Raw genomic sequence first — 144,179 nt, 5'->3', positions numbered from 1 at the left:
ACAGATGGCCCTTCTTTTCACAACATCTGTATCTTTGGGGCAAATACCCAGGAGTGCAATTGCAGGGTCATAGGGAGGTCCTATTTTTAATTTCTTTTTTTTCTTTTTTCAAAGATTTTATTTGTTTATTTGACAGAGAGAGAGCACAAGTAGGCAAAGAGGCAGGCAGAGAAAGAGAGAGGAGGAAGCCAAGCAGAGAGCCCGATGTGGGACTCGATCCCAGGACCCTGAGATCATGACCTGAGCTGAAGGCAGCGGTTCAACCCGCTGAGCCACCCAGGCACCCTATTTTTAATTTCTTGAGGAATCTCCACACTGTTCTCCAAAGAGGCTGCACCAACTTGCATTCCCACCAACAGTGGAAGAGGGTTCCCCTTTCTCCACATCCTCTCCAACACATGTTGTTTCCTGTCTTGCTTATTTTGGCCATTCTAACTGGTGTAAGGTGATATCTCAATGTGGTTTTAATTAGAATCTCCGTGAGGGCTAGTGATGTTGAACATTTTTTCATGTGTCTGATAGCCACTTGTATGTCTTCATTGGAGAAGTCTCTGTTCATATCTTCTGCCCATTTTTTGATATGATTGCCTGTTTTGTTTCTGTTGAGTTTGAGGAGTTCTTTATAGATCCTGGATATCAACCTTTTGTCTGTACTGACATTTTCAAATATCTTCTCCCATTCCGTAGGTTGCCTCTTTGTTTTTTTGACTGTTTCCTTTGCGTGCAGAAGCTTTTGATCTTGATGAAGTCCCAAAAGTTCCTCTTTGCTTTTGTTTCCTTTGCCTTTGGAGACATATCTTGAAAGAAGTTGCTGTGGCTGATATCGAAGAGATTACTGCCTATGTTCTCCTCTAGGATTCTGATGGATTCCTGTCTCACGTTAAGGTCTTTTATCCATTTTGAGTTTATCTTTGTGTACGGTGTAAGAGAAAGGTCGAGTTTCATTTTTCTACATATAGCTGTCCAGTTTTCCCAGCACCATTTATTGAAGAGACTGTCTTTTTTCCACTGTATATTTTTTCCTGTTTTGTCGAAGATTATTTGCCCATAGAATTGAGGGTCCATATCTGGACTCTCTACTCTACTCCACTGGTCTATGGGTCTGTTTTTATGCCAGTCCCATGCTGTCTTGGTGATCACAGCTTTGTAGTAAAGCTTGAAATCAGGTAGCATGATGCCCCATGTTTTATTTTTGTTTTTCAACATTTCCTTAGCAATCCGGGGTCTCTTCTGATTCCATAAAAATATTTGGATTATTTCCCCCAGCTCTTTGAAGAATACCGGTGGAATTTTGATCATAATGGCATTAAAAGTATAGATTGCTCTAGGCAGTATAGACATTTTAACAATGTTTATTCTTCCGATTCAAGAGCATGGAATGGCCTTCCATCTATTTGTGTCTTCTTCAATTTCTTTCATGAGTGTTCTGTAGTTCCTCGAGTAGAGATCCTTTACCTCTTTGGTTAGGTTTATTCCCAGGTATCTTATGGTTTTTGGTGCTATGGTAGATGGATCGATTCTCTAATTTCCCTTTCTGTATTTTCATTGTTAGTGTATAAGAAAGCCACTGATTTCTGCACATTGACTTTGTATCCTGCCACGTTGCTGATTTGCTGTATGAGTATTGTAGTTTGGGGGTGGAGTCTTTTGGATTTTCCACATAAAGAATCATGTCATCTGTGAATAGAGTTTGACTTCTTCGTTGCCAATTTGGATACCTTTTATTTCCCTTTGTTGTCTGATTGCTGTTGCTAGGACTTCTAATACTGTGTTGAACAAGAGTGGTGAGAGTGGGCATCCTTGTTGTGATCCTGATCTCAACGGGAAGGCTGCAAGCTTTTTCCCATTGAGGATGATATTTGCTGTGGTTCTTTCATAGATAGATTTGATGAGGTTCAGGAATGTTCCCTCTATCCCTATACTTTGCAGCATTTTAATCAGGAACGGATGCTGGATTTTGACTAATGCTTTTTCTGCATCAATTGAGAGGACCATGTGGTTCTTCTCTCTTCTCTTATTAATTTGTTCAATCACATTGATTGATTTGAGAATGTTGAACCATCCCTATAGCTCAGGGATGAATCCCACCTGGTCATGGTGGATAATCTTTTTAATGTGCTGTTGGATCCTGTTGGCTAGGATCTTGTTGAGAATCTTAGCATCCATATTCATCAGTGATATTGGTCTGAAATTCTCCTTTTTGGTAGGGTCTTTGCCTGGTTTGGGCATCAGGGTAATGCTGGCTTCATAGAAAGAGTCTGGAAGTTTTCCTTCTGCTTCAATTTTTTGAAACAGCTTCAGGAGAATAGGTGTTATTTCTTCTTGGAAGGTTTGGTAGAATTCCCCAGGGAATCCATCAGGTCCTGGGCTCTTGTTTTTTGGGAGGTTTTTGATCACTGATTCAATCTCGTTACTAGATATCAGTCTATTCAGGTGGTCAATTTCTTCCTGGTTCAGTTTTGGGAGTTTATAGTTTTCTAGGAATGCATCCATTTCATCAAGGTTGCTAAGCTTATTGTCATATAACTGTTGATAATAACTTCTGATTATTGTTTCTACTTCCTTGGTGTTCGTTGTGCTATCTCCCTTTTCATTCATAATTTTATGAATTTGGGATTTCTCTCTTTTCTTTTGGATTAGTGGGGCCAATGGTGATTGATCTTATTGATTCTTTCAAAAAACCAGCTTCTAGTTTCATTGATACGTTCTACTGTATCTCTGGTTTCTACCTCCTCAATCTCAGCTCTAATCTTGATTATTCCCATTCTTATGTGTGGAGTTGGCTTCATTTGTTGTTGATTCTCCAGTTCTTTACAGTGTAGAGACAGCTGGTGTGTTCTGGATTTTTCGATTTTTTTGAGGGAGGCTTGGATGGCTATGTATTTCCCCCTTAGGACCGCCTTTGCTGTATCCCATAGGTTTTGGACCGAAGTGTCTTCATTCTCATTGGTTTCCATGAATTGTTTCAGTTCTTCTTTGATCTCCTGGTTGATCCAAGCATTCTTAAGCAAGGTGGTCTTTAGATTCCAGGTGTTTGAGTTCCTTCTGAACTTTTCCTAGTGATTCAGCTCGAGTTTCAAGGCATTGTGATCTGAGAATATGCAGGGAATCATCTCAGTCTTTTGGTATCAGTTGAGTCCTGATTTGTGACCCAGTATGTGGTCTATTCTGGAGAAGGTTCCATGTGCACTTGAGAAGAATGAGTATTCTTTTGGTTTAGGGTGGAATGTTCTGTATATACCTATGAGGTCCATCTGCTCCAATGTGTCATTCAATGCTCTTGTTTCTTTATTGATTTTCTGCTTTGATGGTCTATTTCTGAGAGAGGTTGTTAAGGTCTCCTACTATTAATGTATTCATATCAATATGATTCTTTATCTTGATTAACAATTTTCTTAAGTAATTGTCTGCTCCCATATTGGGAGCATAGATATTTACAATTGTTAGATCATCTTGGTGGATAGTCCCTTTAAGGATTATGTAGTGTCCTTCTGTATCTCTGACTACAGTCTTTAGTTTAAAATCTAATTTATCTGATATGAGAATCACTACCCCGGCCTTCTTTTGAGGCCCATTGGCATGAAAAATGCTTCTCCATCCCTTCATTTTCAGTCTGGGAGTATCTTTAGGTTCAAAATGGGTCTCTTGTAGACAACCTATGGATGGGTCCTGTAGTTTTATCCAATCTGCAACCCTGTGCCATTTTATGGGTGCATTTAGGCCATTCACATTGAGAGTGATTATTGATAGATACGTTTTAATTGACATCGTGTTACCTTTTAAGTCTTTCTTTCTGTAGATTGTCTCTATATTTCTGTTCAATGCTATTCTTGGGATTTTTCCTCTTTTATAGAACCCCCCTTAATATTTCCTGCAGTATCGGCTTGGTGGTTGCATAGTCTTTTAAGCCTTGCCGGTCTTGGAAACTCTTTATCTCTCCATCCATTTTGAATGTCAGTCTTGCTGGATAAAGTATTGTTGGCTGCATGTTCTTCTCGTTTAGTGCCCTGAATATATCTTGCCAGCCCTTTCTGGCTTGCCATGTCTCTGTGGACAGGTCTGACGTTATTCTGATGGGCTTTCCTCTGTAAGTAAGGAGTCTCTTTGTCCTAGTGGCTTCCAAGAGATTATACCTACAATTATGATTCCTCAATTTGACGATCAGGTGTCGTGATGTTTTTTTGGAATGTATAATCTTGGGTGGAGATCATTTTACCTCTAGTACATGAACGCTGGCTCCATTCACGAGATTGGGAAAATTTTCATGAAGAACTTGTTCTACTATATCTTCTAGACTTCTTTCCTTCTCCTCCCCTTCAGGGATTCCAATAATTCTGATGTTGGAACGTTTCGTGGCATCCTTTATTTCCCTGATTCTGTTTTCGTGGTTTCTAAGCTGTTTGTTCCAGGCTTCCTCCTGATCCTTTCTCTCTATCTGTCCTCCAGATCACTAGTTCTATCTTCTGTATCAGTTACCCTAGCTTTGAGAGAATTTAGATTAGATTGGAACTCATTGAGAGCATTGTGAAGCTCATCCCTCATAGCTTTCAGCTCTTCCCTAACATTGTAAACATGATCTCTGGTCATTTTCAGCTTGGCCCGAATCAATTCCGTTTGGTCATCCATGGCTTTCTCCAACCTAGCTATTGCCTGGATAATTGTTAGCCTGAATTTTCTTTCCGACATATTGTCTATGTTGATAGCCATTAGCTCTGTTGCAGAAGGTCCATCCTCTGTATTTTTCTTCTGTTGGGCATTCCTCCTCCTAGTCATTTTGGTGAGAGATGACTGAACAGATGTAGCTGTCAAGGTGCACCCTGGAACACTTCTGAGCAATCAGGATTCCCCACCCATAGGAGAGACAAAAGAAAAGAAAAAGAAAAAGAGAGAGAGAGAGAGACAGGAAAGAAAGGTAAGATGAAAGAGTAGGTTCAGCCCAAATGGGCCCCAAGGTAAGATTTATGAAGTAGACAAACAAAAACAGACAAAGAAAAAGACTGATAAAAGTATATGACAAGAGAATATATATATATATATATATATATATATATATATATATATATGCACATAAAGGAAGAACCTTGTCAAAAAGAACCCCAAGTGTAAGATTTATATACTATCAGGACAAACACAAAAACACAGAAACAGTGGTGGAAGAAAAAGATGGGAAAGTGGTTATAAATTCTCAGTGTGGTCTAGGAAGGTTGTTTTGATTCTTCCTGGATGTATCTTGATATCTTTGTTAAAGGACTCAACTTTCCTAAGATGAAGGGGAATTAAAAATTGGTTTACCTATAGGGGTAGTATTGATTGGGGAAAGCGTAATACTGAAGTTAAACTCTATATGAATATTAGAAACTAAAAAAGGAATAAACTAGACTAAACTAAAATTTAAAAAAAGAAATTCAAAAAATAGAAATGCAAAAGAAAAACATAGGTGTATGTATCAGAAAGTTCAGGTTAGGTTATTATGGAATTTGATGTACTAGAAAGCTCACTGTAATGGTAAATAGGTTAAAAAAATTATCTATATAAAAAAAATGAACCAGAATAGTGGGAACGAGTAAAAAAGTTTTCCTATGAAGTAGTGGTGGTTGTTCTCTTGTCATCCTTTTTTTTCCCCTTTCTTGGTTTGCTTTCTGGGGGAGGGACCTGCCACGTGGGTTTTCAGTCAATGATGTTCCCTGAGTTAAGTCCTCCCACCCCCCTCAAGGGGATGGGCTCTGAGGAAACTGGTTTTTTTCATGCTTTTGCTCTCTGGCGGTTTTTATGTTTGTTCACTTTTTGTTTCTCTCACCTTGACCCCTTTTGATGGTTTTTGTAGTTTTAGAGGAAAACAAACTGCACCCGGACCTCCCTCTCAGAGAAAAGCCTCAGTCTGGCTGCAGAGCCCAAAAAAGTTCCCCCTTGGCCGCTGGCAGAGGTTCCGAGTCGCAGTCCCTGGGGAGGCAGGATCTTTTGCTTGTACCCAAAGCCAGGGTAGTGGCAGCTGTCTGGGCAGCTCCAGACCGCCAGAGAGGTTCCAAGCAGTGATCACACACTGGGAATTTCCTGCTGGCCCGGGCAGGGAGTGCCTGGTCTTTCTGGGTCTAAGAGCACCCGGCTTGCGCACACCTCTTTCAGGCAAGGCTGTGGGTCGCGCGCGGGTCTCAGGCTCTGAGAAGGGGCGCAGGTCCGAAAGCACCAGGCTGGGCCTTCGCGGACCCCTCTGGGGGGAGAGTTTGGTGCACGCATCTTAGGCTCTGAAACAATGGCACGTATCAAAGGGCACCGGCTGGGCCTTTGTACCTCTCTCAGGGGAGGATGTGGGGTGCGTGCATCTCAGGCTCTGTAGCAGGGCTCACGCATTCTGCCATCCCCCGTGGTTTCCAGCCCCTCACAGGAGCTGGACCCCACGCATTCTCGGGCGCGCTGGTGGCTTAGGGACCAAGACCTGGTTTCTCCGACGCACTCTCTCTGGCTCAGCACCAGGGGAGGCTGTCCTGGGACCAGGGACTTAAGCCCCTCTCCCTAGCTGCCCCAGTTCCCACAATCACCCCCACCGCGATCCTTTGATCTTTTAGAGTGCTTTCAAGCAGTCTCCAAGTTAATGCTGGTCCCCAGATGCAGGGCACTCTCGCTCATATTGGGGTATTACTTTCCAACTGGTCGCCTCTGGTGGCTCCTTCCCCCTTTTGTTTATCTTCCAATATCAGTCCACCGTTCCCATTCCGCTTTACCTGCCCACTGGCGTCTTCTACCCCTGTAGAGATCCAGACGTGTATAATTCTGATCTCAGGCTGATTTCATGGGTGATCGGAGTTCTTTGGTAGGTAATCAGCTCACTTTAGGGTACAGGTTGAAAAGGCGCCTTCTCCTACTTCCCCGCCATCTTGTCCCCCTCTCCAGAATCCACACTTTTAAGAAAATTAAATCCACTATAATAAACCTACCAAGGAATAGGAAACATAGATATCCATCATGACAATTGAGAACACCACAAAAGAAGACAATCAGACACAATCTGGTGTCCGAAGGAAGAACCAAACACTACTCTAGTACTCTGCCCAAATGTTCAACCTGTTGAAAGCTACACGATGTTGAAAGCTACAAAAACACAGGTGTCAGAGAGAAGTCCTACCAAAGAGTATGAAGACATCGTCAATGAAACCCACAACGCATATATTCCTACAGGAAAAATATCTTCCCAACAAATAAAGACAGAAACAAACAAACAAACTTCAGAAACTAACCTACACATGTATGGTATTACTTTATGACACAGCAGAAAACACACAGTGGGGAAAGGGCTGTCTCTTCAGTGAATGGTATCAGGAAATCTGGACACTAAATATAGAAGAATGTGATGAGATCACTTTCTTACACCACACATACAAATCATGAATGGATGGTTGACTTGAACATAAGAACTGAATCCGTAAACCTCCAAAAAGAAAACACAGGTAGTATGTTTCAAGGTACTGGTTTTGGGGAAGAGACTTTTACATCAGACACCAAAAGCAAAAATAAACAAGTGGAAGGACATCAAACTGAAATCTCTGCATGGCAAAAGAAACCATTAAACCCTTAAAGGAAACCTCCCCAATGAGAAAGAAAACATCTGCACATCCTACGTGTGAGACGACGCTAACATCCAAAATACACAAAACGGTCCTTCAAATCCAAATAAAAATCGGGGAGAATATGTGAATAGATATTTTCCAAAGATGGCATCCAGGTGGCCAACAGACACAGAGAAAGTTGTTCAACATCACTAAATGTCGTCAGGGAAACAGAAGTCAAAACCACAATCAGCTATCACCTCATAGGTGTGGGAATGGCAATGGTCCCAGAGAGAAACCAGGTGTGGTCAAGGGTGTTTACACCCGGGGACTCTGTGCACTGCTGGTGGGAATGGAAATTGGTGCAGCCACCATGACAAACAATTTTTCTGGGAAAAATTAATACAACTACCACATGACCTGGAAATTGCTCTACTGAATATTTCTCTGGCAAACACAAAAACACCCCCTCCAAAAAAGAGATGCACTACCATATGCATGGAAGCATTATTCACAACAACCAGACATGGAAACATCGACCTTGGGAGCATTATGCTAAGTAACTCAGACACAGAAAGACACACACCAGAGGCTCTCATGAACAGTCCACATGGAAAAAAAAATACTGAATGCATAGATAATGAGAATAGATGGGTAGATCTAAATTCAGGGATGGTGGGGGGACACGGGTAAAGATAGTCAAAGATGCCATGTTTAAGTGATAAAATCCGCAAGTCATGGAATGTTCTGTAGCATGGAGATGAAAGCTAACTCTGCAGGATGGGGTACAGGCTCCCCTGCTCCTTGAAAGTAGAGTGTTCCTAGGAAACCTCTCACAGCAGAAGTGGTGTAAATAGAAAAAGGAACTACCATTCATTTCTATAGTGAGTATGCTCAGACACAAAAAGTTCCTTCTCTTTGGCTCTTCTTGGGCCTCAGGACACAACATCCTAATGGATGCCCAAAATAAATGGAGATAAAGCACAGCAGATGCTCACAGACACTATTCAAAGCACTGGTCGCATTGGTGGTATAGTGGTGAGCATAGCTGCCTTCCAAAGCACTGGTGGCTGGACGCAGCGAGCAGTGCCCAGGAAGGAGCTGGTTGGGGTGCACACTACCTCTGTAGTGGCTCTCCACAAAACAGATGCTGAACACGATGCCCACTTTTTTACTTTTTTCGTAAGAGAGAAATCCTCTTTGGGTTTCTTCCTGCTTACTGGAGCTCAGTAATAACATAGATCTTTCAAAAAAGCCAAGTGCCTTACCATGAACTTTGAGAAAAGTGGGGAAGAGTTGTAATTGAAAGTTGCTGAGAGGGTAGAAGTTCAGAGTTCTCCTGGACACAAACATCAGCAGGTCCATTGCGAAAGGCACCTTCCTCAGCAGGTGGAACACGGACTACCTCCTACCCCACAGAAACCACCTCCTTCACCTCGCTTGGGACAGCCCACAAGAGTTCAGACTTACCTCAATTCCTCTTCTCTCCCATTCCCAATATCAAACTCATCAGCAAATCCTGTGAGCTCCATCTTCAACAGGTACCCAGAATAGCACTAACCCCTCCTTCCAAGGCCACCTGTCTGGTCCACACTGGAGCCCATCGCTTGCCTGGGTTCCTGGAAAAGCTTCATCATTGACCTCCCTTGCCCATCCTCAACCCTGTGTCATCTGTTCTCAAGACTGTAGCCAGGATGGGCCAGTGAAACAGGGTCCCATGGTGTCACGGCCCTGCAATGGCTTTCTGTCATCCTGCTGTCATCTCCCTGAGGTCATGTCCTAAGTGGTCTCCCGTGGCCACAGGGACTTCCAGCTGCTCCTGGACATACCTGGTATGTGCCTGCCACAGGGCCTTTGCATATGCTTTCCCTACCATTTAGAAGGCTCTTGGTGTGATATTACTCACCTTCTTTCAAACTTGACTCAAGAATCACCTTCCTAGAGAAGACCCACCTGACCCCCATGTGACTATCAAGCACCACTGCCACCCCCCCTTCAGTACCCCAGCACTGTCTCCTGCTTTCTATTTCCAGAGCAGTTATCACAGTCACCAGGCCATCTCGGCAAGGGAGAAATGGAGCCCTTGGTGGTTTCACCACGGACTCCCTCCAATTTCCTAGTCCAGAGCCCTGGGGGAAAAGATGACCAGAGCTCCTGCACAGCCACGATGCCTGTAACAATGGGTTCCCCTATGGCACCCTGAAGACCATCAGGAAAATGAGCCATAAGAGGAATCCACTTGCACATGAAACCTGAAACCAGACACGTTCCTTGACTCCAGGGGAGCACACACACTTCCTCCTCTTGCCTAATGTGCTCATCTGAGAAAGATGAGCAGAGAAGCATCCCAGGGTCCACACTTCCCTCTGGCCAAGGTCCTGGGAAACAGACAGCCCTCCTCCCTGCACCAGCCGCCTGTGACAGACGTCCGGCGTCCCCCTGTGCTGGGGCAGAATGGTGCACCTGTCCTATTTCCTGGGACGTCATCACAAACCAACTTTGCTGCACAGTTTTCAGGAAGGAACCTGCAGCAGCGGCCGCCACCCACATTCGGTCTCAGTCTCACACGTGAGGCCCCATGTGGACCAAGAGCTCCAAGGAGACTGGTGTGCCATGTGGCCTTGGAACCTAATGGCAGGAGCTGAGATGTCAGTTTCCAAATGAACACTGGCCTCTTCCAGACAGCACAGGAAAGGGGAGGATTTCTCAGGGGTATGGCTCTGGAAGAAGAGCTTCTGCCAGCGGAATTCACAGATGCCAGAGAGGACACCTGCGGTGCCTCATGGGAGGAAGCAAGGGGCACCCTGGGCAAGAATCCAGAATGCAGCCTGTGGGCTGCTTCCCACAAAGCCCCTGCTGAGATGAGCGCCTGAGAACCCGACAGGAAGCAAGTTTCCTATCACATCTGCCGCAGGAGGGTTGGCAGAGCCCTGTCCCTGGAGCAAGCTGGACTGTGCGTCCAGAGTGAAGGCCACCGCCACGGCTCACAGCCTCCCAGCTCTTATCTGACCCCCTGCCAGGCCCACACCTCCCGACACGGTGACTCCTGACACCCGGAGACGGCTCTCCTCCCCGGCGCAGTGCTGCTCGCAGAGAAGCCGTCTCCAGTCTCAGAAACGTGCTCAGCGTTAGCTCTGGAATTCCCTGGGTTTGTCTACACTGGCCCACCAGGTGTCCCTTCCAGACCATTCCTCCAGTGCCCTACGGTTTCGAGCCACCTTCAAGCTGCCCTTCAAAAGGCAGGAATGGGTCCATTTAGGCAAACCAGCTGAGCGACTCTGTGTGCAGGAAATTCGGACCACATCCTCCCTGAACACCAATGCTTCCAAGTTCAAGCTTCAAACCCTCACTCACTGGGCACAGAGCACCACGGCAGCATGAACATGGCTCTTTCAAATCTCTAGTCTCCCATTCCTTCAAATCAGAAACCAAGCTCCAGGCACCACTCCATTTTCCCTTCAGAGAGATAAGGGAAAGGAGACAATGAAGCACTCCGCGTGCACAGCTCACTTCTATCCAAATAGAACCCCGTGTTCTTTCTCATCCAGGCCTCCCTGTGCTGCCCATACTAATGAGAGGTGCCACAAGTTCAGTCTTCATACATCTATCTGACCTTGTGTTTTTCTTCTTGGTATTTGGATCTCGAAGTCAATGTCTATATTGTTTAAAATAACAAGAATCATGATGATGTGGTCACGTAAAGGTCAGGGTCTCCATAACCAGACAACATGGCTGTGGTTCAGATAAGGATGAAGACACAACCTCTTCACAGGAAGCAAAGCTCAGACCCTCAGGGATCCTGACATGCCTCACAGACGATGGGTTCCTTTGTTCCGTGGAGTTGTCCTAGTGCAAAGGATGCAGGCGCCCTCCAGGGTTCATTCTGTTTTCTTCATCATTTCCCCAGGTCAAGTCACAAGGGACTCACTGGGTCAGGTTTCAGAGCCCAGGATGGGCCACCGGGTGAGCAGCCACATGCCACCCCCCAGGAGAGGAGATTTTCTCTGGGAGCACAACGAGCCACTCCTCGAACTACTCAACAACCTACACTCCATCTCCATTTGCCCTCCTCACCCTGTTAGAGCCCCAGGCCTGTGCTTTACTTTAAGAAAGATTTTCTAATATTGGAATGTGGTTCATGGAAGAGAAAAACATGAACACCCACAAAGAATTCTTTTAATATTTCAGAAGATTTGTTTCCCATTGTTTAATTAAAATAGGAAATAAAAATGCACAGTTTGCCCCTTCCACTGCCCCATACAATTCACAGCAGTGACTTAGAGGAGAGCGGGAAACACAAGAGGAACAGACCCTCTGATGACCCGTCATTTCCATCACCAAGGTTGTGAAACTCCACACACACTCAAAGAAAGAAGCCCGAACCAACATCTTCGCCTGGCAATGTGGAGCAGTCTGAACTGGAGGGCCAGGGACAGAAACAGCAGATGTGTGTTGCTGAGGCCACTGGCACAGAACGAGCCTGCCAGCTCTCCACCTGGGCCTCCCCTGTCCTCAGCCAGGACCTGCTCACAGCCCTTACCTGTCAAAAATGTCACACGGGGACACGTAGCCACCCCTGGAGCCAGCCCTGCTCACACCCTCCTGCAGAATGCATTCCACTCTCCTCTGGGACCCCCGGCAGCTCTAGGCAGACCTGGAACTGCCCTGTCTGCAGCAAAGCTCCAGGAATCCCTCCCCTTTTCAAAATTACACGGGCCCAAGGGTTTCACGAGAAAGGGGGAAGGCTACCTCCTGAATGTTTAACACCTCCTTTCCTCTTCTGCCCTACTTCTCTCCACTTACCTTTGTACCTGGGAAGACTGGAAGGAACATATCAGTGGATTATGGACATGCTCTGACATCTGAATCTTCCTGGCAGCTTTTGGGGGCTCCTTATGCAAACAGAAACTAGTGTATCCCTCCACAGTGTGTTTGAAAATGATCATCGACAGAACAAGAGAGCAAAAATCCTTCCATTTTGACCTCACTCTTCATGAAGTAGAACGTGGTCTTCTTCTTTCCTTCCTTCACTTCAATTCCTATTCATTTCCAGGCAGTGTTCATTCCTTTGCTTCAGGGGTAGGAGTTCATGATTCCTCGCCTGCACAGAACACCCAGAGCTCATCACAACAAGGGCCCTCCCTAACAGCCGTCACCCACTGAACCCTTCCCCTCCACACCCCGGCTCTCTAGCCACCCGCAGTTGGTGCCCTAACTTTGACTCTCTTTCCTCATTGACCTCTCTTTCTCCCCTCACTATGTTCATGTTTTCTTTCTGAAATTGCATAGAAGTCAAGTTCTAGGCTATTGGTCTTTTCTTACTGATTTTGCTTAGCTAAATCCATTCTAGATCCATCACATCCTTGCAAAGGGTAGAATTCATTCTTTGTGAAGCTGGGCCCTATTCCATTGTTTATCTGTCTCCCACATCTTCTCTCCCCACTCATCAGCGAATGGACACTGAAACCCCCTCCATCGTTTCGCTATGGTTGATAATGCTGGTGTCCATATCACCTTGTGTGTACCCCATTGAATGTGCATTTTTGTGCCCTTTAGGGAAATACTAGGAGGGAAACTGCTGGATTCTAGGGTTGTTCAGTTCTTCACTTTTGGAGGAACCACCAAGCTCTTTTCCAGTGTGGCTGCAACAACCCGCATGCCCACTGACAGTACAGGAGGGTTCCGCTGGAAGCAGAGAACTCCACACCTTGAGGAACAGCAATTTCCTAAGGAGGAAACAGAAAACCTGGGTGATAACATGACTCAGCTAGCATCCAGCAAGCAGTCCAAGAAATTCACCCCAGGGTTCCTGACGCCATGCCCTGGGAAGCCATCAAAATGCCTCTATCCAGTGGAATTCCCAAAGACTCTCCTTCTGACTTCACCACCCATGAAACTGCAGAGAAAGGATGCCATGGCCAACTCTCTAGATGGTCCACTGAGTGAAACTAGAAAGTCAAGCTTCCCTTTTCAATCGTCCAAGGCTCCTTGGAATCCTTTGGAATGTTCCCTCTGCCCTCATCGGAACTCATTGGATAAAAAAAGACAAATCCATTGGGATCCATCCCCTTGGACAAAGGAGAAGCCATCCTCCAAGCCTCTATCTGACCACAAACAGCCACCTCCCTCTAGATGCCGGCCATTTCACCACAGCCTAGGACCCATGGAATCAACAGTCTTCGAGAAAGGAACGCTTTCTAGGTCCCAAACACACACCGAGTCCATCTCATCTTCTCTTTCAAATCCAAGGGATTGCCTAGGAAAGAGATGTTCCAAACACCTCTGTGAGCCAGAAATAGACAGAGAAAAGGAGATCCCTGCCAAGTGCTCCCTGCAAGGAAACTCAGGAACCCTAGCACCCATGCTCCATGGTGGCTGACAGCTGTGTTCGTGCGACTTTTTGGCTCACTGGAGATGAGAGAAAACCCAGGATGTCTGGGGTGAAAGAGAAGTTTTACCTCCCATGCCAGCGTGGATGGGCCACTGTGCCCCAAGGGCCTGCTGTTTTCTCTGAACACTGACGTCCTGGGACAAGCTGCATGACGGACTCAGACGCTGATTTCCAAACTTCAGGTCTCCTGGAGCCAGAGCAAAGAAGGTGGGCATAAGCAGGCGCCTCCCACCTGAAGACTCCACACCTGCTCCAATTCCTGGGAGAAGGAGACACATGCTTGTCTCTTAAGTCGTAATTATCTTCATAATTACTAATATTTAATAATTACATAGACCATGAATAATTACATAGACCAATGCCATTATCCTTTTAAGAAAAGTGAAATTACTCTCCCAAAAAATGCTCAATTCTTTGGTTACAAATGCAACATGAGTGGCGTCTGGTTTACTCCACCCTCCAGGCACCCACCTGTAGGACCCTCCTGCACAATCTTGAGAGCCCATTACCACCATCCCCTGGAGACATGGGGCACAATGCTGAAGCTGGGGAACTACTCTGTGGCTTATTAGCGCCACACCTGGGGGAACAGGGACACCCTGCTAAACTCAGGGTACTGCTCAAGGTCCATTACCTGCATTGTCTGTGCTGGGGGACAAGAGGACAGACCACTGAAGTTTGGGGAATGTGTGCGGATGTTAGGTGCGCTCTTCCCAGGGAACACCGGAAACCCTGAACCATCCTCAACCCATCCCACAAAACCTCATGTGAGTGGGTGCCCTGGAGTTCAGGAGTCGGGGAGAGGGCCAGTTGATGGACATTGGGCAGAAGAGACTTTCAAGGGAAAAAGAAAACTCATCTGAGTTCCCGGGATTAGATCGTTCCATGAGCCCTTCCAGGACCCCACATCCCAACCTGGCCGGCACCCTATCTCCATGGGACCCCCACCCTGGCCCACAGCGTGTACTAACTGACCAGGGAACTCCACCTGTCAAGATCACCTTCGCCTGCCCCACCTCGGCATCCCGGGCAGCTCCGGGTCTGCCCACAGAGAGGTAGCTCCACACCTACATGGTGATTGGTTGGGGAGGGTGGTGCCCTGGCCCACTGGATACTGTGCCTGAACCAGGCAACCCTCCCTCACACCCTCCCCTCCCCATGAATGCAGGTGGTCCCGGAGCCTCCGCACCCCAATGCCTGGCTCAGCTGGGCAGGCATGGGCGGTGGTGGGCAGGGCCCCCCCCAGACATCCGGCCCCTTCTGCAGACCCATGTAGCTGCAGACCACCCTCAGAGCCCTGCCCCTTCCCTTCCTGCACCAGCCCCGCCTGCCGAGCTCTTCCTGACTCCTGGCAAGGTCAGCTGCTCTCAGACCTTCCCAGGCTTGGGCTTTAGGAAATGCAGTGGTTTCCCACATTTCCAAGGCAATTTTAAGACCCCACAAATAATGCTCTAAGTGGGAGAAGCTTCACCTTCTGGTCTCACTTGTGGAGTGGACAGTGCTTCTCCGACCTTCCGAGCATCCTTCTAGGATGAGCCCATTTATGCTGGAAAATATACATATATGCTTAGTTCTGCAGGGAAGCTCCAGGATAAACAAGAACAACCCCCCTTCTGTGCTGTTGGGGGTGTGAACCAGGAACATTGGTTTTCCACTTAAAATGAAAACATACTATTATTGTCGACATTAAAGGAGCAACCCCTTTTAAACACTTGAGAGAGAAAGGAAGAGAGTTTATTCAGACCCAAGTCACGCCAGCTGCCTGGGAGAGACGATCTTCACAAGAAAGGGAGTGCTCTGGGGGAGGAACATCTGGGGCAGGTTTCTATATTCACTCTGTTTCATTTTACATACAGAGTTACACATCATCATGAGGAAGAACATTCCAGAAAGTTACAGACTTTTTCTTATGTGTTCAGTATGTGCAAGTCAGTGTGATTTTAATCTTACTGGAGCAGAAAATGTTCATTTGTTTTTCTTATCTTCATGTCTGCAATGGAATTTTTTTGTTATCTTTTTCTTCTCCAAGCAGAGGTATAACATGTACTTGGGGATGAAATAGGGCCCACACTCTGAGGTTTTGCCTAGTCATTTTGAGCTTGGTAAAATGTTAAAGGATGGCTTCCCTGGGAACCCAGGATCCAGGCCCATGGATGGTAAATGACAAAAATTTCCATTACCATTCTAATTACCACTAAAGAGAGGAACTTGAAACAAAAGCACCTTTAGCAATCCTATCAAGAAATCAAAATGATGCCTAGAGAAGGTTACCTGTTCCATGGTCAACACAGGTAACAGAAGTGTTCACAGAAGCTGGGATCCTCCCTTTCTTCTGCCCAAATCTCTTAAGCACACAAATAATTTAAAGTCAGAATTTTAAAACCGCCCAACATCTTAGTGATGTCTGGCACCATTCCCTTAGACTACAGAATAAAACAGAGTATCTCATTGTCACAACACTAATTTAAACATGAAGTGCCCCCTTGGACTCACTGTATAAATTCCCTGGAGATTCTGACTAATGTAAGTCATAGTCCTGCCACATTAAACATTACGAACATTACGATGCTTGAAAAGTAAGTAGTCGTGGATAAGGGAATAGTTTAGCAGTGTTTATGAGCATTGTCTCATTTTGTAGAAGATGCTGAGTTGAGGGCTTTTAAATACTATTTCAGGGTGCCTGGGTGGCTCAGTGGGTTAAAGCCTCTGCCTTCGGCTCAGGTCATGATCCCAGGGTCCTGGGATCGAGCCCCACATCAGGCTCTCTGCTCAGCAGGGAGCCTGCTTCCTCCTCTCTCTCTCTGCCTGCCTCTCTGCCTACTTGTGATCTCTGTCTGCCAAATAAATAAATAAAATCTTTTATAAATAAATAAATACTATTTCAGATCTGTCTTACAGCACACTCTGAAAATACCAGAGCCTGAATCAATTTTTAAAAGATAGAGTGAAATAAGTCAAGCAGAGAGAATCAATTATCATATGGTTTCACTCATTTGTGGAGCATAACAAATAGCATGGAGGACATGGGGAGTTAGAGAAGAGAAGGGAGTTGGGGGAAATTGGAAGGGGAGGTGAATCATGAGAGACTATGGACTCTGAAAAACAATCTGAGGGGTTTGAAGTGGCGGGGGGGGTGGGAGGTTGGGGTACCAGGTGGTGGGTATTATAGAGGGCACGGCTTGCATGGAGCACTGGGTGTGGTGAAAAAAATAATGAATAATGTTTTTTGAAAATAAATAAATTTAAAAAAAATAATGAATACTGTTATGCCAAAAATAAATAAAAAATAAATTTTAAAAAAAGATAGTACTTTCAGTAACTTTAATATCAGAAAAATACAATAGTGTCTCTATTCTTAGGGATTTTTGAGTATCTTACTCAGAGGTAAGGTCTTCCACCGACCATGATGGGCAGAGGTAAACAGGCCGGCTGAATTCATTTCAGTTGACCACACAAGAAAATCCTGAGACTTGATATGTTTCCAGATCGAGAAGACCAGAGATAAGAGAGAAATAGCACCATGTAAGAGATACCAAGGGACTTGGAGTCAGTTGGGGATCCCACTTATGTTTCTGACATTAAAATCTTCTCTGACTCGAATCATCTCTGATCCCCTGTCTAACCATCTAGAAAATGTGACTGATAATATCTACATCACAGTGTAGACATTTAAGAGGGAGAATACCACAAAGAGCCAGTGTGATGACTCTCCAGACAGGTGCTCAGGAATCCATGATTACTATGTGGGTCTACTTTTTTTCCAGAAGAAAGAACACATACTGAATCTATATTTCTTTTTTTTTTAAGATTTTATCATATGATTTCAATTACTTGTGGAGCATAAGGAATAACATGGGAGGACATTAGGAGAAGGAAAGGAAAAGTGAAATGGGGGAAATCGGAGGGGGAGACGAACCATGGGAGACTGTGGACTCTGAGCAATAAACTGAGCATTTTGGAAGGGAGGGGGTGAGGGATGGGTGGGCCTGGTGGCGAATATTAAGGAGGCCACGTATTTCATGAAGAACTGGCTGTTATACATAAACAGTGGAACCTGACATGGGGCCTATCCCAAGATGCTTAACCAACTGAGCCACCCAGGCTCCCCACCCATAGATTTTCCTTAAGCGAGAGGATACATTTTCATGATGACTTCACATGATACCAGAGATCCCCACTTTGCCTCTAGGAGTTGGGAGATGAAGGCAACTGCAAACTCTCATGGTGCTTTCCCCAAATACATTGACCTGCCTGGCGACTGTGAGACCCTTACGAGCCCACGAGAGGGTGCTGTGACAGTCAGCTGTGGCTGAGTGGCAAGAGAACCAAACCCATTTCCCTGGACGATGTCTCTGGGGAACAGAAACCCTACACTGTTAATAAGCCCCTGTCACTAAGCTGTCCAGAGATGGCCATCCTCAGGGAGAATGACAATCAAGGACAATGCCAAAGGAGACCTCATATGTCTCTTGTCACTTCATATTTTTGATAGAAGACAAGTAATTGCCTAGGACTCCCCAGGTACCTTAGTCTCATCTGTGAATGACCTGAAGGTTTTACAGAACACTTAGGATTTTGTACTCACAATTGCCCAAATATTCACATATAAAGAGATAAGTAAGAGTACAATCAGTTCCTTAATGTAAAAATAAATATGTGAATAAATTCTTATTTTTAAAAAATATTTATTTCTTTATTTTAGAGAGGAGAGAGAGAGCACAAGTGGGAAGGGCAGGAAGAGGGAAAGCGAATCTCAAGCCAACTGCACTGGGCTTGATCTCCTGACCCTGAGATCATAACCTCAGGTGAAAACAGGAGTGGGATGCTTAACTGACTACACCACCCAGTCAACCCAATAAATTCTTAATTTAATTTCATTCAAAACCAACTTCTATGGGATCACAGAGCTATAAATTAGGCACATTCTAATCTTCAGCGTGAATACAAAGGAAGGCAACCAAATTCTACTGAACTTCTAAAGTGGTGAAGGGTTAAAAAAAAAAAATTAAAAAAATAAAAAAAATAAAAAATAAATAAAAATAATAAAGTGGTGAAGGGTAACAAAAATCTCAAATTCTCTAAAAACACTCTTCTGGTTATATCCATAGGTTTTAATGATATACTCAAACAAGTTTAAGAAGTTATCTCTTTTTAGTAAAACAAAGATGGCTTACTTAAAGTCAACTAGTTCCAAATGGTTTAAATCTGAAAGGCCTGGACAAACTTTACTCCACCCGAAAGTTGTTTGCGCCGGAAAGTGTTATCAACCGGCTACTTCTGCTTCTGTAAAAGTGCTTGCTCACTGCCCGGGCTAACTGGCTACTTTAGCTTCTGTTTGAATGCTTGCTTGATGGCGCACGAGGGCTCCCAACACCAATCAACAAACTCCAGGTATGATTTTTTAAATTTTGTTTGTACCCCACCCAAAACTTGTTTGTACCTGCTTATAAAAACCCTGCACTTACTCTGCCTGGCACCTTGGCGTCACCGGCAACGAGTGCGCTGAGGTCCGGGTTCGAACTCGCAATAAACGACCCTTGCTGTTTGGCTTTGACTCGTGTCTCTGGTGGTCTACAGAGGAGGGCATACAACGCGATTGGCATTACAAAATCATCACTACAGAAAAACCGAAAGAAGCCTTTTCTCACAGACCAGTGTGGCACTACCTAGTGACGCTGACCCATGCTCACATTCCTAGAAGCGATGTTACCTAGGGTAACCCTCGGTCACCCAGCAAGACACGCACATACCAGCGCTCCACAGCAGTGTTGTTGGTATTAGCCAAAACCTAGAAAAATCCAAATGCCCATCAACAGTAAAATGAGTAAAGCGTGGCCTCCTCTAGAAAAGAGCACTCTACAACAATATGAATAAAACTACAGCTAAACAAATTGAAACAATGTTTCTTACAGAAAAGGACTGAGGACATGACACAAGTTACAAAGGACCAGATCCTTCTACAGGAGTTCAAATGCAGGTCAAACAAATGGCTATTTAGGAACTCACATATGGGTGGTGAGGGTAGAGTTACAGTCACAAATTACAGTCACAGCTAAAAAGGATATCAAAATGCTGATTTTAACAAAGCCATCATCAAAGGGAAGAGAAATATATGGATCTGGATAGAGGCCATCTGAGGTTCTTTCTGTTGGGCTGGCAGAAAGGGCTACTTAAGATGGCGAAAGTTCCTGCCACAAAACCTGAACTTGGACAGGAGAACAAAGGCCCAAGCAGGAATCTGAGACCCTCCCGTCCTGGGCTCCCATGGACCAATGGGACCCCTATGAGCAGGCAAAATATCCAAATGAGGGAAACTTGCCAAAAGACCCCTGAGCTCCCCTCGAGACCCCATAAAAGTCCCCCTCCTCCCTGCCTTGGGTGCGACTTCCGCCACTCTGCTTTCCAGAGTCGCGGAACCTTGACCGAGGGTGCCCACCTCCTCCCAGTGCAACTTTCCTGGATCCCCTTCTCCTGAGCCCTGAAACTTCACCGGAGAGTGTTTTTAATAAATCTTGCCTTGCACCCACTTTGCCTGGTGTTGTGTTTATCTCGCTGGAAAAACTTTACACTTTCCACGTTCCCTAACAAAAGTTTCAATATATTGACCCTTCACTTTTTCATTATTTTTTTCAAGGAAATATATTTATTTAGATTTTCTAATATGAATATTTCTAGATATGAATATATCTAATGAACATTGTATTACACATTATACCACTATCATTTGTGTGTCTATGGCTGGGAAAAAATCCAGTACATTGGTTTTACACAGTCTTAGAAGCTAGTCCAGGGACGCCTGGATGGCTCAGCTGGTTGGGCGGCTGCCTTCAGCTCAGGTCGTGATGCCGGAGTCCTGGGATCGAGTCCCACATTGGGCTCCTTGCTTGGCAGGGAGCCTGCTTCTCCCTCTGCCTCAGCCCGCCACTCTGTCTGCCTGTGCTAGCTCTTGCTCTCTCTCTCTCTCTCTCTCTCTCTCTCTGACAAATAAATAAATAACATCTTTTAAAAAAAAGAAGAAGCTAGTCCAGCTTCAGTCCTCAGTGAACGCTTGTTGAGTGAAGTAACAGCACTGCTAAATGACTGTCTAGTCCATGTTGAAGCCTACAACCTCCAATAGATCTACAGATTCCTTCATGGTCTTGAATGTTTACTATCACGGTGTTACAGGACTTGTGTCCCCTCAGTGCCCGGGTTCTGGGTCATGCTGCTTCAAAGAATGAAGAGGTAGACCAATGGAGAGCGGTAGGTGGCAAAGCACAGTTGACGAAGAGTCAGGAGTACAAAGAAAGCCCAAGAGTACAAAGCTCCAGGGGCGGGAGGGGGACCTGAGCGGGTTGCTCCCTGAGTTTCTCAGTTTAGGGGTTTTTATGAGCTATTTTAAAGAACTTTCTTAAGCAAGCACGGTGTGCTGAGTCGTGCCTGTCAGGGGTGTGGTCACGTGTCTGTCTACCTATTAGGTTCATGTCCACAAACTAATGGTCTTTTTTTTTTTTTTTACATCTGGGGGCTTAGGTCTTAACTGCCCCCTTCCCATGACATTGACAAATGTTTTTGTGGTTAATTGTCTTCTTTTAGGAGAATTTACAGAAGTCAGATCTCCAAAGGCTGCAAAGCAGAATGCAGAATATCAGTGTGGTCCTGCTTAAGCTGAGAAACAGGACGTCGGTGCTACTTTATGTTAGCTGTCCTGACTCTGCATCTTCTTGCTGGAGACTCTGGCCCTGAGTACCTAATTGTCCAACTAACTCCTACTGATGAGGGAGCAGGAGGCTGGCTGAAGACAAAGCAAAAGCTGGCACCTTGTACCCCCTCTCCACCCGCTCCCCTCAGTAATGTGTGTGACATTCCTCAGGCACCCCTGACAGCCATAAGCAAGAAACAAATAGTTAACTTGCAGAGCTCACAATCCTACAAGACAGGAGTCTCCCTCGGTTTAGAGATTACAAATAAAGAAGTTACCTTATCAATAGCACAACTTCCAGAGGCAAATAACTCAGTTCCTCAAGCCCTAATGTCTCCCTCCCCACAATAAGCAAAACTGAAGGAGGCTGAGGTAGAAGGGAATGTAAATAGTTAAATCTCTTCTAAACCTAAATCTCACTAACAAAGACAATTGATTATGACATCCCACCAAGAATCTCCCAACTATCTTGACGTTAATGGCTTGCCAAAAGACAACATTGATCAAGCCGCAAGGCCTCCAGTATCCCGGCACCTTGTAGGCCCTCTTTAGCATATGAAAGTTCCCTTGAAACCTTCCTTCCCCTCACCTTCCCCCAACCGCAAGGTACGTAACCTTCCATCTCTCTCAACCCGCGGCAGCAGCTCTTCCTGCCCATGGGTCCTGTCCTCGTGCTTTAATAAACCACCATTTTGCACCAAATATGTCTCAAGAATTCTTTCTTGGTCATCGGCTCCGGACCTCACCCCACCTAGGTTCTAGAACTTCATCACTACCAGTGGTTACTGTAAAGTTTTTTTCCGGCGAGATAAACACAACACCAGGCAAAGTGGGTGCAAGGCAAGATTTATTAAAAACGCTCTCCGGCGAAGTTTCAGGGCTCAGGAGAAGGGGAGGCAGGAAAGTTGCGCCGGGAGGAGGTGGGCACCCTCGGGCAAGGTTCCTCGACTCTGGAAAGTGAAGTCGCGCCCAAGGCAGGGAGGAGGGGGCTTTTAAGGGGTCTTGGAGGAAGCTCAGGGGTCTTTTGGAAGTTTCCCTTATTCGGATATCTCGCCTGCTCTTCGGGATCCCATTGGTCCACAGGAGCCCGGGGCAGGGGTCTCAGATTCCTGCTTGGGCCTTTGTTCTCCTGTCCGAGCTCAGGTCCTGTGGTGGGAACTTTTTGCCATCTTTAGTAGCCCTTCCTGCCAGCCCAACAGTTACATTTTTGTTTGTTAAGGGCCCTCTTGAAATGGACTGAATACTGAACTGAATACAGAAGTCCCACCATAGTCTACCCAAAAGTAAAAGGAGATTAAATCCTTCGTATTTTCAACTTTCCATTTTGACAGCACCCTAAGGAGCCTTTGGATATATTAGCTCTGATATTCACTGCTAATCCAATTCAGCTTAATCTCAACAATAACTATTTACTATACAATTTATTACACAAATTTGGCTTCCAGAGAAACACTCATAATTGCAAATTTTGTTTCTTTAATTTTTTCCTGGACTTTATTTAAATTCAATTAGTATATTGTGCATTAGTAGTTTCAGAGGTAGAGATCAGTGACTTGTCAGCTGTGCACAACACCAAGTGCTCACTGCATCACATGCCTGTCTTAATGTCCCACACCCGGTTACTCCAGCCCCCACCTTCCCCTCCAGCAACACTCAGATTGTCTCCTATGATTAAGGCTCTGTTGTGGTTTGTCTCTCTCTAATTTCATCTTGATTTATTTTTCCCTCCCTTCCTCTATGCTCCTCTGTTTTGTTTCTTAAATTATTTTGCTTAGCACAATCCCTTCCAGGAAATCTTTCAAGAGATGAATCCATGGGCAAATGGGGACGCCTCCACATGAAGAAAGCCCACACATCTCTCCGGCCCATGAACGGACTTAGGCTGATTAAGTTTTGGAACTAGCAGGGGCGCCTGGGGGTGGGGGTGGTGGGCACAGCTGGTTAAGCCTCTGACTCTTGGTTTCAGCTCAGGTCATGATCTCAGCTCACCATCTCAGGTCACGGTATCAGGTTGTGGGATCAAGCCCCGCACCAGGCTCTGCACTTAGTGCAGGCTGTTTGAGATTCTCTCTCCCTCTGCTCCTGCCCCCCACCTCTACAATAAATAAATAAATCTTTCTTAAAAATTTTAAGAGGGGCGCCTGGGTGGCTCAGTGGATTAAGCCTCTGCCTTTGGCTCAGGTCATGATCTGTGTCCTGGAATCGAGCCCCGCATCAGGCTCTCTGCTCAGTGGGGGACCTGCTTCCCCCTCTCTCTGCCTGCCTACATGTGATCTATCTCTCTATCTCTCTCTCTCTCTCAAATAAATTTTTTAAATCTAAAAAAAAATTTTAAGATTTATTTATTTATTTATTTGACAGACAGAGATCACAAGTAGGCAGAGAGGCAGACAGAGAGAGAGAGGAAGGGAAGCAGGCTCCCTGCTGAGCAGAGAGCCTGACGTGGGGCTCAATCCCAGGACACCGAGATCATGACCTGAGCCAAAGGCAGAGGCTTAACCCACCCACTGAGCCAACCAGGTGCTCCTAAAAAAAAGTTGTTTTTTTTTTAAAGACACTTAAGAGATTTATTGGAACTCTATATTTATAACTGGTTTATTGTAGTATCTAAAACCTGGAATATATATATATATATATATATATATATATATATATATATATATTTTTTAAAGAAAGAGCAGACACGTGAAAATCTCCAAAAACCTAGAAGTTGCTGTTTGGTGAGCAAAGTTTACATTTATAAAGAAAAGCTCCATTTATAATGACACCCTCTGTGTACTTGGAACAGAGCAGGACTAAAGAGCTCAAGACACTTCAATGGAAGAAGGAGCAGACGAATCTGCATTACAACTACACCCGCATACCCTGTGCCTGGCCTGATAACCCCTATACCTGGCCTCCCCGCCACCCAAAATCTTTCTTTTGCCTTTAGCTGAAGATGGCATTTAGAGGGATGGCTTCGGCCATTTAGGGGAGTTATTTCATTTTTCTGAGCATCTCCCATGTATGTAAGATGTGTTGGGCTGGCAGGAAGGGCTACTAAAGATGGCGAAAAGTTCCCGCCACAAGACCTGAACTCGGACTGAAGAACAAAGGTCCAAGATGGCGAAAGTTCCTGCCACAGGACCTGAGCTTGGACAGGAGAACAAAGGCCCAAGCAGGAATCTGAGACCCCCACCCCGGGCTCCTGTGGACCAATGGGATCCCGACGAGCAGGCGAGATATCCAAATAAGGGAAACTTCCAAAAGACCCCTGAGCTTCCTCCAAGACCCCTTAAAAGCCCCCTCCTCCCTGCCTTGGGCGCGACTTCCGCCACTCTGCTTTCCAGAGTTGCGGAACCTCGCCCGAGGGTGCCCACCTCCTCCCGGTGCAACTTTCTCGGCTCCCCTTCTCCTGAGCCCTGAAATTTTGCCAGAGAGTGTTTTTAATAAATCTTGCCTTGCACCCACTTTGCCTGGTGTTGTGTTTATCTCGCTGGAAAAAACTTTACATTTGGTGCCGAAACCCGGGAAGGAGATTGAGCCCCCACACAGTGGGGAGGCTCTCTCCTTTCCCTGGCTGAACCGGACCTGCCTTTCTGAACGCCACTTCTGAAGCTGTGGTGAGTTTCCCCCGATTCCGCGCCTCCTTCCGGAAAGCCCTACCCTAATCGCGGACGCGTCAGGGCGGACCCCGCCGGTCACCAGGTGACCTCCGTGACTCTGAGAGGCTGGGAGACGTCCTAACCTCTACGGCAGTCGACACAGTTTTTCCGCAACCCAGTGGTGGACGAGGGGACGCCTTCCTCCAGCCCTCGGGTTGCCCAGCAACGAATTGTGGGGACCTCCCAATCCAAATTCGACCCTAAAACATCCTGAGGGTGTTTTAGGCCTGATATCCAATCTTAAAACCCTAGAACTGGACCAGGACCTGTGAAAACGACATTACTGTATTGTCGCTTGGCCATGAAAGATCCTGGAGCTGCACCCAAGAATCAGACAGCACGCCTCCACTGGATGCAAATTGCAAGAGGTTTATTGATTACACAGGCGCCTGCGGACGCATCAGCCTTTGTGGGCTGAGCGTGCCGGGCTAAGTTGGGGAGCAGATTATATAGGGCAAGGTTGGGGTGGTGGGAAGCGAGTTTACAGAAGCAGAGGCTTGGTTACAGGGATCTGATTGGTTAACCTAAATCAAGCATTGTTAGGCACTGTAACGGTTTGTTCTGGCGGGAAGCGGTGGTGGGAAGCGATCCTACAGAAGCAGATATGCATGGTTACAGGAGTCTAATTGATTAATTTGATTCGGGCATGATTGGGCGTTGGGGTCAGGGCGTTCTGGTGGTTCCTTGGGACAGCACTCTGGAAAGTCCCGGTACATTTCGTTTCTCATTTGTCTCTCCTTTTGACAGACCGGGTGACCACAGACAATGTGTTGCCTTCAGGCTATGGGGACAATAGGTTGCTAAAACAAACCTTACCAAGGAGGAAGGGGGTCTTTCATTCCCCCCTTTTTCTTTATCATGGATAGAATCCTATATCCATTCGCTTTGTTCATGAAGTAAGTCAGCTTGAGAGCCGGTCTGTTTAATTAGTTGATATTGCTGTGTCAGCACCATTGTCTGGATTACTGACAAGCGATTTTTCATGAACTGTACGAGTTTATTTAAGATACAAGGGCCGATTGAGAGAATTAGTAAAAGTATAATAAGGGGCCCTAAAATGGTGGACAGTAATGTGGCGAACCAAGGAGATCGATTAAACCAACCTTCAAACCAGCCCTGGTGGGATTCAAAATCCTTTTTTCTTTGGGCTAGTCTCTCTCTGAGTTTATCCATGGTTTCTCTAACAATCCCAGTATGATCAGCATAAAAACAGCATTCTTCCTTGAAGGCTGCGCATAATCCTCCTTCTCTTAAGAACAATAAGTCTAGTCCCCTCCTATTTTGCAGAACCACCTCAGAGAGGGAGGTTATGGATTTTTCTAAGGCAGTGATTGATTTTTTCTATAGCTTCTAAATCAGCAGTCATGGCGGCCTGCAAATGCATAAGCTGGTTGCTTTGGAGTAGGGCAGAAGTTCCCGTTCCGATACCTGCCGCTATTCCCCCAACTCCTAGTAATATAGCTAATGTTAAGGTAAGGGGCTCTCTTCGATATCTATTTTGCTTCTCATAGTAGTTGAGGATAGTCTCCGAACTGTGGTAGGTGATTCTAGGCCATAGTTGGACTAATACACAGTAATCTGCGGTGGCATTTAGGAGTTGGGCGGAGATACAGGGAGTCAGGCCGGTATTACATGCCCAGTGGGTTCCGTTGGGGGCTTCTAAGTAGTAGTTACCAGGAGTGATGGTGGTTGTCATGTTGCATAGTGTCTGATGGGAGGTTGGTATTTTGCCTAAACATAGTCCTTGACCTGTTACTTCAGGGAGAGTTAACTTGTGGCCAGGAGAAGAGGAACAGGAGGTGGGGGGGAAGTATGATTAATGAAGTTAGCGGTTGTAGCTATACCCTCATAATAAGGGGGGCTCGAAACTAGGCAGAGCCAACAATCCTTAGCAAGAAGGGGATTAGAATAATTGAGATCTTGATACGCCCCTATTACCAGGTTAAGGAGTCAATCTCCGGTACCAGGAGATGGTCTGTTTGAAACCGGTGATATCAAGGAGAAAGCATTGCCGGGGGCAGCGTTAGGTGGAATGATGGTGACGGCGGGTGTTATTCGAGGGCCTTTGGGATGAGGGTTAGGGGCTCTCTGATCTGGCAGGACCAGATTAGGCCCTATGGTGGCAGAGGGAGATTCTATTGAGAGTTTTATAGTAAATATGAGTCCCTCATCATAATCTTCCTTATAGGGACGCCTGGGTGGCTCAGTTGGTTGGACGACTGCCTTCGGCTCAGGGCGTGATCCTGGAGTCCCGGGATCGAGTCCCGCATCGGGCTCCCAGTCCATGGGGAGTCTGCTTCGCTCTCTGATCTTCTCCTCGCTCGTGCTCTCTCTCACTGTCTCTCTCTCTCAAATAAATAAATAAAATCTTTAAAAAAAAAAATCTTCCTTATAGAGTCTAAGGCCCCAGCTATACCCTTTTGTCCAGTGAACTGCTTTTTTTCCAGACTCTGTGAAGGTAATCTTAAGGGGGTGACACCATGCATTTTTACAGTGTTTTCCGTCGTTTGCTTGTTCCCAGTACCCAAGACGAGCCCCCGGGGACTTTTTTATCTCATGGGAGTAATTGTCTGTAACAGTGATAAAATCCCAATGCGAGGTGGGTTTCCAATAGACATCACCCATAGTTTCACATCCCCAGGCCGCGCAGTAGAAGTCTTCAGGGCCTCCACATTTATAGGCCCGTCCGCTAGAAATACCATTTCTTGGCGCGGGGCAGACATAAAAGGGGAGTGTACTAAGTTTGTAGCGTTCTGGTCCATTTCCACATCCCTTGTTAGGGGGCGACATTCCTTTACTCGTAGGGGATGCTGGTGGCTTATGGGGATTATCGTGTTGGCCTATGTCCCAAAACCCCATAGCCAATTTACAGAGATCCGGATACAGGGCAGGCCCCCATGTGCTAGGGTTATGTTGGGCCGTACTGGACCAGATAACTTTCCCTGTTTGAGAGAGAACCTGCCAGGTTAATTGCTTGGGGAGATGTGGGCTGGTGCCGTCTACAGGGCAAAGGAGAGAGAATAAGCAAAAGAGTAAGATTAATGGCGAATAAGTCTTATCTTTAGTGGGTTTGGGGAGCGTTGGACGGTCCATTTCGAGTTCTGATGACATTCAGCCTGTCCGTCCGGGTGTGCTGCCTTTACATGGGAGGCGTGGATCCAGGCTGCAATCCCGTCAACTTTTAGCGCCATGGGCGTTGTTAGGAGCACCGTGTGAGGTCCTTTCCAGCGGGGTTCAAGGTTTGTGGCTCGATGCCTGCGGACCCAGACAGTATCCCCGATTTTGTAGGGATGGGGTCACGACGGGATATTAAGTTCTTCCTGGTAGGCGGCTGCCAGGGGTTTCCAGACTTCTTGTTGCACCAGCTGCAAAGCTTGCAGATGGGCCTGTATGGAGGGGGAAGGGGGGTGAGTGGAGATATCTGCCTCAAAGAACGTGACAGCCGGAGGGGGAGCACCATAGAGGATTAGACCGTGAGGGCCAGGAGTGTTTCTGGCCCTATAGAGTGCTAAAGGTAGGAGCTGGACCCAATCTTTGAGCCAGTTTCAAGCAGTAATTTAGATAGAGCCTCCTTGATGGTTCTATTCATTCTTTCTACCTGTCCTGAACTTTGGGGTCTGTAAGCACATGTAATTTCCAATCGATCCCCAAAAGCTTGGCCACCAACTGACTTACCTGGGAGACAAAGGCAGGTCCATTGTCTGACCCCAGTACCTCAGGCATTCCATACCTTGGGAAAATTTCCTCCAGTAACTTTTTAGCAACTATGTTGGCAGTCTCCTTCTTGGTGGGGAAGGCCTCTGCCCAACCTGAAAAATTGTCTAGAAAAACTAAGAGATATTTATATCCATACATGCCAGGCTTAATATCAGTAAAGTCAATTTCCCAATGTGTGCCAGGGTGGTGACCGCGTACTCGGACTCCTGGTCCGATATTAGTTTTTCCAGGATTGACTTGGGCACACACTCTGCAATTTGCGGCCGCTTGTCGAAGAAGGAAGTTTCGTTTGGGGAAATAGTTTTCTAAATTGGCTCTATTCATTAAGGATTTCATTTTGTTTGCACTTAAATGAGTCATCCGATGGAGGTGATTTATTAGTTCCTTTGCCATTTTAATGGGCATTATGGCTTGTCCTTGATATTCCCATTGGTTCAGGGTCGGGTTGTAATTGGCCCCCAACCTCTGCATGAGGTCTAAATCGGTTTCTTCATAATTCCAAACTGGGGCTTCATTGGTTCCCTCTGTTCCAGTGAGGATGGTGACAGTCAAAAGTTGAGGCCCTAAAGCTGCCCGCCGGGCTGTTTCATTGGCTAAGCGATTTCCTTTGGCCTCTGGGCTACTTCCTTTTTGATGGCCTGGGCAATGCATTATGCTCAACTTCTTGGGGAGAAATAAGGCCTTTAGTAGGGCCAATATTTCAGTCTTATTTTTAACTTCTTTCCCATCAGAGGTTAGTAGCCCCCTTTTCCGATAAATTTCCCCATGAATATGGGCGGTGGCAAAGGCGTATCTGCTATCTGTGTAAACATTGAGTTTCTTACCTTCTGCCAGCTGGAGGGCCTGGGTTAAGGCGATTAGCTCGGCCCGTTGGGCTGAAGTGCCTCCTGGTAACGCACTTGCCCACACAATTTGGGAGTCGGTTGTGATGGCAGCTCCTGCCCGTCGTTCTCCATCCTGCAGGTAGCTACTGCCATCTGTGTACCAGGTTAGGTCCGCATCCTTCATGGGTTGGTCGGTTAGGTCAGGTTGTGTTCCATGCGTTTCTGCAAGGATCTGGTGACAATCATGCAAGGGGGCCTCTCCAGGGATGGGTAAGAGAGTTGCGGGGTTGAGAGTCACCACAGGTCCGAACTGGATCCTGTCTGTGTCCAGGAGGAGGGACTGATAGTGAGTAAGGTGAGCATTAGACAGCCAGCGGTCTGGTGGTTGGCGAATTAAAGATTCCACTGTGTGTGGAGCCAGGATTGTTACAGGCTGTCCCAAAGTTAGTTTGGTTGCATCCTTGACTAGGACCGCTATGGCTGCTATCATTTTTAGGCAGGGTGGCCATCCTGCTGCTACGGGGTCTAACTTCTTAGAGAGGTAGGCGATAGGGCGTCTCGAAGGCCCTAGTCTTTGAGTTAGAACCCCCTTAGCAAACCCTTGTTTTTCATCAACAAACAAGTCAAAGGGTTTAGTTATGTCCGGCAGGCCTAACGCTGGGGACTTGAGGATAGCTTGTTTAATATGATCGAATGCCTGCTGTTGTTGTTCAGTCCAGACGAAAGGGGTATCCTGTTTGGTCAAGGGGTATAGGGGGGCCGCTATTTCCGCAAACCCAGGGATCCATAGCCTACAAAAGCCCGCTGTCCCTAGGAATTCCCGCAATTGCGGGTTTGGGGCGTTGGAATGCTGGATATAGTCTCTTTCCTTGCGGCCGTTAGCCATCGCTGGCCGTTATGCAATTCATAGCCCAGGTAGGTGACCTTAGTCTGACAAATATGAGCCTTCTTTGCAGATGCCCTATATCCCAACTGGCCAAGGGTTCGTAGGAGGTCCCCAGTACCTGTTTGACAGTCCTCCTCATTTGTTGCTGCCAGCAAGATGTCATCGACATATTGGAGTAAGATCAGGGAGGGGTGACTTACCCGGAAATAGGCTAGGTCCTGGTGGAGGGCCTCATCGAATAACATGGGGCTGTTCTTAAATCCTTGTGGTAGCCTTGTCCAGGTTAGCTGACCTGAAATTCCCAATTCTGGGTCCTTCCACTCGAATGCAAAAATGGGTTGACTCTGGGGACTTAGTCTTAAACAGAAGAAAGCGTCCTTTAGATCTAGGACAGTATACCAGGAGTGGGTTGGAGGCAAGGTACTAAGTAGGTTGTAAGGGTTAGGCACGGTAGGGTGAATGTCTTCTACTCATTTATTGACCTCTCTTAGGTCTTGGACCGGCCGGTAGTCATCTGTACCAGGTTTCTTGACAGATAGTAGAGGAGTATTCCAGGGAGACCGACATGGGGCTAAAATGCCTTGGTCTAGTAGCCGCCGTATGTGTGGTCTGATGCCTTGGTGGGCCTCGTTAGACATAGGATATTGTCTAACACTGACAGGGATGGCTGTTGCCTTCAACTGTATGTGAATGGGGGGCTGCTGGGCAGCTAGTCCTATTCCTCCCGTTTCTGCCCAGGCATTTGGATAAGATGTGAGCCAGGGTTTTACGTCCCTCTGAGGTTGGGGGGGGGGTCTTTTCGTGCAGTCTATATTCCTCTTCTAACTGTAGAGTGAGTATGTGCAATGGAGTTCCGTTGGGGCCAGTCACTGTGGATCCATCTGATTCGAAATGAATCTGGGCCTTTAGCTTAGTCAATAGATCTCTCCCCAGGAGTGGATAGGGACAGTCAGGTACGTGAAGGAACGAATGAGAAACTTGACCTGAAGCCAAATGGACTTTTCTTTCCGTGGTCCAACGGTATTGTTTTCCTCCGGTGGCCCCTTGAACCCATGCCATCCGGTTACTTAATGGTCCTGGGGTTTTGGTTAAGACAGAATGTTGTGCCCCTGTATCTACCAAAAAGGTGATTGGTGCCCCCCGACTGTTAGGGTTATCCTGGGCTCAGGGGGGGAATCCTGGCCCTGACATCCCTAGTCGTCATCTAGGGCCATTAATCTTGTTTTCTGCCTGATATTTTCCTTGGGGTTATGGGGTCTTTTTGGGCAGTTTTTGGCCCAATGTCCTCTCTCTTTGCAATAGGCACATTGGTCCCGAGCTACCTGAGGCTTTCTTCTGTCTCCTTCCTTGCCTAGCTCTCCTGTTTCTGATCCTTGATTGCTTTGCACTACTGCGGCCAAGATTTTGCTAAGCTCCTTATTTCGCTTACGCTCTCGCTTATCTTCCTTTTCTTCAGCCTCTTTCCTTAACCTCTCTTCCTTTTCTTCCTGAGTTTCTCTTTTATTATAAATTTTTTCTGCCTCCTTTAACAAATCTTGTAATGAGAAATCTTGTAAATTCTCCAGTTGCTGTAACTTATGTCTAATGTCTGGCGCTGACTGCCAAATGAATGCCATGGACACATTTCCTCTTTGTTCATGGCTATCAGGATCGAAGGGAGTATATCTACGATAAGCCTCTTTAAGTCTCTCTAAGAAAGCGTTGGAGATTCTCCGGAGCCCTGAGTAACCTGTCTTACCTGAGCCAAATTGGTAGGGCGGCGCCCTGCATTATGGAGGCCTGCTATGAGTAACTGGCGATAAAGATTTAGGTGGGTCCTACCTTCAGCCGTATTGAAATCCCAGTCAGGACTTCAGTCAGGACGGGTCAAGGGAAAGGCGGCATCAATCACATTCGGGAGCTGGGTAGGTCTTCCATTGTCTCCCGGAACATTTTTTCTGGCTTCCAGATAAACTTTTTGTCTCTCCTCTGTAGTGAGAAGAGTCTGCAAGAGCTGCTGGCAATCATCCCAAGTGGGTTGATGCGTGATTAGAATAGATTCGATCAGAGTGGTCAAAGCTATAGGGTCCTGTGAGAAGGAAGGGTTATGGGACTTCCAGTTATATAAGTCTGAGGCCGAGAAGGGCCAGTATTGGAATTGGTTGCCTGGGCCCCCTCCTTGGCGTAGGGGAAGGAGCTTGGAAGACCCCTCCTTTGCAGGTTCCTTGCGACCCCTAAGTCTTCCCGCCATTGGGGATGGTAAGGGGTGGCGTTCCCCCGGCAGGTTATTCGATTCTTCCTCAGATTCTGAGGAATTTGATGCTTGCGCCGGTGGAGGGGGAAGCTGGTAGGGAGGTGGGTTCTCGGTTAAGAGGTCTATTAAGGGGGAGTCATCAGGAGGAAGGACTTTCTTTGGCTTAAGACGCTGGGAAGAGGTGGAATCATCTATTACAGGGTATAAGTTGGAAGAAATAGGAGGCTTGGGAGGGTCGGCAGGGCAAAGGGGAACAGGGGGAGTGGAAGGTGTTGGGGAAGGGATAGAATCCGGAAGGGGTTTGGGCTTTGGATGAGTGAAAGGAGAAACCCAGGGAGGGGGGTCCTCGACGAGATTTTCCCAGACTACTATGTAAGGGACTTGGTCCGGATGGCCTTGAGGTCCCCGACTGAAGATTTTCTCCTTGACCTGTAGGAGAATAGTGATGTTAAAGGTCCCCTCTTTAGGCCATCCTACATTAAAGGAGGGCCATTCAGAGGTGCAGAGTGTTTGCCATTTTCTTCTTTTGATCTCCATGGACAGATTATTAGCTCGGATTTGCATGTCTCTCCAGTGATCTAATGTGAGACTCAAGGGGGTGGCGATGGTTTGCCCCATTTTTATGGACGATGTAGCAGACAAGGGAAAGGGGGACCTTTCAGGTGCTGTCCTGCTCGCGTCCCTCGCGGGAACTTAGGAGCGTCTTAGCTAAGGTCTATCCGTATAAACCCCGGACCAGGCTACTCCATGGAGTAGATGACCATTATGCCATATGACGCTCCATGAGACTCAGGGTGCAGCCCACTCAGACTCCATAGCCAAAGGCGGTGGAGCCACATAAACATTCATACAGTCATGCATTCCTCAGATTCAAACGGATCAGACATTTTTCCCTAAATAGAATGTTACCTTCATAACTGATGCAAAGAACATATAGACACTTAGGACGTCGACAGGACAGTCTGGACACAAGAGATGGTCAGGAGGAACGCGAGATCCTCCCTGACCGACAGGTGGCCCAAGATAATGGACCTCTTCAGACACCCCGAGGCATCCCCCGGGGTGTTACAGAGCCCCGAGGCGTCCCTCGGGGTGGCATGGGAGAAGTCCGAGTTCGTCAACTCCTTCTCAATCCTGCCCCTACTACAGAGCAACAACGTTGTTGTACAGAACACAAAGACAAGAACATAACATACAATCAGAGAGACAGAGACACAGATGACAGAGACACAGATACTGGCCAGCTTACCTCCCGGTGGGGACCGGCTAGAGTCTTGGGTGGGACTTCATGAGATCTTGGTGGGACCTCCAAATGAAAGATCCTGGAGCCGCACCCAAGAATCAGACAGCACGCCTCCACTGGATGCAAATTGCAAGAGGTTTATTGATTACACAGGTGCCTGCGGACGCATCAGCCTTTGTGGGCTGAGCGTGCCGGGCTAAGTTGGGGAGCAGATTATGTAGGGCAAGGTTGGGGTGGTGGGAAGTGAGTTTACAGAAGCAGAGGCTTAGTTACAGGGATCTGATTGGGTTAACCTAAATCAAGCATTGTTAGGCACTGTAACGGTTTGTTCTGGCGGGAAGCGATCCTACAGAAGCAGATATGCATGGTTACAGGAGTCTAATTGATTAATTTGATTCGGGCATGATTGGGCGTTGGGGTCAGGGCGTCTGGCAGTTCCTTGGGACAGCACTCTGGAAAGTCCCGGTACATTTCGTTTCTCATTTGTCTCTCCTTTTGACAGACCGGGTGACCACAGACAATGTGTTGCCTTCAGGCTATGGGGACAATAGGTTGCTAAAACAAACCTTACCAAGGAGGAAGGGGGTCTTTCAGCCACAATACCAATTAGACAATCAGTCCCAATGGCCTCCGGAAGGCACGTTTAACTATCAGATTTTCATGGACCTAAATAACCTCGTCAGACACCAAGGCAGATGGGCCAAGGTCCCTTATGTCCAGGCTTTCTGGACTCTGCGCTCTCGCCCCTTCCTCTGCTCTCACTGCTCCACCTCACAGGTCCTCTTGGCCCTCTCCCCTCCCCCTACCCTGCCACCCACTGCTCCCAAAGACCCGGACCTCTCCTCCCTGTCTCCTCTCTCTGAACCCCCGGAGAGCTTCACCCACCACTGACAAGAGGGCCCCTGGTTCCTCCTCCTCCTCCTCCTTACCATGATCCTTTACCCCAAGGTCCCTTAAGTTCAGGATTTCTGAACCGGCGCCCTCGTCTACCCCTCCCCCTTTCCTTCCCCACTCCTTTCGGAACTCCTGACAAATTTATCTGCAGTAAACGGGAAATTCCAATCAAAGTTTACTGAAGGTCAAATAGGCTCTTGTTATTTGTTAAAATCTGCTAGCAAAGAGATGACTAGAACTGACGGTTAATTGTGTGTCTTGGAGTTTCAATGGGTAATTCTTAAGGTAGCTTTCAAAGTCTTTGGTAACCTTTAACAGAATGGGATAAAATACCAGAGCGCTGGTCGCCAGAACTAGGTTTACACTTCTGAAATCTGTTGGTAAACATCCTTTGTGCTTAATTGAATTCTGTTATAACAGCCACAGGGCTACTGTTTGAGCTAGATCCTTTCGTAAAGAATGGAAGGGGAGACTGATCACTTCCCATTAGTCAGGGATACCCAAAGGGGAGGGTGTCCAATCTGCTTGAATCTGAAGAGTGCCTGACTGTGTGAATGTGTCTGTATGGCTCCACCCGCACTAGGGCTCAAAAGCCACACACCCCCCCCCCCCCGAGTTAGTCTGCCCCCTAAGGGAGTTGCTGGAGTTGAGGAAGTTGTTTGAGTTCATGCGCCCTTCTCTCTACAAGACCTTTCCCAAATTGAGAAACGTTTGGGCTCCTTTTCGGCCAATCCTGATAACTATATCAAAGAATTCCAATATCTGGCCCAAGCCTATGACCTCACCTGGCATGATTTACATGTGGTCCAGACCACCACCCTCACCACAGAGGAGAGGGAATGCATCCAGGCTGCTGCCCGGCAGCACGAAGATCAGGTCCAGCTCACTGATGCTGCCATGCCAGTTGGAGCCCAGGCGGTCCCAGCTGTAGAACCAGGTTGGGATTATCAGGATGGCCAAGATGGCCACTGGCGCCGCAACCGCATGGTCCAATGTCTCACAGTCGGCATGCGAGCAGCCTCTAATAAGGCCGTTAATTACAAGACTAGGGAGATTGTCCAGGCCCCTACGAAAACCCCACCATTTTTCTTAACCAATTGACTGAGGCTTTAACCCAGGACACTCACTTGGACCCCACCTCTCCTGCAGGGCCACGGTACTGGCTACTCATTTTATCTCTCAATCGGCACCGGATGTACAGAGAAAGTTCAAGAAAGCTGAGGAGGGCCCTCAGACCCCCATTTCTGACTTGGTGAAAATGGCATTTAAGGTTTTTAATTCCCATGAGGAAGCGGTTGAGCTTAAACGACAAGCCAGATTCCAGCAAAAGGTTCAGTTGCAGACCCAAGCCTTGGTAGCAGCCCTGCAGCCGGCTGGCTCTGGGAGCCAGGAGAGAGGGGCAACCAATCGCACCCCCTGGGGGCCTGTTTCGAATGCGGGGCCTAGGGACATTGGGCTCGCCCGTGCCCCAATCCAAAGCCGCCAACTCGGCCTTGCCCTCCACGCCATTTGATGGGCCACTGGAAATCCGACTGCCCTAACCTCAGGGTATCTTCGGCGCCTCAACATAGGGGACCCCCCGAGACAGTAAGTCCGGCCTTTCAACTGCTTGGATTGGAGGATGACTGACAAAGCCCAGACTCGGCCACCCCTCTCACCCAGGCCGAGCCCAGGGTTATGCTCCAGGTAGTGGGTAAGACCATTTCCTTTCTGCTGGACACGGGGGCTACCTACTCTGTTCTGCCTTCCTACTCGGGACTTCCTCGAACCTCACCAATTACTGTTATGGGGATTGATGGAACCTCCTCCAATCCTAGGGTGACCCTTCCTCTTACCTGTAGCCTGGATGGGTTCCCCTTCCCCCACTCGTTCCTATGATTCCTTCCTGCCTGGTCCCTCTACTGGGTAGGGACAATTCTCCAGAAACTAAGGGCAACTATCTGCTTCTCCCCTTCCTCCCCTCTATCCACCTCAACCTGTCTCATCCTACACCTCTCCACTCCCTCGACCCCTGCTCCAGATGACCTACCTACTGTAGATCCTCAGGTGTGGGACATCTCAGAGCCCATCATTGCTTCCCACCTTACCCCGGTTAAAGTACAGCTTAAGGATAACTCTAAGTTTCCCTCTTGAGCTCAGTTTCCTTTTCCTTAGCCCACCGCCGGGGCCTGAAACCTATCATAGAACAGCTTTAACATCAGGGACTCCTGATCCCCATCATTTCCCCCTGTAACACCCCATCCTCCCAGTACGCAAGCCCTCAGGGGCTTATCGACTGGTACAAGACATTAGGCTTATCAACGAGGCCGTGGTCCCCCTCCACCCAGTCGTTCCTAACCCTACTGTCTCGCGTTTCCCCAAACACCTCTCACTTGACTGTACTGGACCTAAAGGACGCCTTTTTCACCGTCCCCTTGCACCCTGATTCCTATTTTCTTTTTGCCTTCACCTGGGAGGATCCTGACAGGCGCGCTTCTGGACAACTAACTTGGACTGTTCTACCCCAGGGTTTCAGGGACAGCCCTCACATTTTCGGCCAGGCTTTGACTACAGACTTAGAGCAGTGCATCCTTAAGGCCAGTACTCTACTACAATATGTGGATGACCTCCTCCTCTGTAGCCCCTCCCTCTCGGTCTCCCAAGACGACACCTCCACCCTACTTAACTTTCTGGGGGGCCAAGGGATATCAAGTCACCCCTCTAAGGCCCTCAACATGACCTTAGGGCAGCCCATCACGGTCTACTCTCCCGCCGACTCACAGACCTTAGTCACCGATCCCTGGCCCATCTGACTCCTCCTCGTCTCCAGCTATTCCATCTACTATTCCTAGAAAACCCGCATCTCTCTCTCTCTACCTCCCACCCTGCAACTTTACTGCCTACACCCTTGCCAGATAAGGGGTGGATCTACATTCAGGACAGGATTGCCCTGCCAGGCAATCTGGCGCACACCTTAATTACTGACATCCACCGATCCCTCCATAGTGGCCCATAGGCTCTCCACTAATTTCTTCAGCCATTGTTCTATCATCCTTCCTTATCTAAGGTAATTAAAGTTGTCCACAAGGCTTGCAAAACCTGTTCCTCCGTGAATTCACAAGGAGGAATCCACAGACCAGGGCCTAAACATCAGCTCCGAGGTCATCAGCTGGGGGAAGACTGGAAACTGGACTTCACTCAGATGCCTCGCCATAAAACCTTTCACCACCTATTCACCTTGGTTGGTACATTCACAGGCTGGATCGAGGCATACCCCATGGCTCGGGAAACAGCGTACCTGGTGGCTACAATACTCATTGAGCACATCATCCCGAGGTTCGGATTGCCCCGGACCCTCCAGTCAACGGAACTGCCTTCATCTCCAGTGTAACCCAATAGGTAGCTGAGAGCCTCAGCATAACCTGAAAACTTCACATCCCATACCACCCACAGTCATCGGTAAGGTAGAAAAGGCCAACAGGCTGCTCAAAGCCCAACTCACCAAACGTACCCTAGAAACCCATCTTTCCTGGCCCACACTCTGCCTATGGCTCTCACCAGACTCCTGGCTACGCCCTGCGGGCCTTCGGGCTTAAGCCCATTTGAATTACTATTCAGCCGGCCCTTTCTTATAAATCATAGCCTTCCAGCCATTTCCCCGCCTCTTTTATCCTATCTACCTTACCTCATTCTACGTCATAGGGATACCCCTCCCTATTGACTGGCTACTCCCCAACTTCAGGGCCACAAATAATACGGTCCATATTGGCCCCATCGGGGGAAACATACCTATTATTAATGTGTCCTCCCCCCTTACCACCGCAGCTGCCATATCAATAACTCCTCCCTCCTGTACTGTACTCCCTCGGGAATATTTCTCTCATGCCCTCAGGGAACCTATCGCTGCCTGACCACTAATGACTCCCTGGGCTGTATATTCATTCTACTATCTCCTTCTACCACCATCTACTCTGAATCCCAGCTGCTATCCATCCTATTCCCCCAACACCGTGCAGGAAGGGCTGCCTTCCTCCCATTCATAATGGCAGGAATAGCCACAGGGGTGTGGCAACTGGAACAGCGGGTATAGGAACTTCCATAGACTTTCTTGACGAACTCTCCCAAGCCCTGAGTGATGACACGGAACGGGTTGCTGACTCCCTCACAGTCCTACAGATGCAAATCACCAGCCTGGCAGCCTTAGCTCTACAGAACCGACGGGCCTTAGACCTTCTGACCGCCGAAAAAGGGGGGACCTGCCTATTCTTAAATGAAGAATGCTGTTACTTTGTTAACCAATCAGGTATAGTTACCTCCAGGATCAAAGAACTCAGGGATCGGATCCAAGCACGGCAGCGAGACACGTCCTCCTGGGGCCTGGACCCCTACACCTGGGTAACCTGGCTGCTCCCTCTGGCGGGACCTGTATGCATAACCCTCCTCCTAATCTCAGTTGCTCCCTGTCTTTTCTGATACTTGCAGGGTCGCTTACAAGAACTTGCCTGAGTGTCTGTCAATCAACTCCTCCTCCAGCCCTACTCTCACCTGCCCACTTCCGACTACCCCTATGACGTCGCCCCCTGTCAGCAGGAAGTAGCCAGAACCCAGTCGACAGCCCTGACACCATTATATTAAGCAAAAGGTCGGAATGTTGGGCTGGCAGGAAGGGCTACTAAAGATGGTGAAAAGTTCCCGCCACAAGACCTGAACTCGGACTGAAAAACAAAGGTCCAAGATGGCGAAAGTTCCCGCCACAGGACCTGAGCTCAGACAAGAGAACAAAGGCCCAAGCAGGAATCTGAGACCCCTGCCCCGGGCTCCTGTGGACCAATGGGATCCCGACGAGCAGGCGAGATATCCAAATAAGGGAAACTTCCAAAAGACCCCTGGGCTTCCTCCAAGACCCCTTAAAAGCCCCCTCTTCCATGCCTTGGGCGCGACTTCCGCCACTCTGCTTTCCAGAGTCGCAGAACCTCGCCCGAGGGTGCCCACCTCCTCCTGGTGCAACTTTCTCGGCTCCCCTTCTGAGCCCTGAAATTTCGCCAGAGAGTGTTTTTTTTTTTTTTTTTTTTTTTTTTTTTTTTTTTTTTTTTTTTTTCCCAATTTATTTATTTTCAGAAAAACAGTATTCATTATTTTTTCACCACACCCAGTGCTCCATGCAAGCTGTGCCCTCTATAATACCCACCACCTGGTACCCCAACCTCCCACCCCCCCGCCACTTCAAACCCCTCAGACTGTTTTTCAGAGTCCATAGTCTCTCATGGTTCACCTCCCCTTCCAATTTACCCAAATTCCCTACTACTCTCTAACGCCCCTTGTCTTCCATGCTATTGGTTATGCTCCACAAATGAGTGAAACCATATGATAATTGACTCTCTCTGCTTGACTGATTTCACTCAGCATAATCTCTTCCAGTCCCGTCCATGTTGCTACAAAAGTTGGATATTCGTCCTTTCTGATGGAGGCATAATACTCCATAGTGTATATGGACCACATCTTCCTTATCCATTCATCCGTTGAAGGGCATCTTGGTTCTTTCCATAGTTTGGCGACTGTGGCCATTGCTGCTATAAACATTGGGGTACAGATGGCCCTTCTTTCCACGACATCTGTATCTTTGGGGTAAATACCCAGGAGTGCAATTGCAGGGTCGTAGGGAACCTCTATTTTTAATTTCTTGAGGAATCTCCACACTGTTCTCCAAAGAGGCTGCACCAACTTGCATTCCCACCAACAGTGGAAGAGGGTTCCCCTTTCTCCACATCCTCTCCAACACATGTTGTTTCCTGTTTTGTTAATTTTGGCCATTCTAACTGGTGTAAGGTGATATCTCAATGTGGTTTTAATTTGAATCTCCCTGAGGGCTAATGATGATGAGCATTTTTTCATGTGTCTGATAGCCATTTGTATGTCTTGATTGGAGAAGTGTCTGTTCATATCTTCTGACATTTTTTGATGTGTTTGTCTGTTTCGTGTGGGTTGAGTTTGAGGAGTTCATTATAGATCCTGGATATCAACCTTTTGTCTGTACTGTCATTTGCAAATATCTTCTCCCATTCCGTGGGTTGCCTCTTTGTTTTTTTGACTGTTTCCTTTGCTGTGCAGAAGCTTTTGATTTTGATGAAGTCCCAGAAGTTTATTTTCGCTTTTGTTTCCTTTGCCTTTGGAGACGTATCTTGAAAGAAGTTGCTGTGGCTGATATCAAAGAGATTACTGCCTATGTTCTCCTCTAAGATTCTGATAGATTCCTGTCTCACGTTGAGGTCTTTTATCCATTTTGAGTTGATCTTTGTGTACGGTGTAAGAGAATGGTCGAGTTTCATTCTTCTACACATAGCTGTCCAGTTTTCCCAGCACCATTTATTGAAGAGACTGTCTTTTTTCCACTGTATATGTTTTCCTGTTTTGTCGAAGATTAATTGACCATAGAGTTGAGGGTCCATATCAGGGCTCTCTACTCTGTTCCACTGGTCTATGTGTCTGTTTTTATGCCAGTACCATGCTGTCTTGGTGATCACAGCTTTGTAATAAAGCTTGAAATCAGGTAAGGTGATGCCGCCAGCTTTATTTTTGTTTTTCAACATTTCCTTAGCGATTCGGGGTCTCTTCTGATTCCATACAAATTTTAGGATTATTTGCTCCAGCTCTTTGAAGAATGCCGTTGGAATTTTGATCGGAATGGCATTAAAAGTATAGATTGCTCTAGGCAGTATAGACATTTTAACGATGTTTATGCTTCCGATCCAAGAGCATGGAATGGTCTTCCATCTTTTTGTGTCTTCTTCAATTTCTTTCATGAGTGTTCTATAGTTCCTCAAGTATAGATCCTTTACCTCTTTAGTTAGGTTTATTCCCAGGTATCTTATGGTTCTTGGTGCTATAGTAAATGGAATCGATTCTCTAATTTCCCTTTCTGTATTTTCATTGTTAGTGTATAAGAAAGCCACTGATTTCTGCACATTGACTTTGTATCCTGCCACGCTGCTGAATTGCTGTATGAATTCTAGTAGTTTGGGGGTGGAGTCTTTTGGGTTTTCCATATAAAGAATCATGTCATCTGCGAAGAGAGAGAGTTTGACTTCTTCATTACCAATTTGGATACCTTTTATTTCTCTCTGTTGTCTGATTGCTGTTGCTAGGACTTCTAATACTATGTTGAACAAGAGTGGTGAAAGTGGGCATCCTTGTCTTGTTCCTGATCTCAACGGGAAGGCTGCAAGCTTTTTCCCATTGAGGATGATATTTGCTGTGGGTCTTTCATAGATAGATTTGATGAGGTTCAGGAATGTTCCCTCTATCCCTATACTTTGAAGCGTTTTAATCAGGAACGGATGTTGGATTTTGTCAAATGCTTTTTCTGCATCAATTGAGAGGACCATGTGGTTCTTCTCTCTTCTCATATTAATTTGTTGTATCACATTGATTGATTTGCGAATGTTGAACCATCCTTGTAGCCCAGGGATGAATCCCACCTGATCATGGTGGATAATCTTTTTAATGTGTTGTTGGATCCTGTTGGCTAGGATCTTGTTGAGAATCATAGCATCCATATTCATCAGTGATATTGGTCTGAAATTCTCTTTTTTAGTATGGTCCTTGCCTGGTTTGGGGATCAGGGTAATGCTTGCTTCATAGAAAGAGTCTGGAAGTTTTCCTTCTGCTTCAATTTTTTGAAACAGCTTCAGGAGAATAGGTGTTATTTCTTCTTGGAAGGTTTGGTAGAATTCCCCAGGGAATCCGTCAGGTCCTGGGCTCTTGTTTTTTGGGAGATTTTTGATCACTGATTCAATCTCGTTATTAGATATCGGTCTATTCAGGTTGTCGATTTCTTCCTGGTTCAATTTTGGTAGTTTATATTTTTCCAGGAATGCATCCATTTCATCTAGGTTGCTAAGCTTATTGGCATATAACTGTTCGTAATAACTTCTGATGATTGTTTCTACTTCCTTGGTGTTAGTTGTGATCTCTCCCTTTTCATTCATAATTTTATGAATTTGGGCTTTCTCTCTTTTCTTTCGGATTAGTGTAGCCAGTGGCTTATCTATCTTATTGATTCTTTCAAAAAACCAGCTTCTAGTTTCATTGATACTTTCTACTGTATCTCTGGTTTCTCCCTCATTGATCTCAGCTCTAATCTTGATGATTTCCCTTCTTATGTGTGGAGTTGGTTTGATTTGTTGTTGATCCTCCAGTTCTTTAAGGTGTAGAGACAGCTGGTGTGTTCTGGAGTTTTCAATTTTTTTGAGCAAGGCTTGGATGGCTATATATTTTCCCCTTAGAACCGCCTTTGCTGTATCCCATAGGTTTTGGACCGAAGTGTCTTCATTGTCATTGGTTTCCATGAATTGTTTCAGTTCTTCTTTGATCTCCTGGTTGATCCAAGCATTCTTAAGCAAGGTGGTCTTTAGCTTCCAGGTGTTTGAGTTCCTTCGGAACTTTTCCTTGTGATTGAGTTCCAGTTTCAAAGCATTGTGATCTGAGAATATGCAAGGAATAATCTCAGTCTTTTGGTATCGGCTGAGTCCTGATTTGTGACCCAGTATGTGGTCTATTCTGGAGAAGGTTCCGTGTACACTTGAGAAGAATGAGTATTCTGCTGTTTTAGGGTGGAGTGTTCTGTATATATCTATGAGGTCCATCTGGTCCAATGTGTCATTCAATGCTCTTGTTTCTTTGTTGATTTTCTGCTTCGATGATCTGTCTAATTCTGAAAGAGGCGTGTTAAGATCACCTACGATTAGTGTATTCATATCAATATGACTCTTTATCTTGATTAACAGTTTTCTTAAGTAATTGGCTGCTCCCATATTGGGAGCATAGATATTTACAATTGTTAGATCATCTTGGTGGATAGTCCCTTTAAGGATTATGTAGTGTCCTTCTGTATCTCTGACTACAGTCTTTAGTTTGAAGTCTGATTTATCTATGAGAATCGCTACCCCAGCCTTCTTTTGAGTCCCATTGGCATGAAAGATGCTTCTCCACCCCTTCACTTTCAGTCTGCGTGTATCTTTAGGTTCAAAATGGGTCTCTTGTAGACAGCATATGGATGGGTCCTGTCGTTTTATCCAATCTGCAACCCTGTGCCGTTTTATGGGTGCATTTAGGCCATTCACATTGAGAGTGATTATTGATAGATACGTTTTTATTGACATCGAGTTACCTTTGAAGTCTTTCTTTCTGTAGACTGTCTCTATATTTCTGTTCAATGCTATTCTTGGGATTTTTCCTCTTTTATAGAACCCCCCTTAATATTTCCTGCAGTATCGGCTTGGTGGTTGCATAGTCTTTTAAGCCTTGCCGGTCTTGGAAACTCTTTATCTCTCCATCTATTTTGAATGTCAGTCTTGCTGGATAAAGTATTCTTGGCTGCATGTTCTTCTCATTTAGTGCCCTGAATATATCTTGCCAGCCTCTTCTGGCTTGCCAGGTCTCTGTGGACAGGTCTGACGTTATTCTGATGGGCTTCCCTCTGTAAGTAAGGAGCCTCTTTGCCCTGGCAGCTTTCAAGAGATTATACCTACAATTATAATTTCTCAATTTGACTATCAGGTGTCGTAATGGTTTTTTGGAGTGTATAATCTTGGGTGGAGACCGTTCAGCCTCTAGTACATGAACGCTGGTTTCATTCGCGAGATTCGGAAAGTTTTCATGAAGGACTTGTTCCACAACATCTTCTAGACTTCTTTCTTTCTCCTCCCCTTCAGGGATTCCAATAATTCTGACATTGGAACGCTTCATGGCATCATTTATTTCCCTAATTCTGCTTTCGTGGGATCTAAGCTGTTTGTTCCAGGCTTCCTCCTGATCCTTTCTCTCTATCTGTTTGTCTTCCAGATCACTAATTCTATCTTCTGTCTCAGTTACCCTAGCTTTGAGAGAGTTTAGATTGGATTGGAACTCATTGAGAGCATTGTGGACCTCCTCCCTGGTAGCTTTAAGCTCTGCCCTAACATTGGGAACATCCTGTCTGGTCGCTTTCAGTTCGGCCCTAATCAATTCTGTTTGGTCATCCATGGCTTTCTCCAACCTAGCTATTGCCTGGATAATTGTTAGCCTGAATTCTCTTTCCGACATATTGTCTATGTTGATAGCCGTTAGCTCTATTGCAGAAGGTCCATCCTCTGTATTTTTCTTCTGTTGGGCATTCCTCCTCCTAGTCATTTTGGTGGGAGAAGACTGAACAGATGTAGCTGGATGTATCAACTCTGGTGCAGTCAAGGTGCACCCTGGAACACTTCCTGATCTCCGTCTCAGAGAGAAGCCTCAGTCTGGGTGCAGAAGCTGAATAAATTCCCCCTTGGCCGCTGGCAGTGCAGGTTCCAAGTTGCAGACCCTGGGGGCGCAGGATCTTTTGCTCGTCCCCAAAGCCAAGGCAGTGGCGGCTGTCTGGGAGCTCCTGACCACCAGAGAGGTTCCAAGCAGCAATCGCACACTGAGATTTTGCCGCCGGCCCGGGCTGGGAGTGCCCGGCTTGCGCGCACCTCTTTTCAGAGGCGGCTGTGGGTCGGGCGCGCGTCTGGGGCACTGAGAACGGGGCGCTGGTCCGTAAGCCGCAGGCTGGGCTTTTGCGCGCCTCTGTCCAGGGAAGAGTTTCGTGCGCACTCGGCTTAGACTTTGAAAACAATGGTGCGGGTCAAGAAGCGCCCCCGGGCCTTAGAAACCCAGGAGAGCTGGAACGACGTGCGCGCGCATCTCAAGCTTTGTGGTAGGGCTAGTGCGCGTTCTGCAGACCAGCGCAGCTCCCATCCCCTCACAGGAGCCGGAACCCCCGCGCTCTGGGGCGCGCTGGCGGCTTAGGGACCAGGAGCCGGTTTCTCCGCCGCACTCTCTCTGCCTCCGCGCCGGGGAGGCCGTCTGGGACCGGGGACTTAAGCCCCTGTCCCTAACCGCCCCGATTCCCACAATTTCCCCCCGAGATCCTTTGCTCTTTTGGAGTGCTTTCAACCAGTCTCCAAGTTAATGCTGGTCCCCAGACGCAGGGCACTCTCGCTCGTATCGGGGTATTACTTTTGTACCGGTCGCCTCTGGTGGCTCCCTCCCCCTTTTTTTTCTCTTCCGATATCAGTCCGCTGTTCCCATTCCGCTTTACCTGCTCACTGGCGTCTTCTGCCCCTGTAGAGATCCAGACGTGTATAATTCTGATCTCAGGCTGATTTCATGGGTGACCGGAGTTCTTTGGTAGGTAATCAGCTCACTTTGGGGTACCAGCTGAAAAGATGCCTCTTCCTAGTACCCCGCCATCTTGTCCCCCCCTTCTCTGTTAATTTTTTATTACAAGAAGGGATCTCAGCAAGGAACCTAGGAGGGTTGAAAAATCACTGTTTTTCCTCCCTTATATATTCTGTATGATACCATTCAGCAGTAAAAGGAATGAACCATCACCCTATACAAACATGGATGAATCTTTCATGTATTTTACTAAGTGAAAAAAATCCAGTCTGAACAGGCTATACACTGTATGCCCCATTTATAAGACATTGTTGAAAAGGCAAAAACTAGAAAGATTGTTAACAGGTCACAGAGTGATGGGTTGGAAATGTTTCATAGGATATTTAATGATGAATATCTGTCATTATGCATTTTTCCAAACCCATGGATTTTTACAACACATGAGTAAGTCATAATCTATTCAAATTCAATTATTTATTGTGTGGGAGTGTCACGGGATAGAATACAGAAGAGAGAAAACAATCCTTCCACTGGTTATTCAGGCTGCAATGAGTGCCACGTGCATGTCAACTCTCCCCTTCAGGGCAACCCAACTACCTGTCAGTGGAGATCAATGGAGCAGAACCAAAAACCACAAATGGACCCACAACGATATCATCAACTAATCTTCCACAAAGGAGGAAAGAATATCCAATGGAAAAATGTCTCTTCAACAAACGGTGCTGGGAAAATTTGGACAGCAACATGCAGAAGAATGAGACTTGACCACTTTCTTACACAACATGCAAAAATAAATTCAAAAGGCATGAAAAACCTAAATGTGAGACAGGAAACCATCAAAATCCTAGAGAACACAGGCAGTGACCTCTTTGACATTGGCTATAGCAACTTCCTTCTAGACACTTCCCTTCCCTCTGAGGCAAGGGAAACAAAAGCAAAAATAAGCTATTGGGACTTTATCAGAACAAAAAGCTTCTGCACAGCAAAGTGAACAATCATCAAAACTAAAAGGCAACTTAGAGAATGGGAGAAGATATTTGCAAATGACCTATTTGGTAAAGGCTTAGTATCCAAAATATATAAAGAATTTATAAAACTCAACACCCAAAAAACAAATAATCCAATTTAAAAATGGGCAGAAGGTATGCCTGGGTGGCTCAGCTGGTTAAGTATCTGATTCTTTTTTATTTATTTATTTATTTATTTGACAGAGAAAGATAGAGAGCATAAGTAGGCAGAGTGGCAGCCACCCAGGCGCCCCAAGCATCTGATTCTTGATCGCAGCTCAGGTCTTGATCTCGGGTCATGAGTTCAAGCCTGGCATGGATCCTACTTTAAAAAAGTGTCGGGGGAGGGGAGAGAAGACATGAACAGACATTTCTCCAAAGGAGACATGTGGATGGCCAATGGACACATGAAAAGGTGATCAACATTTCTCATCATCAGCAAAATGCAAATCAAAGCTACAATAAGATTATCACCTCAAACTTGTCAGAATGGCTAAAATCAACAAGAAAAGAAACAGGTGTTGGCAAGGATGTGGAGAAAGGGGAATCCTCTTGCACTGTTGGGGGGAAGGCAAACGAATGCAGTCACTGTGGAGAACAGTATGGACATTCCCCAAAAAGTATACATACAACTACCTCATGTTGGGTCCATGGTCAAAGGAGCGAAACTGATACAAAGCGAAGGTCAAGCAAAGCTTTATTTCATGCCAAGCTTCGAGAATCAAACTGACCGGCCAGGGCTATCTCTTGCAAAGAGTCGACCCCTCCCAGCCTCACAGACTAACTTTTATAGAGTAAAGGCCAAGTGGTTGAGCCTGGCCACACACAGGTGGCCAATTGAATTACAATTCACCCTATAGTCATTATTTGAACTAGCCCATCACTCTGGTCAGAATTGGCGCCCAAAAGGCAGGGCCCACATTCTTGGGTGGTCAGGGAGGTACTTTCCTGATTGGATGTCTCCACCTGGCTTGGCTCAGCCTTGTATTCTGGGCTCTGTTACCTCCCCCTGACCTGACACGTCCTGGTATATGGGCTCTGTTATCAGGGGCTGGTCAGTCATATTTTTCTGGTTTCCCAGACTTGTTTCTAAGTGAGTTCCTCTGGGCAGGCAGGGTCAGTCTAAGTTTACTGCATAAACAACAAAATGGCTCACTCTGGCTAAGTAGGCCCTTACACCTCACAATCCAGCAATTGCACTACTAGGTATATACCAAAGAATACAAAAATACTAATGCAAAGGATACATACACCCCAACGTTTATAGCAGCAGAATCTACAACAGCCAAAGTATGGAAACAGCCCATGTCCATCGACTGACCAAGGATAAAGATGATGTGATTATATATGTATGTATGTATGTATGTATATATATATATATATATATTTCTCAGCCACAAAAAAGAATGAAATCTTGCCATTTGCAATGACATGGATGGAGCTAGAGAGTATTATGCTAAGTGAAATAAGGCAGAGAAAGACAAATACCATATGATTTCACTTCTACGTGGAATTTAAGAAACAAAACAGGGTGCCTGGGTGGCTCAGTGGGTTAAGCGGCTGCCTTCGGCTCAGGTCATGATCCCAGGGTCCTGGGATCGAGTCCCACATCGGGCTCTCTGCTCAGCAGGGAGCCTGCTTCCCTCTCTCTCTCTGCCTGCCTCTCTGTCTACTTGTGATCTCTCCCTGTCAAATAAAATCTTTTTAAAAAAAAGAAACAAAACAAATAAGCAAAGGGAAAAAATAGAGGCAAACCAGGAAACAGACTCAACTGTAAAGAACTGATGGTTGCTGGAGGGGAAGTTGGGAGGGGTTGATTGGATGGGAGATAGGGATTGGGAAGTACAAGTGAGATGGTCACTGGGTATTGTAGGCAAGTGCTGAACCACGGGGTTGTACACCTGAAACTAATATTACACTGTACGTTGAGTAGCCAGAATTTAAATAAAAACTTTTAAAAAAACAAATGAGGCTTATTTTCATAAATCTTTATAGTTTTGTATATGCTGGAACACATGCGTGTATTTCCTTGCATTGTGAGCTGAGCACTTTTAGCTCCCACACTGAAGTTTTGAATACCATTCCCTAATAAAGGGGCCAGAGCTCTCTAAAGAAATAGTTATTACTACTGGTGAAAATTTGAAGTTTGGGGTTCATGAGTAAACTGCTAAGAAAGAATTCTTGAGATTTTTTTGTGAGAAAAGGTGTTTTTTACTACAGCACAGGAACAGGGCCTGTGGACAGAGAAAGACCTGTGCCTGCAAGACTGAGGGATGACTGATTACATATTTTAAGTTTTGTGGAGGGAGGAGAGGTGGAGATAACATAGATTTCTAAGGAATTTTTGCATTCTGAAAGGAGGATTTTACAGGGCCTTGAAGATTTAGCTATTGTCAAGATAAACTTCCTTTTAGTCTTTAATGAAATATAAACATGAAGGCATTAAGGCAGCCCTGAACTCCTTGAGGAATGTCACCCTCTGCACATCTCAGGCATGTCAGTGGGTTGCAAACTCTAAGGAGATTTAATTCAAACTACATTTTTTCTTGCCTGTGCTTGCATCACTATGACTGTAACAGTAAATACAGCAGCCAGGATAATCCTGAAGTATCAGAAGGTAACAAAGTACCAATAAGAAAAAATCTACAAAAATGGAATTATGTCTCAGGCAAACAGGCCAATGGAAACAAATCTCAATAATCACAACAGAAATCAGCTGACCAACCAGAAATTGTAATTCTGAAGTATAGCCAAGAGCCTAAGATAACCAGCCACTTGTCCCTACTGGTAAAAATAAATGATTACATAGAATTTTTTTAATTTTTTTTAATATTTTATTTATTTATTTGACAGAGAGATCACAAGCAAGCAGAGAGGCAGGTGGGGTGGGGGGAAGCAGGCTCCCTGCTGAGCAGAGAGCCCAACTCGTGGCTCAATCCCAGGACCCTGGGATCATGACCTGAGCCAAAGGCAGAGGCTTTAACCCACAGAGCCACCCAGGTGTCCCTACAAAGAATTTTTTTTAATGACTACAAATCTCTTCTGAAGATTTCCAAATAATTCAGGTAAACTACTCAGTCATCTAGAACAGAGGTGAAACTAGCTCCCCTCTCCTCAACTGCGGGCTCTACAGAGTGACTTCCTCCTGCGTTGGACACACAGCAAGGATGTGGGACAAGAGGAACTTTAGGGAAAACCTAACCAGCCCTTCCTCAGCCAGTGACTGGAGTTAACATTAACTGAGTAAGCTGCCTTGAGAGCATGCTCCACCAAACTGGTAACCCAGAGGAAATGCGTGATTTCCTAGTAAAAGTACTCATTTAAAAAATAGACCTGAGGGGCGCCTGGGTGGCTCAGTGGGTTAAGCCGCTGCCTTTGGCTCAGGTCATGATCTCAGGGTCCTGGGATCGAGTCCCGCATCGGGCTCTCTGCTCAGCGGGGAGCCTGCTTCCCTCTCTCTCTGCCTGCCTCTCCATCTACTTGTGATTTCTCTCTGTCAAATAAATAAATAAAATCTTTTTTAAAAAATAGACCTGAAAATAAAGAAAATGGAAACTGAACAATTATCATAGAAAAACTTGCAGTGCTGCTTAAATTCCCTTTGGAAAATACCCCAGGGCCATATGGGCATACAGTTCACAGTGGACAGCTAGTTACCTGAGCTTTAACAAATTTTGATTTTAATATCAAAGTTTGGTATATGTCTACGTATCTCATCTAATGCAGAATGTCAATATTTACAAAACAAACACTTTATGTACCACTATAAATATACTGCCACATAAACTGAATTTCTCAATGGGAGAAAACCATGACAGATTAGCTTAGTTCCCTTAAAGCCAGAAAACTAAATTTTTAATAAATTTGGGTTTATAAATTTAAACTTATTTAAACTTTGATGTTTTCATACATGCTTTCCAGTTGTCAATATATTTTTTCAACTGAAAAAAACACTGAAACAACAAAAGGACATGCACAATTCTCATGAGGGCAAGAACATATGGACAACTGGCCTTGGGGTGCCCAAGGAACTGGCCCATTCCTCCAAGCACTGGCAGCCAAGATGGTCTTGGTGTTTCTCCTTTCTCTGCTGGAGCCTTTTCCCAGAAACAATGCTAATCTGTGAGAAGTACTATGGTGTGCCATGACAGTGAGCTGCCAAAGCTCTGATGAAAAGAACTAGTTTGTATGATACATTGTGTTGAACTACTACATGACAAAATACAGATAAACCACTGAGAAAGTCAGAATCAGATTATGTTCACTATGGAAGACAAAATGCCTCAGGGAAGGCATAGAAAATCTCCCTCCTGTGCACTGTTGTTGATGAGTTTTAAGAGTTCCTTAAATATTCTGCATACTGAACCCATATCACGTGTATGATTTGTGAATATTTTCTCCCATTCTGTATGTCATCTTTTTAGTTTCTTGATAGTGTCCTTTGATACCCATAAGTTTATAATTTTGATCAAGTCCATTTATTTTTTTCTGTTATTACCTGTGCTTTTGATAATCATATCCAAGAAATGATTGCCAAATCAATGCTAATAGACATATGGAAATTTGTTTAAAAAAAAAGACATTGACAGGAGTTGATGAAGATATGGAGAAATTAGAACTCTAGTACCTGTGGGTGGGGTAGAGAGAGGTTTCCTTCTTGTTCTTTGAGTTTTTATTTAATAAAATCCAATCCCGGGGCGCCTGGGTGGCTCAGTGGGTTAAAACCTCTGCCTTCAGCTCAGGTCATGATCCCAGGGTCCTGGGATCCAGCCCCGCATGGGGCTCTCTGCTTAGTGGGGAGCCTGCTTCCTCCTCTCTCTCTGCCTGCCTCTCTGCCTCCTTGTGATCTCTGTCTGTCAAATAAATAAATGAATAAAATCCTTAAAAAATATATAAAAAATAAAATAAAATCCAATCCCAAACCAGAAAACAAAGAACCCTGGTACACTAATGATGATAACATAAAACATTGCAGTCAATGTGGAAAACAGTTTAGCAACATCTCAAAAAGCTAAACACAGAATTAGCATATGATTTAGCAATACCACTCATAGGAATATACACACACACAAACGAACACAGGTATTCAAACCAAAACTTGCACATGGATGTTCATAAAAGCAGTATTCTCAATGGTGAAAAGGTAAAAACAAAACAAATGTCCAACAGCTAATGGAAAAATCCACATAGTAGAATAAGAGTCAGCCATAGGAATGAGTGAGGTACAATGTGCATGAATCCTAAACATATTTCACTAAAAGAAAAAAGTTGAACAAAAAAGTCATAGATTATGTGATATCATTTATATAAAATATCCAGAATAGGTAAAGGCACAGACACAGAAACTACTGGCTGCCAGAGGTCAAAGGGAAGAGGGAAGCCAGTGATTTGTGGATCATGGGATTTCCTTTTGGAGTGAACAGGCTTTGGAAAAAAAAAGATGATGGTTGCACCGTATTATGCCCATGCTAAATGTCAAGGAACTGTATGCTTTTAAAAGGCTCAGTTTACGTGAATTTCACCTCATTGAAAAACAAAGAAGCATGTGCTGTTACACACAGAGGCTGCTCCACACCACGTGGGGCTCCCCGTGGTGGGACACTCACATGGGGTACTGATACTTCTCTTTTTTCAGACTTGGTGGCAGCAGGGTGCGCCTCCATCTCACTTCTGTCCACATTGCTCCTGCTCTCGATTCTAAAGATAGCTTCTGGGTTCTGCCTCATCTTGCTGACCAGCATCTGGCTCCCCACAAAACCTTGAGGCTCCACAAGCATGTGGAAGGGAGGAGGATGTCTGAGCCAAAGAGGCTTTTGTATCTGGAAACTTGAAGCTATGAGTGTTTTTGTCTGCCCAGGTCAGAGTGGGCACTATAACCACCCCCCAAGAGGTGTCCCCTCTGGTTTAGCACCCAGAGAGAGGCCTCCATTTAATCCTACCTTCAAAACTTCAGCACCTCCAAGTCAGAACAATTTCATCCCAGCCCTCACTGGGTGGGCGATCCCAGTACCACCCCAGCCCCAGCAGCCAGCAGCTAGGCAGGACATAGTCTTCTGCCCAAGGCATGCACTGGGGGGTACACTGGGGACACCACAGTGCCTTGGGCTCCTTGGGAGGTGATCACTGGCACGAGGCATGGAAACCGTTACAGGCTGAACTATGTTCTACAAAATTTTGTATGTCGAAGTCCTTTTTTTTTTTTAAAGACAAGTTGTTGTTTTTTTTTTAAAGATTTTATTTATTTGTTAGAGAGAGAGAGAGAGAGAGAGACAGAGCACAAGCACAGGCAGACAGAGTGGCAGGCTAGAGGCAGAGGGAGAAGCCGGCTCCCTACCAAGCAAGGAGCCTGATGTGGGACTCGATCCCAGGACGCTGGGATCATGACCTGAGCCGAAGGCAGCCGCTTAACCAACTGAGCCACCCAGGCGTCCCTCTTTTTTTTTTTTTTTAACAGTTGTATGTTAGGTGTTTTTGTTTTTGTTTTATGTTATGTTGATCGCCATAGAGTACATCTCTAGTTTTTGATGTAGTGTTCCATGATTCACTGTTTGTGTGTAACACCCAGTGCTCCATGCAATACATGCCTTCCTTAATACCCATCACCCAGCTACCCCATCCCCCCAACCCTCTCCCCTCTGAAAACCTCAGATGATTTCCCGTAGTCCATAGTCTCCCATGGTTTGTCTCCCCCTCTGGTTTCCCCCTTTCATCTTCCCATTCCTTCTCCTAATGTCCTCCATGCTATTCCTTATGTTCCATATATAAGTGAAACCATATGGTAACTGTCTTTCTCTGACTTCCTTCACTCAGCATTCACTCATCCCCTCCAGTTCCATCCGTGTCGATGCAAATGGAGGGTATTCACCCCTTATGATGGCTGAGTAATATTCCACTGCATATATGGACATCCTTTTTATCCATTCATCTGTTGAAGGTCATCTCAGGTCTTTCCACAGTTTGGCTATTGTGTACATTGCAATATTGGAGTGCATGTACCCCTTCTTTTCACTACATCTGTATCTTTGGAGTAAGTTTCGAGTAGTGCAATTGCTGGGTCATAGGGTAGCTCTATTTTTAACTCTTTGAGGAACTTCCATGCTGTTTTCCAAAGTGGTAGTACAAAGTTGCATTCCTGCCAACAGTATAAGAGGGTTCCCCTTTCTCCACATCTCAGTAACACTTGTTGTTTCCTGCCTTGTCAATTTTTGCCATTCTAACTGGTGTAAGGTGGTATCTTAATATGGTTTTGATTTTCATTTCCCTTATGGCTAATGATGTTGAACATTTTTTCATGTGTCTGTTAGCCATTCATATGTCTTCTCTGGAGAAGTGTCTGTTCATGTCTTCTGCCCATTTTTTGACTTACTAGGTTTTTTGGGGGGGGAGGGTGTTGAGTTTGAGAAGTTCTTTAGATCTTGGATACCAGCCCTCTATCTTTAACATCATTTGCAAGTATCTTCTTCTCCCATTCTGTGGGTTGCCTCTGTTTTGTTGACTGTTTCCTTTGCTGTCCAGAAGCTTTTTATCCTGATGGAGTCCCAAAAGTTCATTTCCACTTTTGTTACCCTTGCCTTTGAAGACAAGTCTTGAAAGAATTGCTGTAGCCGATGTTGAAGAGGTTACTGCCTATGTTCTCCTCTCCTCTAGGATTTTGATAGACTCCTGTCTCACATGGAGGTCTTTCATCCATTTAGAGTTTATCTTTGTGTGTGGTGTAAGAGAATGGTCGAGTTTCATTCTTTTGTGTGTAGCTGCCCAATTTTCCTAGCAACACTTCTTGAAGAGACTGTCTTTTTTCCATTGGGCATTCTTTCCTGCTTTGTCAAAGATTAGTTGACCACAGAGTTGAGGGTCCATATCTGAGCTCTCTATTCTGATCCATTGATCTACTTGTCTGCTTTTGTGCCAGTACCATGCTGTCTTGGTGATCACAGCTTTATACTACAACTTGAAATCAGGCAATGTGATGCCCCTAGTTTTTCATCAATTCCCTGATGATCTGGGGTCTTTTTTGGTTCCATACAAATTTTAGGATTGTTTTGTTCCAGTGCTTTGAAAAATGCCATTGGTACTTTGATCAAGATGGCGTTGACAATATAGATTAATCTGAACAGCACAGACATTTTAAACAATGTTTACGTTTCCAATCCATGAGCATGGAATTGTTTTCCATCTTTTTGTGTCTTCTTCAATTTCTTTCATAAGTGTTCTGCAGTATCTATAGTATAGATTCTTTACCTCTTTGGTTAGATTTATTCCAAGGTAGCTTATGGTTTTTGGTGCTATTGTAAATGGAATCAATTCCTTAATATCTCTTTCTACAGTTACATTGTTAGTGTATAAGAAAGCAAATGATTTCTGTACATTGATTTTTTTATCCTGCCACATTACTGAATTGCTGTATGAGTTCTAGTAATTTGTGGGTGGAGTCTTTTAGGTTTTCCACATAAAGTATGTCATCTGTGAAGAGTGTTTGACTTTTTGCCAATTTGAATCTTTTTTTGTCTGATTGCTGATGCTAGGACTTCTAGTATTATGTTGAACAACAGTGGTGAGAGTAGATATCCTTGTCTTACTCCTGATAAGGAAAAAGCTCTCAGCTTTTTCCCATTGAGAATGATTCACTGTGGGTTTTTCATAGATGGTTTTTATGAAATTGAGGAATGTTCCCTCTATCCCTACACTCTGAGGAGTTTTAATCCAGAAAGGCTGTATTTTGTCAAATGCTTTTTCTGCATTGAGAGGATCATGTGGTTCTTGTCTCTTCTCTTATTAATGTGTTCTATCACATTGATTTATGAATGTTGAACCACCTTGTATCCCAGGAATAAATTCCACCTGGTTGTGATGGGTAATCTTTTTTTTTTTTTGTAAAAAAAAAAAAAAAAGATTTATTTTATTTGGGAGAGAGAGAGAGAACACAAGCAGCAGGAGAGACAGAAGGAGAAGCAGACTCCCCACGGAGAAGGGAGCCTGTTATGGTGCTCAATCCCAGGACTCTGAGATCACAACCTGAGCCAAAGGCAGACCCTTAATTACTGAGCCACCCAGGTGCTCAGATAATCCTTATAATGTACCGTTGGATCCTATTAGCTAGGATCTTGTTGAGAATTTTGGCAACCATATTCATTCATCAGGGGTATTGTACTTCTCCTTTTTGATGGGGTCTTTACCTGGTTTTGAGATCAAGGTAATGCTGGCCTCATAGAATGAGTTTAGAAGTTTTCTTCTATCTTTTTCTTCAAACAGCTTCAGGAGAATTGGTGCTATTTTTTAAATGTTTGGCAGAATTCCTCTGGGAATCCATTAGGCTCTAGACTCTTGTTTTCTGGGAGATTGTTTTTTTTTAATTTTTATTTATTTATTCGAGGCAAAGAGAGCATGAGAGGAGAGAGGTCAGTGGGAGAAGCAGACTCCCTGCCGGGAAGGGAGCCCAATGTGGGATTTAATCTAGGGACTTCAGGACTATGACCTAAGCTGAAGGCAGTCGCCTAACCAACTGAGCCACCCAAGTGCCCTTCTGGGAGGTTTTTGATCACTGCTTCAATTTCATAACTGATTATTGGTCTCTTAAGATTGCCTCTTTCTTCCTGTTTCAGTCTTAGTAGTTTATAGGTTTCCAGAAAGGCATCAAATTCTTCCAGGTTGCTTAATTTATTGGCATATATTTGTTGATAGTAATTTCTATTCTCTTGGTGTTAGTTGTGATCTTTCCCCTTCCATTTATAATTTTATTAATTTGGGTCCTTGCTTTTTTTCTTTTGGATAAGTCTGGCTAATGGCTTATCTATCTTATTAATTCTTTCAAAGAACCAGCTTCTAGTTTCCTTGAGCTGCTCTACCATATTTTTAAAGATTTTATTATTTGACACAGAGAGAGATCACAAGTACACAGACAGGCAGGCAGAGAGACAGGAGGAAGTAGGCTCCCTGCTCAGCAGGGAGCCTAATGCAGGGTTCGATCCCAGCACCCTGGGATCATGACCCAAGCCGAAGGCAGAGGCTCAACCCACTGAGCCACCCAGGTGCCCCATATTTCTAGTTTCTAACTCATTGATCTCTGCTCTAATTATTTCTCTTCCCCTGGTTGCATTAGGCTTTATTTGTTGTTCTTTCTCCAGTTCTTTAAGATGTAAAGTTAGTTTATGTATTTGGGATTTTTCTATTGAGGGGGATAAATTTTGGATGGCTGTATGCCTCCCCCCTTAAACCCACCTTTGCAGTATCTCAGGATTTTTTTTTAATTTTACTTATTTGACATACAGAAATTACAAGTAGGCAGAGAAGCAGGCAGAGAGAGGGGAGGAAGCAGGCTCCCCACTGAGGAGAGAGCCCAATGCAGGGCTCCATCCCAGGCCCTGGAATCACGACCCGAGCCGAAGGCAGAGGTTTTAACCCACTGAGCCACCCAGGCGCGCCTGACCCAAACATTCTTAAGCAGGATGGTCTTTAGCTTCCAAGTGTTTGAATGTCTTCCAAAATTTTTCTTGGGATTGACTTCATTTCACAGCATTGTGGTCTGAGAATATGCAGGTAATAATCTCAGTCTTTTGGTATCAATTAAGACCTGATTTGTGATCCAGTGTAGTCTATTCTGGAGGAAGCTCAATGTGAGTTTGAGAAGAATGAGTAGTCTGCTGTTTTAGGGTGCAATGTTCTGTATATATGAAGTCCATCTGGTCCAGCGTGTCAAAGCTCTTGTTTCTTTGTTGACTTTCTGCTTAGATGATCTACCTATGGCAGAGAGGAGTTTGGGGGTCCCCTGCTATTAACATATTATTAGCAATGTTTATTTTGGTTAACTGTTGGCTTATGTAGTTGGCTGCTCCCACTTGGGGGGGCATAAATATATACAACTGTTAGATGCTTTTGTTGGAAAGGCCTTTTAAGAATGATATAGTGTCCTTCTGTATCTCTTACTACAGTCTTTAGCTTAAAATCTAATTTGTCTGATATGAGAATTGCTACCTCAGCTTTCTTATAAGGGTCACTGACATTAAAAATTGTTTTCTATCCCCTCACTTTCAGTCTGGATGTATCTTTGGTTCAAAATGAGTCTCTTGTAGACAGCATAGGGAAGGGTCATGTCTTTTTAACCAATCTGCAACTCTGTGCCATTTCATGGGAGCATTTAGGCCATTCACATTAAGAGTAACTATTGGGGGCGCCTGGGTGGCTCAGTGGGTTAAGCCGCTGCCTTCGGCTCAGGTCATGATCTCAGGGTCCTGGGATCGAGTCCCGCATCGGGCTCTCTGTTCAGCAGGGAGCCTGCTTCCATCTCTCTCTCTCTGCCTGCCTCTCCATCTACTTGTGATTTCTGTCAAATAAATAAAATCTTTTAAAAAAAAAAGAGTAACTATTGAAAGATACAATTTTGTCATGTTGCCTGTGAAGTCCTTATTTCTATAGAATGTCTCTGTAAATTTCTCTTCTATATCATACTGGGGTCTTTTTCCCTTTATATAACCCCCCCTTAATATTTCTTGCAGGGTTGGCTTGGTGGTCACATATCGTTTCCCCCATGTTGTAAGAGCCTTGTCTCTCCATCCATTCTGAATGACAACCTTGCTGGATAAAGTATCCTTGGTTGCACGTTCTTCATCCTGCATATGTCTCACCAGCCCTTTCTGGCCTGCCAGGTCTCTGTAGACAGGTCTGACCTTAATCTGATGTTCCTCCCTCTTAACATAAGAAATCTCTTCCCCCTCACCACTTTCAAGATCATTTCCTTGGATCTAAGATTTGCCAATTGTCCTATTATATGTCATGGCATCAGTCTGTTCTCATTGATCTTGGGAAGGGTCGTCTTTACCTCTTGGACATGAATACTTGTTTCCTTCCCCAAATTAGGGAAGTCCTCAGATATGATTTGCTCAAATATATATATATATATATATATATATATATAATCTCCATCCCAAAGATCCCAATAATTCTGATATTGGAATGTTTCATTGAGTCATTAATCTATTTGATCCATTGGGCTTTAATCTTTTTCCCATGTCACCTCAGTTTCATTCTTTTCTATCATCTTATCTTCTAGCTCACCAATTCATCTTCTGCCTCATTTTCCCCGGCAGTCAGAGTATCCAGTTTAGACTGCATTTCATTCATACCATTTTTAAGTTTGGCCCGATTACACCTTATTTCTGTCCTTAGAGATTCTATACTGTCAATATTTTTCTCAAGCCTAGATATCACCTTCATAATTGTTACTCTGAAGTAAATTTCTGACATCCTGGTTATATCCATATGCATTAGTTCTGTGACAGAGGCCCCAGTCTCTGATTCTTTTCTTTGCTGGGGGCTCCTCCTTTTAGTCATTCTGTTGAGGGTTGGCTGAGGGAATGTACAGAGTCCTAAGTATTGACCACAACCCAAGGAAGATGCACCTGTTTTCTAGGCACCTTGGGATTGTCAACCTCTTGTTCTTCCAGCCTGTCTTCTGGGGGAGGGGCCTGTCATGCTGTTAGTCCACCGTTAACTCCAGTTTAGGCAGAGTTGCCTTACACTCGGGGGGGGGGGGTGCTCAGTGAACATCGGTTTTCTGGGGCTTTTGCTCTCTGGCGGCTTTCCCTAGAAGCTTTCCACATCTCCTCTGAGAGTCAGACAAGTGACCACATACAAACTCTGTCCCAAAGCAGAGAGATGGCAGTCTGCTCTTCACTGAGCTCTCCAGGCCACACGGTCTTCGCTTCCGTGCTGCTAAAAACCGCAGCATTCTGGGTTGTGCACCCCACAGCACCTCCCCCAGCCATCACTCCCAGGGCTGGGCATGTCTCTGTCCTTTGTGCTTCGAAAGCTGCAAACCGCCCCCAGTTCGTAAGTGCGCACCCATAGCTCCTGGTTTCTGTTTGGGGGCTGCCCTAAAGTTTTTTCCCTGCCGCTACTGGTCTGCAAGTCTGTGCCCAGTTCCCAGGCAGGAGGCTTTTGTTACCTCAGCTTCCTGGCACAAGTTCACGGAGGATCCCTTCCCCTTCTGTTTATCTTCCATTATTTGCCTGCAGAATCACAGCTCCCCACTTCATACCTCAGGACCAACTGCCAGAGATATTCTGTTTGTAGAGCTCCAGACATATTTTCTTACATCTCAGGTTGATTTCGTGGGTTCAGAATGGTCTGGCAGATATCCAGCTCAATTCAGGGGACCAGTTGAAACAGGGTCCCCTACTCCTCTACCATCTTTTTTCCCCTCCCATATGTAGAAATCCTAATCCCCAACATCCCTGAATGAAACCTGATATGAAAATACAGTCTTCAGAGATGATCAAGTCAAGATGTGGCTCAGTTGATTAGCAACTGCCTTGGACTTGGGTCATAATCCTGGAGTCCTGGTATTAAGTCCCACATTGGGCTCCGCGCTCAGCAGGGAATCTGCTTCTCCCTCTTACTTCTCTCTCTCTCTCTCTTTCTCTCTCTCTCTCTTTCAAATGAACACATAAAATCTTTTTTTAATAAAATCTTTCAAAAAAAGAAAAAAGATGACGACGGGTGCTCTGCAGTCCCAAATCAAGGAAGTCCTGGAACCTGGAGAAAGCTCCCCTTGAGCCTTCACGACAATGACATCACCCACATCGCACCTCCAAATCTGTTATTCTGAGCCACATAGCTTGGCCTAAGAGATCAATACAGGCACCCTCTGCCCTCTCCATCAGTCTCTACACCATGGACCGTGGAGGTGAAGGCAGGACCCTTCATACACTGGGGCCATTGCTGGGTGATCATTTCTGGGCCTGACTGTGCAGGAGATGTGGCCACAGCTCTCAACCTCCTGGGACCCACACAACTATGTAGACAAGGAGAGGCGGAAAAGTTAGTCTCCCTGGAGCTGGTCACTGGACATCCCCCCTGCTATAACTGGAGCCTGGAAAGCCTCTCTGACATCTCCTTTGGGCCCCTCTGAGAACTATCAGCCATTTGAAATGGCCACCATACCCTTTTTCATCTCAGGAGGGCAAGTGCCTCAGCAAGACACAAAAGGAGGACCCTCGACCTGGTCACAGCACCTCACCTATATCCACTGGACCCAGGCTGGCCCCTTAAGGGGGTGAGGGCAGAATAGTCTGTAGGGCCAACATTCCTCTTCTCAAAGGAGTCTGGGATCAAGACAGCAGAAAGGGAAGTGGTGGACCTCAGAGTGGCAGCTGGGTGGCAGGACACTGAGAGGAGTGGCCACTCCCACAGGGGCTGGGCATACGGGAGGGGGCGAGGCCTCCAGCCTCACAGGACATCTGACCTCTGCATAGGAGGCCCTCCAAAGGCGCTCGGGTCTCAGTTAACAGTCAGCTCCAGAGACTTCAGTCCATTTGCCACAAAATGGAGACAATCCAGGTGGCTGAGTCTGTGCTCTGGAACTTTCAGGATCAAGTCAGGTGTCTGTAAAAGGTAGGTGGAGGAAGCTACCCAGGAGGTGCTCGCACAGCCTGTTCAGGAGGCTCTTGCCTCACACATAGGTACCTCCCTGTGGCTCCGGAAAGGCTGACAGGTAACATACGATGAGTTAAATACCCCAATGATTAAAACAAATCACTACTTGGCTGACGGGCCCATAAGGCTGAAGAGTGAATCTTCACAGGCATAGACTTTGTGGCAGTACATGAGGGAAGCTGGTGCCATTCTGATGCCAGGACTAGGTTAGTAATGTGCTCATGGATTATGAAAACGGAAGCACACCAGAGAAATCCATGAGTCAATGGAAAGGTTGATAAGAACAGCATGTTTGCACAGCTGCAAAGCACGACCTCCCAAAATATACAAGCAGAGTAACTATAGTGGAGAGGGTTGGAAGGAAACACCCTAATGAAGGGATCAAACGAGCACCACCAACAATGGGACAACCAAAATCATGTGCCATCTGTAGGACACGGTAAGTGCCTCGTGTCACTTCTGCAACAGTCCATCCAAAAAGGAATTTTCCATATTACGTGAAAATGCCCGACATGGCCATTCTGGGGGACATTCTACAGAGTAACTGGCTTGAACTCTTCCAAAGTGTCAGGGTCATTCAAGTCCACTGCTGTGGCCTGAATGGCAGTGAGACAGTCAAGGGCACTCAGCATGGGCTACGTGATGTGATTGGTTTGTCACTTAGGGTGTTGCTGGGACAACTGACTTCCACGGAGTCTGGAAGAAGGCAGTGGAGGACCAGCACTGACTTCCTGACTGATGACCGCAATAGAGGAATGCAGAATTCCTTATCAAAAGGAAACACACAAACGAAGTACAGGCATCAGCTCAGCAATTTGTGCTCTATTTGTAACTTTTTGTAAGTTTGTGACTATTTCAGAATAAAATATTTGACAACTAAAAGATTCCTCATTCTACGGAACAGGACAAGAGTGTCCCTGAAAGGAAGTATATATTACTGCTGGTGCTTGGGCAGCACCAGTGTGGGGATGAGGAAGGGATGCGAAGGGTCCAGGGTCTACAGAGTAAAGGTGAGGGGAGAGGAGTACAGCTGAGAGCCCGGGGCGGGGGGGGGCTGTGGCTGGGGAGCACAGGTGTCTCGACTCAGCTGCCCCCCCCTTCAGGAAGCTCTCAGTCTCTTGTCATTCAGGCCCCACATGTCCTGGGCTCTCTCAGCCATCCCTCGCTTCACACCCCCCTCTCAGCAACCACCCATGACTGCTGGCTTATTCCTGTCCATGCTGGGAGCCACCTGCGAGCACAAAATGGCCTTTGCTCCCTGATGTATCAGAGGAACTGCTCATCACACAACTTCCAACTGATCCAATGGGTGAGGCAAGGACAAGGGCTTATTCCTGCCAGTGACAGTCCTGAGTGTCAAAGTCACCCCTGTACAAAGAAAGTCATCTGCATCAGGAGTCACATCACACTCGGCCCCTGGGGCCCTGCGTGCTTGGACATGGTGGCATCTAGCACCAGGGCAATTCCTTTTCCCACAACAAAACAGTCAGGTGAAGGGCAGAGGGCAGAGATGCCCACTGTGGTGTTGCTTATAAACCAGACATATTAGAAACAATCAAATCAATAGGGTACTGGTTCATCACTCAATGCACACTCGGGCCACAGAATGCCAGCCAGGGACAGAAAGGCAAAGGACTGAAAGGGACAGGTGTCCAAGATGTAGTCAGGCCAGTAAAAGGGGAGAGCTCAGAACATTGAACCGCAATTTAATTGAACAGAACATCTGTTTTACAAACACAGTGAACTCCAACCTTCAGGGAAAAGGCACCCTGGCCCACCCTGCCTGTGCTGTCCCAAACACATCACCCCTAAGACACAGAAGTGTCATAACACTGCCCACGCCCCACTCGCCAACCTAACTGGGTGAAGTTTGGCCTTGTCATAGGGCAGGGAGGGCAGACAGCAGTGCAACATTCTCCTTTATCTCCAGAAAGGCCTTCCCTGGCCATAACCTACAAGCCCAGGAGCTCGAATCCACAATCTCCCACTGCCTGAGTGAAACAGACCCCTTGGACTTCTGAGCTCAAGAGCGTTTCTCAAATGCTTCCTCTGATACACTGAGCTGCCAAACAAACTCTGCAAACATGGTGGGGGCTACGCAGCCTCAGTGCTTCTCACTGGAACCCCCCGAAGGAACCCTGGGGCCTCTCTTCAGTCGGAATAAAGCTCTATGTAACACGTGTTGAAAGGCTCGATGTCCACGCCTGCTCCCCTGGGGGCACTGGCTGGATAGCCACAAAGGGACATCTCAACCCAGACTGCCCCCTGAAAGCTCAAGAAGCATTCTGGCTCCCCAGAAGGCATCACTGGAGGCCTGGCCGTCGGGCCACTGCACCTGGAAAGCCAACACAGCATTACACACAGAAGCACCTTCTGCCTGGCTCCACGTTCCCACCTGCCACCCCTTACTCCGGGACACCCCATCTCTGGACTCAGTAAGAAACACGAGCCCACAGCACCCACCTCCCGGGCCCCATTCAACTATTGTCCAACCTTGAAGCACCCCTTCCCTTGTGACATGTGCCTGGTTTACTCACTCCAAAGGTATGACCTGAGGATCCAAAAGTTAAGAGGGACACGCAGAGTCCCTGGTGGTAGGGTCTCACCTGGCTAGAGGGCACGGGCTGGCTCAGGTCCACAGCAGAAACAGGGCTGGAGAAGGAAGGGCCCGGTGCCAACTCCAGCGGACTGGAAAAAAGACATCAGGACAAGCTCCATATGGAGGCACTCCAGGTCATGGTCCACCCTGCGAGCAACATGACCCGACAGCGCTCTGCATACAAGCAGCCCTTCCGGGGGTAAGACCCACTTTAAGAAGTGTCCTCCCACAGGGCCCTCCAGTGCTAGAGGGACCTGTGTGACACCCCAGGCAGGTGGCTTGGGTGAGGCATAGAGCACTTGAGGAGGCTCACAGAGATGGACCAACAAACAGAAACCTAAAGGAAGAGGTCAAGGGGCAGCCCTGGGGGAGCCATCAGAATCCAATCGGGGGAGCAGCAGGGACAGCAGGGGAGGTATCAGAATCCAATCGGGGGAGCAGCAGGGATAGCAGGGGAGCTAACTGGTGTAGCCACTCAGGACAACAGTAGAGTAGCCTGGCAGTTCCCTAAAAAGACAAACACGCACCTACGGCCATTCCACTCCTAGGCGTGTACACAGCCCAGAGACCTGAAGGCACACAGGCAGACCCACACGCATCCAGGAGTGCTCACAGCGACCCCAAACTGGGAACCCAGAGATGGCTACCAAGAGGCGATGGATCCAAACACCATGGTCCATCCGCATCAAGGAACAGAGCTCACAAAGATGAATGGCCCGATACACAGAGCCACAGGGTAAAATCCCCAAATACTCAAGCAGAGTCAGAGAAGCTAGACCCTCTCTCCCCTCCACAAAGTTTAACACTCCTGCATTCCATTCACATGGGACTTTTAAAAATGCAGCTAAAGAAAGCAGATCCATGGTCCTGCAGGCGGCAGCAGGAGGGGCTGATCCACACAGCTCAGCACGTGGTCGATACAGAAGTCACTCAGAAAACCAGCATCTGGGGGCGCCTGGGTGGCTCAGTGGGTTAAAGCCTCTGCCTTCGGCTCGGGTCATGATCCAGGGTCCTGGGATCGAGCCCCACATCGGGCTCTCTGCTCCGCGGGGAGCCTGCTTCCTCCCCTCTCTCTCTCTGCCTGCCTCTCTGCCTACTTGTGATTTCTCTCTGTCAAATAAATAAAAATCTTTTAAATAAAGAAAGAAAGAAAGAAAGAAAGAAAACCAGCATCTGTATCGCCTAACGCGGTACTTTACTGAAGGCTAACAACGCCCACCAAATCTACTGTTAGAGAATGACTCAAGGTCATCACGTCAGAGCAAGGATGGGCTGGGCCATCAGAGGGCAAGGGTGAGCGGCTGTGAGGGGACCTGACAGTGGCATTTTCTCCATCCAGGTTCCTGGACATGAATAGAAAAGTGAGTTCATCTGCAAAGTCTGTATTTTCTCACGCTCTGGCTGTTTCAGCAAGCAGAACTTGTGACCTGACCGACCGCTCCCCTTCTCTCTCACACGCTGCCCTGTAATTCTGCTCGTGCTGGGCACCTGGCCTTCAGCTCCCAGACTGGGGAGACTATGAACGTTGGAAGCCTAGTCCTGGCAACCCCTACTGCAGCTTCCCTGTCAGACAGAGGACCCCTGACTTCTCACACTCCTCTAATCCCTCTTCTCCACCCCCCGATTCTCCTGGCCTGTCGTCCTGGCCTCCGCAGCCAGAGCCTGAAGCACCTCGGCTACTCCCAGCTCTCTCGCGCACCTTCCACACTACAGTTTGGAATATAAAATCAGGATCTTGATGCTGCTTAAAAACTCAACCTCCATCTGGTGAAAACAAAATGCCAAAAAGTGGCTTCAGGGATCCAGGGTGATCTTGGGGAAGAGGCAAAGTGGGAGCACGATCCCCAACACCAACACCTGTGTCTGCTCTACAATTTCTGGGTGTTCTTCTGTCTCAGGGAACAGCCACCCTCTTCTGGTAGATGCAGGGTGGGGATGATGTATTTTCCAGAAACCCGTAAGGAAAGGACTCAAACTGCACATCTGCTAAGTCTATAAACCTGGAACACCCCACCCGTGGCTCTGTGTGGCTCACCTCTGGGCTAGGAGAAATTCGGGAGGCTGTGTCACCAGGAAGCCGCCCGCCTGCTGTTCTGCCTGGCCGCCACTGGTACCTGCACCTTCCTCCAGGTACATGCTCGGGGGGTTGCCAGCAGGTGGGTCAGCGAATCCTACACAGAAGCAAATTCCACACCCAGTGCTTGGAGGACAGAACACAGCCCCCGAGCACCAAGACCGAGACCTCCACAGAGAGAAGCAGTGTCCAGCCTGGCCGGCCCCAAGCCTCAACCTCCCTTACTGAGGAAGAGTCACAGCTATGGATCTCAGTGGCCTTTTTAGGCTTCCAGAAACAAAAGCAAAGTCCAGTTTTGTGGACTTCAAATTTTGCTTCATCTACCCAGACTTCAGGCCTCCAGTGCCATTGCTGCCGCGTGAGAACTTCTCGGTCTGCCTCGTGCTGGCTCTTCAGAGGCTGGGCCACAACCACTGCCACCTTCCATCTCCTGCTGCACCACGAGTCCACGGAGCTGCGATGTGGCATGACCTGACACTGCTCCTCCTTCTACAGAAAATGTTGCAGAGGATATCCCCGTATGTCTCTCTCTCTCTTACACATAAGCTGAGGTCAATCAGATCAGTTCTGGGCCAGCAGACACTTCAGAGCGAGGGAAGGTAAGAAGTCTGACAGGTGGTAAGCCCAGCGTCAGACTCTCTGACCTCAGACAAAACAACAGGCCATCTGGGCTGGGCATGCACTGTCCCCCCTCCGCCCCCACCACTGTCTGCCAGAGTGACCACCTAACTTGCCAGCCTGCAGCCCAACCTCAGACCAAAGGAACCTTCCTGACCATTCATTACGTGATTCCACCCCCACTTTCTGCTGCTGCTTCTTTTCTGCAGAACTCTAGATACTCTGAGGTATGTTAAATACAACTGAAGGGATAATTTGAGCATTGCTGGTTAAAAGATCACTAAATTACATCTTCTTCCTCCAAAAGGAAGACAAGAAACCAAAGTCCAGAACAAAAGGAGCATAAGGAGACCCAGGACACAAGTACCATCCTTTGTTGGTAGGGCACCTGAAAGCAAGGTGGGATTGAGATCAGATCCTGAGAATCTTAAAGTGGGAGGGAGGGTAAGGAAAGTTAGGGAAAAGGAAAGCAGGGGAACACCCTGGTGCTCAGGCGGTCAGTTGGCAGGGAGGCTCACCAATTCATACAGACCGTCACCTCTCACCTGTGCTGGAAGTGGTGTGAACACCAGCTCCCCTCGTCCCCATGTGAATACAGCCAGTGACCACCCCACTCCAGCCTTGGCAGTAAATATGGGATGGCCAAACGTAGGTCTCCCACAGTGGAAGACGTGGACAAATGAAGGACTGATATGATCAAACTGAAAAGCTGGCTCCAGAGCAATGAGTCTCCAGGGCTCTTCCTCCTTCCGGCCCCTCACCTTTCTCTACTCAAGGAAGGGCCAGAATCCACAGCCCCAATACTCCCACCTTCAGACAACAAAGCATAATTTTGAAACTTTTTATTTTGAATACTCAAGGGAAAAAAAAAACTGCACATATAAAAAGTAACACAACCTCTGACTAAAGGAAAATTCAAATAAAAAAAGAGCCTGGGGGTGCCTGGGTGGCTCACTGGGTTAAGCCACTGCCTTCAGCTCAGGTCATGATCCCAGGGTCCTGGGATCGAGTCCCCACATCAGGCTCTCTGCTCAGCAGGGAGCCTGCTTCTCCTCTCTCTATCTCTCTCTCTCTGCCTGTCTCTCTGCCTACTTGTGATCTCTCTCTGTTAAATAAATAAATAAATAAAATCTTTTTTTAAAAAAAGAGCCTGGAATTCTCTTAAAGTATAACTATCAAATTAGGACTTTTGAAAGACAGACTCTAACACCCCCAAAGCATATACAATGAAAAAGAAAAGAAGCATAAGAAAAAGGTAAGCACCCAGGGAGACTGGCCCAAGATTTCCAAAATCCCGGTAAGATTTGTGCTCTAAAGAGAATGAAGAACATGGAGGAGGAAAACTATCAAGGAATATTATCCAAAAAATACCAAACCTTAGAGGATACATTGTCACCTGTTCTTTAAATCGAAAGGCTTAATAGGAAAGTGAATTAAAGAGACTCACACTGCATACCATCACTGTGAAATTTTAGAACACCCAGACTTAAAGCAAGTAAACAAACAAACAAAAATTCCAAGAAAGGAACAATATGTGATCTGCAAAGAGGCCAGCACGATGACACGAACATCAGATGCTACAATGACAGGACTGTATCTGCAGATACCTACGGGAGGGTATTTAAACTCAAAATTCTGTCCCTGCCAGTTTATTCACCAAATGTGAGGGCAGGTTAAGGATAATTTCACAGCACGTAAGAAATCAGAAAATTTATCTCACAAGCCCCCTTTCTTGCACAGTGAAGATGTTCCCAAACATAACAAGGAAGTCAGTGAAGACAGGACAAGACCTACAACTCAGGAAACACTGACCCAAACCCGGGAGGCAATGAAAGGAGCGTTCTTGGGCCGGTGACTCTGCCCAGGTCTAGGAAACAACACTTGGGCGGAAACAGAAAGGAGGCCTCCCAGCCACGGGTCTTTGGAGGAGACACTTGGAAAAATGGGAGAAGTTACAGGTGTGACAAGAACAGGGAATCTAAAAAAAAAAGGAAGACAGTTAGAAACCCCAAGAAAGTAAAGATATAAACACAGAAGACTAAGAAATTTAGGTGATGGGTAAACTGACGGTGCCAACGGCCTCCACATAAGGTGAAGTGTCACAAGATGCTTTTGAACATGGCAGACAAATACGTATCTAAATCCACACTCTCTACAGGCAGTTACAGCTACAACAGTAAGCTGTGGTTTCAAGTTGATAAGTTTCATGTTAGAAACTAAGGAAATGATACTTAGATCATGGGATGGGGTGACCTGTCCTCTGTTGCAGCACATGGTGACAGGCAAGTCGGATGGACTGCAACGGGAGTGCAGGGTGGCAGCTGTCTCATTTCATTTTAACCCTTTCCTCACCGTCCTACGTTTAGTCGTATGCACATTTTACTTTGCAACTAGAAAAGCAGGAGAGTGCTGCCCCTTCCCACGCCCCCTCAAATGAGACCTGACTAGTTGTGGCATCTTGTGCAGAAGAGCACGGTCCGTCTGGAATTCTGGAATGGACCCACCTGTGGAGCTGGGCTCACCGAGGGCAGTGATGGACACAGTGGCATCTGCAGGGCGCATCGTGAGGTCCAGCCCATGCCCATGGACCAGCTGCCCAGTCTGGAAGGAAACTTCCTTGGAGGACGCCAATGCAAGGGACATCAGCCATGACTCAGGGGCAGCCAGGGAAGAGTCCAGCATGTCACTGTCAGCAGTCAGAGGGCAGAGGCCAGGGCAGATGTGGGGGAGAGTGGCAGGGCTTCGGCCAGGGCCCTCCTGGTACATCTCGCTGCCCTGCAGAGACCTGGGGAAGACAGAAAACACCATCCCTTGGAGGGCAGAGACTCCCTCAGGCCAGGGAAAAGAGGCCTGGGAGGAAACTCCAGCCCCATTTGGGAATCCAGGCTCCCAACTCAACTCCGCCACTGACGGTTTTCTGGCCCACCGTGACCCTCATCACACTGCTTTCACTGTTCTACCTGTGGCTGCAAAGGTCCACAACAGTTAAAAAAAAATACTAAAACTCATTAGCTCTTGATTTAAAAGGACCTTCAATGAAGCACTGTTCCATAATACCAAAAACAGGAAATGATGAGCAAGACCCTAGCAGTGGGATGAATGACGGTGGCTGATCTTCCAGGAACATCAAGCAGCAGCTGATAATAATTTAAAGACTCGATATTGCACACTCGGTGTGTCTCAGATGGTGCTGCTGGGCTTCTGTGATCCCCCTCCCCTAGCACTGTCACTTCTGCAACCACCTGCATCATACCCCTCCCCGTGTCGCAGATGAGAAACGCTCGGCACTGAGAGCTCACAGGAACCTGCCTAAGTTCGCGCACCTGGGCAGTGCCAGCCTTCACGGGAAGGGCAGACAGGGAGTGTCATGAGAGAGGCCGATGTCACAACGGTAGATGGAAACGGTGTCCAGAGCTTGATGGTTACACACGGGGAACCTGGCCCCTCTCTCAGACCTAGTCCTGCTGATGGCCAACACTCTCCTTACCCTTACACCAGGTTCATGCCTCATCCCAGGGGAGGGACCAGGCTTGGACAGTGCCTCGCGCATAATAAGGAATTCAAGAACTATTACCTGTCATGGACTCAACGACACACACGCTACAAAATACAGTAAGGAAGAAACAACAGCTAGGGCTTGGCTTTGGGAAGCAAGCAAGCATGTGTTTCATTCCAGCTCTGTTTTCCCCCTTCCCCAACACATCCATGGAGTGAGGCTACGAGCCAGGCTCCAAGGAGCAAGTGGGGGTCCCTGACATGGGCTCCTTACCAGCGGCTTCCCCACCCCGGACTCACGGGGGTCTCTCTGCTCTCAGCAAGCACTGACGTCGTCCCACTGTCAGCCCCGACATCCGCACGTGTGCTCCAGGCCCGGCCACCCACTCAGGATGGGGAAAGTCAATACGGAGATGGTCCCACGGGCCGTGTGGATGGCAGTACCTGGGAGGCAATGGCTTCGGCAGAGTCTCATCTCCAGAAAAGTCTGGGGCCAGAGCCAGCGACTCCCATGGCCCTTGAGTGGTCTCCGTGGACTGTGCGGGCCCATCTTCCTCCAGTCCTGCTGAAGGTCAATCAGGCGGTGGGAAGGCCTGCTGGAGCCCTGCGTCCCAGCCTCCTTCCCAGCGGGTTAGGAGCAGCGCTGCCCGCGGGCGAAGGGAGCTACAACCGCATCACTGCGGCGTCCCTCGTGCGCCGCTCACAGGCCTCCACCCCGGTGCCCGCCCCCGGGCTGGCTGGCTCCCTGCTGGTCTGCCCGTGGCCTCCCGGCCCCGGACACAGGGACCGCTACGCGCTGCAGCCTCGCGCAGCCCCCTGCGCGCCCTCCCGACCCCGGCTCCGGCGTCTCCTCCGACAAGAGGATGTCGTCTAAGGGCAGAGCGGGCGCGGAGGGCGCGTCCCCGGAACGGAGCGGCGCTCCCGGGGCCTAGCCTAGGAAAGCGTGCCGGGCAGAGCGGGCGGCGCGGGAGCCTCTCACCTGGCCACCGAGGCCGGGCCGCGCCCCCGGGGTCCAGGCGGGGCTGGTCCGGGGGCTGCGGGCGCTCCGGAGCCGCCTCCCTCACGCGGAGGTCCACCGCCGCGTCCTCCGGGACCGGCGCACGACGCTGGAGAAGGGCCCTTCTGCGCCGCCGGTAGTTGGCGAACCAGTTGTACACCTGCTCCGCGCTCAGCCTCATCTCCACCGCCAGGTTCTCCTGCCCCCGGACAGCACAGCCTCGAGCGCCGCCCTGGGCCCAGGGCGACCCGAAGGGCCGGGTCCCGCCCCCGCCCGGCGCGGCCTCCAAGGCGGGACGCCCTCCACCCCCGCCTCGCTCCTTCGCGGAGCCGCCGCCGGACGAATCCAGACACGAGAGGGCCTGAGCGACGCCACTGCGCGGCGGGAGGTAGCGGGCGGCCGGGAGCCACGCAGGGAGCCGGCGCGCGCCGCAGGCCGAAAGCCGAGATGCCGCAGGTCCGCGCGCGCCGGAAGCCAGCCCCGCAGAGCCCGCGCGGGGATCGCTGGGAGAGCCCTGCCGATTGGACAGGGAGCGCGGTGGGTGGAGCAGGCACGAGGAACCCCGCAGACTGGGCACGCCCCCACTCGGGAACGCTCAGTCGTTTGGATGAGGGCGACACGTAGGTGGAGCTAACATGGGGAGGCCCCGCCGATTGGACAGAGCAGAGAAGCAGGGGAAGAGAACAAGCCCCGACTTCGAAGCAGCCGGAAACGAACGCGCTCGTGCGGCTGCTTTCCCGTGCCTTCAGCTTCTGGGGCCGCGCTGCGGGGGGCGCCCGCCGGCCTCAACAGGCACGGAGCTCTGCAAACACCGGCCTCCCCGCCGCCGGAAGCTCCGCGACCGGCGTCGCCTGACCCCCGCACCCCGTGCCGGGCCGTGGGCGGGAGGGCACTGACCCTCCACGTGCGCAGGCTGGACGGTCCGGAGCTGCCGGCCAGGGAGCTCCTGTCCCCCAGGGAGGCTCAGCGGGCCCGAAGCCACCGGCGCCCCGGCAGAGGGCCCCGCGGAAGGCCCGGGGGGCGGGGGGAGCCACAAGGGTGGGGGTCACCTGAGGTCGGGGCAGCGAAGGGGAGGGCGGCCTGGCCTCCGCCTCCTTGGCTCTCACCCTCTCGGCCTTGCTGGGGTTGGTGCTCACGGCAGAGGCGAAGTCGTGCAGCTTCTGGCGAACGTCTCTGGGGAAGTTGCGGCTCTTCAGGCCGTCAGGGCAGAGGGAGGGCGGTGGCGGGTTCCTGCAAAAGGAAGGTGAGGCCGGGGTTATGGGCGCCCCCCCCGCATGCACCGCGTGGGCTCGCACCGGGCACCCCCTCGCGGCCTCTCCTCTCGCCGGCTGGGCTCCTCTCCAAGCTCGCGCTGCCGAGCCCCTCCTCGGAAGGACCAGGGGCCCGGCGTCCGCCCATGTTCACCTGCACCCCTCACCGGGTGCTCCGGGACCACTCACTGACCCGCGAGCCACAGCTTAGCGAGCGGATGACGAGGAGACTGGGGTCGGTCACGCTGCCCGCTTTCCTGGTGCACGGATTTCTCCGAAAGGACACAAATGGTATCAGCGTGGAACACCCAAGATACTCAGAGGCCAACTAAACAAACCACTGTAGATGTCAGGAAGGCACCCCACACATGCCACATCCCAAATGGAGCTTGATCCCTCACTCTCCCCAACTGCCCCCAGGCCCCAGCTCTGTGCATCTCAGTGAGAAACCACCATGTTCCAGCCAGTCAGGCCGAGAGCCCAGCAGGCTGGCTTCATTCTCTCTTTACCACCTCCAACACATCCAGCTCCTCAGCAAATCCTCCAGAATCTGTCCTGACACGCCCAGAGACTCCCGAGAGCCTCCTGCCTCTGCTCCTATGCCAGCCCACCCTGGGGTGACCCCCCTCTAGGAGAAACCACCACCCTCAGCCGGCGGACCGACCATCGCTGGAACTCCACTACCGCCCGGTGCTTACACCTCCGAGGGCTGCCAACCCCACATTCAGGCCCCCTCTGCCAAGGCTTAGAGGAGCCTGTCCAGCACCCTCCACCCCAAAACAAAGAAAAAAGGTGGCACAGTCCTCTACTAGGCACATTCTGTGTCTAGTACTCCCGCTCAGAACAATAGAATCTACTTTGTGTCCTCTCTACTGTCCCTTGTCTGCACCAAGTGTCAGCTCCAGGAGAGTAGGGCTCAGGCTATATCCCCAGCAACTCCGACAGCTCCCAGCAATCAGGGGCTTCTTTACAAACAGTGCATACTGATCCCCAAGTCATTTACTGAACTGCACTCTGGCAGGCCATGGGCAACTATATGGGGGGAAAGGATCCCATTCCCGAAGACCATAAGACTGATGAACTACTGGGCTTAGGGGATATATCTCACTCTTTGACAGACACCATGGATCCAGAAAGAATCCATTGCTTCTTCTGGTTACCAGGCCCTGTGATGCAAAAATCCCATTACTTGGACTGCCAGGAACTCAGAGGACATCAGCCCTTCCTGGTCAGGGGGCAACACCCAGGATGAAGAAAGGCTCTATGGTCTCAGTGTCTAGCCTGGAGTCCCAGCTTTGCATCTCTCTCCTGTGACAGCTTGGGCAAGTTCTGACCTTTCTGGGCCTCAGTTTCCTCATCCATAAGTGGTGATGAAGGAATAATAGTAATTAGCAGTTGTAATGTTTCCTTAGTGCTGATAACGGCCGTGGTGCTAATTACTATTAATGCGGACCCAGCATCCCTCACGTGCCAGGCAATCTCCTAAGCACCCCATGCATCTTGTCTGACGTGTCCATCACTCTCATCTTTACCTCTCTTTGAAAGGCCCCGCAGCCCCGAGGGGTGGTGCTGAAGACCCCAGCCCGTGGCACCTGCAGAGCCTGTCTGTGGGAATCAGATGACCAAAGGCACATGTGCTGGGCATCTCCCACGAGAGGAGAAGAGGAACAGAGTGAGGTCAGGATGTCCACCGGCTGCCTCCTTCCCTGCAGAGCCTTCAGAGCCCTCACAGGAAGGCAGTGGCCCTTCTCACCCTGCTGGCGTAAGTAGGGGTGCACCCCCATGGCCGGCTGAGCAGATGGAGAGGGGGGCTCAGTGCTGGGCACACTGGCTGTCGCAGAGCCTGTTACCTTTTGACAATTACTGCTTCTTGTGACTTTTCCTGAATTTACCTCCCTGTCTCTGCTTCACCTCATCCCCTCCGTTGTTTTAGATGAAACACCCCCAGGAGTCCTGGGGAGCACGCACAAATAAAGGCCAGCAGTGTACCTCTTTCTGCAGCGGAACTTCTGCACTGGGGTGAGCGTGGCCACGCCCAGCCGCTTCATGACCAGACGGTAGTGAAGGTCGTTCCAGAGCTGGACCAGCTCCTGGCTGCCTCCGGGCACCTGGCATCCCTGTTGAGAAAAGCTGCTGAGGCCCGGCTGCCCCCGGAGCACTGCCTTCCAACCCGACCCAACCTGCAGGAGTTGCTCCTGGCTGAGGGCCCGGGCGAGGCCCTGTCAGCTCCCCCCCGCACACACAAAGCAGCTGTTCGCCGCTCCTTACAGACAGGGAGCACGAGGCAAGGGGAAGGCAAACGAAGGGCCCCGGGCCACACAACCCATGAGAGGCAGAGCCACAGTTAGAAGCACCTGGTCAGACTTGAGGGTCCAAGGGCTGACCCCCATCTTGCATGAAAGACCTTCCCCTCCCACCCAGCAGGGCTGCCCCTCGCGTGCTCAGGGAGTGCATTCTGAGCCGAGAGGAATGAAGTGGTTCTGGTCTGTGCCCCACCAAGCTCACCAATCCAGCATGACCTGTTCACACAACCAGACTCCGGAGCTGGCCAAGGGTGCCCAGTGCTGGCCTCCCCTCGACACAGCCCTGTGGTCGGCGTGTGGTTCCCGCATTTAACCCCAATGTTCTCAGCATCATCTTGGCAAGGGAGGTGCCAACAGTCATTCCACCTTCTCTCCACAGAGCGGAAAAAGCCCATTTTGCGAGGCTGTGACTTCCAGTCAGCTGCCAGGAGGCAGCCATCAGCCTAGGGCACAGCTGGCAGGGAAACATGCCCCTGCAGGGCGCGGCCCTGGGCAGGACGTGCCCCTCCTTGGTGTGCCGTCCCTGCCGTCTCTCTCAGGTCTCCCCTACATGTCAGCTCCTCAGAGACGCTGAGGGCTGTCCAGACCGAGTTTACATCCCCGCTCCGGGGGTTTTCCACCACCGACGTCATTCCCACATTTCACCACCGAGTGCCTCGACAGGGCACCACAACCCGTGTCTTCCTTGTTTGTTTGCTTTGACAGACGTGAAACACGGAGGCCCGCTGACTCACAGCTGCTACGTAAGCACAACCGAGGGGGGCCTCCCTCATGGGCCGCAGTGCCAGGGAGGCCGACGGAACAAAGACCCGAGGAAGCAGCCGCAGGGGGGACCAGACTCTACGCTGCACAATAACGGAGGCACGGCCGAGCCGGGAAGACATTCACAGCAGAAACCAGTGAGGAGGAAAGGCAGCAGCCACGCAGGCAGCCGGGCTCCAGCCTACGGCAGAGGGAGCAGCACGTGCTGAGGTCCTGAGGCCTCAGGATTGTTTGATCAGCACGGAAGCAGCGTGACGACTGCGGAGGAAGCTCAGGGAGAGGCTGACCGGGGGGGGGGGGGGGCAAGCGCACTCCATGGCTCGGGGCTCACTGTGGCTCATCGGAACCTGCAAGCTCTCCGGCGGCTATGTGAAGAACAAACCAAGGGGACACAAGGGCACTATGCAGCCTGTGGCGAAGGGCGTGGAAACTGAAAGAACTGGAAAGAACAGAGTATTTCGGGGTGCCAGGATGGCTCCATCGGTGAAGCATCTGCCTTCGGCTCAGGTCATGCATGACCCTGGTGTCCTGGGATCGAGTCCCACGTGGGGCTCCCTGCTCAGCGGGGAGTGTGCTTCTCCCTCTCCTTCTGCCCCTCCCCCTGCTCATGCTCCCTCTCAAATAAATAAATGAAATCTTGAAAAATAAATAAATCTTTTTAAAAAAAGAACTATCTTGAAAATAAACTCAGCAAGAATTCTGCATGAGCTGTATGATGGGGTGAAAGAGGGGAAAACAGGCCCCCACACCCCTTCTTGGAAACCCTTTGAGCCAGAGGGGTTTTGGAATTCAGAATTTCTCAGTTAGGAAGTAATGCAGGCATGTCCTATGTGCTGTGTGCTGCAGTCCAACGTACCACTATTTAGGTAGCAGAATGACCTGTGGTCACATTAAGTGGCTACAGACCGTAACGGCTTCATGTCCCGTCTGCCAGAGGAGTTGTGCGCCCAAGTAGCACCCGATGAGTGACGACCGTACTTTCAGTTTGCGTGCCCAGCCATGGGCCTGCAGCTAAGGGACTGAGGTCCTGGGTCTGTGTGACTGTCTTAACCACTGGGATCCAAGCCAGGACCACCACTCAAAATGGGGCTCACAAACAGTTTGGACTCTAATTACTATGGTAGTAGAACTCTGCACAGAGAGTGGACCATCCTGGCTTGGTTTCTAGAATGTGTCTCCCCAGGTTCTTGCCGACCTGTAGGCGCTTCCATTGGGTTGGGGACGGTTGTGGCTACTGTGGCTCTTCGTCCCCACCCCAAGACAGGTCTTACCTCCAGGACGCGGCAGGCAGCCTGGTGCTGGTCCTGCTGGGCCAGCGCTCGGGCACACACGAGGGCCACATCCGCATTGTCCAGGAGGTGCAGGCGGAGGGGACTGTCCAACACGGCGGTGACCAAGGGCTGCACCTGGGCTGGATCATCCTGGAGGTCCCGGCACAGTCTGCCTGCAAGAGTCACCAGCCCCTCCAAGGGGGGCCCGGTGCCCCCACTCTCCCTCAGCAGCCTCAGGAAGCTCTGCATCCTGTGTCGGGTTCCGGGCCTCTGCAAACAAGATGTCAGCCATGACGATGGCCAGCCCTGCCTGTGGGGTGACTACACGCCCATCCACACCTCGGCAAGGCCCCTCTTGCCACAGGCATTTGTAACATGGTGGCAGGAGCGCTCTGAGAAAAAGCAAAGGGGCATCGGTGCCTGCTACAGTTTCCTATTTCAGTCCTCATTTGTGTGCCTGGTGCTGTCACTGCGATGGTTCATCTCATTCCTGTGACCCTTTCGCCTGTGCCCCACCCACAGGGCCCAGCCTGGTCCTCCCATTCCCCTCCTCTCTGTTTGCCCCAGTCTGACACATACAAGGTCATTGAGTCGTGTTTCACTCCTCTGGGCTCCATCAGGCCAGCGACCCTGTGTATTGGGGTCATTAGATTTCCCCCCCATCCAGCCCACGGATGCCAAGGCCTCTCAGAGCAGTGGGGGGGACCCTGAGCTAAGGGCTTGGCAGACGTTGCTGACATTCCTACAAAGAGGAGCCCCAGGGCCTGCCGGAGCAGGACTAGCACCATCTGCTTTTGACTACTGTGATCTTGAAAATAAACAAACATATTTGAAAAACACAAAATTTTAAAGACTGCCTTAATCCCACACTTTCAAAAAATACATACAAAAGAATGAACCATTTTCTGGGCCACCCTATGCCTGGTCCATCCACTCTGCACTGCCACACACACACATAGAGGTCAGCTATGGCAAGCTGGATCTGAGGGCTTTATGAATTTTTTTAATAAAAATCTGACTATGTATACATACAGCAGTTTTTACCAAAAGAGAGACTACTTATGCCGGGACTCAATCTGGCCACTACCACAGGCACATTCCCTAACCCACAGGAATGCGCCCGCAGGGAACGCACGACAGTGGGGGCCAGACCTGCTTCAACACCTGTCCAACCCTGGACACTCGTTAGCATAGGAACGCTGATACCTTTGGTCACAATTCCTCTGACTTCCACAGACGACTCGCCTACGCGAGGTTAAAGGCTGGTGCTCAATGGCTTTGTGGTTTTAGCAGACGCCGCCCAACTGCTTCCCCCAAGGGGATAAGGATCTGCGCTCGCGGAACCGCAGAGGGCAGGCCTGTGCGCGCTCCCTGGCGGAGGATCTGGCCCAGTTTCTAGTTCTTTCCGCCCTGCACCGCCCCCTGGGTCCTCCTCTGCACCTGGGGCCGCCCAGCGGGAGAAACGCTCCCATCTATTCCACTGCTTCTGAGCCTTAGCGCCCTTCGCCAGATCCTAACTCCGGGCCCAGCGTTTCTCCCCATCGCGTTGGGCAGGAGGCCCCAGATCCCGCGTCCCTCAAGGGAGCCGAGGTTCCAGGGCTTTGGTGGGGAGGGAGGGGGAGGGCTCCTGGCAGGACCCCGGCTTCTTCCAGCGCAGCCCGCCCCAACACCGCAACCTCGGCCCCAGCACTGGCTCTAGGGAAAGAGGCCAGGCAGGAGGTTAAGAGCCAGGCTTCTGCGGACGGGACCTTGGAGTTCAAGAACGAAGTGGCCTCTTGGTGGGGGGGGGATACCCAGGACACGGAAGGGCCCCAGCCCTCAGGCAGGGATGGAGGAGACCCGGGGGAGGGTGGCTCTACCGGGCTCCCTGCCCCGGGCACCCCCCAGCCTGGCTTGGCCCAGCCCCGCTCCAGTACCTTTCAGGGTGCGCTGCTCCGCAGCAAAGGCCAAGATTCCTGCCCAGGGGCACCTGCCCTGCTGCTCGCCGCGCCCCACTTCCGCGCTCGCCGCACGTGCTCTGCCCGCACCTCCCGGGAGGAGGCGCGGCCGCAACAAAGTATTGAGGCCGCGGCCAATCGGGCGAGAGCTCCGCCCGGCAACCCAGGCCTGCGGGCCTGCGGGCCTGCGCCCCGGCGTACCCCTGCGAGGGGGAGGTCCGCCCGGTTTTGCGCGGGTTCTGGGGAAACGGAGAAGTTCCGGGGGGGGTTCGTGGGGGCTCTGGAGTAACCAGGAGTTTCTGGGGGTTTGAAGGTGCAGTCGAGCCTGGCTCTGCGCATCCTCAGGTGCAAGAAAGAGTGGGGCCAGGGCCTGGGGGGTCATGGGCTGCAGAGAGAGTCCGGTTGGCAGTGGAGGAGAAAGCTCCACGACCCTCATGCCCGCGGGGGGCAGGAGAAAGCTGTGACCTTTGAGTGACCCCACACCACCTGCCCGGGTGCACCACGGAGCCAAAGCCCAGTGGAGCTCCCAGTTTCTGGGCAGACATCCCCCTCTCGTGCTGAGATCCGCACCCCACCCTGCCCCCGTGGGAGGAGGGCACCTTTCAAATCCAAAAGCCACCCCAAGGAGACAGGATCTGAACAGTGGCCCCCTGCAGGGGGCACGGGGGCCTGCGGTGCAGACTCACCTACCCGCCCCCCAGAGCGGCCACCTAGGACCGACAGCTCGGGCTGACATCCCCGCCGTCCTGACCGCGCGTTCAACCCGGAGATCTGAGCTAGGATGGCCCGGGGTGAGTCCCAGTTCTCACAGACCCGCTAAAACATGGATGGAAATCTTTAAGTGGCCCACCTCCAGGCTTGGGCGCCGTCTAGCCTCTGCCCAGGTGGTCGTTCTGTCACACAAGTAAGCTTGTGTAAGGGACCAGGACGACTTCGAGTTGGTTTTTAACAGGCGGTCAAGCTCTTCCTGGAAAGGTTCTCTGACGCCACAGCTTATGTGCATAAGCTGATGCAGAAGACACGGGCAGAAAGATCAACATTTCAGCGTTTGTTCGAGTGCAAATCCGGAAACAAGCCAAGCATCTGGTGAAGGACGCTTCCCGAAGAGGACGGGCTCCCGGGAGGTTACTGGTAATCCTGCTTCGGAAGGACGCTGACCTGCCCGTGACCGGGATACATTTTACAAAGAAAATGGTGTGTAACAAGAGTTTGAGTGATTTGAACCTATTTGAAAAGTACAGAGGTAAAATGATATGCACCACATTGTTAAACCCTGGTTGAACATAGGTGATAGAATTATTTTACTTCATTGCTTTTCTTGGGCATTTTAATTTTGTTTTTTGCCTACCCATGTCTTTACTACTTTTTATAAAAATAGGATTCTGTTTTTTTGTTTGTTTGTTTTAAAGATTTTATTTATTTATTTGACAGAGATCACAAGTAGAGAGAGAGAAAAGGGGAAGCAGGCTCCCCACTGAGCAGAGAGCCCGACTCGGGGCTCGATCCCAGGACCCTGAGATCATGACCTGAGCTAGCTGAAGGCAGAGGCTTAACCCACCGAGCCACCCAGGCGCCCCAAAAAGAGGATTCTGTTTTTAAGTTTCTTTTCAAGGAGTGAAAAGAGAAAGAACGGGGTTGTAGGGAGCAGCCCTTGAACGACCAAGTACAGATGACACTTGACCAACACAGGTTAGAACTGCATGGGGTCCTAGCACTGGGTGGCTCAGTCCCTTCAGCATCTGCCATCGCTCAGGTCATGAGCAGGCAGCTGAAGCGACAGCCGCTTCTCCGTTTCCCTCCACCTGACACTTCTCCTGCTTCTGATCCCTCTCATTCTGTCAAATGAATAAATACAAATCTTAAAAAAAAAAAAAGAACTGCAGGAGTTCCTTTATACCTGGACTTTTAAAAATAACATTTTGTTTTCTCTAGCTTAATTTATTGTTAAGAATACAATATAAAGGGGCGCCTGGATGGCTCTGTGGGTTAAAGCCTCTGCCTTCAGCTCAGGTCATGATCTCAGGGTCCTGGGATCGAGCCCCGCATCGGGCTCCCTGCTCAGCGGGGAACCTGCTTCCTCCTCTCTGTCTGCCTCTCTGCCTACTTGTGATCTCTCTCTCTTTCTCTCTCTGAAATAAATAAATAAAATCTTTTTGAAAATAAAATAAAAACTAGAATATAAAATACATGGAACATATATGTTATCAGTGAGCCTTCTAGACAACAGTAGCCTATTAGTTAAGACTTGGGGGAGTCAAAAGTTCTTTGTGGATTCTGAACTCACGGGGTTGGCATCCCTGACTCCTGCGTGTCCAAGAGCCAGCTGCACAGTGAAGCTGCCACCGCCCTAATTTGGGTGAATGGGGGAAACGAGACTTACTGCAGCACGCCCTCCCCTTTACGGTGAAATCTTCCTGTCAGTGCAGTCTTGGCTCTTTCTCTAGGACACACTAGATGCTCAATCAAAACATTCCTGATTGCTCTCCAGTGAACTGAAAAGCTCGATGGAATCAGAAGAACCCACGGTGATTAATGTAATTCCCTGGAAGGAAGAGGGGTTCAGGATGAAACAGGGGTTCTTAGGAGGCTGATCTAGTTTGCCTCCAGGCTTCTGTGGATCAGGGATTTTAAAAATGTATTCAACTAGCAGGGGGAAATATAAGAACCATCAGAAACTTTTCCCCCTCAAAGTTTATTTAAAAGTAATCTCTATATCCAGTGTGAGAATCAAAACCATGACCCCAAGATCAAAGTCACATGTTCCTCCAACTGAGCTGGTGAGGTGCCACCACCAGGTTTTTCTAAAAAGTAAATGTAATATGAATGAATCTACCTTACCAGATTTTAAATGTGTTTTTTTTAAGATTTTATTTATTTGACAGACAGAGATCACAAGCAGGCAGAGGCAGAGAGAGAGAGGAAGGGAAGCAGGCTTTCTGCTGAGCAGATCCCAGGACCCTGGGATCATGACCTGAGCTGAAGGCAGAGGCTTTAACCCACTGAGCCACCCAGGCGCCCCTTAAATGTGTTTTAAATGTGTTACAAATAGTGTACAAATTAGACTTCGATGTGGTGTTCAATGACTCATTAGTTGCATTCTACACTTCAGTGTCCTCATCTGTAAAATGTGGATGTCAACCTCACAGGACTGCTCTGAAGAGTAAATGTGACAATAAATTCGAGAACGTTTTGTCAGTGCTCTTTAAAAAAAAATAGTGTACTTAAGTAATGATTAAAATGAAGCACTTTTGGAGTATCAGTGAACTGTGCCAGTCACAGGACTAGCAGGAGCCAGTCTCCCACGGAACACCCCGGGAAAGAGACCAATGACAGAGAGAGTCCGGGGGCGGGGTGCACCTGATGGCCTGGGTGAAGTTCTGTGAAGGACTAAGGGAACATACACAAGAGGTTGAGCGTGGTTCAGCCACCACTGCCCTCCCGAAAGCAGGCAGGGAACAGGAAAACAGGACCTTCAATTTAAAGCACCTTCCCAGGGGACATTGGAAATGGCTCCTGGTTTTTCTGTGACAGAAACAGTTCAGACTAAGCCCTGCTAAAGGGGTGAAGCCTTTTCTTTCAAAAACTCAGTATGTCTGATGAGTTGCATCTCCAGCTGGGCATCTTCCAATGGGTCAAAGTGCTGCAGTGTCCTCTTCTGGGTCATGGTCCAGCAGCCCAGCAGTGCAACCGTGGCATGCCTCCGTGCTTGTGTTCTCTAGCTTCCTGCCTCCCCATGTCAGGGCAATAACTCAGCAGATGAGGAGCCCACACTCTGTGCAGTCTAGATCCTTCTAGTCTAGTTCTAGTCTAGAACCTACTATTAAGGTTCAGGCTGTGTTACAGAGCACTTTATCTTCCAAATAAGGCCAGGACCAGGGTGAGGCAAGTGAAGCATAAACAAATTCCATAATCAAGATAAAAAATAATTTAATACAATATTTTTAAAATATATTAACACTGGAGAATACACAATGAGCAAATAACAAAATTGTTGAAAAAGACGAGATGGGTATTACTGAGTTTTCCTGTGCCTCAGGCTGAGGTGGCTGGGCAGTCATGCTGTGCTCAATGAGGCCCCTTCACCTGCTACAAACCTTCCTGGACTCTAGGGGTAGGTCAGGGGGAGCAGGGGTCAGGGACTGGGAGTGCCAGTACTAGTTACATTCCTAATGAGTCTGTCAGGTGGGCATTTTATTGTGGTGTAGACTTCTATGGTTTCATTGTATCACGAATTGTCTATCCATTCAACTGTTGGAAATTTTAACTGTTTGCTCATCATATATTATCAGTAAAAATGTCATGACTATTTTTTAACATATAATGTATTATTTGTTTTGGGGTAAGGTCTGTGATTCATCAGTCTTACACAATTCATGGGACTCACCATAGCACATACCTTTGCCAGTGTCCATCACCCAACCACCACATCCCTCTCATCCCCCTCCACCCCAGCAACCCTCAGTTTGTTTCCTGAAATTAAGAGGCTCTTACAATTTATCTTCCTCTCTGGTTTCATCTTGTTTCATTTTTCCCTCCCTTCCCCTATGATACTCTGTGTTGTATCTCTAATTCCTCATATCAGTGAGATCATATAATTGTCTTTCTCTGATTGAATTATTTTGCTTAACATGATACCTGATGGTTCAATGCACATCATTGCAAATGGCAATTTTTTTGATGGCTGCATAATATTCCATTATCTACAACATCTTCTTTATCCATTCATCTGTTGATGGACATCTGGGCTCTTTCCATAGTTTGTCTACTGTGGACATTGCCGCTATAAATATTGGGGTGCACATGTCCCTTTGGATCATTACATTTTTATCTTTGGGGTATATACTCAGTAGTGCAATCACTGGGTCATAGAGTAGCTCTATTTTCAACTTTCTGAGGAACCGCCATACTGTTTCCCAGAGTGACTACACCAGCTTGCATTCCCACCAACAGTGTAGGAGGGTTCCCCTTTCTCCGCAACCTGGCCAGCATCTGTCATTTCCTGACTTGTTAATTTTAGTCATTCTGACTGGTGTGAGATGGTATATCACTGTAGTTTTGATTTGTATTTCCCTGATGCCAAGTGATGTTGAGCACTTTTTCATGTGTCTGTTGGCCATGTGGATGTCTTCTTTACAGAAACGTGTGTTCATGTCTTCTGCCCGTTTCTTGATGGGACTATTTGTTCTTTGGGTGTTGAGCTTGATAAATTAGTTCTAGATTTTGGATACTAGCCCTTTATCTGATACATCATTTGCAAATATCTTCTCCCTTTCTGTCGGTTGTCTTTTGGTTTTGTTGACTGTTTCCTTTGTTGTGCAAAAGCTATTGATCTTGATGATATCCCAATAGTTCATTTTTTGCCCTTGCTTCCCATGCCTTTGGCAATGTTTCTAGGAAGAAGTTTTTGCAGCTCAGGTTGAAGAGGTGCTGCCTGTGTTCTCCTCAAGGATTTGGATGGATTCCTTTCTCACATTTAGGTCTTCCATCCATTTTGAGTCTACTTTTGTACATGGTGTAAGGAAATGGTTCAGGAAATGGTCCAGGAAATATTTCATTCTTCTGCATGTGGCTGTCCAATTTTCTCAACACCATTTGTTGAAGAGACAGTCTTTTTCCCAGGAAATGTTTCGTTCTTCTGCATGTGGCTGTCCAATTTTCCCAACACCATTTGTTGAAGAGACTGTCTTTTTCCCATTGGATGTTCTTTCCTGCTTTGTCAAAGAGTAGTTGACCATAGATTTGAGGGTCCATTTCTGGGCTCTCTATTCTGTTCTATTTATTTATGTGTGCTTTTATGCCAGTACCATGCTGTCTTGATGATGACAGCTTTGTAATAGAGCTTGAAGTCCGGAATTGTGATGCCACCAGCTTTGGGTTAGGGTTAGGTTTAGGGTTAGGTTGTAATTTGCTCCAATATACCTTTTGCTCCCCTCTCTCTTTCTTCTTGTGGGATCCCAATTGTTCTCATATTATTTCATCTTATGGTATCACTTACCTCTCAAACTTTCCCCTCATGGTCCAGTAGTTGTCTCTCTTTTTCTCAGCTTCTTTACAGTCCATCATTTGGTCTTCTGTATCACTAATTCTCTCTCCTGCCTGACTTATCCTAGGAGTGAGAACCTCCATTTTTTATTGTACCTCATTATTAGCCTTTTTTTATTTCAACATGGTTGGATTTTAGTTCTCTTATTTCTCCAGAAAGGGATTCTCTAGTATTTTCTATGCTTTTTTTCAAGCCCAGCTAGTATCTTTAGAATTGTCATTCTGAACTCTAGTTCCAACATCTTACTAATGTCCATATTGATGAGGCCCCTGGCAGTTGGTACTGCTTCTTCTTTTTCTTGACGTGGGCTTTTCCATTATGTCATTTTGTCCAGAGAAGAACAGATGAATAAGAGAACAAAATGCTAAAAGCGTAGCAATGACCCCAGAAAAATATACACTAAACAAATCAGAAGAGACCCAAAACCAGGGGTAAAAGAAAGGGGGAAAAGAGAGTATGATCATGTTGGTTAATAGAACAAAGCCACACATTAGATTTTGGGTGTATTTTGGTCTGTTAGAAGAAACTGCCTCCCAAAATTAAAAAAAGAGAAAACTTTTATATATACAAAAATAAGAGCAAATATGGTGAAAGGATGGAATATCACTGTAAAGATCAAAATTTTAAAACTTTTTAAAAGAATTGCTAAGTTGGTTGAAAAAATTTAAAAAAAAATAGGAGAGAATGTGATCAGGCAAGAGACTTAGCAAAGCTGTACACTAGATTTAGGGTATATTTTGGTCTGTTGGAAGAAATTGTATCCCAAAATTTCAAAGACAGACATATATATACAAAAAAAAGGTTAAATATAACTGATAGAATATGACTGTTAAAATGAAAATTAGAAAAGATATTTTTAAAGGAATCGATAAGATGTTGATTGAAAAAGAAAAAATACCAAAAAAGTAGAAAAAAATAAAGAAAATTTAAAAAATTTAACTCTGAAAAACTAAATCATGGGAAATAAGCCATAAAGTGTGTTGCTTTCCCCTAGCTCTGGAGTCCCACAGTTCTCATTGATCCGTGAACTTGGTCTTGGCTGGATGTTCTTGCTGATCTTCTGGGGGAGGGGCCTGTGGCCGAGTTCTCAAGTGTCTCTGCCTGACGCGGACCTGCACCGCCCTTGCCAGGGGCCGGGCTAAGTCATCTGCTCGCCTTTGCGCTGGAGCTTTTGTTCCCTGAGCGCTTTCCATACCACTTTGGGGGACGGGAACGAAGATGGCGGCACCCAGTCTCCCTCCCCGAGCTGAGAGCTCAGGGCCCCCACTCCTCAGTCCTTCCTGGCTCCCTGTCTCCAGCCGCGCTCCGAGCTCACCTGGGCTGTGACCCAGCGTTTCAGTCTCTGGCGCCCGGCCCGTGTGGGGTCTCCAACCCAGCGGATTCCTGCCGCACGCTCCTGCACTGCTCCTCCTGGAAGCCCGGAACTGTGATGTTGAAGTCTCCCACCATCTGCCATTTGTGGGGTCCCTGCTCCAAGAGCCGTGGCCCGATTGTGCCTCGGATCACGGTTTAAGGTAAGCCCAAGCTGAGAACCGACTCCTCAGCTCCATCCCTGGAGCCGGCTTCTCCGCAGATACCTGGCAGGTCAGACACCCCCAGTCTTTGGGTGACCCCGTGAGACCTGAGTGCACACTGTCCCCGCGAGGGCTCCACACCTTGCTGAGCCACTGGCGCAACGTCCCTCAGCGCAGCAGACTTCTAGAAGTTCTGATCCTGTGCGCACGGCTGTCACTTGCTGGAGCCAGCTGAGGGAGGCCCCTGCCCCCGGCCCGCCCCCATGGTCTATCTTTCCACAGATTCCTCAGATTCACTACTCCACGTCCTACCTTCCAGAAAGTGGTCGCACTTCTGTTCTAGAATTGCTGCTCTTCCTTTCTTCAATCTCCTATTGAGTCTGGAGGTGTCAGAATGGTTTGATAACTATCTGGCTGAACTCCCGGGACCAGGTGGAATTTAGACCTACTCCTCTGCCATCTTGCTCCTCCCCCTGCCATGAATATTCTTGTGACATTTTAGAGTGAACACATGCTCTCACTTCTCCTGGGTATACAGCTAGGAGAGGAAAAGCAGAGTTATAGTCATACGTTTAGTTTTCAAAGCTGCCAGCTTTCAAAACTGTGCGAACTACCACCTTGACTCACTTGGAGCTGGACAGCTTTGTGGGTTGGTGAGGTCTCTTTGCATTCCAATGCCTATCATTTCCAAACTCCTGGAGATGTTTCAGTGCTACTTCTAGTCTCTGGCTCATCTGAGGACAGCACCCCAGCCCTCTGAGAAGGCCTACAGTGCTGTGGAGTCTCTCAGTTCTCCTGACCCTTCTCCCATCTTTGCTAATAGAATGATCTGAGTGCCTGTGAGGGTTCTCTTACTGGGGGGGGGGGGGGAATAGTGTGGTCTCAGTTCTCTATCCTTCCCTCAGCCAAAAGTCCAGAGAGCTTCTAAGGGATTTCCCTCAACTGTTGCGCTGTCCACCTTCCTGCCTTCAGTGTCCACCTTAAATGAGGACCTTGACATGATTTTTTTTAAAGCTTTCTCTACCAAAGGTTCCATGAAGACCCATGGCAAAGAGTTGGCTGCACACTCCTTCAGAGTGGGGGCTTTGGGATTCTTTTTTTTTCCTCTTTTTTTTTAGGATTTTATTTATTTGACAGCAAGGGGATTGGAGAGAGCACAAGCACGGGGAACAGCAGGCAGAGAGAAAAGAACCCCCAATTACCAAGGATCCCGATGTGGGGCTCAATCCCAGGACCCTAGGATCACAATCCCAAGCCAAAGGCAGATGCCTAACCGACTGAGCCACCCAGGTGTTCCCAAGGGGCTTCAGGATTCTAATGTGTCACCCCCGTCCATAGACAACCATCTGCTCGTCTCACCCCCGCATGCCATGCTGGCGCTCTTCTCTTCCTGCATTTCACTGAGAATGAGAGCCGCAACTCTCCTTTTCTTACATAATTTGTTCCCTACTCTCTACTGCTATGTTCATTTGGGCTTGGGTTCTGTTTTCTAGGAGGCTGTAGATTATCCAGTTTAACCAGAAGCTGAACAACACAACTGATTCCTGAAAACTGGGTATATGTCCAGTACAAGTCCTACTCTATTTGCAATTCTAAATATTTGCCTGAAACTTATTTTAGCTTTACTACAGGCAACATCTCCAAACAATGGAACTTTTTTTTTCTGCCCTCATCTCCAATTTCTTACTTTCTTTTCACACATTGGCTAGAATGTTCACACACTGTTCAAAAAGTCATGAGTACTGTGTAATTTTCTTAATATATAATATAAAGTGTGTACACACATACACACACACACATACCATTAAGTGCAACATTTGTCAGTTTTGGGAACATACTCCTTGCAAAGGTAAAGGACTTAATCTCCATTCCTAATTTAATATTTAAAAATAACATATGGGTACTAAATTCCATCAAATGTGTTATCTACAGGGGTGCCTGGGTGGCTCAGTGGATTAAGCCGCTGCCTTCGGCTCAGGTCATGATCTCAGGGTCCTGGGATCGAGTCCCGCGTCCGGCTCTCTGCTCAGTGGGGAGCCTGCTTCCCTCTCTCTCTCTCTGCCTGCCTCTCTGCCTACTTGTGATCTCTGTCAAATAAATAAATAAAATATTTTTTTAAAAATGTGTTATCTACACACATTGAGATAATCATATGGCCATCTTTTAAAATCTGGAAGTGTGGATAATTTTATGGAAACATTTTCTATTATTAAATCCCCAAACATCATAATGTATTTTTATAGGGTCACATTCTACTGCATATAACAGAACCAACTCTCTCCTACCCAACAAAAGAAAAGGAGGATTAAACAAGACAGCTCATTTCCCCTTACACAGCAGATACTTCAGTGCTGGTGGTGTGCGGCTGGTATACCAGATAGCCCTGCAGCAGACGCCTTCTGTCTTCCTGAGGCACCAGGCTCTACAGTGGCTGCTCAAGTTCCAAGCACCACGTGTGCTGTGTATTGAAGTGAGGAATGATTACAGGACACTGAGAGGCTTTCCTCAGCTCTCTTCTTGACAACCTTCCCATTAGACACTGTCAGGAATCTCTAACTCATTACTCAGAATTTAGCAGTAAGATCATACTTTGCTACAAAGACAGTGGAGAAATGTGGCTTTTAGGCTGGGTGCACTGGAATTATTAAAAGTACAGTGATGGGGCACCTGGGTGGCTCAGTGGGTTAAGCCTCTGCCTTCGGCTCAGGTCACAATCTCAGGGTCCTGGGATTGAGCCCCATGTCAGGCTCTCTGCTCAGCAGGGAGCCTGCTTCTCCCTCACCCTCTGCCTCCTTCTTTGCCTCCTTGTGATCTCTGTCATATAAATAAATAAAATCTTGGGGGGAAAAAAAGGTCTGCTACACTTACTATTGTCATTACTTTAAAAAAAAGAAAACCACCACGTTATTCACTTGTTTTGCTAAATAACATTTAGTTTATTTTCTGTGATGTCCATAAATATGACTGCAACATTTATCCCCCACATGTCAATTTTTGGGAAAACCTGTAAAATGCTAGTTATTGTTCCATGACTTTTCCTGAGAATTATCAACTATTGCTAGAAGTCTCTGGAATTTCTTTCTGTTCTGCAACTGGGGTAGGGTTAGAAGGACTAAGTAGATTTTCAAGCCAGGGATTCAAATCTTTACTTTTCCTTTTTGTTCACTAGTTACGGGTCTATTCATTTTGTTAAATTTCAAACTTATTCTTTACTTTATCCAAGGCGGGGCTCAAACCCACAACCCTGAGATCAAGAGTTGCACACTCAAAAGACTGAGGCAGCCAGGTGCCCTAAATTTTCTTTTTCACTTCAGATTAAGACCTTAATGTTAGCATTAGCCTTTCCCACAATATTTCATTTCCATCTTCAACATTATGTCACCATTTCTGGCGTCTACTGGTAACATATTGCATGTGGATTTGCCTCACACAATCAGAAACCTTTAAAATCTAACTGACACGGGGTAGTAGTGCACTGAATGTAGACTTCCTCTTAGGTATTTACTCTTTATTATGTGTGAAGCTTCCTCAGAACATGTATAACAAAACACATATTCATGTTTTCCAGATTTGGGGGATATACTTCACAAACACTGGCCCTCCATCTTTATACAACGTTCTCTTCCCTTCTGTGAACCATCCTTCTAAGCCCCACATATCTTTACACTGATCTTGTATAATGAACTGAATATAATAAGGACCAGACATTCAGAAATCACTAAATATCTCCTCCAAAGAAGCAACAGTTTCTTTGGGTAAACAATGGGTTTCCCTCCTGAAGTACAGAGTAGAAAGTGGATGGTGTTTTCAGATATACTTGCGGTTTGGAACCGTCCTATTCCTCCAAAACAGTCCTAAATGCTATGGCCTCAACTCTTTTCAGGTAAATGCTCTTTCATGTACACAAACTGGTGAGGGAAACGGACTCTGTAAGAAGGCAAGTGGCAGAATGACTTTTTACTACCCTGACTCTCCAGCTATACAAAAAGGCATTAATTACCTTGGAGATACCACAGGGCCATTCCAGACCACCACAATGAAGCAAATGAAGCAATAAAACAAGTCAAATGAATTTTTTTTTGTTACTCAATGCACATGTTATGTTTACACTACACTGTAGTACTGTAGTGTATTGGGACTGCAAAAGCATTATGTCCTTTTTAAAAAAAAAAGCAACATACACACCTTATTTAGGAATATTGCTAAAACATGGTGAGCTTTCAGCAAATCGCAAGCAGTAATGAGAGATCAACATAAGAAGTAATGAAAAGTGAGGAATATTGCCAGAATTACTACCACGTGACACAGAGGCATTAAGTAACAAATGCTGTTGGAAAACTAACCTACTGGCCCAATGCAGGGTTGCCACAAGCCTTCACTTTGGGGGTTAAAAGCATTCCCTGCGAAGCACAGCCAATGAGGCGTGGCTGCACACATCTCCATAGCATCACGTACACGTCTGCCTGAGACACAAACCAGGAACTCAAAAACACAAGTGCACTAGAGTTGTAAAGTGACAGTAACTAAAGCTACCATGGGTAGTCTGTATAGAAGGAACTAATTAATTATTGCAGGAAAATGTTATCAGAAAACAAAAGTTCAGTTTTCTTCCTGGTGCTTAAGGAGTCCAATCAGAAATCTGAAATCTGGAATGAATATCTTAGCCTACCTTAATGACCATGCCGAAGCCTTCACAGGGCACCACGAGTGATGAGCCCCCCATGACCTCCTACGCTCAGAGATTATCTTAAAGAAAATCATGATGTTCTAACTGCTGGGAGCAGAACACATTCCAGCTACACAAGCACCTGATTTGGCACTATACCCACATATGTAACTAAAGAAGTCATTGCCAGACCCACTTACAAAGGCTACAAAGTAGTAGGAAAGGTTTGCAGTACTGAAATGGATTTTTAATAAATCATATCATTCTAGTAGCAAGTTGTATTTGTTAAAAACAATGTTGCTATGCAAAGTACAAGTCCCCGGACACTGAAATGGATTTTTAATAAATCATATCATTCTAGTAGCAAGTTGTATTTGTTAAAAACAATGTTGCTATGCAAAGTACAAGTCCCCGGACAATGGCATGTATCTACCTAACTTAACTCTCATCTGTGACATTCATAGGTAAAATGCCAAACTACACAAAACTCACACAGTACCAAGGACGATAAAATCTAAATATCTCCGTAGGTCTTTCAATGTATTTCTGGTTATTGTGATTGCATTTATTTACTTGGAAATATATATATATTCCATTTTGGACAAGCCTATCACTTATAGTTGAGGTTTTCTCCAACCTTTTCCTAATAATCTGGAACATTTAGAACACAATTTCCCTCACAATAATTTGTAAAGGAAATTGTTTTCTAACTTAATCAAAATAACAGTAAGGGGAACCTTTCTATTGAGACTTTTGTTACCACTACATATTATTAATTTTTTTTAAGGATTTTATTTATTTATTTGTCAGAGAGAGAGGGAGAGAGAGTGAGCACAGGCAGACAGAGAGGCAGGCAGAGGCAGAGGGAGAAGCAGGCTCCCCGCCGAGCAAGGAGCCCGATGCGGGACTCGACCCCAGGACGCTGAGATCATGACCTGAGCCGAAGGCAGCTGCTCAACCAACTGAGCCACCCAGGCGTCCCTACATATTATTAATTTTTAATGGAAGTTTGTCTTTCCTATATCAAGAACTTCCCTAATTGATAGTCTAGTTTCTCCAAAGTATGAGCTTCTGATACATAAAGTATGTGTGATTTTGATAATTCTGCCATTCGTTGGTTTCCATTTTTCTCATTAAAATACTGTTTTAAAAAATCCTCCTGTTTAATACAAATTTCAAAGCAGTGTGTTCCATATTTACTTGTTTTACAAAACTTCCTCTTTGCAAATTTATCACAGTAAAAAAATAACTTTCCAGTATTCACTTCATTGTTATGGTTCCTCACCTATACTTTAAAAAGCGTATGACTTGGGGCACCTGGGTGGCTCAATGGGTTAAAGCCTCTGCCTTTGGCTCAGGTCATGATCTTGGGGTCCTGGGATCAAGCCCTACATCAGGTTCTCTGCTCAGCAGGGAGCCTCCTCCACCCTCTCTCTCTGCCTACTTGTGATCTGTGTCAAATAAATAAATAAAATCTTAAAAAAAAAGGTATGACTTGCTGCTGAAAACTTCCACGGAGTTCACTTTCGTAACATTCCTGTGTGCATTTACTGGGGGTCGGCATGGGGAAGGTATGTGTAAAAAGCAGCTTTCTGTGGACGTCCCTGTCCATGCTGTGCATTCACAGGTTTCTACTCAGTGTTAGTTTCCTGACGTACGATGAGATGATCTCACGGAGTTTCTCTTCTATATGAATTTGCTGGTATTTCCTATGAGTTGACTTGTGGAAGAAAATTTCTTACATTTAACTCATCAACCCGTTTTTCATCTGCATGAGTTCTCTGGTGCATAATGAGCTGTGACTTCCAACAAAAGGCTTTTCCACATTCAGTGCATTTACAGGGTTTCTCTCCAGTGTGAGTCCTCTGATGCGCACTGAGGATAGACTTCTGAGAGAAGGTTTTCCCACATTCATCGCATCCATAAGGCTTCTCCCCTGAGTGAGTTCTCTGATGTACAATGAGCTGAGATTTCCTAATGAAAGCCTTCTCACATTCACTGCATTCATAGGGTTTCTCTCTCGTGTGCATTCTCTGATGTACAATGAGCCGTAACTTTCCACTGAAGGATTTCTCACACTGGCTACATTTATAAGGGCTTTCCCCTGCATGAGTTCGCTCATGTACAATGAGTAGTGACTTCCAAATGAAAGCCTTCCCACATTTGTTACATTCATACGGTTTCTCTCCTGAATGAGTTCGCATGTGTATAATGAGATAGGATTTGCTACTAAAGGCTTTCCCACAGTCACTGCATCCATAAGGTTTCTCCCCTGCATGAGTTCGCTGATGAGAAATGAGCTGATCTTTCCTGTTGAAGGCTTTTCCACACTCGCTGCATTCATAGGGATTTTCCCCTGTGTGGATTCTCTGATGCACAATGAGCTGTGAATTGAAACTGAAGGATTTCCCGCATTCACTGCACTCATGTGGTTTCTCGCCTGTGTGAGTTCTCATATGGATAATGAGGTACGACTTGCTCCTGAAGGCTTTGCCACACTCACTGCATCCATAGGGTTTCACTCCAGTGTGACTTCTCTGATGCACAATGAGCTGCGACTTTAAGCTGAAGGCTTTCCCACACTGATTACATCCATATGGTTTTACCCCAGTGTGTGCTCCCTGATGTACAATGAGCTGCGACTTGAAAGTGAAGGCTTTTCCACATTCACTACAACCATACGGTTTCTCCCCTGTATGGGTTCTCTGGTGTACAATAAGGTTTGACTTTGTATTAAAGGCTTTGCTACAGTCGCTGCATTCAAAGGGTTTCTCCCCCGTGTGGGTTCTCTGATGTATAATGAGCTGTGACTTCAAACCGAAAGTCTTCCCACAGTCACTGCATTCATAGGGCTTCTCCCCAGCATGGGTTCTCTGGTGTGAAATGAGCTGGTATTTCCGACTGAAGGCTTTCCCACATTCATGGCACTCATACGGACTCTCTCCTGTGTGGATTCTCTGATGTATAACAAGTTGTGAATTGAAACTAAAGGCTTTCCCACAGTCACTGCACTCATGGAGTTTCTCGCCTGTGTGAGTTCTCATATGGATAATGAGGTACGACTTGCTCCTGAAGGATTTGCCACATTCACTGCATACATAAGGTTTCATTCCTGTGTGACTTCTCTGATGCACAATGAGCTGCGACTTCAAGCTGAAGGCTTTCCCACACTGGACGCACCCATAGGGCTTTACTCCTGTGTGAAGCCCCTGATGTACAATGAGCTGCGACTTGAAAGTGAAGGCTTTTCCACATTCACTACAACCATAGGGCTTCTCCCCTGTATGGGTCCTCTGATGTACCATAAGGTTTGACTTTGTATTAAAAGCTTTCTGACATTCGCTACATTCAAAGGGTTTCTCTCCTGTATGAATTCTCTGATGTATAATGAGCTGTGACTTCAAACCAAAAGTTTTCCCACATTCACTACAACCATAGGGTTTTTGTCCTGAATGAGTTCTCTGGTGTGAAACAAGCTGGTCTTTCCTACTGAATACTTTCCCACACTCGCAGCACTCATAGGGACTCTCTCCTGTGTGGACTCTCTGATGTATAACGAGTTGTGAATTGAAACTGAAGGCTTTCCCACAGTCACTGCACTCATGGAGTTTCTCGCCTGTGTGAGTTCTCTGGTGGACAGTGAGGTAGGACTTGCTGCTGAAGGTCTTCCCACATCCCTCACATTTGTAGGGTTTCTCTTCTACATGAGTTCGTTGATGCACTGCAAGGTAGGACTTACTGCTGAAGGTCTTCCCACAAAAACTGCATTCGAAAGGTTTTCCTCCTACGTACGTTTGTTGGCACATGAGTTGTGACTTCTTGTTGACAATTTTTCCAGATTCATTACTTTCACTGTATTTTATTCCAATAACAGTTTGCTCATGTTTAGAATGGTGGAATGATTCCCTATATGCATGAAACTCATTAGGATCATTCTTTCCAGCATGATTACTATTGAAATCTGTATTATATTTAAAACTCATTCCACGTGTGACGTATTTATGAAGGTTTTGTCCTGAAGAAACATAATTTGTACTAAGAAGGTGCAGTTTCCCAAATGTCGTACATTCGTAGCCTTTTGCCGTACTTTCCAACTTGCCTTGATTCTCCTGATGCCATTCCATACGATCAATTTCCTCGACTTTTTCTAGCAATGAAAACAGTTGTCTGTTAAAAATAACATGAACCTGGCAGAGCACAAAATTACCTTAAAAATGCCATGTCAAAGAGTATACTTTTAGTTTCATATATCGGCTCTGAATATAAGTAAAATTTCAAGGGTAAATGTGCCGAAACTCCTGGCCAGGGAGAACAAATAAAATGAAAAATGAAGATAGGCACAGAAAACTGACAATGACTCGGGATGGTTTTAAGTTTTAAAATGTTGGTAAAGAAGGTAATGTAGGCACAAGTGAAAATAAGAAAAGATATAAACCAGTTGGAAGGCATCTCAGCATTATACTCTTTCAACAAATAATTGTTGAAATTATTATGTGCCAAACACTGTGCTGAACTCAGAAGAAACTCAGAAAACACTGCAAACCAGTTTACAGTCCTCTTGGGAATGAAGTTCTACTGCATACCCAAATACGTGAAAATAAATGCACAAGAAAAAAATCAGTGTGATGTTTCATAACACTGAGGACAAGCAGCAGGGAATAAAGTTTCCAGAGAAACCAAAAAAACTGTTTTGTATAAAGGATCAAAGTAATAACAGCATCTGTCTTTAATCTAATGACATCAGCATCATTAGGGGACAAAACAGAGCATTCAGGAGTAAAGCATAAACCTCTCCAGAGACACAGGTCTCCAATTTTATGTTACATGCACTCTTTCACAGGAAGCTACTCAAAGAGGTGCACCAACAAAACAAACCAAGAAAAAAGATGACACACAATAAATATGGAAAATAAAATCTAGAAGGAGACCCCAGGATAAAACACTGTAGTACAGCCTGGGTATGAGGTCAACTAGGGTCGTTGAAGCATATCAAGGGACAGCGAAGCAACCTCATTAGGAAGAGACAGAATCATTAATGTGGCTGAACATAGCACAGGGGTTCATGACAAATACACAAATGGTTAAGAAGAGAGAAAACTCAGCAGGCAAATAGAATAACTCAAAAGAAAAAAACGATGTGTGAATAAAAATTAGCCATCGCATGTTTGCGTGATTCACCTGTGAATGGGAATGACATAGTCATAAAGATGTAAAAACTGAAGACTGATCTACCAGGAGTCCCCATTCTGGAAGAGCAGCCACAGCGAATGCCACATAGCAGGCACCGGCTCACAGTGCACGGACACCCTGGTTGGGCAAGCTGCGCAAGGACTCCCTGCTGTGGCAGTGGTCTGGTAAGCCCTTGGTTCTGCTCTCTGAGCACAGTTCCCTTTTCCGTTGTGTTCTGCGGCTACACTCAAGATGGTTGTTTGGGGCGGGGAGGCGCCTGGGTGGCTCAGTGGGTTAAAGCTTCTGCCTCCGGCTCGGGTCATAATCTCAGGGTCCTGGGATCGAGCCCCACATCGGGCTCTCTGCTCAGCAAGGAGCCTGCTTCCCCCTCTCCTCTCTCTCTGCCTGCCTCTCTGCCTACTTGTGCTGTCTGTCAAATAAATAAATAAATAAAATCTTTTTAAAAAAAAAAAAAGATGGTTGTTTGGGAGAATACTATTCTATAGCTTCACAATCTGAATTCTGTCGGTACAAGTGGAGTTTCCAGGGATTACTTTTGAACCACAGCTAGTAATCATCTTCACCTTCAATCATGGTTAAATAATATTTAAGCATAGAAAATTCTGTCTTCCATTCATTGGCTTTGGTATCATTTCCTGATTTCTGGAATTCTCTGAAATTTTCCTTAAGATACCAACCATAATATCATTATCTGCCATTATTGTTGCAAAGACAATGCTCAACAGAAAATGTGTTAAGGTTTCCTAGGAAATCAAGATGTCAGAGCTGTGGCTAACCAGGGGAAGTAGGAGGGTAGGAGGGTTATGGTTTCAGCCACAAAAGGGTTACAGGGTGGAGTGTTAGGACAGATTTAGTGTCCATGCGCTCTCAAAGTGTACAGGGATTAGACTATTAGCCAAACACATGAGCAAATCTGATTCCTAGGCAAATATTTATTGCTCTCTGGCTATTTTCTTCTTGATGGAAACATTTCTGAGTTTAGAACCACAGAACAGCCAGTAATACTCCCCCTCAAATTATCGTGATAGTCCAAAGTTCCCATTAAAGTCCAAAGTCCAATGTTCATTTCTCAGGGCATCTAGGAGAAGGTAACTCCCCCACTTGGCAACTGGTGCTTGGGAAAATATAATTTGGAGACTGTTTACAAAACGAAGACAGAGGAGATTTGAGAGGCAGGAAAACCAGGAATGAGATATTAAGGTCCTCTGATCTGCTATCTCCAAGCCCGACTTGCTGCTATGTTCTGTTCATGCTCTTTCCTATTTGTTGCTTTGGTCAGCATATTACTTGAGGACGTCTAGATCGGGTCTACCCATTCTCTCCTGGTCAGCCTCCAAATACTTGACATTGTGCCTGAGGACCGGGTCCTGGGTCTTGCTGCTGCTCTACTGTCTCATTCTGGCTTCGGGGTTTTGTCATCAGCAGCATTCTGCTCACCCTGCCCCCCCCCGGTGTTCTAGTCCCCCAGGAAAAAGCCCCTTCATCCCCTTTGGCTCTTTTTTATGGTATCCGCTTCCATATTTCAAAATAACCAGCTTATTCTACTGCACATTGACTTTTTCCCCCAGTGATGATTATTCAGAATAACAGTGAGGCGAGTTCATTCTCCTTCACCCCCTCTTCTTCCACACTCCCCAGGACACACACACTGTCTCTTCTTATACCCCAATCACTCTACTGAAAGTTATTTCATTGGGGTTAGCTCAGTCTTCAGTTTTTTCCAGTGTTTTCTACGCTACATGTGTCTCTCCCACTCTGGACTTGTCTGGCTGGTTGCACATAAATAATTTAACTGCACGTTACCAGATGTTACCTGTGAACGAGGATCCAAGACTTCCACTAATATAGCACAAAAGGGAAACAGGAATGGTGCAATATGTTGGAAGACGTACGGACTAGAAGAAGAGTCTGACTGGAAGCCGCCTGGCCAAAGAGGCGGATGAAGGCTGCCAGCGCCGCCTGCAATGATCCTTCCTCCCTTGTCCTGACTGGCAGAAACCGGACTTTTCCTCAAACCCATCCTTAAGGCCATGTGCTTCACTTGGGGAAACAGAGACCCTTCTCCAATGCTACCTCTACCCCTATCCCAGAAGACGAAGCACCACTTATCTGAGCCAACAGTGCCAGGCCCATTTCCCTTGCCAGAGTCTTCTGCAGACAGGGACCTAGGATAAAAACCTAGCCCACCAAGCACAAGTTTGCTGAGACTTCCTGGAATAGGCTTTACCACCTGATTAGAAAGAAAGAGCCACGTGGGAAAAGCAGTTCTTCTTGTTCTCCTGCAGGTATTGGCTGGAATGGTAACAGCCATCAATGACCACGAGGGGAGTGAACCTAAGAAAATGCTGGGGTACTCAGAATGGCAGGGCAGAGATTGGTGATTTACCGAATCACTTAGTCAACCCTCTAGCTGCCCCACTCCAGGACTTTTTGTGATGTGTCGTAATAAATAACTTCTGTTTCATAGACTGATTTAGGATTAATCAGAAATGCAGCTGAAGCAATCCCAACGATACAAAGACTAACTGGATCCATTATGCCTGTGACAGAGCAACCACGTCAGGGAAACCTTTCCTACAGCAATATCAAGATGAACAAAAGGAGGAAGATGTGTACATTTGGTTAATAAACAGAATGATCAAGAAATGGGGTATTGGCCTGTTCTGGGTGGGAACTGGGACCACGGGGGCCTTAAAAGACTTCTTCTTAGGAAACCAAAATATTAAGAGATTTCAACAACCCTAGTGAAGAAAATTGTGTATAAAGGAGATCTACGCTGATTCTCCAGTGCCAAGAGAAAGAGCCAGAAGCAGAGCAGAAAGAATAAAGAATGAGAAAGGTGAGAAGGAAGTTCGATGTAGCTGCCGAGCAAAGCGACAAACAATTCCAGTTTCTGAAAATGAGACAAAGGAATGGCACATGCAGGGAAGATGCCGGGTACCAACGGCCGATGAGACAGGGACAGGCTGCCAATTACCAAAAGAGAAAAACAGCTCAAATCTTCAGAATGGATGTCTTCCAAGGTTACAATATATGGAAAAGTAGTGACTATGAAAAGTGCCTTTGGACTCAAAGGGGAGAACAAGAGAAGCCAGTAAAGCATGGAAAGAACACGCACTTGGTCATGCAGTGTGTGAGTGGGTTCCATGGGTGTCCCATAAGGGAGGCGGAGGGCTCGAGAGTGGGTAACTAATATCCATGGGGCAGGAGTGCACTTGGAAGGGACAGTGATGACTTCTAGTAGATCTGAAGGACAGGGAAGGACCCTGGGACTATGGTTGTTGATTTTAAGTGTAAAAGATTTTAAAAATATAATTTAAAAGAAAGAAGGTAGAAGGAAGAGTGAAAGTCACAACAAGAGAAATACAGAGAAAAAGCCTGTTCAACTGCATAACAAAATGAGTCTACTCTCCTGGGAAAGTACACAGGAAACGGAGAATGCCACAGAGAAAGAGATGAACTATGAAAGAATGGTTATGAACAAGACAAAAAGTACAAACATAAGGTGAATGTCACGTCAGAATTCACATCAATTCTGGAAAGGAAGAAAAGATCTAAATATCCTCATCACTCACCTGGATGGCCTTGACTTGGGATTTGGGCCAGCATCATCCACGGTTCTTCTTGTTCCAACTTGAAGATGATGTCGGGTTTGCTGTCTTGATACCCTATGAATGGAAAATCACAAACAACCTGGACGAAAACTACCTCAAACCCTGTTCACGAAGGGAGAAGAGTCACTCAGTTCATGAAGAGGGTAGAGTTTTGAGGCAGCATGATAAAGCCACCCTTCTGTCCCATGGCAAAGCGAAGACCATTTTCAACTAGCACATTCTGATGCCAAAAGGAGACTAAGAAAATCTGGCCTTTAAATATAAATCCAAAATCACTAAGAACACTGCAAAAGCCACCCAGCTTTCAGCAACCAAGAAGGGGAAGCCTGGAGATTAGACACAGTCCTTTGGGGAGGGAGTTCCTACCCAGGGACACCAGGTTGCTGTAGTTCTCCAGCATCACACTCCGGTACAGGTGCTTCTGGGAGGGGTCCAGCAGCCGCCACTCTTCCCAGGTAAAGTCCACAAACACATCCACGAATGACAATGGTCCCTGAAAGAACATATTCCTATTAAATATCCAATTCTTTCCTGAGTTTCTGGGAAACAAGAAGCTGCCTAGGATATCCATTGTTTATATTCTACTTTGTGAAGAAAGCAAAAATTTATTGTAAACATTCCATCAATGTATATTCAATCAGTCAGCCTTTCACTGAACAAGTGAGAAGAGCAGGCGCCAGACAGCGAGGTCCAGGTGACAGAACTTGAATGAAGGGACATCTAGGTGGCTCAGTCATTTAAGTGTCCATCTCTTGATTTCACTCACGCCATGATCTCAGGGTTCTGGCATCAAGCCTCGTCTCGGGCTTCACGCTCAGCAGGGAGTCTGCTTGAGGATTCTCTCTCCCCATCTCCTCTGCCCCTCCCCCTGCTTGTGCGCTCTGTCTCTCTCGTAAATAAAATAAATTCTTAAAAAAAACTTGAATGAAACACAATCCTGTCCACAAGAAGTGTTCACCACTGCATAGAAAAGCGAACTTAAACATCTGTGAATGCAACTGGAACTCAAAGAAGCTAACACAAAAGAACGCACAGAGCATAACAAGGGCACAAAGACGGAAGCAGCGATGCTACTCATTATAGAGACATCTTCGAATGTTTATCCTAGGAACCATCTACACACATAACCAACTGTCCCAGGTTAGCCAGGACTAAGAGATTTCCCTAGACATGGGACCTTCGGCGCTAAAGGCAGGCCAGCTAGACGCAAACAGGGATGGTTGGTCACCCTCCTTCTGCAACACGGCCTAAGCTCCAGCTGCCCAGTATTCAAAAAGTGCAGGTGACATAAAAAAGGATGAAAGACACTCCTGCCCGATGAACCATGAGAGACTATGGACTCTGAAAAACAATCTGAGGGGTTTGCAGTGGCGGGGGGGGGTGGGAGGTTGGGGTACCAGGTGGTGGGTATTATAGAGGGCACAGCTTGCATGGAGCACTGGGTGTGGTGAAAAAATAATGAATACTGTTTTTCTGAAAATAAATAAATTGGAAAAAAAAAATACAAAAAAAAAAAAAAAAAAGAAAGACACTCCTGCCCAAGAGAAGCGTTTAGCACTACAGAAGAAAGAAAAGTTTAAAACATACAAACACAAAGGAGATTAGAGAAGCTAAGATGAACAACAGAGAGAGTAAGACAGGGGCATAAAGGAGGAATCCCGCAATGCCACGGGACGTGTCAGGCTGAATCTGTGAAAGGGTACTGCGGGAGCAGCCACTGTGAGAGAAGACGTGCCAAACCTTCAGTGGCAAGAAAGCACAAAAGCTCTAAGTAGACAGCCAATCTGTGGGGCAAATGATCTGAATAAGAAGATAAACAGATGGCAAATGAGCATATGAAAGATATCATTAGAGAATTGCAAATGATTCACACACCATTACACACTTATTAGAATGGCCAACATTGTAAAAATAGTAATACCACCACCAAATTTCATGAAAGACATGAACATAAACATCCAAGAAGCTCAAAAGAATCCAACAAAGATGAACTCAAAGGAATCCATGCCAAGACCTATCAAATTTTCTACAAAGACATAGAGAAGATCTTAAAAGCATCGAAGAAACAATTTGTCACACGCAAGGGATCCTCAGTAAGTTTATAATCAGATTTCTCATCAGAATCTTTGGATGCCTGAAGGCAATGGACCCATATATTCAAAGAGCTAAAAGAAATAAAATTGTCAACCAAAAATCCTGTGCCTGTCAAAACTGTCCTTCAGAAGTCGGGGGGGGGGGTGATTAAGACATTCCCCAAAAAACAAATGGGAGTTTATTACTGCTAGACTTACCTGAAAGAAATTTTCAAGGGAGTCTCATAGGTGAAACAGAAGGACACTATAAAATAATTCAAAGCTGTATGAGGAAATAAAGATCTTAATAAAGGTAGATACATGGGCAATGATAAAAGACAGTATTAATTTAACTTTGGTTTCTAACCCCACATTTTGTCTTCCTACATAATTATATGAGACTAACGCATTTAAAATAAATTAGCTTGTGTTTAGGGGCATGCGATGTACAAAGATGTAATTTTGTGACATCAGTCACCAAAATGGGTGGGGACAGAACTGTAGAGGAGCAGAATCTTTGTAGAGTAAAAAGTTAAGCTGGTATAATTTCAAATAAGAATGCTATAACTTCAGGAAGCTGAACATAATCCCTGATAACCACAAAGAAAATATCTATATAATTTACACAAAAGGAAATAAGAATTTAGATATTGAACTATAAAAAGGAAATTAAACACCAAAGAAGACAGTAATATAGGGACTGAGAGACCAAAAAAAGCTATAAGGTATATAGGATTCAAACAGAATGAAAGAAATAAGTCCCTCCTTATCAGTAATTACTTTAAGTGTAAATTGATGAAACTCTCATATCAAATACAGAGATTGGCAGAATGCCTTACAAACCATGACCCAACTATAAGTTGTCTAAAAGAGACTCACACTCACTTCAGATCCAAAGATTAAAAAAACAGACTGAAAGTGAAAGAATGGATAAAGATCTTTCACACGAACAGTAACCAAAAGAGATCAGGAAGGCTAATACCACCATCAGACACAAGAGACTTCAAATCAGAAAAGGTTATAAGAGGGAGTGTCTGGGGGGCGCCTGTGTGGCTCAGTGGGTTAAGCCTCTGCCTTCGGCTCAGGTCATGATCCCAGGGTGCTGGGATCAAGCCCCGCATCAGGCTCTCTGCTCAGCGGGGAGCCTGCTTCCTCCTCTCTCTCTGCCTGCCTCTCTGCCTACTTGTGATCTCTCTCTCTCTATCCAATAAATAAATAAAATCTTTAAAAAAAAAAAGAGGGGGTGTCTGGGTGGCTCAGTTGGTGAAGCATCCGCCCTGCACTCAGGTCACAATCCCAGAGTCCCAGGATCAAGCCCCACATTGGAATCCCTGGTCAGCAGGGAGTCTGCCTCTCCCTCTTCCCCTCACCCCATCGTATCCTCTCTCTTACACTCTCTCTCTCAAATAAATAAAATCTTGAAAATTAAAAAAAAAATTATGAGACCAAAAGAGACATTATATATTATTAAAGATTTAACACCACAAGAAGCTATAACAATTATAAAGTTATACATGTAATAACAGATTATTGAATTATATAAAGCAAAAAGTGACATAATTAAAGGGAAAAAGTTTTATAATGATAATTGGAAATGTCAATATCCCACTCTCAGTAATGGATAGAACAATTAGACAGAAGACAAGAAAACAAAACACTTAAACACAGCAACTAGATCTAAGAGACATATGCAAAATATTCTACCCAACAAGAGCATACACATATTCTTCAAGTGCACATGGGACATTGTACAGGATACACTATGTGTCAGCCCATAAATTAAGTCCTAACAGATTCTAAAGGCTAAAGATCAGGGCACCTAAGTGTCTCAGTCAGTTAAGCATCTGACTCTTGACTTTGGCTTAGGTCATGATCTCAGGATTGTGCAGCTGAGTCCTGTGTCGGGTCCATGCTGGGCACGGAGCCTGCTTAACATTCTCTCTTCTACGCCCTATGCCCTTCCCTTACCACTCCTGTGTGCTCACTCTCTCATAAAAAAAAAAAGATAAAGATCATACAAAATATTTTCTCTGACCAAGTAGGATAAAGTTAGAAATCAGTAACAGAAGGGAAAACATTGAAAAATCAGAGAAATTAAACTACATATCTTAACCAACAGATCAAAGAAGAAATCAAAAGGTAAATTAGTAAATACTTATTAGATCTGAATGAAAACAAAACCCAACATACCAAAATTCATAGGATGCAACAAAAAGCAGTGTTAAGGAGAAATTTTACTAGATGAATAAAGAGTACACTAGAGGAAGCAAAAAACAGATCAGTGATCTGGAGGACAGAGTAGTGGAAATCAAGCTGAACAGCAAAGAGAAAAAAGAATAACACAAAATGAAAAAAGACAGGGAACTCAGCAACACCATCAAGAATAGTTAACATTTGTACTATATGGATCCCAGAAGGAAAACAGAGAGAAAAGGGAGCAGAAAATTTATTTTAAGAAATAATAGCTGAAAACTTCCTGAATCAGGATAAAGAAACAGAAATCCAGATCCAGGAGGCACAGAGAACCCCCAAGAAAACCAACCCAAGAAGGTCCACACCAAGAGGTGTAGTTAACTAAAATGGCAAAAAAGCAGTAGTAAAGAGAGAATGTTAAAGCAGCAAGAGGAAAGAAAGCAGTTAAATACAAGGGAATCCCATTAGACTATCAGCTGATTTTTCACAGAAACTTTGCAGACCAGAAGAGAGTGCCAATGATGGGCGCCTGGGTGGCTCAGTGGGTTGAGCCTCTGCCTTCAGCTCAGGTCATGATATCAGGATCTCGGGATTGAGCCCCGCATTGGGCTCTCTACTCTGCAGGGAGCCTGCTTCCCCCCTCTCTGCCTGCCTCTTTGCCTACTTGCGATCTCTCTGTCACATAAATAAAATCTTAGAAAAAAAAAAGAGAGAGAGAGAGAGAGAGCGCCATGGTATATTCAAAGTGCTGAAAGAAGAAACCTCCAGCCAAGAATACTCTATCCAGCAAGCCTATCATTCAGAAAAAGAAAGATAGTGAGTTTTCCAAACAAAGGTTAAAGGAATTCATGACCACTAAACCGGCCCTACAAGAAATACTAAAGAGGACGCTTGAGTGGAAAGGAAAGACCTAAGAAGGAGTAAGAAAAGCAGGAAGCAAAAAAGCAGTATAAATAACTATCTCTAAAAAAATCTGTGAAGGACCTCACAAAATAAAAGGATGTGAAGTATGACACCATATACCTAAAATATGTGGACGGGGGTAGGGAAGAATGGGTTCGAACTTAAGCAACCATCAACTTAATACAGACTGCCATATGCCTAAGATGCTATAGTCAAACCTAGTGGTAACCACAAATCAAAGACCACTAATACGAAAAAAAATAAATAAATAAAGAGAAAGGAATCCAAGCAATATCACTAAAGAAAGCCAATAAGCCATGAAAGAAGAGAGCAAGAAAAGGAACAGAAAAGAACTATAAAACAAGTAAGAAATGATGGTAAGTACAAACCTATCAATAATTACTTCCAATGTAAACAGAATAAATGCTTGAATCCAAAGACAGAGAGTGACGGAATGGATAAAAAAGCAATACCCATCTATATGCTGCTGATAAGAGGCTCATTTTTAACCTGAAGACAGTTTGAAAGGGAAGGGTTGGAAAAGCATTTCTCATGCAAACGGACATCAAAGGCCAGGGTACCAATACTTATATCCAGACAAAATAGATTTTAAAACAAAGACAGTAATTAAAAAAAAAAAAAGAATGCCCACATATAAGCACAAAGGGAACAAGCCAACAGGAAGCTGTAGCTATTGTAAATATGCACACAGCAGAGCAGCACCCAAATGGCACAAGCCGCGAGTAACAAACAAGAGGAAGTCATCCACAATAACACGGTAACAGGAGGAGGTAACTTGCATCGACAGACAGAATATCCAACAAAAAATCAACAAGGAAACAGTGGCTTTGAATGACATGTTGGATCACACAGATCTAACAGATATATTCAGAACATTCCATCATAAAACAGCAGAAAACACATTCTTTTCAAATATACATGGAACATTCCTCAGATAGAGAACATATAAGGCCAAAAAACAAATCTCAACAAATTAAAAAGGATCAAAGTCATACCAAGCATCTTTTCTTTTCCTTTCTTTTCTTTTTTCCTTTTTCCTTGAGAGAGAGAGCACAAGAAAGTGCATGAGCAAGGAGGGGCAGAGGGAGACAGAGACTTTTTTTAAAGATTATTTATTTATTTATTTGACAGAGAGAGATCACAAGTAGGCAGAGAGGCAGGCAGAGAGAGAGAGAAAGAGAGAGAGAGGGAAGCAGGCTTCCTACCGAGCAGAGAGCCCGATGCGGGACTCAATCCCAGGACCCTGAGATCATGTCCTGAGCCGAAGGCAGTAGCTTGAGCCACCCAAGCGCCGCAAGACAGAGACTCTTAAACAGGCTCTACACCCAGCACATAAGCCCAATGTGGGACTCAATCTCACAACCCTGAAATCAAGACCTGAGCCAAAATCAGGAGGTGAACACTCCACCGACTGAGCCACCGAGGCACCCCATCAAGCGTCTTCTCCAACTACAATGCTATGAGACTAAAAATCAACCACAAGAAAATATCCGGGGGAAAAAAAAAATACATGGATGTTAAATAACATACTAATATGCAATGAATGTGTCATCCAAAAAGTCAAAGAGAAAATTTAAAACTACATGGAGAAAAATGAAAGTGAAAACACAATGGTGTGAAACACAATCTTTGGGATGTACCAGTGCTGTTCTAAGAGGGAAGTTTGTATCAATACAGGCCCCAAAAGAAACAAGAAAAATCTCAAATAAGCAACCAAACCTTACACAGAACAGAACTAGAAAAAGAAAAAACAAAATCCAAAACCAGTAGAAGATGTAAAGTAATACAGATTAGAGCAGAAATAAATGAAACAGAAACTAAAAGAGAAAGAGAGAGGACTCAAATAAAATAAGAAAAGAAAAAGGAAAAATAACCAACACCACGGAAATACAAAGGATTGCAAGAGAGTATGATGAAAGACTATATGCCAACAAACTGGACAACCTAGAAGAAATGGATAAATTCCTAGAGACATATAACCTTCCAAAACTGAATCAGGAAGGAATAGAAAATTTGAACAAAAACCTCCCAAGAGGGGCGCCTGGGTGGCTCAGTGGGTTAAGCCGCTACCTTCGGCTCGGGTCATGATCTCAGGGTCCTGGGATCGAGTCCTGCATTGGGCTCTCTGCTCAGCAGGGAGCCTGCTTCCTTTTCTCTCTCTCTCTGCCTGCCTCTCCGTCTTCTTGTGATCTCTGTCAAATAAATAAATAAAATCTTAAAAAAAAAAAAAAAGCTCCCAAGAAACAAAAGTCAAATGTCATTCTCAATGGCCAAAGACTGAAAGCTTTTCCTCTAAGAGAAGGAACATGGCAGGAATGCTGGCTTTCACCACTTCTATTCAACTAGAACTGAAAGTTGTAGCCAGAGCCATCTGGCAAGGAAAAAAAATAAGTCTTACAAACTGGAAAGGAAGATGCAAAATTATCTCTGTTCACAGATGATATGATCCTGTATGTAGAAAACTTTAAAGATTAAACACACACAAATGAATTCAGCAAAGTAGCAGCATATAATGTCAAAAATCAGTTGCCTTTCTACACTTGAACAATGATCATTCTGAAAAGCAAAATTATGAAAACAATTCCATTTATAAAAGCATCAAACAGAATAAATGTGTATCCAAGGAAGTAAAGGACACAGAATGAAAACTAGAGGGCACCTGGGTGGCTCAGTGGGTTAATAAGCCTGAGCCTTCGGCTCAGGTCATGGTCTCAGCGTCCTGGGATCGAGCCCCGCATTAGGCTCTCTAGTCCCACATGGAGGCTGCTTCCCCCTCTCTCTTTCTCTGCCTGCCTCTCTGCCTACTTGTGATATCTCTCTCTCTCTCTCTCTCTCTCTCTCTCTCTCTGTGTCAAATAAATAAATAAATAATCTTTAAAAAAAAGGAAGAAGAAAATTAGAAAACTTTGCTCAAAGAAATTTTAAATGATATAAATAAATGGAAACATTGTATGTTCATGGACTGGAAGGCTTATCATTAAGATGTCAATATTACTCACAGTGATCTACATATTAGTATAATCCCTGTCAAAATCCCACAGACAATTTTTTTTGCAGAAACAGAAAAGCCCATCCTAAAACTCTTATGGAATCTCAAGGAACCCTGAACAGCCAAAACAATATAGAAAAAAACAAAGCTGAAGGACTCACGTTTCCCTATTTCAACACTTACGACAAAGCTCCAGTAATGACAGCAAAGTAATACTGGCACAAAGCCTGACACACAGATCGATGGACTAGAATAGAGAACCCAGAAATAAACCCACGCATATATGATCAAATGACTTTTTTTTAATATTTTACTCAACAGTTAATACTGATAATAAAAAATAAAGCCCCTTGTCAGAATGGTGATTGTAGTTTTCACATCCATAATTATTCAATGGTCAAATGATTTCAAAACAGTGTCAGCACGACATGATGGGGAAGGAAAACATCTCAACAAACACTGCTAGGAAAACGCAGTACCCACAACAAGAATGAAACGCAGCGGGATCCTTACCTAGTATCATACGTAAAAACAAACACTAAAATCTTAGCAAGGCTATCTGCAGCTATCCCCAAGCTCTTTTATAGTTAACATGGAAAGGCAGAGGGAAAAAAATTAGCCAAAACAATTCTGAAGAACAAAGACGAAGTATCCCTAGTAGCCCATTTTAAGATTTCCTGTAAACTCAAGACAGTGTGATGCTGGTGAAAGATCACACACAAGATGAATGAAACAGCAAGCGGAGCTTAGAAATAGACCCATACAGGGGTGCCTGGGTGGCTCAGTGGGGTAAAGCCTCTGCCTTCGGGTCAGGTCATGACCCCAGGGTCCTGGGATCAAGCCCCGCATGGGGCTCTCTGCTCAGCAAGGAGCCTGCTTCCTCCTCTCTCTCTCTGCCTGCCTCTCTGCCTACTTGTGATCTCTGTCAAATAAATAAATAAAAGAAAAGTTCCGAAGGAACTCAAACACCTGGAAGCTAAAGACCACCTTGCTTAAGAATGCTTGGATCAACCAGGAGATCAAAGAAGAACTGAAACAATTCATGGAAACCAATGAGAATGAAGACACTTCGGTCCAAAACCTATGGGATACGGCAAAGGCGGTCCTAAGGGGAAAATACATAGCCATCCAAGCCTCCCTCAAAAAAACTGAAAAATCTAGAACACACCAGCTGTCTCTACACCTTAAAGAACTGGAGAATCAACAACAAATCAAACCAACTCCACACATAAGAAGGGAAATCATCAAGATTAGAGCTGAGATCAATGAGGTAGAAAACAGAGATACAGTAGAACGTGTCAATGAAACTAGAAGCTGGTTTTTTGAAAGAATCAATAAGATCGATAAGCCACTGGCTACACTAATCCAAAAGAAAAGAGAGAAAGCCCAAATTCATAAAATTATGAATGAAAAGGAAGAGATCAAAACTAACACCATGGAAGTAGAAACAATCATCAGAAGTTATTACGAACAGTTATATGCCAATAAGCTTAGCAACCTAGATGAAATGGATGCATTCCTGGAAAAATATAAACTACCAAAATTGAACCAGGAAGATATCGACAACTTGAATAGACCGATATCTAATAACGAGATTGAATCAGTGATCAAAAACCTCCCAAAAAACAAGAGCCCAGGACCTGACGGATTCCCTGGGGAATTCTACCAAACCTTCCAAGAAGAAATAACACCTATTCTCCTGAAGCTGTTTCAAAAAATTGAAGCAGAAGGAAAACTTCCAGACTCTTTCTATGAAGCCAGCATTACCCTGATCCCCAAAACAGGCAAGCAAACTACCAAAAAGGAGAATTATAGACAAATATCACTGATGAATATGGATGCTAAGATTCTCAACAAGATCCTTGCCAACAGGATCCAACAGCACATTAAAAAGATTATCCACCATGATCAGGTGGGATTCATCCCTGGGCTACAAGGATGGTTCAACATTTGCAAATCAATCAATGTGATACAACAAATTAATATGAGAAGAGAGAAGAACCACATGGTCCTCTCAATTGATGCAGAAAAAGCATTTGACAAAATCCAACATCCGTTCCTGATTAAAACGCTTCAAAGTATAGGGATAGAGGGAACATTCCTGAACCTCATCAAGTCTATCTATGAAAGACCCACAGCAAATATCATCCTCAATGGGAAAAAGCTTGCAGCCTTCCCACTGAGATCAGGAACAAGACAAGGATGCCCACTTTCACCACTCTTGTTCAACATAGTATTAGAAGTCCTAGCAACAACAATCAGACAACAGAGAGAAATAAAAGGTATCCGAATTGGTAATGAAGAAGTCAAACTCTCTCTCTTCGCAGATGACATGATTCTTTATATGGAAAACCCAAAAGACTCCACCCCCAAACTACTAGAACTCATACAGCAATTCAGCAACGTGGCAGGATACAAAGTCAATGTGCAGAAATCAGTGGCTTTCTTATACACTAACAATGAAAATACAGAAAGGGAAATTAGAGAATCGATTCCATTTACTATAGCACCAAGAACCATAAGATACCTGGGAATAAACCTAACCAAAGAGGTAAAGGATCTGTACTTGAGGAACTACAGAACACTCATGAAAGAAATTGAAGAAGACACAAATAATTCCATCCTCCTGGATCGAAAGAATAAACATTGTTAAAATGTCTATACTGCCTAGAGCAATCTATACTTTTAATGCCATTCCGATCAAAATTCCACCGGCATTCTTCAAAGAGCTGGAGCAAATAATCCTAAAATTTGTATGGAATCAGAAGAGACCCCGAATCGCTAAGGAAATGTTGAAAAACAAAAATAAAGCTGGCGGCATCACCTTACCTGATTTCAAGCTTTATTACAAAGCTGTGATCACCAAGACAGCATGGTACTGGCATAAAAACAGACACATAGACCAGTGGAACAGAGTAGAGAGCCCAGATATGGACCCTCAACTCTATGGTGAATTAATCTTTGACAAAACAGGAAAAAATATACAGTGGAAAAAAGACAGTCTCTTCAATAAATGGTGCTGGGGAAACTGGACAGCTATATGTAGAAGAATGAAACTCGACCATTCTCTTACACCGTACACAAAGATCAACTCAAAATGGATAAAAGACCTCAATGTGAGACAGGAATCCATCAGAATCCTAGAGGAGAACATAGGCAGTAATCTCTTTGATATCAGCCACAGCAACTTCTTTCAAGATACGTCTCCAAAGGCAAAGGAAACAAAAGCCAAAATAAACTTTTGGGACTTCATCAAAATCAAAAGCTTCTGCACAGCAAAGGAAACAGTCAAAAAAACAAAGAGGCAACCCACGGAATGGGAGAAGATATTTGCAAATGACAGTACAGACAAAAGGTTGATATCCAGGATCTATAATGAACTCCTCAAACTCAACCCACACGAAACAGGCAAACACATCAAAAAATGGGCAGAAGATATGAACAGACACTTCTCCAATCAAGACATACAAATGGCTATCAGACACATGAAAAAATGTTCATCATCATTAGCCCTCAGGGAGATTCAAATTAAAACCACATTGAGATATCACCTTACACCAGTTAGAATGGCCAAAATTAACAAAACGGGAAACAACATGTGTTGGAGAGGATGTGGAGAAAGGGGAACCCTCTTCCACTGTTGGTGGGAATGCAAGTTGGTGCAGCCTCTTTGGAGAACAGTGTGGAGATTCCTCAAGAAATTAAAAATAGAGCTTCCCTATGACCCTGGCATTGCACTCCTGGGTTTTTACCCCAAAGACACAGATGTCGTGAAAAGAAGGGCCATCTGTACCCCAATGTTTATAGCAGCAATGGCCACAGTCGCCAAACTATGGAAAGAACCAAGATGCCCTTCAACGGATGAATGGATAAGGAAGATGTGGTCCGTATACACACTATGGAGTATTATGCCTCCATCATAAAGGATGAATACCCGCAACATGGGGCCTTAAGTGGGTAGGAGAAGAATCCATGAAACAAGATGGGATAGGGAGGGAGACAAACCATAAGTGACTCTTAATCTCACGAAACAAACTGTGGGTTGCTGGGGGGAGGGGGGTTGGGAGAAGGGGGGTAGGGTTATGGACATTGGGGAGGGTATGTGCTTTTGGGTAAATTGGAAGGGGAGATGAACCATGAGAGACTATGGACTCTGAAAAACAATCTGAGGGGTTTGCAGTGGCGGGGGGGTGGGAGGTTGGGGTACCAGGTGGTGGGTATTATAGAGGGCACAGCTTGCATGGAGCACTGGGTGTGGTGAAAAAATAATGAATACTGTTTTTCTGAAAGTAAATAAATTGGGGAAAAAAAATCTGTAGAAAGGATGAATACCCAACTTTTGTAGCAACATGGACGGGACTGGAAGAGATTATGCTGAGTGAAATAAGTCAAGCAGAGAGAGTCAATTATCATATGGCTTCACTTATTTGTGGAGCATAACAAATAGCATGGAGGACAAGGGGCATTAGGGAGGAGAAGGGAGTTTGGGTAAATTAGAAGGGGAGGTGAACCATGAGAGACTATGGACTCTGAAAAACAATCTGAGGGGTTTGAAGTGCAGGGGGTGGGAGGTTGGGGTACCAGGTGATGGGTATTATAGAGGGCACGGCTTGCATGGAGCACTGGGTGCGGTGAAAAAATAATGAATAATGTTTTTCTGAAAATACATAAATTGAAAAAAAATAGAAATAGACCCATACAAAGCTTGTCTCCTGATTTTTGTTTTTGTTTTTAAACAAAGACATAAAAGCAATTCAATGTATAGAGGAAAATCTCTGTCAAATAAAATAAATAAATAAATCTTTAAAAAAAAAAAAAATAGTCTGCCTTTGGCTCAGATCATGATCCCCAGGGTCCTGGGATCCAGCCCTGCATCGGGCTCCTTGCTCAGCAGGGAGCCTGCTTCTGCCTCACCCTCTGCCCGCGACTCCTCCTACTTGTGCTCACTCCCTGTCAAATAAATGAATGAAATCATTTTTAAAATTTTTAAAAAGTAAACCTCAACACATAATCCAACCCTATACAAAATTTAACTAAAAATGGGCCAGGGGTTTTGAAGGGGCGGGGGGTGGGAGGTTGAGGGAACCGGGGGGTGGGTATTGGAGAGGGCACGGACTCATGGAGCACTGGGTGTGGTACAAAAACAATGAATACTGTTATGCTGAAAATTAATTTAAAAAATTTTTTTAAAAATGGGTCATAGACTTAAATGTAAAAGCTCAAACTATAAAAGTCTAGAGAAATACAAGAGAAAATTTGTGTACTTTGGTTTGGGTAATAAGATTTTATTTTTATTTTTTCATTTTGTTCAGCAGGCTTCACTCCCAGTGTGGGGCTTAAATTCATGAACCAGAGATCAAGAGTTGCATGTTCCACCAACTGAGTCAAACAGGTGCCCGGCAATGAGATTTCAGATATAAACTCAATCCATTCTAAAAAATAAAATCAAGAAAACAGAATTTATCATATCAAAATACCTGGTCTGTGAAAGTTGGTGTTACAAAAATGAAAAGACAAGCCAGAGACTGGGAGAAAACATTTACACATACTTTTTTGATGAAAGACTTGAATCTCAAATAGGTAAAGAACTCTTAAAAATCAATGGCAAGAAAACAACCCAAGTAAAAATTGGGGAAAAGATCAGGCACAGAAGAGATACTTCACCAAAGATATTCAGAGAGAAAAATATTAATGATACTCAATAATACTAGGGATAGGGAAATGCAATTTAAAACCACAATGTAATACCACCTCACATGTACGAGTATGACAAGTTTTACAGACCTGACAATACCAAGCACTGGCCAGGACGAGGAGCAACAGGAACCCTCATTCACTGCTGCTAAGAGCACAGAATCGCACAGCCACTTTGGCACAGTTTTTACAAAGATAAATACACTGTTACCATCCAACCCAGCAATCAAGCTCTTAGGTATTTACCCAGCTGGTGGGAAAACTCATGTTTACATAAAAACCCATATGACTGGATAGTGGGGAGGGTTATGTGCTACAGTGAGTGCTGTGAAGTGTGTAAGCCTGTTGACTCACAGACCTGTACCCCAGGCAAATAATACATTCTATGTTAATAAAAATAATTTTTAAAATAATAAAATTTTAAAAACCCATTGATGAATGCAAACAGCATTTGTAATCACCAAAAACTGGAATCACGTGGCTATCAAGACTTACTATAAATAAAGACAGTGAGGCCAGCACAAGGCCAGAAAAGCAGACCAAGTGCGGAGAGCACGGTGGGGTGGCTCGTGTCCAATGGCAACACAAGCAGCCAAGGGCACTGCCGGGAAGACCAGTTATCACGGAAACCAGCGTCCAGAACCAAAAACCAGAACAAGAAGAGGCCTGCAGAGGTCTAAGACTGATTAAACTCCCTTAACGATTCATAATACATATTCGAGAGCAAGAGAGAGCACAGAGCAGAGGGAGGGGCGCGGGAGGGAGAGAGAATCTTAAGTAGCTTCCGAGCTGAGTATGGAGCCTGACGCAGGGCTCAATCCCACCACCCTGAGACTGTGACCTGAGCCAAACCTGAGTCACTTAACCTGCTGAGCCACCCGGGTGCCCCTGATTAAACTGCTTTGACAAGGGAAGATTTTGCCACACACCGTCAAGACTCCTCAGATGCTGACTCGTTCATGTCCAAAGGTATCAGAAAGGTAACTGCCGCCGCAGGCTCTGCCCAACCGACCTCTGAGCGGAAGAGCCTCCCCACAGCTTGAACAGTCAGAGGCACGTGGCAAGAGCGACCAGACAGGACCGTGTCCTCAGCCCAACTCATGGACACTTGTGGACAGACTTCGCATTTGGTTTGTTCAGCTCTTACCCCTTGCTACCTCTTGTTTGTTGTGGGACTTTGTACAAAGCTTTGCTCTGTGTGATGTGTCCGAAGCCACAATAAGTGAAATGGCATTTGCTTCACGGTTTTGTTAACCTTGTTTTGTAACTGAAGACACCAGACGCAGCTCATGCGCCTCACAGCATGCCCGTGACACCAACGGAACGGAAGAGTTAGGAAAGCACACCACACGCATGGACGCCTGACATGTGACAAAGCCGGCACTGCCGGGACAGACGCAGAAACCAATCGCTCCACTGGAATCAGGACAGGTGGACAGCTCTGTGAAAAAAATACATCTTGACTTCTACCCACACCAACATAAAAATTCATTCTAGATATATTAAAAATCTCAATGTGAAAGGTAAAATAATAACAAAGAAAAACATCCTCCTGAGCTTCAGATAAGAAAAAAGCACTTAAACTGGACACAAAAAGCACAAGCAATAAAAAAATGTATAAATCAGAATAGGTTAAAATGAGAAATATCTGTTCATCAAAAGAGCACTAACAGAATGAAAAGGGAAGCAAAACAAAAGAATATTGAAGAGTTAATGCTATTCATACTGAAATATTTGGATGAAGCATGATGATATCTGAAATATATTAAGAAATGCACCAAAAGGAGTCTGAACACCAGGGGGAGGAGTCAAGATGGCGGAGAAGTAGCAGGCTGAGACTACCTCAGCTAGCAGGAGATCAGCTAGATAGCTTATCTAAAGATTGCAAACACCTGCAAATCCATCGACAGATCGAAGAGAAGAAGAACAGCAATTCTAGAAACAGAAAAACAACCACTTTCTGAAAGGTAGGACTGGCGGAGAAGTGAATCCAAAGCGACGGGAAGAGAGACCCCGGGGGGAGGGGCCGGCTCCCGGCAAGCGGCGGAGCAGCGGAGCACAAAATCAGGACTTTTAAAAGTCTGCTCCGCTGAGGGACATCGCTCCGGAGGCTAAACCGGGGCGAAGCCCACACGGGGTCGGCGTGACCTCAGGTCCCGTGGGGTCACAGAAGGATCGGGGGTGTCTGAGTGTCGCAGAGCTTGCGGATATTGGAACGGGAAAGCCGGCTGCAGAGACAGAGCCGACAGTAAGCTCGCAGCTCGGAGTTGCCTTGAACCGGCCGCAGGCTCGGTGAGCTCGGAGCGCGGCGGGAGGTTAGGCAGACGCGAGTTACTAGGAGCTGTTCGCTGAGGGCGCACAGGGGAGCGGGGCCCTGGGCTCTCGGCTCCTCCGGGCCGGAGACCAGGAGGCCGCCATTTGTGTTCCCGTCCTCCGGAACTCTACGGAAAGCGCTCAGGGAACAAAAGCTCCTGAAAGCAAAGCCGAGCAGATCACTCAGCCTGGCCCCTGGTAAGGGCGGTGTAATTCCGCCTGGGGCAAAGACACTTGAGAATCACTACACCAGGCCCCTCCCCCAGAAGATCAACAAGAAATCCAGGCAAGACCAAGTTCACCTACCAAGGAGTGCAGTTTCAATACCAAGGAGAGAGCAGCAGAATTCCAGAGGAGGAGAAAACAAACCACAGAACTCATGGCTTTCTGTGTGTGATTTTTTAGTCTTGCAGTTAATTTTTTTCTTTTTCTTTTTTTTTTTTCACTTCTTCTGCTAAAAACTTTTATAACTTTTACCCTTTTCTTTTTTGACGTTTTTTAACTAGATTATCTAATATATATATATTTTTTTCTTTTTTATACTTTTCTTCATTCATTTTCTTTTTTTTTAATTCTTTTTTTTTCTTTTTTTTCTTTCTTTCTTTTTGAACCTCTTTTTATCCCCAAATCAGAAGAGATCCTAATCTCTTCAAACTTTTTTTTTCTTAATTCTTTTTTAAATTCTTGATTGAATTTTTAATTCAATCTCTTTTTTTTAATTCTTTTTTTATTTTCTTTCTTTCTTTCTTTCTTTTTGAACCTCTTTTTATCCCCAAATCAGAAGAGATCCCAATCAGAAGAGATTGGGAGATCCCAGTCAAAGGAGATCCCAATCAGAGGAGATCCCTCACCCAATCGTGAGGGAGGAGAAATCCCCCCTCACGATTTGGGATCTCTTCTGATTTGGTTAAAGCATATTTTCCTGGGATTGTTGCCACCCTTTTAGTATTTTACTTGCTCCTTCATATACTCTTAGCTGGACAAAATGACAAGGCGGAAAAATTCACAACAAAAAAAAGAACAAGAGGCAGTACCAAAGGCTAGGGACCTAATCAATACAGACATTGGTAATATGTCAGATCTAGAGTTCAAAATGACAGTTCTCAAGGTTATAGCCGGGCTTGAAAAAGGCATGGAAGATATTAGAGAAACCCTCTCCAGAGATATAAAAGCCCTTTCTGGAGAAATAAAAGAACTAAAATCCAACCAAGTTGAAATCAAAAAAGCTATTAATGAAGTTCAATCAAAAATGGAGGCTCTCACTGCTAGGATAAATGAGGCAGAAGAAAGAATTAGCGATATAGAAGACCAAATGACAGAGAATAAAGAAGCTGAGCAAAAGAGGGACAAACAGCTACTGGACCATGAGGAGAGAATTCGAGAGATAAGTGACACCATAAGACGAAACAACATTAGAATAATTGGGATTCCAGAAGAAGAAGAAAGAGAGAGGGGGGCAGAAGGTATACTGGAGAGAATTATTGGGGAGAATTTCCCCAATATGGCAAAGGGAACGAGCATCAAAATTCAGGAGGTTCAGAGAACGCCCCTCAAAATCAATAAGAATAGGCCCACACCCCGTCACCTAATAGTAAAATTTACAAGCCTTAGTGACAAAGAGAAAATCCTGAAAGCAGCCCGGGAAAAGAAGTCTGTAACATACAATGGTAAAAGTATTAGATTGGCAGCTGACTTATCCACAGAGACCTGGCAGGCCAGAAAGAGCTGGCATGACATTTTCAGAGCACTAAACGAGAAAAACATGCAGCCAAGAATACTATATCCAGCTAGGCTATCATTGAAAATAGAAGGAGAGATTAAAAGCTTCCAGGACAAACAAAAACTGAAAGAATTTGCAAACACCAAACCAGCTCTACAGGAAATACTGAAAGGGGTCCTCTAAGCAAAGAGAGAGCCTACAAGTGGTAGATCAGAAAGGAACAGAGACAATATACAGTAACAGTCACCTTACAGGCAATACAATGGCACTAAAATCATATCTCTCAATAGTTACCCTGAATGTTAATGGGCTAAATGCCCCAATCAAAAGACACAGGGTATCAGAATGGATAAAAAAACAAAACCCATCTATATGTTGCCTCCAAGAAACCCATTTTAAACCCGAAGACACCTCCAGACTTAAAGTGAGGGGGTGGAAAAGAATTTACCATGCTAATGGACATCAGAAAAAAGCAGGAGTGGCAATCCTTATATCAGATCACTTAGATTTTAAGCCAAAGACTATAATAAGAGATGAGGAAGGACACTATATCATACTCAAAGGGTCTGTCCAACAAGAAGATCTAACAATTTTAAATATCTATGCCCCCAATGTGGGAGCAGCCAACTATATAAACCAATTAATAACAAAATCAAAGAAACACATCAACAATAATACAATAATAGTAGGGGACTTTAACACTCCCCTCACTGAAATGGACAGATCATCCAAGCAAAAGATCAACAGGGAAATAAAGGCATTAAATGATACACTGGATGAGATGGACATCACAGATATATTCAGAACATTTCATCCCAAAGCAACAGAATACACATTCTTCTCTAGTGCACATGGAACATTCTCCAGAATAGATCACATCCTCGGTCCTAAATCAGGACTCAACCAGTATCAAAAGATTGGGATCATTCCCTGCATATTTTCAGACCACAATGCTCTGAAGCTAGAACTCAACCACAAGAGGAAGTCTGGAAAGAACACAAATACATGGAGACTAAACAGCATCCTTCTAAAGAATGAATGGGTCAACCGGGAAATTAAAGAAGAATTGAAAAAAATCATGGAAACAAATGATAATGAAAATACAACGGTTCAAAATCTGTGGGACACAACAAAGGCAGTCCTGAGGGGAAAATATATAGCGGTACAAGCCTTTCTCAAGAAACAAGAAAGGTCTCAGGTACACAACCTAACCCTACACCTAAAGGAGCTGGAGAAAGAACAAGAAAGAAACCCTAAGCCCAGCCGGAGAAGAGAAATCATAAAGATCAGAGCAGAAATCAATGAAATAGAAACCAAAAAAACAATAGAACAAATCAACCAAACTAGGAGCTGGTTCTTTGAAAGAATTAATAAAATTGATAAACCCTTGGCCAGACTTATCAAAAAGAAAAGAGAAAGGACCCAAATAAATAAAATCATGAATGAAAGAGGAGAGATCACAACTAACACCAAAGAAATACAAACTATTATAAGAACATACTATGAGCAACTCTACGCCAACAAATTTGGCAATCTGGAAGAAATGGATGCATTCCTAGAAACATATAAACTACCAAAATTGAACCAGGAAGAAATAGAAAGCCTGAACAGACCCATAACCAGTAAGGAGATTGAAACAGTCATTAAAAATCTCCAAACAAACAAAAGCCCAGGGCCAGATGGCTTCCCAGGGGAATTCTACCAAACATTTAAAGAAGAACTAATTCCTATTCTCCTGAAACTGTTCCAAAAAATAGAAATGGAAGGAAAACTCCCAAACTCATTTTATGAGGCCAGCATCACCTTGATCCCAAAACCAAACAAGGATCCCATCAAAAAAGAGAGCTATAGACCAATATCCTTGATGAACACAGATGCAAAAATTCTCACCAAAGTACTAGCCAATAGGATTCAACAGTACATTAAAAGGATTATTCACCACGACCAAGTGGGATTTATCCCAGGGCTGCAAGGTTGGTTCAACATCCGCAAATCAGTCAATGTGATACAACACATCAATAAAAGAAAGAACAAGAACCATATGATACTCTCAATAGATGCAGAAAAAGCATTTGACAAAGTACAGCATCCCTTCCTGATCAAAACCCTTCAAAGTGTAGGGATAGAGGGCACATACCTCAATATCATCAAAGCCATCTATGAAAAACCAACTGCAAATATCATTCTCAATGGAGAAAAACTGAAAGCTTTTCCACTAAGGTCAGGAACACGGCAGGGATGTCCATTATCACCACTGCTATTCAACATAGTACTAGAAGTCCTAGCCTCAGCAATCAGACAACAAAAGGAAATTAAAGGCATCCAAATCGGCAAAGAAGAAGTCAAATTATCACTCTTCGCAGATGATATGATACTCTATGTGGAAAACCCAAAAGACTCCACTCCAAAACTGCTAGAACTTATACAGGAATTCAGTAAAGTGTCAGGATATAAGATCAATGCACAGAAATCAGTTGCATTTCTCTACACCAACAACAAGACAGAAGAAAGAGAAATTAAGGAGTCAATCCCATTTACAATTGCACCCCAAACCATAAGATACCTAGGAATAAACCTAACCAAAGAGGCTAAGAATCTATACTCAGAAAACTATAAAGTACTCATGAAAGAAATTGAGGAAGACACAAAGAAATGGAAAAATGTTCCATGCTCCTGGATTGGAAGAATAAATATTGTGAAAATGTCTATGCTACCTAAAGCAATCTACACATTTAATGCAATTCCTATCAAAGTACCATCCATCTTTTTCAAAGAAATGGAACAAATAATTTTAAAATTTATATGGAACCAGAAAAGACCTCGAATAGCCAAAGGGATATTGAAAAAGAAAGCCAAAGTTGGTGGCATCACAATTCCAGACTTCAAGCTTTATTACAAAGCTGTCATCATCAAGACAGCATGGTACTGGCACAAAAACAGACACATAGACCAATGGAACAGAATAGAGAGCCCAGAAATAGACCCTCAACTCTATGGTCAACTAATCTTCGACAAAGCAGGAAAGAATGTCCAATGGAAAAAAGACAGCCTCTTCAATAAATGGTGTTGGGAAAATTGGACAGCCACGTGCAGAAAAATGAAATTGGACCATTTCCTTACACCACACACAAAAATAGATTCAAAATGGATTAAGGACCTCAATGTGAGAAAGGAATCCATCAAAATCCTTGAGGAGAACACAGGCAGCAACCTCTTCGACCTCAGCCGCAGCAACATCTTCCTAGGAACATCGCCAAAGGCAAGGGAAGCAAGGGCAAAAATGAACTTTTGGGATTTCATCAAAATCAAAAGCTTTTGCACAGCAAAGGAAACAGTGAACAAAACCAAAAGACAACTGACAGAATGGGAGAAGATATTTGCAAATGACATATCAGATAAAGGACTAGTGTCCAAAATCTATAAAGAACTTAACAAACTCAACACACAAAGAACAAATAATCCAATCAAGAAATGGGCAGAGGACATGAACAGACATTTCTGCAAAGAAGACATCCAGATGGCCAACAGACACATGAAAAAGTGCTCCATATCACTCGGCATCAGGGAAATACAAATCAAAACCACAATGAGATATCACCTCACACCAGTCAGAATGGCTAAAATCAACAAGTCAGGAAATGACAGATGCTGGCGAGGATGCGGAGAAAGGGGAACCCTCCTACACTGTTGGTGGGAATGCAAGCTGGTGCAACCCCTCTGGAAAACAGCATGGAGGTTCCTCAAAATGTTGAAAATAGAACTGCCCTATGACCCAGCAATTGCACTACTGGGAATTTACCCTAAAGATACAAACGTAGTGATCCAAAGGGGCACGTGCACCCGAATGTTTATAGCAGCAATGTCCACAATAGCCAAACTATGGAAAGAACCTAGATGTCCATCAACAGATGAATGGATCAAGAAGATGTGGTATATATACACAATGGAATACTATGCAGCCATCAAAAGAAACGAAATCTTGCCATTTGCGACAACATGGATGGAACTAGAGCGTATCATGCTTAGCGAAATAAGTCAAGCGGAGAAAGACAACTATCATATGATCTCCCTAATATGAGGGAGTGGTGATGCAACATGGGGGCTTAAGTGGGTAGGAGAAGAATCCATGAAACAAGATGGGATAGGGAGGGAGACAAACCATAAGTGACTCTTAATCTCACGAAACAAACTGTGGGTTGCTGGGGGGAGGGGGGTTGGGAGAAGGGGGGTAGGGTTATGGACATTGGGGAGGGTATGTGCTTTGGGGTAAATTGGAAGAGGAGATGAACCATGAGAGACTATGGACTCTGAAAAACAATCTGAGGGGTTTGAAGTGGTGGGGGGGGTGGGAGGTTGGGGTACCAGGTGGTGGGTATTATAGAGGGCACAGCTTGCATGGAGCACTGGGTGTGGTGAAAAAAATAATGAATACTGTTTTTCTGAAAATAAATAAATTGGAAAAAAAAAAAAAAAAAAAAAAAAGAAATGCACCAAAAATAAGATGGCTTAAAGGATGCAAAGAGAGACAGAGACAAAGGCAGATACTGTGACAGCGCAAGTACAGGAAAATATCAATGGCAGATTCTGGGGGACGGGTACACAGAGGTCCACCGACATCCTTTCAACCTTGCCCTCTGTTTGAAGATTTTTGTAACACAGTATTAGAGGTAAAAGAAGCACCCTGAGTAAAATTTGAAAATGGATTTGGTATCAAGAAAGTTTTGAACTTTCATGTGCATGAATCACTGAATCCTGTGAAAATGAAAAGTCATTTCACAGGATTGAGGATTGAGGTGGGACATGGTATTCTGCATTTCTTTCTTTTTTTTTTTAAAAGATTTTATTTATTTATTTGACAGACAGAGACACAGCGAGAGGGAACACAAGCAGGGGAACTGGGAGAGGGAGAAGCAGGCTTCCCGAGGAGCAGGGAGCCCGATGGGGGGCTGGATCCCAGGACTCTGGGATCATGACCTGAGCCATACCCAGCCGCTTACTGACTGAGCCACCCAGGCGCTCTGATATTCTACATTTCTAACAAGCTTCCAGAACACAAAAAATCCATGTAAACCAGTAAGAAAAAGACAGAAAAACCAAAGGCAACTAGATGTCAAATAAACATGACAAAAGGTATTCATTCTCTTTAGCTAGCAGGAAATGCAAATTAAACCCATAAAGAGACACCACCACCAAACCACCACAACAATGGCTCAAATGCAAAAGACTAACAATAGAAATTGTTGGCCAAGAACTTAAAGCAAAGGGAATGCGCAAACACTGCTCTCCTAGCATGAGTTGTAAATAGAAGAGGACGGGTATTTAATGAAACAAAGTGTTTACTGAGGAACAGAAACAGTAAACCAAGACAAACCTGCCACACCCGGGTGGCTCAGCAGGTTAAGTGTTTGCCTTTGGCTCAGCTCATGATCCCAGGTCCTGGGACAGAGCCAGGGAGCCTGCTTCTCCCTCTGCCGCTACCCCTGCTTGTGTTCTCTTTCTCTCTCTCTGACAAATAAATAAATAAAATCTTAAAATAAAAAAAAAAGATACAGGTGTCACACCATTAACATAAACTAAAAATGCATATATAGCAATAACAGTACATATTTTGTGAACACATACAAACAAAAGAAATCCATGGAAAACAAAGTAATGGGGGGGGTTGAAATAGACTACAGGAAATCAGAAAATATGTAAATAAAGACAGATAGAGACCTTACACAGACCGTGATGATAAAGAGACTTTGAACTAAAAAGCGATTAACTTAGTCCTCTGACGTAAGGAACGCCATCCCTCCCCAACCAAAAAAAAAAAAGAAGAAGAAAGAAAAAAAAGAGAGAGAGAGAGAACTAAAGAAAAGCAGGAATAAACAAGCAAACAACTCACCTGAGACTGGGTGGGTTTTGGCTGCTCCTGAGAAATAAACAGCCACTCTAGAACCTGCTCTGTCCTGTGATTCTTGTGTCTTTGCCAGGGTCCTCCAGGGAGAGGCCGGTGGTCAGGGGTCCCTTGACCCAGGACGGCTTCCTGACCTTGCAGCTCTCCGGCTCTGAGGCATGAACTCTCTTGTTCCTGCAGAGGTGGGACCTGCGGGCACAAGAGCAAACTCACGTTAACGACCAGAACTCCCCTAGGCCCCAACCTCAGTCTCCTGTGCCAGAGAACACACTCGCAGGAGGCCGGGCTGGATGTTCTGCCCGCTGTGCTCAGCGTCACTGTGGGGCGACCCCAGTGCAGTGACGACAGCCCCCGCCCCGCTTCTGTGCACAGGCGCCCAGGAGCCCCGAAGCTGCACCAGCCACCCTAGGAGTTGAACAACCACAGGCGGTCACTCAAATAGAGCACGACCAGGGCATTTAGGCCGGGTGTATGCAAGCCACAGATTTCCAATGAGCTACATTGCGTTAGAGTCTCTTCCCTCGTTATTTAAATGCCCATCAACAAGTCACTTCCTCTCTTGCATGGAATCTTACTGTTTGCTGCAGTGAGAACACCGGCACAGGATGGCATGAGGTAGCAGCGGAGTTTTTTATTCTTCTGAAAATTCCCAATGAATGCAGACGAGCCCAATCACAGTGGTACAGGAAAAAGCCCACAGACGTCCACACCAAACCAACACAGTCTAGGTGACAACGTCTCCTCACAAACATCAGGATATAGGCAGAGGTGACCTCAGAGCACAGGACAGATCCCAGGAGAGAAGAGTGAACGATGAGGGAAGATTCTGATGGGCCACACACTGTAGATCCCCAAAGTCACCAATAATGTGTGCCCCCAATCGGAAGACAACCCCAAAGTCACTAAGTGACCTGATGCACTACAGCCACCTAAGCACATGGGACTTTGAAAAATGACTGGCAAACAGTCCTTCCAGACACAAAAATCTTCACTCTGAGGGAAAAGTGCTAAAAATCATGCCCAAATTGCTCAACACAGAAGATTTCGGTAGTGAGAGGAATGACAGAGAGACAGAGACAGAAGAGGGGACAGGAAGGGAGGGGAGGGGAGAGGAAGGGAGCAAAGGGGGAAGGAGGGGAGAAGAGAGGAGAGGGAAGTAGGGAAGAAAAGAGGAGAGGTCCCAATAACTGGAGGGAAATGACAGAGAGGGAGAAAGGCTACCAGACAGTAAGAGGGAAGCACTGAGATCTTACTCCAGAAATTAACCACAAAATACGTGAATGTGAAAGAAATGCATTAGAAGACAAGGCATGCTGAAGGAAGCAGAGGCTAGAGGCCAAATAAAGGGCTTCCTGATAAGGCGTAGCACTGAAGTATGAGTTTGTTTCTGTCTGCAAAAGAATCACTGAGAAGATGAAGTATGGAACAGTAAAAATGGTGACTTCTGCAGGAGGGACGGAACGGGGCAGGAGGGATAAAAGCAAGTCAGTTTCCACTTTTGAATCACGTATAAATATCTTACATAATCAAAAAGAGGGAGGGCAATCCTTAAAGCTGCACGTAAGTGTCAACAAATATATATTTATCAAACTGAAAACAAAACTACAAAAGGATAATTTTTCTAACTGATCTTTAGATAAAATGAGCTACCAAGACAAACTGAACTTCATTCAGCATCCTTGTTAGTAAAAACAAATTATAATTTTAAAACCATTCTATGGGGCGCCTGGGTGGCTCAGTGGGTTGAGCCTCTGCCTTCGGCTCAGGTCATGATCTCAGGGTCCTGGGATCAAGTCCCGCATCGGGCTCTCTGCTTGGCTCTCTGCTTCCTCCTCTCTCTCTCTGCCTACTTGTGATCTCGCTCTGTCAAATAAATAAATAAAATCTTTAAAAAAAAATAAAATAGGGGCGCCTGGGTGGCTCAGTGGGCTAAGCCGCTGCCTTCGGCTCAGGTCATGATCTCAGGGTCCTGGGATCGAGTCCCGCATCGGGCTCTCTGCTCAGCAGGGAGCCTGCTTCCCTCTCTCTCTCTGCCTGCCTCTCCGTCTACTTGTGATTTCTCTCTGTCAAATAAATAAATAAAATCTTTAAAAATAAATAAATAAATAAATAAAAATTTTGAAACCATTCTATGGACATTGTAGGATATGACAGTTCTATTACCATTATTAAGAATGAAGATATCTGGATTTAACAGATACATTCATCACATCCCATCATAAACAGCAGATACACACTCTTTTCACATACACATGGAACAGTTTCCCGAGCAGATCACACATTAAGCCATAAAACAAATCTCAATATACTCAAAAAGACTGAAGTCATTCCAACCATCTTTTCTGACCACAATGTTATGAAACTAAGAATCAACCAAGAAAAAAATTTGGAAAAAACACAAATACATAGATATATATATACAAATTTATAGATATATGTAAACATATATCTATGTGTATGTTAAGTAACATATTACCAAACAATGAATATGTCATCCAGGAAATCAAAGAGAAAATCAAGAAAACACATGTAGTAAAAAGGAAAATGAAAACACGGTAGTCCCAAATGTCTGGAATGTTTTAAGAGGAACGTTCATAGCAATACAGGCCCACCTCAAGCAACAAGAAAAATCTCAACCTACCAACCATACACCTAAAGGAACCAGAAAAAGAACAAACAAAACCCAAAACCAGGAGAAGGAAGGAAATAATAAAGATCAGAGCTGAAATAAATGTAAGAGAAACTAAAGCAAACAATGGAACAGACCAGTTAGACAAGAAGCTAGTTCTTTGAAAAGATCAACCAAATTGATGACCTTTTCTTTTCTTTTTTTTTTTTTTTTAAAGATTTTATTTTATTTATTTGAGAGAGAGAGACAGTGAGAGAGAGAATGAGCAAGGAGAAGGTCAGAGAGCGAAGCAGACTCCCCATGGAGCTGGGAGCCTGATGTGGGACTCAATCCCGGGACTCCAGGATCACGCCCTGAGCCAGAGGCAGTCGTCCAACCAACTGCGCCACCCAGGCGTCCCAAATTGATGACCTTTTCACTAGACTCACCAAGAGCGACGAGACAGAAAGACAGAGAGAGAGACAGAGAGAGGCCTCAAATAAAATTAGAAAAGAAAGGAGAAATAATAAGTAATACTACAGAAATACAAAGACTCGTAAGAGAATACTATGAATACATGAATATGAACATTATGCCAACAAACTGGACAATCCGGAAGAAATGTATAAAACCCTAGAGACATACAACCTCCCAAACTGAATCAGGAAGACACAGAGAATTTGAACAGACCGATTCCCGGCGATGACGCTGAATCAGTAAGCAAAAACCTCCCAACGCACAGAAGTCCCCTCACGGGCGGCCTCACGGGTTAAGTTCTACCAAACATGTGAAGGAGAGTTAGTATCTGTTCTTCTCGAAGTTTCCAAACAAGAGAAGACCGAAAACTTCCCAATCCATTCTATGAGGCTGCATTACCCTGATCCCAAAACCAAATAAAGACACTACAAAATAACAGGAAACTTGGGGCACCTGGGTGGCTCCGTCTGTTAAGTATCTGTCTTTGGCTCAGGTCATAATCCCAGAGTCCTGGGATCGAGCCCCACGTCAAGCTCCCTGCTCAGAGGAAAGCCTGCTTCTCACTCTTTCACTCTGCCTGCTTGTGCACTCTCTCTCTCTCAAATAAATAAATAAAATCTTAAAAAAAAAAAAAAAACAGGAACTACAGGCCAGTATCTCTGATGAATACAGATGCAAAAATCCTCAACAAAATATCAGCAAACCAAATCCAACAATAACTCTAAAAACATCATTCACTTCGATCAAGTGGGATTTATTCCTGGGTTGCAAGGGTGGTTCGATATTCACAAATCAATCATCAATCAACATGAAAGATCGCACCAACAACAGAAAGCATAAAAACCATATGATCATTTCCACAGATGCAGAAAAAGCATTTCACAGAGTACAACAGACATTCACGATTAAAAAAAAATCACAAGCAGATTTAGAGGGAGCATACCGTGAACATAAGAAAGCCGTATCTGAAAACCCACAGCTAACGTCACACTCAAAAGTGAGAGCAAGTTCTCCTCCTAATACCGGGCCCACGACAAGGACGTCCACCTTCACTACTTGTATTCATCACAGCACTCAGTTCCACCACGGCAATCAGGCAAGAAAATGGAGTAAGAGGCTTCCAGACTGGTAAGGAAAAAGTAAAGCTTTCACTATCTGCAGACAACATTAATACCATGTAGAGAAATCCTAAAGACCACACCAAACACCACTGGAGCTGATAAATGAATTCAGAGAGAAATCCACTGCATTTCTACACACTAATAGTAAAGCAGCAGAAAGAGAAATTAGAAAAACAATCTATTTACAATTGTACCAAAAAGAATAAAACACCTGGGAATAAACTTTAAAAAGGAGGAGAAAGACTTGTACTCTGTAAACTATAAAACACTGATAACAGAAACTGAAGACGACACAAATGAAAAAGTGCTCCACGCCCACGGACTGAAAGAACAGATGCCACTAAAATGGCCACATGACCCGAAGTGATCTACAGATTTAAAGCAATCCCGATCAACGCATTCCAACAGCATTTCTCCCAGACCGAGAACAAATAACCCTACAATTTGTATGGAACCACAAAAGGCTCCAAACAGCCGACCAGTCTTGAAAAAGAAAAACCAAGCTGGAAGTATCACAATTCCAGACTCACGTTCTACTACAAACTGCAGTAATCCAAATGGTGTAGTACTGGCCCCAAAACAGAACAGATCAACAGAAAAGGACTGTAAGCCAAAAACAAACCCAAGACTACATGGTCAATTAATCTCTGGTAAAAGAGGCAGGAATATGCAACGGAGGGGCGCCTGGGGGGCTCAGTGGGTTAAAGTCTCTGCGTTTGGCTCAGGTCATGATCCCAGCGTCCTGGGATCGAGCCCCGCTTCGGGCTCTCTGCTCAGCCCGTTTTTCAAACCTGCTTCCCTTCCTCTCTCTCTCTCTCTGCCTGCCTCTCTGCCTACTCGTATCTCTGTCTGTCAAATAAATAAATAAAATCTTTTAAAAAAAGAATATGCAATAGAAAAAGAAACTCGTTGATAAATGGTATTGGGAAGACTGGAGAGCAACATGCAGAAGAAGGAAACTGAACCACTTTCTTACGCCACACACAAAAATAAACGCAAAATGGATGAACGACCTAAATGTGCACCTGAAACCTCAAAAATCCTAGAAGAGAACACAGGCAGTAATTTCTCTAACATCAGCCAGAGCAACATTTTTCTAATATGTCTATCGAAGGAAGAAAAACAAAAAGCAAAAACATACTGCTGGGACATCAGAAGAAAAAGCTTCTGCACAGTGAAGGAAACAGTCATAAAATAAAAGACAACCTGCGGAATGGGACAAGATATTTGCAAATGACATATCCAGTAAAGGGTTAGTACCCAAACATATAAGGAACTGATATAACTCAACACCCAAAAACAAATAATCCAATTTAAAAATGGGCAGAAGACATGAACAGACATTTTTCCAAAGAAGACATGTGGATGGCCAACAGAGACAGGAAAATGTGTTCAACAGCACTTGTCAGTAGGGAAATTAAAGTCAAAACCACTATGAGAGATCACCTCACACCTGTCCGAATGGCTAAAATCAACACAAGAAGTAACAGGTGTCGGCAAGGATGCGGGCGGTAATTACGCTACTAGGTATCTACCCAAAGAAGACAAAAACGCGAAGTTGAAAGGATACATGCACCCCGAATTGACAGCAGCAGTGTCTGTAACAGTCAAAGTATGGAAACAGCCCACGTGGCCATCAACCAATGAATGGATAAAGATACGGTGTACACACACACACACACGCACGCACAGGGGAATATTAATCAGCCATCAAAAAGAATGAAATCAGGCACCTGGGTGGCTCAGTGGGCTAAGCCTCTGCCTTCAGCTCGGGTCATGCATGATCTCAGGGTCCTGGGATGGAGCCCCACATCGGGCTCTCTGCTCAGCGGGAAGCCTGCTTCCCTCCCCCTCTCTCTGCCTGCCTCTCTGCCTACTTGTGATCTCTGTCTGTCAGATAAACAAGTAAAATCTTAAAAAAAAAAAAAAAAGAAAAACGAATGAGTTCGTGCCCTGTGCAATGAGACAGACGGAGCTGGAGAGGATGATGCTAAGTGAAATAAGGCAGAGAAAGACAAACACCGTATGATCTCTGTCATATGTGGAATTTAAGAAACGAAACAAAAGTTAAGAAAAGAGAGACAAACCAAGAAAGAGTGAGTGTCTTAGCTACAGAGAGCACAGGGTCAGCAGAGGGGGTGGTGAACCAGGTCAGGGGACCAGGCACACACCTCCTCGAGGAGCGCGCGGTGATGTGTGGCAGCGCTGGCTGCATCAGCACCCGGCTCTCCCGAAACCAACACGACTCTGCACGGTAACCACACTGGAATTAAAACGGTCACTTCATAAAATAAAAACAAGATACCTAGCACATGACAAAAAAGATGCAACAGTAAGAATACACTTGTACACCGATGTTTGTAGCAGCAGCTCAGTATTGGAAACCACCCAGATGTCCTTCAGTGGATGATCGGATACATGAGATGTGGCCTGGCCAGCAGAGGCCACTGAGCCATACCGAGGAATTAAGTGCTGATGAACGGTACCACACTGATGAACCCTTGGAGAGGAAGCGCCAGCAATTAGCTTTTTTTGACTGTAATTTAAGTGTCTGAGGCAAGCTTTTCATTGTCAAGCCACCCAGTCTGAAGACACTCATCTTGGACCAACACATCGCCGGCCACACCAAAAGGCAAAGAACAGGGCCGCCCCTCCCAATGACATCCCCCTTTTGGAAAGCGCTGGGTGACCTAGATAACTGCTCAACTGAGGGACCCTGGTTTTCCCTTTCTGTGCCCTAATTCCCACCCTTATATTTTAAATTCACCAATAAAAAGTGAACCTGCAAAACACAAGGCACCCCACCCTCAACCCCAATAAAGGCACAAGCCCAGCCCTGAGTACACCCTTCCCCGCCCCACAACCTCGCTGTCTGGCATACCACGTGCCCTCCAGGGCTTACGAACCTCCAGGACTTATAAACCTTGTTTTTCCGACATTCCCTGGCGGTGCTGACGAAGCGCATCTTGATCATCATAGGACGAACCTCAAACACCAGTCCAGCCGCAATTCTGCCTCCAGTCGGAAATGTCTGGACGCTCACATGGGCCCAGGGGAGGGACGCAGGCCAACCTACTCGCTAGCATCACGCCTGGCAGGTGGAAACCAACGCAAAGCAACCCTTGAAAACATCATGCCCAAAGAGGCCAGACAGAAAAGGCCACATACAGTGTAACTCTACGAAATTGGTAAATTCAGAAAAACACGAAGTAGATTAATGGTTGCCAAGGAAAAGGGGAAAGAGGGAAGAGGCAGGGACTGCAGATGGGGACAGTTTCTTATTGGAGCAACGGTAATGTTTAGAATTAGACAGTGGTGACATGTGTACAACTCTAAATACTAAAGGTGACCAAGTTGTAAATTTTAAGAGTGAATTTTCCAGTACATAAATTATGCTGCAATGAAACTTTTATAGAGAGTATGCAACTTCAGTGACTTTTATTAAATTGAAGACCTTGCGGGAACCCTCTCTGTCCAGGCTGGCACCGCCGCCACCCTGGATACTCTACATGCTCCTCTGAAGCCGTCTGCAGCTCCCACGCAGCTCTCGCCCTGCTTCTGTGTCTAAGGAACTGCCTCTCCTGGCGGATCCCATAAATGGGGCCATACCCTGCACTATGTCTGGCTTGTTTCACTCAGTAGAATGCCTTTTGAGGGTTATTCTCGTCATAACACGGACCCACAGTGTCCCCTTTCCTGCCTACAGTAGCCCATTTGGCTATGCATTCTCCAGTGACTCAACACTGACAGTTCTGAGCTACTAAGAATAACCCTGCTATGTACCTTCACCCACAAGTCGTCACGTTGGCGTCTCTTCCTTTATCTTGGAGAAATTCCTAGAGGTCAAATGGCTGCACCGTATGACAGATTTGTGGATCACGTTTTCAAGAAATTGCCAGAATCAGGGGCGTCTGGGTGGCTCAGTGGGTTAAGGCCTCTGCCTTCGGCTCGGGTCATGATCCCAGGATTCTGGGATCGAGCCCTGCATCGGGCTCTCTGCTCTGCAGGGAGCCTGCTTCCTCCCCCCTCTCTCTCTGCCTGCCTCTCTGCCTACTTGTGATCTCTCTCTCTCTCTCTCAAATAAATAAAATCTTAAAAAAAAAAAAAAAGAAATTGCCTGAATCTTTTCAAAGTGACTCAACCACTTTATATTCCCACCAAGTCTATAAAGACCCCAAGTTCTCTACTTTCGCTGTTGGCCTTTCAGCTTAAAGCCATCCCAGTGGGCACAGATGGCACCTCGCTGTGATGAAGTCTGAATTTCCCTGATAACTGCGGATGGTAAGCATCTTTTCATGTCTTACTTGCCATATACAGATCTTTGGTGAAGTGTCTTTTCTGATCCTTTGGCCATTTTTATTTGAGTTGTAAGTGTTCTTTATATATTGTGAATCCAGTCCTGTACTAGATAGACGATTTGCAAATATTATCTCCGAGTCTGTGAACTGCCTTTTCATTTTCTGAATGAAATGACTTTGAAGCACAAAAGTTTTTATTTTGATATAATAGTCCAATTCACAGCTTCAAAAGCAGAATCTCCATATGAGCTTTCTCTCTCTCTTTTTTGGAGACTGATGGCATTGGAGGTATATCTAAGAACTCTGGCCTAACCCAAAGTCACAAATATTTTCCTGTATGTTTTCTTCCAGAAGTGTTACAGCTTTAGCTCTTAAATTTTAAGTCTATGTTCCATTCTGAGTTCATTTTTTTGTACTGTGTGAGGTAAGAGTCAAAGTTCATCTTTTTGAAAAATTTTTAATTTTGGTAAAATATACATAAAACTTATCTTAAGCATTTCCAGCTCAGTGGAATTAAATACATTCACAGTGTTACAGCATCATAACCACCTCCTACCTCCAGAGGCCTTCTCATGTATAAAACCGCATCCTCCAGGCAATAAACCCTCATTGTGCCCTGCCCCCACCCCATCTCGGACAACATCACTCTACTTTCTATGAATCTGACAACACTGAAAACCTCATGTGAGTAGAGTATCTGTCCTTTTGTCACTAGCTCACTACACTAAAGATAATGTCCTCAAGGTCCATCCATGCTGCGGCACATAGCAGAATTTCTTTTTAAGGCTGAATCGTATGTCATGCACGTCCATATCAGCACACATAGGGACACACACATTTTGTTTATCCATTCATCTTTCAGTGAACAATGGGTTACTTCCACCAAAAAAAAGTAATTTTAGAACAGTGAAAACTTGTAATTTGAATTGGAAATACCAGTATGAGCCATACTTTTTTTCCTTTCAAAGATTCCTAGGTCTTCCTGGTGAAACCGCCTAGAAGCGACATTCTGGTCTTCACTGTGGTCTTTGAGCATGTTAACCTACTAAAAGGGATCACATTCCCAGGAGGAAAAGCTGATTCCAGATTTGGGACAGGAAATACTCAGATGAACCTAGAATATCTTGTTTGGCCCAAAAGCCGGGAAGCCAGGAAGCCAGCTAAGACTGACAGGTCACTTCAGAAGAGCTCAGGACCATGAGAAGAGGCTCCTCGGGCCACAGCTGGGACACCAGAAGCCTCTGGAAGAATAAGGGCTGCAAATGGCTGAAACGAACGGACACCACAAGATTTAGGATTTCTTAATCATACTCAAGTTACAAAAAGAAAAAATCCAACAAAAAACTTACTGCTATCGCCAGCAGAGGTAACTAAGGCACCAGCTCCCTGGTGGCCCCTGGCGCTTGATGGGGAGGAGCTGAGCATGCACCCTGCCATCCCGACACGGGTTCACGTATAAGCCAGCCTCTGGCCATCCTGCAGCGGGGGCTCACATACAACCCCTATAATGGGAATACACCTGTCCTCAGCCGTACTCAAAAGTGGATGGGAAAAAAGCAAAACTATATGCACATCTAGAGTAAAATACCTTCGCTCTAGACCTTAACTTTTTCCTTCAAAAAACTTGTTTCTGGGCGCCTGGGTGGCTCAGTGGGTTAAGCCGCTGCCTTCGGCTCAGGTCATGATCTCAGGATCCTGGGATCGAGTCCCGCATCGGGCTCTCTGCTCTGCAGGGAGCCTGCTTCCTCCTCTCCCTCTCTCTGCCTGCCTCTCTGTCTGCTTGTGATCTCTGTCTGTCAAATAAATAAATAAAATCTTTAAAAAAAAAAAACAACCTTGTTTCTTCTTTTTTTTACTTTTTTTACTTTTCAAGAGCGTGTCCATGTGTGAGCAGACAAGGGGCAGAGGGAGAGAGAGAATCTCAAGCAGAATCCAGACCCCAGACTCTGCCCGGCGCAGAGTCCCACGTGGGGCTCAATCTCAAGACCCTGACATCATGGCCTGACCCAAAATCCAGAGTCAGTCGCTTAACTGAGCCACCCAGGTGCCCCATTTGAGAATTTCCAAGTAAAGTGACCAGCACCAAGATAATAAACTTTGAAAAAACAAGAGGACATAAACTAATGAAAGTCAATACACGACAGAGAGAATCCCTCAAAGACAACAGCCAATGAATGCGCTCCATGGCCACTGATCATAAAGCATGCACCTTATTATATTCAAGATGAAGGCAAACTTTATCATTTGGCCAAGAATTAGACAAATGACATAGCAAGCATATTTGAAAAAGAAAAAGAATTAATAGAAATGGATGGGGTGCCTAGCTGGCTCAGTCGGTTAAGCGTCCCTTGATTTCTGCTCAGGTCATGATCTCAGGGTCCTGAGATGGAAGCTGTGCGCAGGGCTCCTCGCTCAGCGGGCAGTCTGCTGGAGCGTCTCTCCCTCTCTCCCTCTGTCCCTCCCTCGCCTTGTGGATGCACTCACTCTCTCGCTAACAAATAAATCTTTAAATAAATAAATAAATAAATGGAAAAAACTTTTAACCAAAATATTTTTAATAGCATGTCAGAAATAAGTAATTAACAAATTATAGGAAATTATCCAGAAAGCACCCATTAAGTTAAACAAAAATGTTAAAGCAATAAACAATGTATATAATGGCCAAACCTCTGTGAGAGAAAAAACACAAAGGCAAGAGAGGAGAAGAAAAAACAAACACAAAACCCCAGATCAAGTACAGCAGATGGAAAGCACACAGCGAGATGGCAGACTTAAACCCAGACATATCGGTAATTGCATCAATCATAAACAAAGTGCATCGTTTAAAATAAAAGGAATGACTGATGAAAAACAAACTTACGCTGTTTAAAAAGGAACATCCAAAATACAAAGACCGAAAAAAGATACAAAAAGCAAAAGTAAATAGGATAATTTCTTTCCTGGAACTTCCTACACAGATTAACCCTTTGTAAGTAGGAAACCTACTGATTTCTAGACTGATTTTGTACCCGGGTACCTCACTGGATCTCCTCAAACGCTTCCCACTGCAACAGCCCACTGCGGTCCTCCCGCCTCCTCCCATCTCTGCAGCTGCTGCCATGGCTCCGCTCCTCGTCTCCTTTCCCTCCCGAACACCCACACACCCACACTCGGTTCTGGAAACGATTCAGTAACACCCACCACCACTGTCATCACTAAATCCAATTTCAACTTCTATGACCTCTGCGGGACATCTCGCATGGCAAATGGTTCTGAGGCTTCCTTTTCCTAAACTCTGGAACACAAGTCTCTTCTCTACTCTCATCTCTGCCGGGCTCTCAGTACGCAGCCCCTCTTCCGTGGCCTTCCCTTGCCGGCTCTCTGAGAACCATCCCCGGGCCTCTTCCCATTCTACACACTCTCCTTGAGCTAACCTGGCCACACCTGATCAGTGCGGCCTGTCCAGATCTCGCTCTTCAGACACATGCTCTTCTGCCCACCAACAAGTACTGGGTCCAGTCCATCTAGAGCAGAAATCTCCACCCACCTCCCCCCACCAAAAATAACTCTTGATAGACCTCTCTGACTCCGGGAACGCTACCACAGAATTCCAACAGTCAAACCCGCTCTTCCATCTCCCTCACAACCAGCACCCAACTAGTTACCAAATCCAGTTGTTTCTGCCCCTCACCCTTTTTTAAATTAATGTTTTCTATATATTTGACTACCTTATTCACTTATCTTATTAAGGTATAGTTGATACCCAATGTTCCATTAATTTCAGGAGTACAACACAGGGGTCTTTTATGCCATGCTCACCATAAGCCCAGCTACCATCTGCCACCTTACAACATTACTACAATACCACCGCGAACATTCCCTATGCTGTACCTTTCATGTCGGCGACTTGCTTCTGCCTCTTTACCGTCTCTCTTTTCTCAAAACTACTATTTTATTTAAACCCTTGTCTTCTCTTGCCTATTTCAGACGATTCCAACCAGAAGTCCTTCGGGAAATCACTTCAATAAATCTCTCTTCCCTAGAGAATAAAATTCAAGGTTTTTTTTAAAAGATTTGATTTCTTTATTTTTTTTAAAGATTTTATTTATTTATTTGACAGAGAGAGGTCACAGTAGACAGAGAGGCAGGCAGAGAGAGAGAGAGGGAAGCAGGCTCCCTGCTGAGCAGACAGCCTGATGCAGGACTCAATCCCAGGACCCTGAGATCATGACCTGAGCGGAAGGCAGTGGCTTAACCCACTGAGCCACCCAGGCGCCCCTAAAACCCAAGTTCTTAAGATAATCCTCAAACCCTGCTATGATGTGGTCAGCCTGTGGCTCTGGCCTCCTTTCTCAACACACACTCCACCGTCACCTACACACCTTCAAACTCCACATTCCAGCAACCCTAAAATGATCGAAGTTCACCAACAGACGAGGGCACTTCAAGCCTCTCAGATTTACACGTTGCTTCCTTTTCCCAGGCTGACCTTCAGTCCCTCATTCACACTCACCTTCCAAACCTCAGTTAAGAGTGTCTTATTCCTCACCCAAGCCTTTCTTGGAGGCTCATCTCCCAAACGGACCCTGTGCTGTGCGTCCCCAGGTACTTCGGCAGCCTGTTCTGGGTACCTACCGTCATTGTCCCTATGGGTTTCCATGTCCACCGGCCCCACCAGACCTCCGCTCTCACAAAACAAGGGCAGGAACAACTGATCTTTGCGCTCTGCGCACCTGCCCCAGGACCCTGCAAGCACAAGACACTGAACACTGTTGAATAAGGGGATACACGAGGCCCTAATTTCCCAAATGAGGTCCGAAGCGCTTAGAAAGAGACGGTTCAACTCCTGGTTGAACTCAAAAGTTCAGCGTACAGAGTTGGCAGGAGAGAGACGGAACGTTGGAGTTAAACGTCTGATGACAAGAACCCCTCCGGGCTGTCTGACACGCTCTACGGGAGTGTCCTGAGGCGGCGGGGGCAGCGGGGTCGCACGAGAAACTCCCGCCGCGCGGAAAACGGAACGTGTCCGCCGTGGGGCTCGGGGAGAGCTTTTCAGAACGGAGAGAAGAAGCGCTACTCACCCAGACGGCCGCTGTCCGGACCCTGGTGGCCATCCCCACGGCCGGGTCTACGCGTCCCGCGGGTGGCGGCAGGACCCTGGGGCTGCCGAGGGGCAAGAAACGTGAAGTAGGCTGTGTCCGCGCCGCGCCGCCCCCACGCCGGGGACAGCCTCCCGCCCCCACCGAGGGAGCCCCGCGGAGACGCCGTCCCGCTCGCGGCCCGGGCCCCCGTCTCCCACACCGCCCCCTTCCCAGCACCTGCGCAGTCGGGCCAGGAAACTGTTCCACGTCTGCGCAGGGGGACCCGCGGTCAGAGGAGCTGCTACCGTCCGGCCGCCCTGAAGCTGAAGCGACCGGGCGCGGCGGGCTCCACTAACCCCTCAGCCGCCGGCCGGGGCACTCGGGGACCGGCCGCCGCTACCTCTCGGATCTGCAGTGCCATCGGCTCTGGCCTCCCTTCCGAGTGGGCGGCGCCGGCCGCGGGTGCTTCGGCCACGGCTGTCGAGGCAGACGTGGTCAGCCACCTTCCGCTCGGGTCACCGCGACGGGAAACCGACACACACCACGAAACAGGGCTCTCCGGGCCGGGCCCAGCCCATGGCGGCCGTTAGGGACGCGCCGGAAACGCGTCGGTGCGACCGCAAGGCGGAGAACTACAACTCCCAGAAGTCCTTGAGGGAGCTCCCATTGCCACGGGGTGGGTCGGGCGCCCTAGGAGGGCCGCCAGCGCCTGGAAGGCTGCGGAGAGAAGCTGGGGTTGTCGGTGTCCGGGCGGTGGACGCCGGTGGGGGGTCTCTCAATGCGGCCGAGAACTGCAGTCGTGGGCAGCATTAGCGCAAAGGCGGGAGTGGTATCAACGGAGGTGCAAGTGTTCTAGGTATGGACGCTGGGGGAGGTATGTGCTAGGGTGAGTGCTGTGAAAGGTGTACACCCGGCGATTTACAGACCCGTACCCCTGGGGCTAATAATACATTTTATGTTAATAAAAAGATTAAAAAAATTTTTTAAATGTTTTTCATTCTCCACTTTCCCGAAATGGGCAATGTCCACATTTACACGATAAAAACTCAGAAATTCATAATGACATGTTAACATAAATGAAACTTTAATGAATATTAGCTTAAAAAAATAAATAAATAGGGGCGCCTGGGTGGCTCAGTGGGTTAAAGCCTCTGCCTTCGGCTCAGGTCATGATCTCAAGGTCCTGGGATCGAGCCCTGCATCGAACTCTCTGCTTGGAAGGGAGCCTGCTCCCCCCCTCTCTGCCTGTCTCTCATAACAAATAAGCAAGGGATACTTTAGTTGCAGTGTACAGTCTGAAACCAGATAGGTGAACTTCCACTCTGTTACATTAAAATCTGTTTGTCTGGATACAGGTGCAGTGACAAGAAGGGCGATCTGTACCCCAATGTTTATAGCAGCAATAGCCACCGTCGCCAAACTGTGGAAAGAACCAAGATGCCCTTCAACGGACGAATGGATAAGGAAGATGTGGTCCATATACACTATGGAGTATTATGCCTCCATCAGAAAGGACGAATACCCAACTTTTGCAGCAACATGGATGGGACTGGAAGAGATTCTGCTGAGTGAAATAAATCAAGCAGAGAGTCAATTATCATATGGTTTCACTTATGTGTGGAGCATAAGGAGTAACACAGAGGACATGGGGAGATGACGAGGAGAAGGGAGTTGGGGGAAATTGGAACGGGAGGTGAACCATGAGAGACTATGGACTCTGAAAAACAATCTGAGGGCTCTGAAGGGGCAGGGGGTGGGAGGTTGGGGGAACCAAGTGGTTGGTATTAGAGAGGGCAGGGATTGCATGGAGCACTGGGTGTGGTGCAAAAACAATGAATACTGTTACACTGAAAAGAAATTTTTAAAAACTGTTTGTCTTGCACTTCAGAGAGTTTTATTATCATACTTCTCTATCATGAATTAGTCGTGTATAAATATCAGTTCACTGACTTACGCAGATATTCCAAATGACACATTTCGCTTTACAATATGAAAAATCCTATTTAATATTGTCATCGATCTTAAGTATTGGAAAACTGTGAGAATCAGTGGCAGACACAAGTTTCCCAAAATTGTACTCTTAATGTGAAAATGCTGTTTTTGGCAGGCACCTGGGCGGCAGTCCAATGGGCTTTTTTTTTTTTTTTTTTAGATTTTATTTATTTATTTGACAGAGATCACAAGTAGGCAGAGAGGCAGGCAGAGAGAGAGAGAGGAGGAAGCAGGCTCCCTGCCGAGCAGAGAGCCCGATGAGGGACTCGATCCCAGGACCCTGAGATCATGACCTGAGCCGAAGGCAGCGGCCCAACCCACTGAGCCACCCAGGCGCCCCAGGCCAATGGGCTTTTGATCTCAATTCAGGTTTTCATCTCAAGGTCCTGATTTCAAGCCCTGCCTTAAGCTCCACACATAGAAAACTTGAATTTTAGGTTGCCAATAAATAAATACGGTCATTTGTTTCCCTTGAAGTGACAAGCTCACTCAATTTTTGAGACCATGTCTGCCACATTGATGAGTGCCTTGTCTTCAGTCCCTTTTTAGCCAGGTGAAGCCCCCAAATCAAACAACCACACAAGTGCTTTTTCTGGAGATAACTATGGAACTTCAGTATGGAGCAGAGTATCTGTTGCACAGATATTAAAAAGATAAGTACTTGGGTTGATTTAATACTTTTACTGCTCTATCAAGGACTTCATAAAGTGAAATAAATCCTAAATACTAAATGTGGAAAGGAAGAGTCTAAAAGTTTTACACTGAAATGGAGAGTTGGCATCTTTTGCCCACTACTGACTGGTTAAAATAATTTCAATCATATACTAGTTACTCATATGCTATTAATTTTCTATGCTTCTGTAACAGGCTACCACAAACTTGGTGGCTTAAAACGATACAAATGTATCTTACTGTTCTGTAGGCCAAAAGTTCCACACAAGTCTTACTGGGCTAATTCAAAAGTGTTGGCAGGGATCCTTCATTCCTGGCGGCTCTTGGGAAAGGATTCTTTCCCTTGCCTTTTCCAGATTTTAGAGGCCACATGCATTTCTTGGATCACGGTCCATTTCCTCTGCATCCAAAACCAGCTACAGAGTTGAGTACTGTCCACCTCTCTCTGGCCTCCTTGATCTCCCTCTTCCACTTTTAAAGCATGTGTGGATTACATGGGCGATATTTGGATAATACTGGATTGGCATGCTTCATTCTCCTTTGCCATGTAATATACTCAGAGATTCTAGGATTAGGATGTGGACCTCTTTCAGGAGCCGTTATTTTGCCTACCATGTATATGTGGGTCTGTCTCTAGTCTTTATTTCATTCCACTACAATGGAACTACATTGAGGTGCCTACAATGAGGGTCTGAAACTTTTTCTGTAAGAGTCCAGTGTATTAGTATGATGATGATACAGTACCACAGACTGGGTAGCTTGAACAACAGATTTATTTCCTCACAGTTCTGGAGGCTGGAAGTCAGAGATCAAGGTGTCGAGAGAGTTGGTTTCTTCTAATTCCTCTTCTCATATCCCCATGTCCCCACATGGTTGTACTGAAAGACCCTTCCCCCAGTTGTTAACTAATTAACTGCTCTTTTGCCTTTCTGTAACCGCTTGGCTTTTAGGGTGTGACACTGGCCTCCTGTTTGAACAAGATACCTTCTGCTAATAGCCGAGGCATAGGCAGGAGGCAGGGGGCCGCATAGTCACGTAGGCAGGATGCTTCTCTGCTGAGTAATAAGGTCCAACTCCCCCTCCTCACTCCCCCTTCCCGCCTTTTTCTTCGCGCGCGGGTCCTCCAAAGCCAATCCGCAAACACCAAGTATGCCTTTTTCAAATGTTCAAATTGTCAGCCAATCAGCTCCGCCCCATCCAAAACTTGTTTGTACCTGTCTATAAAAATCCTGCACCACCCCAGCCTGGGGTGCTCAGCTAGCAGGAGCTGCTGACCACCCGCAGGCGCCCGCGCTACAATAAAGAACCTCTTGCTGATTGCATCCTGTGGCAGTGTTGAATTCTTGGGTAAGGGGATCCGCGGGTCTTTCAGTCCCTCTGTGTGTGTGTGCCTGTCCCCAGCTCCTAAAAGGACAATAGTCAGACTGGATTAGCGCCCACCCAGTATCATTATTTTAACTTGGAATGTTTAAACTTGAAACACCCCAGTTAACATTCTGAGTTACTGGGGATTAGGACTTCCAGCATAGGAATGTGGGGAAGGAGATAACTCATCTAATAACAATGAGTAAATATTTTAGATTTTGTGCACCAATTACTGAACCTTGCCATTGTAACACAAAAGCAGCCACAGATAACACATGCATGAATGAGCCTGGCCATGTTCCAGTAAAACTTTTAATTACAAAAGTTGACAGAAGGCCAGATTTGTCCTATGTCCATTGTTCACTGATTCCTGGTCACCACCATGCCCGTGCACCTCTCTTCTTATTCTACTAGAGTAAGCCTTGATAAGTAGAAGATCAAAACCTTTTTTGTTGCTCTTAAAATTGTCTGTAACTTTTATTCCTTTGGTCTTGCATGCATATTTTAAGCTTCAATTACTGAGTTTCTTTTTTTTTTTTTTTTAATATTTATTTATTTATTTATTTGACAGAGAGAGATCACAAATAGGCAGAGAGGCAGGCAGAGAGAGAGAGAGGAGGAAGCAGGCTCCCCGCCAAGCAGAGAGCCCGATACGGGGCTCGATCCCAGGACCCTGAGATCATGACCTGAGCCGAAGGCAGCAGCTTAACCCACTGAGCCACCCAGGCGCCCAATTACTGAGTTTCATGTAAAACCCTTTATAACAAATTATGATCTATTAGGGTGTCATCTCCATGTGGCACACACAGTTGCTTCACTGTTCGATAACTATCCTCTCTCCTTCTTTGCTAGAACTGTGTGTGTTTACATATTGGTTGGCCATAAGTTTATGGCATTTCCCCTTTCTAGATTCAATGAATGAATGTTGAGTTCTTCAATTCATTCAACAAGTATTTATTGAATGCCTACTCCGAGCTAGCCACTGTATTAGGCACAGAGGATACATCAGTAATTAAAACTAGAATCCTTGGGGAGGGGCAGCTGGGTGGCAGTCAGTTGAGCATCCAGCTTATGATTTCAGCTCAGGTCATGATCTCAGGGTCATGAGATTGAGCCCTGGCTCAGGCTCTGTGCCCAGCATGGAGTCTGCTTAAGATTCTCTCTCCCTCTCCTGCTAATGTACTCTCAAATTAATTAATTAATTAGTTAATCTTTAAAACAGACAAACTAGGATCCTTGAGGCATCTGGGTGGCTCTATCAGCTCAGTGTCCAACCCTTGACTTCAGCACAGGTCATCTTAGGGTGGTGAGATCTAGCCCTGCGTTGGGCTCCATACACTGCAGGGAGACTAAGACCTCTCTCTCTCTCCCTCTGCCCCTCACCCCTGCTGTCTCCAAAATAAGTAAATCTTTCAAAAAAGGAAACCTACTAGGAGCCTTTGTGAAGCATTTATTTTGGTAAAGGAAGACAGATGATTGATTGGTTGATAAACAGGAAAGGAGTACTACTGATAACATGAAAAAAATAGGATTAAGGAATTAGCAGTACCAGCAGGGTGGCTGCAATTTTAAATAAAGCAGTGTTGCAGGTCACCGGTAACAAACTACCACAGAGTGTGGCCTTCAAAAACAGAAATTTGTCTTAAAGTTCTGGAGGCTAGAGGTCCAAAATCAAGTTGTTGGTAGGGACTGGTTCCTTCTGAGGGCTGTCAGGGAAGGATCTGTTACAGCCTCTGTCCTTTAGCCTGTAGACCCACCTACCTGAGTTCCCCACATCATCTTCCCTTTACATGCATCTCTGTATCCAAATGTTCCCCCCCTTCTTTAAATAGAAGTGCACCATTGATACTGGATTATAGCTTCACTAATGACTTAACTTGATGACCTCCATGAAGACCCTTTCTTCATGTAAAACCACATTCTGGTAACAGGAATGACTTCAACACAGAAAATTTGGGAGCATAAATTTCTATCCAGAACAGATACAGTAGAGCTTGTTTGTAAGGTAATGCACCCTAAATCTTTTTTCACAGGGCTGTGTGATAAGAGAACTTTGTCAATAAAATATCTAAAGCTAACGGCTGAATTTCTAATGTGTAGAGCAGAAAGCAGTTGGGTCTTTCCAACTCCCTGAAGCCATAAATCTAGGGACCCTTGCCATTTCCTCCTAAATTGATGTCATTACTGGGATATCTTGCCAACCTCAACCAACACCCATTTACACACACCCTCTCTTTCAACCAATTCCTATACAGCTGCCAAGACACTGAGTATGTGATCACCTTGCAATTTATTTAACAGCAAAGTTAACGAAATAAAAAATTTTCACCTTCTTGCCGTCTAACAGGAAATGCAATTCCACAGACTGATCAGTATATGCTTAATTCATGGATGAATGTAAAGAAAATACTTTCTGGGGCACCTGAGTGGCTAAATCAGGTAAGCCAAGCTGATCTTGGTTTCCGCTCAGGTCACAGTCTCGGGGTTGTGGGATCAAACACTGTGTCAGGGAGTCTGCTTGAGATGCCCTTTCTCTCTTCCTCCTCCTGTGCCCCACACAACATGCTCTCTCTCAATAAATGAAATCTGTTTACAAAAAGGAAAAAGGGAAGAAAGAAAATGCTTTTTGAATCCCTGTGAGTCTATAACAGTGGTGATTGAGGATACTGGGCCTTTAAAATTCCTGTGTCTCAATGGAATACTATGCAGCCATCAAAAGAAACGAAATCTTGCCATTTGCGACAACATGGATAGAACTAGAGCGTATCATGCTTAGCGAAATAAGTCAAGCAGAGAAAGACAACTAT

The 144,179-nt window shown here is 45.9% G+C and overlaps 2 protein-coding genes across 6 annotated transcripts; both read right to left on the bottom strand.

Annotated features, from left to right (window-relative positions):
- Nucleotides 1-63,890: 63,890 nt before the first annotated feature.
- Nucleotides 63,891-77,260, bottom strand: ANHX (anomalous homeobox). 2 transcript variants are annotated; one of them, XM_044241036.1, is made up of 9 exons: nt 77,012-77,260; nt 74,665-74,792; nt 72,532-72,655; nt 71,408-71,624; nt 70,873-70,993; nt 69,438-69,718; nt 66,277-66,412; nt 64,249-64,330; nt 63,891-63,977 (listed from the first exon to the last, which is right to left on the bottom strand). In XM_044241036.1, exons 1-9 carry the CDS (start codon nt 77,258-77,260, stop codon nt 63,891-63,893), a joined length of 1,425 nt encoding a protein of 474 aa, XP_044096971.1. The 2 variants fall into 2 exon arrangements, with proteins under 2 accessions (XP_044096971.1, XP_044096972.1); XM_044241037.1 differs by lacking the exon at nt 69,438-69,718 and having other exon boundaries at nt 66,277-66,393.
- Nucleotides 77,261-92,831: 15,571 nt separating this feature from the next.
- Nucleotides 92,832-137,911, bottom strand: ZNF268 (zinc finger protein 268). 4 transcript variants are annotated; one of them, XM_044243617.1, is made up of 7 exons: nt 137,744-137,911; nt 137,344-137,425; nt 136,898-137,008; nt 123,768-123,968; nt 100,342-100,468; nt 99,937-100,029; nt 92,832-95,318 (listed from the first exon to the last, which is right to left on the bottom strand). In XM_044243617.1, the coding sequence occupies exons 2-7, from the start codon at nt 137,374-137,376 to the stop codon at nt 92,881-92,883; spliced, it is 3,003 nt and encodes a 1,000-aa protein (XP_044099552.1). In that variant the 5' UTR covers nt 137,377-137,425; nt 137,744-137,911; the 3' UTR covers nt 92,832-92,880. The 4 variants fall into 4 exon arrangements, with proteins under 4 accessions (XP_044099552.1, XP_044099553.1, XP_044099554.1 ...); XM_044243618.1 differs by having other exon boundaries at nt 137,581-137,818; XM_044243619.1 differs by lacking the exon at nt 136,898-137,008 and having other exon boundaries at nt 137,744-137,910.
- Nucleotides 137,912-144,179: the final 6,268 nt, after the last annotated feature.

This window comes from Neovison vison, chromosome 3 (assembly GCF_020171115.1).
Source record: "Neovison vison isolate M4711 chromosome 3, ASM_NN_V1, whole genome shotgun sequence".
NCBI classification, from domain to species: Eukaryota; Metazoa; Chordata; class Mammalia; order Carnivora; family Mustelidae; genus Neogale; species Neogale vison.
This window is presented reverse-complemented; position numbering and strand designations above follow the sequence as displayed.

Coding starts and splice junctions, on each gene's coding strand:
- ZNF268 (XM_044243616.1), bottom strand. CDS start 124,531: ATGTTTGTGAGGAGACGTTGTCACCTAGACTGTGTTGGTTTGGTGTGG. Junction 123,969..124,354: donor TGTTCTCACTGCAGCAAACA/GTAAGATTCCAT, acceptor TTGTGCCCGCAG/GTCCCACCTCTGCAGGAACA. Junction 100,469..123,767: donor CAAAACCCACCCAGTCTCAG/GTGAGTTGTTTG, acceptor ATGTTCTTTCAG/GGACCATTGTCATTCGTGGA.
- ANHX (XM_044241036.1), bottom strand. CDS start 77,260: ATGCAGAGCTTCCTGAGGCTGCTGAGGGAGAGTGGGGGCACCGGGCCC. Junction 72,656..74,664: donor AAGTTCCGCTGCAGAAAGAG/GTACACTGCTGG, acceptor TTCCTTTTGCAG/GAACCCGCCACCGCCCTCCC. Junction 71,625..72,531: donor ACCCCAGCAAGGCCGAGAGG/GTGAGAGCCAAG, acceptor GTCCGGGGGCAG/GAGAACCTGGCGGTGGAGAT.